Below are 134,149 nucleotides of genomic sequence, written 5' to 3' on the forward strand. Positions count from 1 at the left end.
GAGAAAATAACAGGTGCAAAGGTCCTGAGGCAGGACATGCTTCTTCAGAAGATGGGCCATGTGGCTGGAGAAAAATGACGGAGAGAAAGTATTTTAAGACAAGAGTCAGAACCTTAGGAGCATCCAGATGCCCCAAGGCTTAGGAACCATCAGGAGAGGGACCTAATCTATTCAAAGTTAAATCATCACCCTGGCTACATGTGCATAATGACTGATCTACAGTGGAATCAAGGAGACACTGTTTCTGTCTCACTGTTTCTCTGCAGCAGAACACGCACTATGAAGACCCCCAGGAAGTGACGTACGCCCAGGTAGACGACTCAAGATCAAGACCCAGGCAGGGAATGGGCACCTCTCCTTCCTCCCAGTCAAAGGAATTGCTGGACGCAAGGGGCAGACAAGCAGAGAAGGACAGACGGATTGACAGTCAGGTGGGTCCTATCCCCTCCACCCATCCAGGCTTACCCCACATCCACCATGTTTCATCCCTCTCACCCTCCCCCTGCCCTAGGCTGCTGCATCGGATGCCCCCCAGGATGTGACCTATGCCCAGCTGAACCACTTGGCCCTCAGATGGGAGAAACCTGCACCCCGCTCCTCCCCACCAGAGGAACCCCCAGAGGAGCCCAGTGTGTATGCAACTCTGGCCACCCACTAGCCCGGGAAGGTCTCAGACCCCACACTCCAGGAGACGGACCCCACAAAACATGGGAGCTTCCCACATGGACACTCAGCTAGTGACCCCGGCCATTTGGACACCAGATGTGGACCCCTAGAAGCTCCTGGAACCCTCAGCGAGTCATCGGATTCTACGGTCAAACATAACCAATATCTCTACATTTTGAAATCAAAGCAACAGACTCTTCAATAATCAATGCATGAATTTTGAAGCAAAATGGGATTGAGAGAATGTTTTAAATGAATGATTATGTAAGTATTACGCATCAAACCTATGAAATGGAAAAGTAAGAACCATGAATGAATTCATTAGGAAAGAAAAAGGTGAACACATAGAAACAATCTAAGTGTCCAACAGATGACAAGACAAATGTTACTCGGCCATAAAAAAAAATGAAATATTGTCATTTGCCACAACATGGATGGATCTTGAGAATATCATGCTAAGTCGAATAAGTCAGTCAGAGAAGGCCAAGAAATACATGGTTTCACTCATATGTGGGTGAAATCTGAAACTCTGAACTGTCGTGTATATTAAATATATTGAAACTGTGATTAAAACTTTTCCACCCAGCCAGTGTGGCTCAGTGGTTGAGCGTTGACCCAGGCACCAAGAGGTCACCGGTTCGATTCCCAGTCAGGGCACATGCCTAGGTTGGGGGCCAAATCCCCAGTGGAGAGCATGCAGGAGGCGGCTAATAGATGTTCTCTCTCATTCATGTTTCTATTTATCTCTCTCCCTTCCTCTCTCTCTAAAATCAATAAATTTAAAACAATTTTTTTTAAAAACTTTTCCTGCAATGTGAACTCAGAATTTGAAAAGCTTCTCTGCTAAATGCTTCTGAACACTTATGCATGTATGAAATACACACACACCGACGTACACATGGACACACACAGACATACACATAAACATACACACACAGACACACACACTAACATGCACAAAATCCAAAATAATATACAGATCTATTATTCCATTTTGAAAGAATTTATCCAATGTCACTGGGTACATCATTAATATATAAAAATCAATCGCATTTCAGACTTCCTGTTTTAGACCAAGGGGTAGTAGATGGGTGTCTCCCTAAACCCCATAAAGCACAGTAAAACTTCTGGTTTTGGAAGACAAGGTAGAAAAAAAATCCAATCAGTGCAGCAAAAAGAAAAAAATATATCAAAAAGAATGAGAATAGTTTAAGGGACATTTAAGACATCATAAAGTGTAACAATATCAGCATCATAGGGTTGCCAAAAGGCAAAGAGAGAGAGCGAAGGATTTAGAATGTATTTGAAGAAATAATGACTAAAAATTCCCTAACCTGGTGAAGGAAAAAGACACACAAGTTCAGGAAGCACAGAGAGTCCTAAACAAGAAGAACCCAAAGAGGCCCACACCAAGTCACATCATAATTAAAATGGCAAAAGTTAGTCCTGGCCTGTTTGGCTCAGCGGTTAGAGCGTCAGCCTGCGGTCCAGAGAGACCTGGGTTCGGTTCCCACTAAGGGCATGTACCTCGGTTGCAGTTTGTCCCTGGCCCTGGTTGGTCATGCAGGTGGCAGCCTCTCGATGTGTCCCTTTCATGTCGATGTTTCTCTCGCTCTCTCTGTTCCTCTCTCTTCCTCCCACTCTATCTGAACAAAAATAAATATAAATAAATAAATAAATAAATAATTCATAGTTGAGTTTCTTGGACATGTGAATTTATAACTTCCAGCAAATTTGTGAAATGATCAGCTATCTATTTCTTCAAGCACATTTTTTCTTCACTGGTATTTTTCTCCTTTGGAGTTCAGCAACATAAATGGTCTCACAGGTCCCCAAGTCCATTGGTGTTCATTTTTAAAATCTGTGAGGAGGAGGAGGGGCACTGAGGGGGTAGCAATGACTCAGAGGTTTTGAAAAAGGGAGATGAAGAAAAAGATGGTTTTTACAGAAACAGGAAGTCAGGAAAGGGAAGTGTGTGGGGAGAGAAAATGCACAGTTTCAGTAGTGCCATGCTTTCTTCTGAGCAAAGGTGATCTCAGCACCTCCCCAAGCTCCCCCTGCCCTGGGGTCATCCTCCCGGTGATGGTCCCACTGGCTCCTCCCCCCACCAAGGAGATAGTGGAATAGACTCCATTTCCTCACTCCTGCACTTTACATCTGATCAGCGCCACTCCACTCCCCCCCTCCCCCCGACTGACACCTTCTGAGCAGCGTCCCGGACCCATCACAACACTCAAGATGTCTTATCTGTATCAGCTCACCAGCCTCCTTCCTGGTCCTGCAATGCAGGCCCCACCCCTTTCTCCAGTGTGCTCCTCTCTCCACCTCCTGAGGACTCTTCCTATAACCCGAGCTTCACTGTCCACACCCTCTACCAGTTTCCATCTGCAGAAAATATCCAAGATGCACTGGCAGATGTGCTCAGTGATTAGAGTGTCTGCCCACACACTGAAGGATTGTGGGTTCAATTCCCAGTCAAGGACATAGATGTCTCTCTCTCTCTCTCTCTCTCTCTCTCTCTCTCTCTCTCTCTCTGTCTCTCTGTCTCCTCTCTTCCTCCCTTCCACTCTCTCTAAAAATCAATGGAAAAAATATCCTTGAGTGAAGATTAACAACAACAAAAAAAAAAGATCCAAGTTGCACATTCTAATATTTAAGGCTATGATGATGAGGCTTGAGCTAAACTCACCAGCCCCAGCAAACACGACTCTCCCTCCACAACCAAACTCACCCCAGTTAACCACATTCCCCTCCACAGCAAGCCACACACAGAAACTGAGCTATTTAAAAATTCTCTGGGCCTCTCTCTCTCTCTCTCTCTCTCTCTCTCTCTCTCCCTCTCCCTCTCCCTTTATCTCTCTCTACAAAATAAAAATAAAAATTCTCTGGTCCTGGTCAGTTTGGCTCAGCGGTCAGAGCGTCGGCCCAGCCCACGGACCAATGAGTCTCAGGTTCAATTCGGTCAAGGGCCTTTCCCTCCGTTTCAGTTCATCCCCAGCCCTGGTCAAGGTCGTACGGGAGGCAACCAGTCAATGTGTCCTTCTCACGTTGATGTTTCTCTCTCTCTCTCCCTCCCTTCCACTCTGAATATAAATGGAAAAATATCCTCGGGTGAGGATTCAAAAAAAAAATTCTCTGCCTTTCCAGCCGCTCCCTCACCCCATCTGAATGAACCCAGTCACCTCCTTTCCAACCTGCTGGACCAAGACTTGTCCTGTCCCATCCCACTCAACTAAAAATGTAGTTTGTGTTATAGGTTTGTGCGAGAGTTAAAGGAGAAAACCACATCCATGACTTAAAATATTGACCAACATGCCATCCAGGGGTCAGGTGAATGTTGGCATTTTATTGCGGAGAGCCTTAGTTATCTATAGAGGCTGCCTGCATGACATTTTCACATGGTGGTAGCCTTTTCATATTTATTCCCTTATTTCTGTTCATCCTCAGCTGAGGATATTTGTTCCCATTGAGTTTTTGAGAGAGAGTGGAAGGGAGGGAGGGAAGGAGAGAGAAAGAGAAACATCAATGTGAGAGAGACACATCAATAGGTTGCCTCCAGCATGTGCCCTGACAAAAGCCGGGGATCAAACCTGCAACCGGGGTACATGCCCTTGACCGGGAATCGTACCCACCACCCTTAGGTGCATGGACTGATGTTCATACCACTGAGTGACACAGGCTAGAACAGTGGTAGCCTTTTTAAAACAGAAATCTCTTCACACAGTCAGTCGCTGCTTAAAATTTTTCCCATTGGCTTCAAGATAAAATCCAAAATACTTGCACGGCCCTGGCCAGTTTGGCTCAGCGGTTAGAGCGTTGGCCTGCGGTCCGGAGAGACCCGGGTTCGGTTCCCGCTAAGGGCATGTACCTCGGTTGCAGTTTGTCCCCGGCCCTGGTTGGTCGTGCGGGTGGCAGCCACTCGATGTGTCCCTTCACGTCGATGTTTCTCACTCTCTCTTCCTCTCTCTCCCTCCCACTCTATCTGTACAAAAAATGGAAAAATGTCCTCAGGTGAGGATAAAACAAAAAAAATACTTGCACGGTGCTCCAGACCCTGTGTGAGCAGGCTGAGCCTTCACCTGACTGCTCTCACGTCTGAGAACAGGTCGAGATCTTTCTGGTCAAGGATGCCCCCAGCCCCCACCTCTGCGCTAGTCCCTGCTCATGCCTTGGGCCAGTCCATCCTCAAGAAGGAACCTCTCAGCCAGGACCCAGGTTGCATGATGTCTTCTTGTTATTGAACCTCATTCTCTCATTTCCTTTTTTCTCCCAGCATGTATAATCTCACAAGACTAAGTAACCGTCTGCGGTCTACATATCAGTAATGTCTGTGTTCAATAATCTGAGCACCATGAGTCCAGGGAAAGAATCCGTCAGCTTCAGCCGTGACTCCCCAGAGCCTGGCCAATGACTGGACAGGGTAACTGCTCAGTAGATATTGCCTGACGGATTGCCCAATGAGAGAAGGGAAGAAATTCTCATTTACATAGGCTCAGGAAAGGGAAGTGTCTTACCCAAGGTCACAGACATTCTAGAAAAGGCAGTCAGAATTGTAGCAGAAATTTGGGGGGGGGGGGCTCCTCTCCTGCCTGTTGTTCTGCCCTCATGTCCTGGGTCAGGTGTCATCCTCTGGATTTGAGTTTGGTGTGAGGTGGAGGCAGACATTGGGGGTTGGCTGAGACTCAGGTCAGTCTGAAAGGTCTCAGAACCAGCTGTGTCCTCTGGCACATCCTTCAGGGAGGGGCTACTTCCCTTCCTGTGAGGCCATTGATGAGGAACCCATGACATGTCACACAAAGCCTGGACCCTGTCACATCCCATGCATCCGTCTGTCTCTCAAGATCTGTGAATTTTACTCGTCTTTTGCACACTGAGGACCATGGGAGGAAGCACCATGACCGCGACCCTCACTGCCCTTCTCTGCCTCTGTGAGCTCTGGGGAAATGCAAACTGATGGAGCCCCCTGCCCTCCCAGATGCTGCTGCAGAGAAACCCCAGGACTCAGGACACTTCCTGGGGCCAGGACTTTGGGGGAGGAGAGGTGTGCTCAGCCCCAGGTCTGCCCCCCAGAGCTCAGGGGCCCAGACCAGGCCTGGAGCTTCTACGTGTGGTTTGGGATGGTTCTCACAGGAACTCTCTTCCAGGGCTGTGTCGGGGCCCATGGGACCAGGTACAGGCAGGTGAGTGCTCCCCCAGACCTCCTGCTTCAGCACAATGACCACCCCGTCTTCCCAGGGCAGCTGGGGGAGATACGGGGTTTGGAATCATGGTGACCAACCTGGGAGGGGCCTTGGAGTGACAGCTGGGGAAACACAGAGGGAGAAGGGCTCCCCTGACATTTTGTGTCTGATTCCTTTCCAGAAGTTGTCCCCAAACCCTCCATCTGGGCGGAGCCAGGCCCCATGGTCACCAGAGGAAGTCCTGTGACCCTCTGGTGTCAGGGGTCTCTACACGCTACTGCCTACATTCTATATAAAGAGAGGGGCTCTGAGCCCTTGGATACGAAGATCCTACAGGAGTTCAGCAACAAGACCGGTTTCCTCATTGAACCCGTCAGACAACAGCATGCAGGGCTCTACAGGTGTGCGTATTACATCAGGAACAGACTCTCACAGCGGAGTGACCCCCTGCTCCTGGTGGTGACAGGTAGGGGAAACCTGGGTGCCCTCCCCAGTGTGGCTCCCCTCACACTACAAAAGGAAGAGTGGGCCCTGGCCAGTTTGGCTCAGCGGTTGGAGCGTCGGCCTGCAGTCCGGAGAGACCCGGGTTCGGTTCCCACTAGGGGCGCGTACTTCGGTTGCGGTTTGTCCCCGCCCTGGTTGGTCGTGCGGGTGGCAGCCACTCGATGTGTCCCTTCACGTCGATGTTTCTCTCTCTCTCTCTCCCTTCCTCTCTCTCCCTCCCACTCTATCTGTACAAAAAATGGAAAATATCCTCGGGTGAGGATAAAAAAAACAAAACAAAAACAAAAGGAAGAGTGGGCTCAGGGGGACCTCACCCCACAGTCCACACTGGGAACATGTGGATGATGGTCCCTTTAACACGGATCCCCCTTCTCCCCCAGGAGTGGACAGAGCACCCTCCCTCTCAGCCCAGCCAAGCCCTGTGGTGGCCTCAGGAGGGAGCGTGTCCCTCGTGTGTAGCTCACAGGACACATCGGGCACTTTCCATCTGCTGAAGGAGGGAGGAGCTGACCCGCCCCGACACAAGGAACCGCAATCAAGGTCCAATGCTGGAAGGACCTATGCCCAGGCCACCTTCCCTGTGGGCCCCGTGAACTCCTCCCACGGGGGGACCTACAGATGCTATGGTTCCCCCAGATCCTACCCCAATCTGTGGTCACACCCCAGTGACCCTCTGCGTCTCGAGGTCACAGGTGAGGGGACAGACCCTGTGCAAACCCATCTGTTTTCTGGGCCCAAAATGACTGACCTAAGTAATGCCCAGTGGAGCCCTGGGGTCAGGGGGTCAGTGACACTGGCCTCTGGAGGACAGAACCTCAGGCGGGAGGTTTAGGGAGGGACAGGACAGGACTCTCCCTGCAGCCCCAATGGGCAATGGGGTATGAGTCCCTTGATGCCATGTCCCCTTCTCCCAGGTGTGCACAGGGAGCCCTCCCTCTCGGCCCAGCCGGGCTCCCTGGTGCTGCCTGGAGATAGCCTGACCCTGCAGTGTGGCTCAGAGGCTGGCTTTGACAGATTCGCTCTGACCAAGGACCAGGGGCTCACACACCCCCAGCGCCTTGTCGGGCAGCACAGCCCCAACTTCCCCCTGGGCCATGTGGACCACACCCATGGGGGCCGGTACAGATGCTACAGTGGACACAGACTCTCCTATGCGTGGTCGGCCCCCAGCGCCCCCCTGGACATCCTGGTCACAGGTGAGGAGCCCAGCCCTGCCCCTGTCCTGACTGTCTGCTCAGGGCGCTGGGGACAGGGTCCCCTGGTGATGCTGAGGTCCAGGAGAGGGTCCTGGGGCAGAGGCTGAGAAGGGGCAGAGGTGCAGAGGGAGGGAGTGAGGAAGGCGGAGTGAGGGGCTCAGACATAGAGACACCCACCCGGGGACACTGAGAAGAGCTGAGAAGGATCACAGACAGCGTCCCTGGGGAAGGACATGATCCCTCAGCTCAGGGTCAAGGGTATGTGGGAGGGGGCAGCTCTGTACACATCACACCTTCCCCTCCCCAGGAATGTACAGGAAACCCTCCCTCTCCATCCTGCCGGGCCCCTCAGTGCCCTGGGGAGCGAACGTGACCCTGCAGTGTGGATCTGAGATCTGGTTTGACACCTTCCACCTGCACAGGGAGGGGTCTCTGGATCCCCCCCAGCACCTTCCTGTGCAGAAGATGACTGCACCCTCTCAGGCCAACTTAACCTTTGGTCCTGTGACCTCAGCCCACAACGGCACCTACAGGTGCTATGGTTCACACAGTGCCTCCCCCTACCTGCTGTCACACCCCAGTGACCCCCTGGATCTCCTGGTCTCAGGTGAGGACCCCCAGCCCTGCCCCTTGCGTCCTCATGGTCAGTTCAGGACCCAGATCACAGGCCACCATGGGCTGCAATAGCAGTGAGGGGGTCACAGGAGGGGCAGCCAGAGAGGACCTCACCTCCCAGAGGGATGGGAAAAACCAGAGCAACTCCCACCCCTGCCTCATCGTCACCCCCATCCCGAGGCCCAGACATGTTCCCGGTGGGCAGAGGGAGGCTGGAGAGACTCAGACTGACCAAAAGGAGAAAAGGCCAGAGGCACCCACCCCGACCCCCTTCCGTCTCCAGTCCTGAGTCCACACCCTGAGAGACCAAGACAAGAGTGGGGACTAGCAGAGGCCTTGGGCCCAGAGAGGACAAGACCCCCTGCTGGGGCATGGCTGGTCTCCCAGGGGCCTGGCCGACATACTGGGGACCCACAGGGCTCCAGGACTCTGAGGCTGGCAGGTGACAGGTGGAGTGGTCATGGCAGAGCGAGATTCTGTGCCCCCACCCTGGGGAGGGGCAGCCAGGCTGAAGTGGGGAGGAGGAAGCTTCCACCCCTCATCCCCATTTTCATCCCCAGGAAGTTCTGGTGATTGGCCCCCCAGCATGGAGTCTGACCCACAGGAGGGTAAGTGAGGGTCTGTGCGGAGGTGGTGGTGGGAGGGTTACTGCTGGTCTTGGTTCAGCCACTTCTTGGATGACGGCCTGAGACCAATTGCGTCTTCTCACCGGAACCAATTCCTCCAAAGACCTGCTGGACACTGAGTGTGCGTGACTGTGTGTGTGTGGTGGGGACAAGGGCGGTGTCTGAGCTCTCTTCATAAACCTTCCAAGGAACCCCCAGTGAAGTCAGGAAGCCACTCCCCTGGTTCGAGTCCCAGCTCTGCCCCTTCCCCTCCATGGGATTTTACACAATCTGTTCCTCCCGAGTCCTAGGGTCCTGGGCTGTGGAACGCCACAGCCCCCAAAGTGACCGCCCAGGCACACACACTCCATGTGCACACAGGTCCCACTGCGGTGGGTTGGGTGTCAGTCTGCAGAGTGGGAGGTGGATCTGGGCTGGGCTGGAGAGGGGTGGTGATTGGGTTTGGTGACACGTCTCTGCACAGGGACAGGTGACTAACCTCTGAGCCTCAGTGACATGGGCGCTGGGGCACAATCCCTGGTGCATGACTGTGTGAGGTGCGAGGGATGAATGAGAGACCCCAGCACCTGCCTCGCACACAGTAGGTGCTCTTTAAATAGCATCATTGGCTCATTCATGACGTCATTCATGTCCAAGGTCTCCCGTGGTACCTGTACGTCCTGATCGGGGTCTCGGTGGCCCTCGTCCTGCTGCTCTTTCTCCTCTTCCTCTTCCTCCGACACCGGCGTCAGGGCAAAGGCAGGATGTCAGGTGAGTAGGGAATGGGGTGACCTGGGTCACAGAAGGTCAGAGGGAAACCAAATAGATGGGAAGGTCAACGAAGAAAAACCTCCTCAAGCGTTTCCCAACAGGGGAACGATCTGAAGAGATTAAACGTGTAAGCATTTTCGTATTCTTTTGGCTTTTTCAACCTCATGAAGTTTCAAAACATAGGCAACTTTTGTTTTTTATCATGCAGAACTGCTCTCTCTTCATTCCGTGTGGAGGTGGGAGGCGATTTTGATCTTTGATCTTTTCAGTTGTTGGGTCCTCTGCAGATCTCGGTGTAGTCCCAGGGGAGGGCTTTAGGGTGGGCTGGAAGCTGACCCCACCTTCCCACAGTGGCTGCAGCGTCGGAACCCAAGGACAGAGGCCTGCAGAAGAGGTGAGCCCTGTCCCAAAGACACCGAGTCCCACCTGTCCCACCCCCTCTCAGCCCCCTAACGCTCTGTCTCCTCCCCCAGCTCCAGCCCAGCTACTGAAGTCCAGGAAGAGAACTTGTGTAAGGGGGCGGCGGGGGAGACGGGCCCAGAGAACATGGGTGTGGGTGGGCTGTGGAGACGGAGGGTTGGTTGGAAATGGTTCTGGGCTTGAAGGTGAGACAGCGCAAGGATGATACTGTGTGACCTTGGCCATGTCACTGACCCTCTCTGGGCCTCTGCCAGGTGAGGTCTCAGGGAATCTTGGCAAGAGATGAGAAGGCCTTGTTCTGTCCCCACCAGATGCTGTCGTGGAAGACACACGGCCTCAGGAGGACAGACAGCTGGAGACTCAGGTGAGCTCCATCTGGTCCTGCGCAGGGCATCCACACCTCCTTGTCCACACACTAAATCCAGTGGACACGTCCGCCTCGCACCACTCAGCCCTGGGCAGCCCCTGGCTTCCAGAGGCACACCGCTCTGGGCCGCTCAACACCACCCTCCCCTTGCCCTCCTCCGTGGCCCCTTGGAGCTGAGGGCTCATGTGGACACGGAGGGGCTGAAGGTCAGGGCTGAGCGGTCTGAGCCTGACACAAATGGCTGAAATCCAAGCCATTGTCTCTCTTCTGGCCCAAGGACCACACAGGTGATGGACGACAGGCTGTGTATTCGCCCATCCTAGCAAGCGGACAGCACTCCCTCGAGGGGAGCAGTGGTTCTGACTGTCCCTCCATGGTGATGCTCCACATCCAATTCCTATCTCCCCAACACAACTCACACCTCCAACCTCTCAACCTCACATCCTTCCTTCCCTAGACCCCCAAAGATACGATGACTGACAGCAAGGCTAGAACCAAGACCACCCCTTCACCATCTCCATCAGAGCCCTGACAAGGAAGGCCCCCCAGAACTGTGTCCGTTCCTCCCTGGCCTCAGGCTTCCCCCACCCTAACTACGCGTCTTCATTCTCCCCCACTGCAGGCTGCAGCACCTGAAGACCCACAGGACGTGACCTACGCCCAACTCAACCACTTGAGCCTCAGACGAGAGACAAGTGCACCCTCTTCCTCCCCATCAGAGCCCACAAATGAGCCCAGCACGTACGCTGCTCTGGCCATCCACCAGCCCAAGAACCTAGACCCCACCCTCTAGGGAGGGGGTCTGCAGGGACCCTGGAAGGCACAGGAGCTGCCCCCTTGGACACTCAGCTAGTAGCCCCCACCAGCCTGAGGACATGACATGCCCCCAGCAGCTCCAGGACTTTGGGAAGTTGACTGCTCCCAGGACCTGCATCGTTCCACAGGTGATCTCCAGTCCCCACCAAAGTGACCCGGCAAACTGCAAGGACCCCATGGGATTGCCATCAAGGCCTTGATTGTGCAAGTGGCAACCTCGGGCTAGGGAAGACTACTGCCCAGCCACTGCCTCAGAGCCCAAGTCCCCACACAGGGACCAACCACAGGGCACAAGGTGGCTGCAACACTGAAGGGTTGCTCAATTCCGATTCTCATTTCCTGAGACCCAGCCCCTTTCTACCGGGCCTGATGCAGCTTCTCAGCAAAGAAAGGGAAGCCTGCTCCCCATGTCTTCATACTCCCAAGTACAGGGGGAGGGGTGCCTTTCCACAGGCCACTAACCCATGCCCCACTTTAAATCATGACACAGAACTGGGAATCTGCCCATCAACCATCTGGTAACAAGCTTTGAGATGAGCCTGTAGATCATGTCCACCGCTGCCAATTAAAACTAGCCAGCAACCTGAGGTGGACCAAACCAGATCAGCTCTCAGCTCCCACCCATCTTACTCTGACTTCTTGCCAGGGACCAGGGTAAAAGGGCTGGAGATGGGACCTCCACTTGCTTCCTCTGCCTAGAAAGTTCAGCTTTCAGAACTTCTGTCTCGTCCGGTTTTGTTCAGAATGCCTCTTTTAACTTCACTGAAATTAAAATGATTTGCTTGCCAGTCAAGTTAACACCAGGTTTTAACTCAAGGACCTTCCCCCTAACAGCCTTGGTTTCCCTCTGTGATGTTGGTGTGAGTCTTCTGTCCACTAGTGCAGACCCCACCCTAGGACAAGGACCCCCACCTACAGTCACAAGATTCTGATGCCTTCAGCTTCACATACTGAAAGTAGACAGACAGATCAGCAGGCCCCTGAGCGAGAGTGACATGCGGAATCATGAGGCATTCCCAATTTTTTAATGAATAGTAACTAGACTTTCAGGGGTGATGACTTTGCCGTGTATACTGATGTTGAATTCTATTTTACACGAAACTTCTAAAAACAAAACAAAAAAAAGCCCACAAGGCTCTGACCAAACCAGGCTACCCAGGCCCCCTCTGTGCAGGAGCAACACGACAGGTGTGTGAACTAGCTCCAGGCAACCTGGTGAGGAACCCAGCCTGTGCTGCTTCCTGCTACACCGGCTGCCATGTTCAGAGCGCGGAGGAAAAGAGGCACAGCAATAGAGACCAGTTGCAAAGTGTTGATCTGTTTTATTATCTGACTGGAAAACTAGATACTCAGCCAGTCCAGGGGGGATAAGGGGGCCTAATCTTCCTCCTCATCATCGCCGGCTCCAGCCCCGCCCTGGCCCTTCTTCGCGTTCTTCCTCTTCACGCGGCCCGGGCGGCCACCCCCGTACGGGGAGCGGAGGGAGAAGTCGATGTGCTTCTGGGAGTCCAGACGGACAATGAAGGAGGGGATGTTCACCACCTGCTTGCGGACCCTAGAGGGAGGACAGCAGGTCAAGGGGGGAAGTAGGACCCCAACATGGACAAGACACCCCTCTCCTCTCACCCGTGCCTTGCAGATGACAGGGTCAGCGCTACAACTGCACTCATACAGCTAAACTGGCAGGGCCTCCTAACCCCATGGCCTCCGGCGTCCATTTAATCCCTACAGACACTTTCTGAGACAAGCTTCTCTCATCTCAGAGGGGAGGAAGGCTCAGAAGTAACCAACAAGACCACAAAAGAACGAAGTGAGGTGGCAGCGTATAAATCCAAAATCTGACTTTCAAATCCTCTGAACTGTGCCAAACGCTGAGCTTCATTATCCTGCAGCTAGACTGTCCCAGAAGCAACAGCCCAAGACTAGGTTCTATGAAGTCACTTCCAACAAGAAATGTGACTGAGGCTCTAGCCTGTAAGCTGCAGGGGTAGCAGAGGGCTGAGGCAGCAATTGAGTGCACAAGCATCCTGCCCACGTACTGCACAGCTCCCCTTGAAAAGTGCCAATTTATAGGAAGGGCAACCAATACCCAGATAAAGACCCACTGATCCTGACTGGTCACTTCAGTGCACCAGCTGCCACCCTGGGCCAGCATCTGCACCACATCAGACCCTGGACTGTGGTCAATTTGCCAAGTTAATGCCCACGGTGCAAGAATCCAACTAGAATAGGGTCTGGAATGACCTCACAAGTGGGCCCCGGAGATAGCGGAACCCACCCAAGTCAGTTGAGGCCCAATGACTTCTCAACTGGGGGACACCAGAGCTGTTACCTGTCCAGGTGCCTGCATGCCTGGCAGAGGCCTTCGCAAGGTGTACGGCTCAAGCCGCAGTGACCCTTGCGCTGGACTATGGGGGGTGAGATGGCCCCAAGCCCCCCACAGGCTGTTTGTAGGGGTCAATCTGCACCCTCAAGGTGAGCGCACACCTTTGTCACCTCCAAGGGCTGCACAGGAAACAGGGACAGCAGGCTTAGTGAGAACCTTCAGAAGCAATGGGGGAGGGGATGAAGAGGACAACTTGGGGAGCCTGGCAAAGGTAGTACCTGATGTGACGCTGGCGGATCAGCACCCGAGCATGGTGGATGGACTTGGCCAAACCCAGCTTGAAGACCTGTGTCTGCAGGCGCCTCTCCAAGAAATCCTCAATCTTCAGGCCCAGGATATAATCCAGCTTCATCTTGCCCTCATCCAGCACCCCGATGCGGACCAGGCGCCGCAGTAGGGCATTGCCTGGCGAGGGGAGGAAGGAAGCACAAGCCAGGGTTCAAACTGACCTCACACTTGATGGTTTCAAGTCCTCCACCTCAGCAGCTCCATGTCATGCTGATCATGCTGATGGGTCATTGGTGAACTACCAGCTAATTCTGCATAGGACTCAAGGTACCAGCTATCAAGTAACTCATGTGACCCTCACACAACTGTAAGGCGCATTCCTACGGCTACATCCCTCTCACCAAGGAGGGCGGGTGACTGCACAGATGTGTTCTCATCTGGGAAAGAAGGGCCTGCCTCAGAGTTGTCAGGAAGGAAAAACTAGACAATTCCTTGTAAAGGGGCTTAGCATTCACCTCCAAGACTAGGGCTGCTGTTACCCAACTATGATTCCTGTGACAAAACATGGGGATAAGAGCTAATATTCTGGAGTTAAGAAAGCCCTGCCCATTTCACCAGAGGCTCAGAGCTAATTAGCACCTTGACACTGAAGCAAAGCCCAAAACTTTTATCCTTAGAAAGGATTAGTTTCACTTTTTAGGAAGTAGCTCTTAGAATCTTTCATTATAGCAAAAACAAAACTCAAGCAAAATCCAGAACAACAAACCCACACTTACCAGGCACTTCCTCAAGCCCAGGGAGAGCTGGCTAACTTTGTGGGCAATTCAGTGCCAAAGGGGCCTTTGTCAATATGGCACTGAAGTGCCTTAGTTTCTGATCTGAGAACAGATATAATACCTGTCCTTAAGCTGCTGTGCAGATGGAGTTTACACCCAAATGTTGGCTGCTGGTAAGTTAGTCTTTTTAACAGATGAGACTCTGAATAGGAACACCTCCAGTGGTAGAACTCCCAGGCCCCGCCTCCCCACTCTCCTGTGGCTAAATGGCTTTGTTCACTAAAAGGGAAGATACCGACTTCCCCTTGCAACTTCCATTTCTGCTCTGAAAAACCACATTCCCTGGATACCTACCCATCATTTCTGCCCCCATGACTGTCATCTAAGCACAGATTTAAATGAGTTTCACTGTGACTAGCTCTGAGTTCTGATTTCAAAACCAACTGTGCCCGGCTCCCTACCTCTGGGATAAAGGCCCACCCAATACCAATGTCCACGGGGGAGGGGATTCTGGAACTTTCAAGAGACAGTCAAAGGGAGGGCTCCACCATTTGTTCAAGGTTTCTGTGCCTTATTTAACATAAACGAAGACCTTAGGAAAAGGTACACTTAGCCAATCCTTAAAAATATCAGCTATTTTAATATTACTAACATCTTACAATCTCAGAGACACTATTAAAATTTGAGTGTGATTGTGTCAACCTTCCATTAACTTCCCAGCTCAAAGTAGAAAATTAAGACCCTTAAGCAAGAGTCTAAATGTTCATCCCTGTGACACCACAAGCTCTCCTGTTCAGGTCTTTGCTAAATGTCACCTAAACTGTCCTTGACCACCTCACTAAAGCAGGCAAATGCACACAGCCAAGTCACCTCCCTGCAATCACCATCTGACATCTCAGAAATTTCACTGTCTAGTCCCACCACCTGCAGAACCATTCTGTTACACGATATACAGCTATAGCCAGGCGCCCCAGGTAGGAATGGCATTATTAGTTCTAATCAAAAGCCAATTAAGCCCCAATGATTAAGTAAAACAAGATCACCACATAAGGAACATGCCGGATTTGGATCCAGACCCACTTTTCCTACCCCACGACTCCCATTACACGTCAAGCTAAAAGGCTGGCTTCACTTGTTTCCTGTGGCCTCCCATACACACCTTCAAACAGGCGCCGTTGGTCTTTCTCGTCCAGCGTCAGCAGCTCCCGGGCAGCCTTGCGGATCTTGGCCAGGGTAAATTTGACCCTCCAGACCTCACGTTTGTTCCGGAGCCCATACTCTCCTGCAGAAATAAATAAAAGTGGGGGTGGCGCGAGTTGACAGGTGAACGATCTGTCCCCACGGACCAGTGCAAAAGCTGGATTAACTAATTCGAGACACAGAAAAATCTTAAACAGTTCTGATCTTGGGGAAGAGGACGCACCGAGCACGTGGCCGGCCTCACCCACGCGCTAACCCTCCCTCGACCCCGGAAGCCGAAACCCTGCGTTTGGCCCCTCACCGATCAGTTTCAGCTCTTGGTCGAGGCGGGATTTCTCGAAGGGTCTCCGTGGGGTCACGTATGTCTTCCGACAAACCCAGCTCCGGGCCACCGGCATATTGGCTGCGCTCGCCTGTCTACGCCTGCGCAGGAGAGAAAACTCGAGCGTGAGGAACGCGAGCGGCGCCTGCGCGGTAAGACAACTACGCTAGAATCCCGCGGCGCCCAGAGATCTCGCGAGAGCCGTCCCTAGCGCTACCGTGACCGAAATTACTCCGCAATCGTGTCGCCGTCCTGTCCAACCACTCTCATCTCACCCCCCCTCAACCTCTTCACCTTCTTTATCCAAATTCGGAAGGCCCGCGCAGCCTTACACCCCACGCCCGGACTGGAAAGCACGCTAAACAAACCTCACCTAAGCGCAACCCCGGATAACTGAGAAAGAGGCGCGCACGCGCCCCCGCCGCGCTTTTATAGCCATGCCGCCGCCCGTGACGTCATCGCGCACGGCGCACGCTGCACCAATCAGAAGAGGCGTCGGCGGGCGGAAAAGCTGCAGCGCGGAGAGGCTGCAGCAGAGCGCAGTTTGCTGAGCTGGTGCGAGTGTTTCGCTACGTGACGGGGACTCGGAACACCGACCACCCGAGGGATGGGGCCCTGTCTCCGCCCCTGGGTGGAGACTCAAGTCCAGCCAGCTGTCCTCTGAGTCGGGTACGACGTCGGAGACGTTACCTCCACCCTCTGTAGACCTCAGCCGGCTACCGCTCTGTGAAAAGCCCTCCGGAGGGGGCTTCGCGCACGCACAGCTGCTTCCGGGAGGTGCTCCGTGGATTCCCTGAAGGAGGAGGGCGTCGTGCGTCCTGTCAGAAAAACGTCGCCCCGAAGCTTAGGCAGAAGCCAGCCTGGCCTTTGGAACTCTGGCCACAAATCTGGGGGAAGGAACGCGGAGAGCGAGGAGCCTCGAGTCGCGGTTGAGGGACTTGCCTGAGGAGAAACAGCTCGGTTGTCCATCGTGACAGGATTCCACTCACTTTTGCCTTCTTTGGATTTTGCAGACAAAGAAAAAAAAAAAAGATCTGGGTAGAGATCACGGTGGTCCTGGCCACCTCTGGGGACAGTCGCCCTCCCTCAGCTGTGCCTCATTCGTTTATTGAGCAGCACAAGGAACTGCTCCACACGGCGACGTAGAGCCGGGAGTGAGACAGCCCCGCTGCTCATGGAGCTTAGTCTTAGGGGAACAGAAAAGTAAGTCGAAGGAAGTAAATAACTTCAGAGTGGGGTGCCATGAAGAAAATAAATTACCGAAGGAAATGGTGCTTCAGATAGGATAGTCTGGACACTTTTTTTGTTAATCCTCACTCACCCTTTTCCATTGATGTTTAGAGAGAGTGGAAGGGAGGAAGGGAGAGAAACATTGGTTGGGGTGGGGATCGAACCCGCAACCCAGGTAGGTGCCCTTGACGCTCTAACCACTGACCCACACCAGCCAGGGCCAGGCGGACTCCAAGGAGGTGACAGTTTTTTAAGCTTGAGACCCAGGGATTAAAAAGACTTGGTGCTGCACTGGCCGGTTTGGCTCAGCGGTTGGAGCGTCGGCCTGCGGTCCAGAGAGACCCGGGTTCGGTTCCTGCTAAGGGCACGTACCTTGGTTGCAGTTTGTCCCTGGCCCTGGTTGGGTCATGCTGGTGGAGACCACTCGATGTGTCCCTTTCATGTCGATGTTTCACTCTTTCCTTCCCACTCTATCTGAACAAAAAAATGGAAAAATGTCCTCAGGTGAGGATAAAAAGAAAGAAAAAAGACTTGGTGCCTTTTTTTTTCTCTCATTAAATTTTCTATATTGACTGTTAAGGGGAGAGAGAAACATTGACTTGCTGTTCCACCTATCCATGCACTCAGTGGTTGAGTCCCACCTGTGCCCCCACCAGGAATGGAGCTTGCAACCCTGGCACATCCAAAGGACACTCCAACCAGCTGAGTTACTTGGCCAGAGCAGCCTTGTGCCTCTTTATCAAAAACAGCAGTATATATTCCCCTTCCTTTATATTCTGCTGCACCTCGGTGCCATTTGTCACCTGGAGGGTTTTTTTTTATGTTTTTTATCCTCACCCGAGGACATTTTTGCATTTATCTTCAGATAGAGCAGGAGGGAGGGAGGAAGAGAGAGAAATGTTGATGTGAGAGACACATGGACTGGTTGCCACCCACACGACCCCAACCGGGGAGGGGACAAACTGAAGCTGAGGTACGTGCCTTTAGCAGGAACCAAACCCGGGACTCTGGTCCACAGGCCAACGCTCTAACCGCTGAGCCAAACCAGCCAGGGTGGAATTTAGTTTTTGATCTCCCTTGTCAACATCTTACCCTCAGACAGCCCCTAGGATTCGTTTCTCTAGTCCTTTTCTCCCTGGAGTAATCCTTATGCACACCAAGGGCTTTACTTATAACTGTTAGATAACGTTTAATGAGCACTTTTTAAAAAAAATGTTTTAAATGATTTTTTTTGAGAGAGAGAGAAAGGAAGAGAGAGATTAGAAACAGATGTGAGAGAAAAACAGCAATTGGCTGCCTCCTGTACACCCCCGCTGGGGACTGAGCCTGCAACTCAGGCATGTGCCCTGACTGGGAATTGAATCAGGACCTCTCAATCCATGGGGCCACACTCAATCCACTGACCCACACCGGCAGGGCTATTTAATGAGCACTTTAAATGTGCTAGGCTTTGGGCTAAACACTGGGGTTTTTATTTTATCCTCACCTGAGGACGTTTTTCCATTTTTTGTTCAGATAGAGTGGGAGGGAGGGAGAAACATCGACGTGAAAGGGACACGTCGAGTGGCTGCCACCCGCACAACCAGGGCTGGAGACAAACCAACCAAGGTATGCGCCCGTAGCAGGAACCGAACCCGGGTCTCTCTGGACCACAGGCCAACACTCTAACCGCTGAGCAAAACTGGCCAGGGCGACACTGGGTTTCTTTAATTCCTGTGACCCATGATTTCTGTCATTAAAAATAATAGTAGGTGGTACATTCTGAAATGCTTACTATGTATGAGGCACTGTTCTAAGAATTTTACATGAATTTATTTAATTCTCAATGCATACTTGTGAAGTACTCTCAGAGAAGTTGCCCTCCTTTATTAAGAAGTACTAATAATTAGTATCAATCCTGTTTCACAGAGACAGCACTGAGGCACCAAAAGATACTTATAGAACTTGCCCAAGATTACACAATGGATATAAGTGAAAACGAGCAAAGGCTATTATTTATTCAGAGGGAGCACATCAATTACCATCACTTGCATTTTGGCAGAGACTCCAAGGCAGGTAGAAGAGTTTTATAGTGGGGGAAAAAAGCAAGGGCTTTAGGTGTGCTCTGACTGGAGGCTGTTCAGGGTAGGGGGGAATCTGGAGGTGGGCTAATTACAGGCATTCTTGGATTGGTTAGGAGAGCATATTTGGCTTTCTCTTGTTGGTCTTAAATTGGAACCAGGGACAAAAATTAGGGAAGCTGTAAGTTTCTAATCAAGTCCTGGCCCTTCTGGACTGTTACAGGGATCATTGTTTCATCCATCCTCCCATCCCCATCCCATCTCTGTATCTATGAGTTTGTTTCTGTTTTCATTTGTTTTGTTTTTTGTTTGTTTACAGATTCTCAGACCAAAAGGGTTATAGGAGGGCAGGGACCACATCTTTTCTATTTATCAGGAATGTAGGGTAGGTCCAAAATAGTCGATAGTCAGTAATTATTAAATATATGAATAACTATATGCATCATGTATAGAAGTTCCCACAAACTTCTCCTTTGGTTTATTTGCTAGAACAGCTCACAAAACTCGGAAACATTGTACTCTCTAGATCACTGGTTAATTATACAAGAGTACAACCCAAAAACAGCCAGATGGAAGAGATGCATAGGGCAAGGTATGGGGAGAGGACAGGGAACTTCCATGTCCTTCCAGCATGCCACTCTCCCCAAATCTCCACGTGTTTCCCAACTCAATGATTGATTAAATCGCTGGCCATTGTTGATTGAACTCAATATCCAGCCCTTCTCCCCTGGGTGGAGGGAGAATATTGTAAGTTTCAACCTTCTCATCAAGTGGTTGGTTTCCCTGGCAACCAGATCCCATCCTTAGGTATATTCCAAAAGTCACTTCATTTACATAAACTCAAGTGTGATTGAAAGGAGTTTCTTATGAATATCAAAACACCTTTTTTGATCTTATCACTTTTGGAAATTCCAAGGGTTTTGGAGCTCTGACAGAAACAGGGACAAAGACCAAATATATATTTCTCATTATAAATCACAATATCACATTAGTGATAAGCGGTAAGGCAACTGTATCAAGAAGGGACGTATGGGGGGTGTTACATGTATAGTAGGGTGACATTAAAGGAAAGACTATCTTGAGTGAGGGACAAGACCACATGGCCATCCAGGGAAGAAGCATTCTAAGTTGGGTATCAGATGCAAAGACGATTAAATGGGAGCATGCTGATGAGGCCAGTGTAGCAGCAGCACAGTAAGCACAGAGGAGAGGAATGCATGGGGTCAGAGTTAAAGAGGAACCTACAACTTGGGGCCTTTCCTTTTACCCCGAGATGGAAACTAATGGAGAGTTTTTTTGTGTTTTTTTAAGTGTGGGTGTTTTGTTTTTTTTTAAGAATAGTTGATTTAGAGGGAGAGAAAAACAGTGATGTGAGAGCACATCAGTCGGCTGCCTCCTGCATGCCCCACACCAGGGATAGAGCCTGAAACCCAGACATGTGCCCTTTAACAAGATCGAGCCAGCAACCTCCTGGTGCTCAGGACAGCACCCAACCAACTGAACCACACTGGCCAGGGCTTGGAGAGTTTGAAACAGAGGAGTGACATAGTGTGAACTACCAACTTTTTTATTTTTGTTTTTTCTCTCTTGTTGTTATTGTGACCTACCTTTTAACCTGATTATGCCAGCTATTTTGTAGAAACAGACAATAGAGGGGCATGGGTAGAAGCCAAGGAGGTGAGTTAGGAAGCTGCTGCAGTCACGCAAGTGAGCGGTGTTCTGACTTCGGCAACATGTTGGTAGTGAAGGAAAGTAGTGCCTATAGGATTTAATGACTGATTGGATGTGGGGGCACCAGTCACAATATATTTTTTAAAGACTTTATTTTTTAAAAAAGGAGTTTAGGTTCACAGCAAAACAGAGGAAGGTAAAGATTTCCCATTTACCCCCTTATGCCCCCATATGCATAGCCTCCCCCATTATCAACACCACCAGAGTGGGACATTTGTTACCACTGATGAACCTACACTGACACACTGCAACTACCCAAAATAGTTCACATTACAGTTCACTCTTGGTGTTATACATTCTGTGGCTTTGGACAAATATATGATATGTATCCACTGTTATAGTATCTGCCCTAAAAATCCTGTGACCTGCCTATTCATCCCTCCTTCCCCTCTAACCCCTGGCAACCACTGATCTTTTCACTGTCTCCATAGTTTTGCTTTCCCCAGAATGTCATACTTGGAACCATATAGTATAGAGCCTTTTCAGATTGACTTTTTCCACTTAGTAACACGCATTTAAGTTTCCTCCATGTCTTTTCATGGCTTGAAAACTCAGTTTCTTTTTACTCTTTAATAATAAATATTCCATTGCCTGGATGAACTATACTTGACCCATTCACTAACTGAAGGACATCTTGGTTGCTTGCAGAGTTTGGCAATTATGAATAAAGCTGCTACAAACATGGCTGTACATTTCTGTGGGGTTCTAAATTTTCAGTCCTTTGAGTAAATACTGAGGAGCATAGAGAGTAATTTAGTTTTGTCAGAAACTGCCAAACTGTCTTCCAAAGTGACTGTACCATTTGAATTCCCACCAGCAATGAATGGATGTTCCTGTTGCTCCACATCCATTCCAGTACTTTGTGTTGTCAGTGTTCTCTAGGCCATTCTAATAGGTGTTTGGTGGTTTGTCATTGTTAATTTGCATTTCCATGATGACATATGATGTGGAGCATCTCTTCATATGCTGAGTTGCCAGCTCTAGCTTCTTTCATTAGGTGTCAAGGCTTTGGGCCCATTTTTTTCCATCGTGTTCTTTTTCTTGTTTAATTATAAGAGCTCTTTGAATATTTTGAACAACAGTCCTTTATCAGATGTGTCTTTTGCAATTTTTTCTGTTTTTAATTTTAATGAAGTCCAGATTATCAATTCTTTCATGCATCGTGCCTTTGTTGTAGCATCTGAAATATCTTTGCCAAACTCTAGGTCATCTGTTATCTCCCAGGAGTTCTGTGACCTTGGGCAAGTCATTTCCCTTCGTCCAAACCTTTCCTCATCTGTAAAAGCAGATGCAAATTGCCACACTTCCCAGGACTGTCCTAAGGATTCAAATCACAAACTCCACATTTATTCAACAAGTTTATTGAGATCTCTTGGGACCTAAGCCCTGTAGAAAATAGAGATGAATCAAACCCAATCTTCACTCTCAAGAAGCTCACAGTTTGGAAATAGGTAACTACAAAACCACAGAGCCAATAAGTGCTTTGAAATAGGGAGGGACATAAGAAAGATGTAGTGTTTATAAATGTGGAATCAAAAACTAACCGTAGGGAGAGGTAGGAAGGTGTTCTAGTCTCCCACGAAGAGATGAACTTGGGACCATCTAGAAAGGCTCTTGCCACAGACAAAGCCACACCCCATAAGTCTCTGGAGTTCACTGCAGGCTGGCCCACTGCAGGGAGGTGTAGACCACCTTACCATCAGGCTGCGGAGAACAAAGGAGCAGCGTCTTTCTGACACTAGTTCCGAGGCGGCCAGCAGAAACCAGGTCCTGGAGTGGGATGGGATCCCCAGGAGCCCAGCACTGGGCGATGTAGTGGGCATGGAAACGGAGCGGGTCACCTGGGTGGGGAAGAAAGGCATACAGCAGTTTCCAATGGCACAGGCTGGAAGACATTGGATCACCCACAGGTAGTAGACAGGGAATCATTTTGGCAACCACAGTATTTTATTGATTTCAGAGAGAGGAAGGGAGAGAGAGAAAAGACTTAGTGGACAGTCTCCAATTAATAGCTATAGTTCTATCTTTTCACATTCTTGGGGAAACAAAGGGTTTTCTGCAGATTTATGTTTTTAACTTTTTTTTTTTTATCCTCACCCGAGGACATTTTTCCATTTTTATTCAGATAGAGTGGGAGGCAGAGAGAGGAAGAGACAGAGAGAGAGAAACATCGACGTGAAAGGGACACATTGAGTGGCTGCCTCCCACACGACCCCCACCAGGGCCGGGGACGAATCGCAACTGAGGTACATGCCCTTGACCAGAATCAAACCTGAGACTCATTGGTTTGCAAGCCAATGCTCTAACCACTTAGCAACCCGACCAGGGCAACCTTTTTTTTTTTAATGCTCACCTGAGGATATTTTTCCATTTATCTTCAGATAGAGTTGGAGAGAGAGAGAAACATCGGCATGAGAGAGACACATCAATTGGCTGCCTCACACACAACCCTGACCAGGGCCAGGGACAGAACCAAATCTGAGGTACATGCCCTTGAATCGAACTCGTGACCCTTTGGTCTGGGGGCCAATGCTCCAACCACTGGGCCAAACCAGCCAGGGCTATGTTTTTAACCTTTTAGTTACACAATAAAGGCACTCTTACTACAAATTCAAAAATTAACTGATTCATCAAAAGTCCCTTTACCTACACCTGATGCAAATTCCCTTCCAGCGTTAACCACTGTAGTTGGCTGGAGTACATCCTTTCATGCCTTTTTTACTTTCTTGATAGGATTCTCTTAGTCTACTTAGTACTCCATTTTACTCTAGGTTTTCATATTCTTTCACTAGAGCCACAATTTTTAAGGCTACTTAAATGTGTATATAATTGCATAACAATATAAAATATGATTTACTTTTTACTACATATACTTTGTACAAGCTATTGTTTTTTTTCTACCTTTAGTCATTTAAAATCAAACGTGTGTGTGTGTGTGAGAGAGAGAGAGAGAGAGATTTGAGAGAGAGAGGGAGGGAAAGGGAGAGAGAAAAATTTCAATGTAAGAAAGAAAGATTGATCACTTGCCTCCCTCATGACCCCGACCGGGGACTGAACCTGCAACCTGGGCATTTGTCCTGACCGGGAATTGAACCGTCAACCTTACGGTGCACAGGAAGACGCCCAACCAACTGAGCCACATCGGTCAGGCCCTTTTGGTCATTATTAAAATAAATGTACATGGACCTACATCAATCTGATAGCTAACAGTGATGTTTAACCACTAACCCATTAATCATCATTCTGGTTGTTATCTAACTTTCAAATACTGTAAGGAATACTGCAATGAATATTTCTTATATGTTTGGTATTCATATCTAAGTATTTCTAAGTGAAACTTCTATATGAAAAGAAGTATTAATAAAATGTACTATACTGCCTTCCAAATAAGCTTGGGTTCCCAAGTGTTTCCTGTCCTTCCGTGTGTTTCAGAAGCTGAGAAAATGAGACAAAAAGGAAAAATGCAGAATGTGGTGGGACTGTGAAGAAGGGGCAGCAACCAGATGTCCCAACCGGAACTCACCAGGATAAACCAGGAAGTCGCCACCGAACTTGCCAGCGGCACTGAGGAAGAAGCCTCGCTCCCACAGGTCTCTGTAGATGCTGTAGCGCAGCTCGTGGGCTGGACGGCCAGCGTGGGGCCAGTCCTTGGACTGGACACGCCAGTCCAGGGGCCTAGCCTTGATGGGTCGAGGCCTAGCAGTGGCTAGCTGAACGAGCAGAGCAGACCTAGGCAAGAGGGCCACCCCATCTGAAGGCCCTGGTTGGGAAGAGGAGGAGCCTGGAGGAGGTGAACCCAAGAGTTTGGTGAATCCAAGACGCAAGGTCTTCCCGTCCCCAAAGAAGACCCAAACCCTAGAGTCTCAGCCTAAATTCCCCAAAGATCACTGCTTCTCCTGGTCCTTGGATTCCAACTCCAGCCCTCACCTGCTTCCTCCTGCTCTCCAGAAGCCTGGCTTGCTCTGGTCTCATTTTCTTCGGCTGCTTGGTTCCCATTGGCCCCCTGGCTCTCACTGGTCCCTGAATCCTGTTCCAGCTTCTGCTTCTTGGCAGCCTGGCCCTCGGCAATCTTCTCTAGGAGCTCCTGACGACGGGTCTCACGGGTCTCAGCAGCCAGGGCGCTTTGCTCCTGGAAGTCCTGCTCTTGCTGGCGCTTGAAGGATGCCAGAGCCTGAGAAGTAAACTCAGCTGGAACCTAGGATGCAGGTATGCCCTCCCCTAGGAAGCCAGGAATCCTGAGCCCCTAACCCCTCCCAACTTCAGGCCCCGAACCCAGAGATCTCAGTCTCCCAACTCCCAAATTATCCCAGAATCCAGGGCTGCCAGTCCGCCTCTTCTCCCGCCCCCTTACCAGGCTGTGTTGGCGGGGATCCGGGCGCGGGGCGCTGACCAGGGTCACGGCACCGATCTCGGCCAGGAGCCGCGCCTCCTCGGGCATCAGCAGCAGCGGGAGGCCCAGGCGCGAGTTCTGGCGGGGCCCGCGGGGCAAGGCGCCCACCGTGCGGCCCCCTACACCCAGGCGCTCCCGCAGCGCCTGCACCGCCTCGGCGCCCCACACCAGGGAGCGGCCGTTCGCCACCTCCACCACCAGCATCCTCCTGCGGGAGCCGGAACACCGCGGTCACCGACGGAGCCGCCGGCGCGCTCCCACCGCCCTGGGGGTCTCGGCCTAGCGCCGCCCCTGGGCCTCTGGGGGCGGAGCCTCCCTCGACCCGCGGTTCGCCACCTGCCGCGCCGGACGGCCAGGCCCCGCCCCCGGGCGATCCCGCCAGGCCCCGGGGCCGCGGGAGACGAGGCCCCGCCCCCCGCCGAACCGCCGGAGTCAGGTCTGGGCCAGCACTGTCGCGCCGCCAGCGTGCCATCGCGCCCACGCGCCTCTGAGAGAAGCCTGCGCGCGGGGCCACGCCCCCTCGGGCGGTCTGCGCTGCCCTCTCGCGGAGCGGGCGTGTCCCTTCGGGCGTTCCCGTCAGGTGCCGGGACGTGCCGAGGCCACGCCCAGCTCGGGTTGCTCGGCACTCGGCTCCGGCCACAGCACGGGGGCCCCTCCCCTTTCCCGCGTTCGGGAGTTCTCGGCGGACCGAAAGGGGAGCCCCGCCCGCTCCGAACGGAAGCAGTTCGGTGGTCGGGCGTCCTCGGCTCCCGTCCGCCCGCAGCCTGAGGCCCCGCCCCCTCGTGCCGCACACGCTCCCCCTGTGGGGGAGTCCCCGCCCCTCGACCGAACCCCGCGGCCGGAGGCCCCGCCCCCTGGGCACCCGTCGTTCGTCTCCGCTCGGGCGGGCTCACCCCACTCGTGGGCGCGCGGGCCGCCTCCCCGCTCCCCTTCAGAACGTGTCGCCTTCCTCCGGCAGAAGCAGCGGGTCACCTCGTGACCACCGCCTGGCAGTCCCGGCCGGACCACCCCTGCTAGCGCTCCGCGCGCTGCTCCTCCACACTACCCCACGCGGACCCCTGCGTCGGTTTCGTCACGCCGCCACCTCAGCGAGCGGGAAGTCTGGGGCCGCCCTTCAGGCCGTAGCCCCGCCTTGCCCCTGAAGCAACACACCTTAACCCCGCCCCCCGGAACACACCTCTACCCGCCGATTTGGTTCCGAGACTTCGAACCTGAGGCGGGTTACGGTGACCCCGCCCCCTTGGCTGACGCACCCCGGGGCCCCGCCCCTTTCCAGCTGGACTCCGTCGGCCCGGCCCTTGGGAAGGTCCTGATCACCGCCCCTTTCCTGTAGTCTGTGTCTGTGGCCCCGCCTCCTTCCTAAGCGTGAGACTCCGCCTATCAGCAGACCCAGGTCAGCCCCGCCCACCTCCGTCCGAAGCTGTGGCCCCGCCTACTTCCGAACACAGACCTTCAGTACTCGACCATACCCGAAGCACACCGAAGCTCGTAGCCCCGCCTCCAAGCTGCCTCCCGACTCGGCCTGAAGGAACCCGAAGCGGAGGCCCCGCCTCTTCCCGAGCACTAAGCCCCGCCTCGTTGTGTATTCGGGCTCCGTGGATCGGGGTCCCGGTCCAGCCGGGGACGCGTGCTCCCGGTGCTCGGCGCCAGCTCCTTCACTGCCCAGCCCTAGCCTGACGGGCGCCGCGCACCCAGCCCCAGATCCAGCAGCCCGGCCGGCTCCCGGGAGAGGCGGGGGCGCGCGGGGCGAGGAGGCGTGGCCGGCCCGGGGTGGATTGCGGGCCGGGACTACTCGGCCGCCTCTTGCCCGGCGGGCGGCGCGGAGCCGGGCCCAGGTGGGCCGGGGTGGGGGCGCGGTGGGGCGCTGCGTTTCGGCGGGGACGGGGACGGGGCGGCGCCGGAGCGCGGCTGACCTCGAGTGTCGTAACCGCCTGTGGCTTCGCGGGGCGGACCTGACCGCGCTGGGCGCACGCAGCCGGAGTAGGGCTGAGGAGGGAACCTGTGGCGCCCGCCCTCCGGTCGTAGGCAGGAGAGGGGTCTAGGGCTCCGAAAGAGGCGTAGGCTGGAGGCCTGGGCGTCCCTGAGTCCTCTGGAAGAAGGGCTGGGGGTCTGGGGACCTGCGTGCCGGGAGGGGAAGTCCGGGGGGCCAGAAGAGAAGGCCCGGCTTCCTCGATCCTCGGAGGAGGAGGGGCCGGAGGTCTGGCCTCCTGGGTTCTCAAAGGAGAAGAGGGCTGGAGGCCTGGGTTCTTAAAAGAGGGAGTCTGGGGGTGGAATCCTCTTCTTGAAGGAGGAGGGGCCTGGAAGTCTGGATTCTTATGTTCTCAAAGGAGAGGAGCTGAGGGTAGGTCTCCACAGCCCTCGACAGCTGAGGACCAAGGAGCAGATTCCTGAATCCTCCAAGGGGGAGAGCTCAGGGGTCCCAATTCCTGGGTTCTCACTCTGTACCTCTGTCCCTCCCTCAGACCATGTCGCCCGAAGAATGGACGTATCTAGTGGTTCTTCTTATCTCCATCCCCATCGGCTTCCTCTTTAAGAAAGCTGGTGAGTCAGGTTCCCTCCCCAGTGGAAAATAAGGAGGGGGGAGCAGGGTGTGTGGTGGAGGCTGGAGCATTCCAGGCTTATGCTGTCTCTTCTCTGCAGGACCTGGGCTGAAGAGATGGGGGGCCGCAGCTGTGGGCCTGGGGCTCACCTTGTTCACCTGTGGCCCCCACACTTTGCATTCTCTGATCACCATCCTTGGGACCTGGGCCCTCATTCAGGCCCAGCCCTGGTGAGGATGGGGTGGGGGAGAAGGGAGAGGGGAGAGGAAGCAACCTGTTTTCTCTGAATCTTCCTTGGTTTTTGCGTCGCTCACTCTGTGGACATCTCTTGTTTCTTTCTGTCATTTGTCTGTTTTTTTTCTCTCCTGCCTTTCTGGGTCTTGCCCCTGTGTGTTTGTGTCCTCTACATCCATGTCATGAGTTCAGGAGAGGAAGGCATGACTTCTCTGCTGACAGTCACTTCATAGTCCCTCTCCTTCCATACCTCTCTCCCCCTTCCTCCTTGTAAAGGGTGAATTGAAGGGTATTCACCCTGAAGCTCTCTTAAACCTCTCCTCATTTTCTTTTCTCTGTTACTGCTCATTTGTATGTGGCTCTGCCTCTTCTCCAGCTGTCTCAATCTTGCTCATTCTGCCCCCACCCGCAACCCCCATTGTCTGTCTCTGAAGGTGGGGAGGTAGGGGAGGATTTGTAGCTAGAACCTGGGGAGGTGGAGGCCAGGCCCGGGAGCCAGCACAACCGCCTCCTGCCTCTGCCTCAGCTCCTGCCACGCCCTGGCCCTAGCCTGGACTTTCTCCTACCTCCTGTTCTTCCGAGCCCTCAGCCTGCTGGGCCTGCCCACTCCCACGCCCTTCACCAATGCTGTCCAGCTGCTGCTGACACTGAAGGTCAGACTCCCCTCCATCCTCCCCTGTGCCAGTTAACCCCCAATTTTACCCCCTCTCCCACGCACCCTGAGGTGAGACTTCACCTCTCCACTCTTCCTTGGGGTGAGGAGCCATGTTGCAAAAGAGGAAGACCGCCTTTGGGGAGAAGGCCCTTATCTAAGGACACCTGGGAAGATGGGTGAAAACAGATTCCCAGACCCCATCCCAGACCAAAAAGTCGTGGGTTCCTGTGGTGCACTGGGCTCCAACGACATATCAGGGAGCACAACAGGCACGCGAGCCAGGTCTCTTCAGGATGGGAGATTGGGACAGGCAGGCATTGCCTAGCCAGAAGAGTTTCGGGATGCAAGGGCAGGCGTGTGGAGGGAGCAGCTGACTCCCAGCTGTGCTCTGGTGAGAGAAGGAAGGAGCAGCAGCAGGGACCACGCCTTGCAGGGCCTTGTTGGCTAGCACCAGGAGTTTGGACTTCTTTCTGTGGGGGCCCCAGATCCCTTGGAAGAGGGTTTTGGTCTGTTGCCAGAAGGGGTAATGTGACCAAATTTGGAGGTTTTTAAAAAATGTATTGATTGAATTTTAGAAAGAGAAGAAGGGAGAGAGAGAAAGAGAGAAACATAGATTTGTTGTTCCACTTATTTATGCATTCATTGGTTGATTCTTGTATGTACCCTAACCGGGGATCCAACCACAACCTTCGTGTATAGGGACGACACTCTAACCAACTGACCAACCCGGCCACGACAAATTTATATGTTTAGAAATACTCGCTCTGGGTGCTTGGAGAAGATTACAGCAGGAAGGGCAAGGTGGGGTGAGGTCCAGCTGGCAAACAGTGGTGGCAGCTCGATCAGGATGTCGGAAGGTCGGTCAGTTGAGTCCCAACGGGAAATACTGCATTTAAGATAACTTGAGGAGTTATTTGCAGTGGGGGTGGGCAAGATGTGGAGGAGCCAGGGGGACATCACAGGAATCCTGGACCAGCAGTTCAGGAGGAGCCCCAGGGGATGAGAGGAGGGGCAGGCAGAGGAGCCTGGACCGAGGCCTCTATAGAGGCACCCACCCTGAGACTCACCTGGGGTCACGCCAGCCCACTGGGGTCTTAGAAGGGAATAAAACCCCAGCTCTCAGTCGTGCCTTCCTCCACCTCCACCCCGGGCTCTGGGTAGACGGAACAGGGGGAAGCTGAAAGACAGGAGGCCTGCTGATGCCGGGCGGGCCTTGGGTCTGTGCGGAGAAGAGTAGCGAGCAGACCTGGCAGGGTGGGCTGAGCATATTCAGCCCCACAGTGGGGGCAAAACAAAAGAGTTGGGGCTCGGGCTCGAGAGACCTGAGGGAATAGATCTGGGGAGCAAGGACATCTCCGGCCTGAGCAATTAATTGGATGGTGGTGCCACTGCCATTACCTGAGGGGAGATCTGGGTTAGGGAGTGGGTAGCACCTGGTTCCACTACGCATGTGCCCAGAGTATTGGTAAGAGGCAACTTGATGAATAGAATGGAGGAGAGAAGTCCCAGCCAGGGGTAGAGTTTAGGAGTCATGAGGTGAGGGTAGGGGAGTGTCTAAAGCCCCCGATGGCAGGAGAACACAGAAGGAGGGAACATGAAGAAAGAAGCCAGGCAGGCCCAGGAGTGAGCCCGGGGAACGCCTGCTATCCACTGAGACACTAAGATGCCATTACTACTCCCCAATAGCAGAATTCTGCTCCTAGCTGCACCCCAGCATCCCTCCACTATGGAGAAGGGTAGCTTATGGTGTGTGGGAGCATGAGGTCTGACCTGTCCCCTGCCCACACCCCTTCCCCCCAGCTGGTGAGTCTGGCTAGTGAGGTGCAGGACCTGCACCTGGCCCAGAGGAAGGAAATGGCCTCGGGCTTCAGCAAGGGACCCAGCTTGGGGCTGCTGCCCGACGTCCCCTCTCTGATGGAGACACTCAGCTACAGCTACTGCTACGTGGGAATCATGACCGGTGAGTGCGCCTCTCCCTGGCCTGCCTCTCCCCGCCTCCCTCTCCCTTGTCTCCATTCCAGCATCTGCTGCTCTGAGGGAGGGCGAGGGCGGGCTGGCTGGCTGTGTCTGACCCTCCCACTGGACCAGGGCTCCTCCCGGAGAGAGACGAGAGACGGACTGTTGTCGGCCTGTGGTTCCTTGTAGCTTTGCAGGAACATCAGGGGATAAAGGAGAAAAGTCTGCAGACTTGATGCTCCATCTACCCAGGGAGCAAACATTCACAGCTATGATCGCATTTCAGTTTCTGAAAATATTTGTCGTGAATGCTGACCTCATACAAGGCTTTCTTTTTCATGGTAACTTTATTTAGCTGCAATTGACATCTTTTCTCACTTATAACCACTTCCCATGCGCTGGTGTTTAGTGCATTGGTGGAGTTGTGCAACCATCCCCACCACATAGTTGTAGAACAGTTTCATCACCCCAGAAAGGAACTCTGCACCCTTCAGCCAGCAATCCCCCAAACCTCCAACCAGCCCCAGGCCCTGGAAACCACTGATTAACTTTCTAGCTGTGTAGTTTGGCTTACTGTGAACATTTTAGAATGAAACACACCCTATATGGCCTTTTGTGACATGTGAGGCTCCTGACACCTGTCACTTCTGTTAATCCCCACTGCTCCGTCCATCCATAAGCCAGGCCATCACTTTATCTGAAACAGTCTCCCCACTTTCCATCATCGCCCCTCTGTGGTCCCTGCCCTGCTGAGCAGCCAAGGGGTCTTTGTGGAATAGCTCACGGTAGGAGTTTCCTGGCAGGGAGAGCAAAACCCAGAGGCCTCCTGGCTCCCCTGTCTGTCTGACTCCATTTGTATCAGAGCCTCGGGGCCGCTCGCCCATCCCCCCAGACTCCAGCCCTGCCCTTAGTCCTTGGTCCCTGGTCCCTGCCGAGTCCCAGGGTCCAGTCTCTGACATATATCCCCGCCCCTCCCGCCACAGGCCCCTTCTTCCGCTACCGCACGTACCTGGACTGGCTGGAGCAGCCGTTCCCGGGCGCCGTGCCCAGCCTGCGGCCCCTGCTGCGCCGCGCCTGGCCGGCCCCGCTCTTTGGGCTGCTCTTCCTGCTGTCCTCGCACCTCTTCCCGCTGGAGGCCGTGCGCGAGGACGCCTTCTACGCCCGCCCGCTGCCCGCCCGCCTCTTCTACATGATCCCCGTCTTCTTCGCCTTCCGCATGCGCTTCTACGTGGCCTGGATTGCAGCCGAGTGTGGCTGCATTGCCGCGGGCTTCGGGGCCTACCCCGTGGCTGCCAAAGCTCGGGCCGGGGGCGGCCCCACCCTCCAATGCCCACCCCCCAGCAGGTCAGGCGGCGGGAGGGAGGTGACCCAAGACCTGGCAGGCCCCACCACCTCGGGTTGGCCCTTCCCCTAGCAGGGAGGATAGTGGGGATCAGAGGGCAGGTCCCACCACCTGTTGTTGGCGCAGTGTCGCCCTTGGGCCACCACAGCCCGCCTTCCCCTAAGGAAACTCTTCTGATACCTACGGATTGTCCCTTGTTGCTAGCGCTTATCACCCCATGGGATGGCAATTGCTCTCTGTTGCTAGGAAAAGGAAGGTGGTATCCCAGCAACCATGTGCCGCCCCTCTGTTGCCAAGGAAATGCCACCCCCCCCCAATAATCTGAGTGTTCCTGGTTGCTCTGGATGCCATCGTTGGGTAATGATGTGTTGCCCTTTGTTGCTAGGGAAACGGTTCCCTAGCAACTGAACCACCCCTGTTTGCTAGGGAAGCAGGTTCCCTAGCAACTATGGCCAAAAGGGTTGTTCTTTGTTGCTATGAAAATGGCACCATGTGGCCCCTTTGCTGCTAGGAGCCAGCGTTCCCTGCAGGGGGATGTTGTCACATAGCCTGCAGTTGTCCTCTGTTTCTAAGGAAATGGCATCCCTAACTGCATGGGCCTCTAGCAGAGGGGACACCACCCCTAGCAAACACAGGTTGTCTTCCTATGTTGCTGAGGAAGCTGATCCCCCTGGTAATGGTGGTTTGACATCATTCATAGTAATGCTACCCACCCCTAGCTCTTTCACTGCTAGGTAAGTCACCCTTCTGGTAACTGAGCTCTCTTGTTGCTAAGGAAGTGTTGCTCCTGTGTTACTAGGGAAACAGTGCCCTTAGCAACTGTGAACAGTCTGCCTCTCTGTTCCTAGCAACCACAAGCATCCTCTGCCAGGGATGTAAATTATGAAATATTCCTTGATTGCGTGGGGCCATACCCTAGTGGACACAAACTGCCATTCTGTTGTGGGGGAGGTGGCACCCCCATGCGAATTTATTTCCACTGCTCTACTAACCATGGGTGGACCTCCAGTTGCTAGGAAATGTCAGGTGGGGGCTGAAGGCTTTTCTAACCCTGCTAGCCCCACTCTAAGTGAATGGCTCCCCTCCCATTATCAGAAGCCACCAGGCATTCAGGAGGACCAAGGACGTCCCCACCGCTGATGGGGGTGTTGGCACCAGTAACCCAGGAACTACCATATTGCTGGGAATGATGCTTCTTGAACAATCCTAAGAACCAGTAGCCAGAGGCCCTTTCAGGAACCTTTTCTAAACATCCCAGATCTTGTTGCTAAGGAATGCCCTTTCCCTGGCAACAGAGACCATCCAGGCTAAAAATATCTGCCTAGCAACCACGGACCATCTCGGGGTTAAGGATGCTACTTCCCTAGCAACCACAGTGTCCGGCAACTCAGAGGAGGCAGCACTTGGAGGCTTCTCTGAATACACTGAGCTTGGTCGCTGAGGAATGGCCTTTCCCTAGCATCAGAGACGAATGAAGGGTCAGGTCGCTAAGGACTAATAGCTTAGCAACCATAGCCCTTCCAAGTTTTTCTCGGCCCCGTTGCCAAGAGAACCCCATTGTTGGTGAACTGTGTGCCCCACCACTACCTTTCTCCCCCAAAGTCTCCTTCTGGGCTGTCTTCCCCTGTTGCCCTAGCCAGGGTGACAGCCAGGGCGCTGTCGATTGCCCACGATCCCCTCCATAGCATCGGGGCTGGGACAGTAGCAGGCATCGGGAGGGGGCCTGGCTGAGTTGCATGTCTCCCCCACCCTCATCCTCCAACCCCCAGTCCGGAGGAGGCCGCTGCCCTGGAGTACGACTATGAGACCGTCCGCAACATCGACTGCTACCGCACAGACTTCTGCGTGCGGGTGCGGGAGGGCATGCGGTACTGGAACATGACGGTGCAGTGGTGGCTGGCGCAGTACGTCTACAAGAGCGCGCCCACCCACTCCTACGTCCTCAGGTGAGCCTGCCAGTCCTGGACAGAACGGAACTACATCTCCCAGCAGCACTTGGGGCAGCCTGAAGCTATCTGGCTGGGGCTCCACCCCTGAGAGTCATGGGAGTTGTTGTTTCTTAAATCTTTTGCGCTTCTGCTGATCGCATTACTCTGGGGTGAATCTTTCCCTGTCTTTGGGCCTCCGCTTCTACTGTCAAGTCCAGCAGACAGAAGCAGTACCCTGAGTTCTCTGGACTCAATACCCAAATTTTCCAGAATCTCAGCCCCAGCAATTACTAAGAAACCTTGAGCAGTGAGTTCTGTTTCCTCTGATACATGGGGGTAATGCTGTTACCTATTTCATAGGTTGATGTGAGCATTGAGTGATATAAAGTATGAAAGGTACTTCATGTGAGGCCTGGCAGGTGAGTGTTAGCTATATATTAGTTTCTATTATTCTTCACTCATCTGATATTTCTTGAGTGGAGACTTTGTACCATACATCATCTTTCAAACCTTCGGAAGTAGGAACTGTTACCCCCATTTAAAGATAAGGAGAGTCAGGCTCTGATAGGTTAGGTAACCTCCTCAATGTCATTCAGCCTTCCTGGAGCCACCAGATGAAATCAGGATACCCAACAAAACTTTCTCAAAGTGAAGCCATTAGTGATGGTGTAACAAAACAAAAACACGCAGATTCCGCTGCTTACTGCAACAAAAGCCAAACTCATGAGTCAGCTACTGGTGCAAGAGGAAAGAGGTTTATTCAGGTGCCACATAACCCGGGAGAATGGTGGACCCCCGTCTCAAAGACCATCTCCCGTTCCCGCAGTTGTCATAGGGATAGGGAAGGGAGTGCTTTTTTTTTTTTTCCTACCCAATTATTTTGCTGGCTTTTGGTGTGCTGGGGTCCTGTCCATTCATCTTTCTAGCTTTTGGCCTGCTTGGTATAAGAACCTCCCCCTACTCCTTCTTGGCCGCTGGAGGAGACTTTCCCACACTCCAGCTGACTGTCTAGGGTAACAGTGGGAGTTCTGGAGATAGACTTACCTTAGGTGCATGATCCAATTTTCGATCTAAAGACCACTCTGGCCCTGTGTGGGGGATGGAGTAGAGGTGGGGGTAGGCAGCAGGAGGGAAGCCAGGAAAGGAGTTCGGAGGCCTTGGAGGCTGGCCAGGTGGGAGACTGGTGTGCTGGCATAGAGAACAGGTTGAAAGTGGGTGGACTTGAGAGTTGGACTCGGGCTTGGCATGGACTGGATGTGGGGCATGCAAAAGAGAGGAAATGAAACACAATACCCGAGTGATGGGCACAAGTGACTGAGGGCACAGCAGGGCCACCTCTCGAAAAGGGAGTTTCAGGAGTGAGCCTTGGACTAACTGTGAGGTGGCTGTTCGGTTTCCAGCTGGGGTTACTGGATAGGCAGTGCTGTGGTTGTGGGCACGTGAGTGTCCTCAGGTACAAGAGACATCACATCTGGGGGCTGAGCATCAGGCCGAAGCCTGCAGCCCTCCAGTGTCTAACCCGGGGGCTCTCGGCCAGGGCCGTGGTGCTGCCCTCGGTGCATTTGGCCATTTGTGTGGGGATGTTTGTTGTGGCAGAGAGGTGCTCCTGCTGTCTAGTGGGCAGAGGCCAGGATGCTGCTCAGCATTGTAGGGTGTGCACAGGACGGTCCCGCGACAACCACCCAGCCCCAAATGTGAATTGTGCTGAGACTGAGAAAGCCTGGTGTGGACCAGGGACGGGGGGGGGGGGGGTGTGGAGAGCAAAGACAGCCATGAGACCGGAGGTCAGGGAAGTGTCCATTCCGGGAGGGAGCCAAGGCAACCAAACGTTTCAAGGAGGAGGGAGGGATCGTTTGTGTTGAGTGCGCGGGATGCGTGCAGGAGCTCGGTCAATGACGGCAGGTGGGGCATGATGGAAGGCAGCAGTCTGACCACAGCATGACGAGGGTGGGGGTGAAAGCCAGCTGGCTGGGTTCAAAGGAGCACAGCCGAGTTTTTGGAGCAGAAAAGGAAGCATATCTTATGGAGGACAAGTTTGATATCCTGTCCTGTCCCCTACCCACCCCCATGGGAAAACCATCTTTAAATCCTGCCAACCCAGAGAATTCTCTCTCCATCATCAGTAGGAAAGAAAGAACACAATTCAGTTAGATTTCCTTTGTTTTTCCTTATTTTTTCTTTCATTTTTATGTTTTTAAAGATTTTGTCTTTTTTTTATTGATTTGAGAACAAGAAAGAAACATCAATTTTTTAACCGAGTTATTTTTTTTAGAGAGAGAAGAAAGGAGGAAGAGAGAGGGAGAAACATCTATTTGCTGTTCCACCTAATGGTGCATTCATTAGTTGACTCTTGTATGTGCCCTGACTGGGGATCAAACCTGCAACCTTGACGTATTGGGACGACACGCTAACCAGCTGAGCTACCCAGCCAGGGCTCAAGCAGAGTTCTGTTACTAAATACCTATGAAAGCAGATTGCCCTGCACGTCACAAGCTACCCACTAACGAGGTTCCCAAGACGGAAAGAAATCTCACCCTTCTTACACGCCCCCCATTACAGTCCTTCACACAGTGTGCCCTCAGGAAAAACCCTAACTTGTCCTCAAGGAAGTGCCTCCTCTCACATGTATCCCAAACCCACCGGCATTTGGGGGAGCCCCTGTATTAACGTCTTTATTGGAAGCATAAACTCCTATCTCTCTGATAGGCATTACGGGGCGGGGGCCCAGGATGAACCCCACAGTGGCAGGATGACTGCACGCAAGCTCCAACGGTGCTTAGCTTTCCATCTAGAAAGACAGCAAAGCTTTCCAGACCCTTATTTTGCCTTTTCTTTCTTCAGTACGTTTTTATTGGTTTTAGAGAGAGGAGGGGAGAGGGCGAGAGGAACATTGATGTGAGAAACATCAGTCGGCTGCCCCCTGCCCACCCCCCAGAGGGGATCGAGCCCACACCTGGGGATGTGCCCTGACGGAATCGAACCAGTGACCTTTTGGTGCATGGGACAGTGCTCAACCAACTGAGCCACATCAGCCAGTGCTATTTTGCCTTTTCAAAGATTTACATGTACATCCCCCAAAAAAAACAAGGAAAATATTCTCAAACACTAAGTTTTTCAAGAACATGGCTTGAGAAAAGACAGGAAGAGGTTTCTCCTTATGGCAGCAGGAAAAAAAATCGACCTTTCATGGACCCTACTCCCCCGAGGCTGGGGTGGTCAGCACTGTTCTGTCATGAGGGGATTTATGACAGGACAGGGAGTATCGGACAGAAATGTTGATGCCGTGGGCAGAGGACATGGATGGGAGGTTGGGTGCCTGGGTGCTGAGGGGGGTCAACTGGGCTCCTGAAAAGAGTGGAGACCTGGGTCTGAGGGAGGAGGGGCTGGGGCCTGGGCTCCTGGGTCCTGACGCCCTCCCCCCTGCAGGAGCGCCTGGACCATGCTGCTGAGTGCCTACTGGCACGGCCTCCACCCTGGCTACTACCTAAGCTTCCTGACCATCCCGCTGTGCCTGGCCGCGGAGGGCCGGCTGGAGTCGGCGCTGCGGTGGCGGCTGGGCCCGGGCGGCCAGCAGGCCTGGGACTGGGTGCACTGGTTCCTGAAGATGCGGGCCTATGACTACATGTGCATGGGCTTTGTGCTGCTCTCCATGGGCGACACCCTCCGCTACTGGGCCTCCGTCTACTTCTGCATCCACGCCCTGGCCCTGCTGGCCCTGGGCCTGGGGCTGGTTCTGGGCGGGGGCGGCGCCAGCCGGCGGAAGGCAGCAGCCCAGGCTGCCGGCGTTGCCCCAGAAAAGCTCCGGGAGGAGTGAGCTGCCAGCTCTCCCTCTGCCCGGCCGGCCGGCCGCCAAGCTCCTGCCTGGGAATTCCGTGAGCCAGGCTGCGTCTCCTTTCTGAGTCCCCCGTGTGGCTCTGGCTCGGGGCCTGGGGCCTGGAGGGTCCCGCGTCCCTCAGCACCCCGCCTCACAGCCCGGCTCCCCCTGGCTCCCGAGCTCCTTTCCTCCTGCAACATGCAAAGCGCTGTCCAGACAAGACTCCTTTGTTCCCTGTGGGGCTACCGGGTTTCCAGAGCTGGACCCCCAAGCAGCAGGGGCCTGAGGCGCAGTCCCCCCTCCATTCCGCAGTGGAAGGAGGCGCTCCGGGTGTGGAAACCTCTCCCTGTGGCTTTCCCGTTTTTACATCATCACGCCAGTGTCTCAGGCCTAGGAGGGAACCTAACCTTCCACTTCACAAAGGGGAAACCGAGGCACCGGTGAGCAGGCCTGGAGACCACCGTTCCTGTGGATCCCATCTGAGCCACCTCAGGGTCCCAGTGCTCCTGTCATCCTGCGGCATAGGATGGCATCAGTGTGCGGCTCTCCCAATAAAGTGTGCACAGACCGTGTGTGTGCAGTGTCTGGGTGGGCGACCCATGTGGGGGGGTGGGCCACCCAACCCCTGTGCTGTGCCCTGCCCCCGTCCCCAGGGTCCTGACGAGCACCTGTGGACTTCAGTTCCCAGCAGACCTTTGGGAGCAGTAGCCCTGACAGGTTATAGGAAGTGCACACTATTCCCTCCCAGACACCTGTGCCCAGGTACGGCCTGCCCCAGCCCCGCCCTCCCCCTGGGTTTTTGCCCTCTGGACACGGAAACAACTGCTCCTGGGGCCATGGAAGACAGCCCTGCGTGGGAACCCGAGGTCTGGGGCTCCGCCGGAGGGTGGCCAGCACCATGGGGAGCCAGAGCAGGTGGGGGCCAGGTCAAACCCCTTGGGCTGGCAGAAGACCCCATGGAAGTGGAAAATGGGGGTGGGGGGCAGGAGGGGGAGGGGTTTCAATTCCTATGCTTCTAGACGAGAAGGGAACCTGAGGTTGGGAATCCGGGGTCCCGGGGAGGAGTCTGGGGTAGGGGCTAGAACTCTTGGTATCTGAAAAGTGAGAGGGACCACGTCCCATACTCCTGAATAAAAGGGAAAAGGAAGTTGAAGACTGGACTCCCGGGGCCTGGAGTAGGAGGGGCCTGGCTGGTGCAAACTGGAACGGAGGGAGGAGGGGCCAGGTGCTTGATTCCTGGGTCTGAGGACGCAGGGCTGGGGGCCTGGACCCCTGGGTCTGAGGGAGGAGGGCTGGGGGCCTGGACTCCTGGGTCTGAGGGAGGAGGGGCTGGGGGCCTGGACCCCTGGGTCTGAGGGAGGAGGGGCTGGGGGCCTGGACCCCTGGGTCTGAGGGAGGAGGGGCTGGGGGCCTGGACTCCTGGGTCTGAGGGAGGAGGGGCTGGGGGCCTGGACCCCTGGGTCTGAGGGAGGAGGGCTGGGAGCCTGGACCCCTGGGTCTGAGGGAGGAGGGGCTGGGGCCTGGACCCCTGGGTCTGAGGGAGGAGGGCTGGGGGCCTGGACTCCTGGGTCTGAGGGAGGAGGGGCTGGGGGCCTGGACTCCTGGGTCCGAGGGAGGAGGGGCTGGGGGCCTGGACCCCTGGGTCTGAGGGAGGAGGGGCTGGGGCCTGGACCCCTGGGTCCGAGGGAGGAGGGGCTGGGGCCTGGACCCCTGGGTCTGAGGGAGGAGGGGCTGGGGGCCTGGACTCCTGTTCTCCCAGCCCCCTGCCCTCCTGCCCAGGCCCATCGCTGTCCTCGGTGCTGAATCAACTCCCCAGCGCCGCTTCCCTCCGGTACCGAGGCCCTGGGGTGCTGCCCTGGGGGACGCTGGAGGAAGATGAGGACGGAGAGAGGAACATCCAGACCCTCGCAGAAGCTGCTGAGAAGGACCTGCAGGAACCTCCCCCTTCCCGGGAACTGCCCTGGCCCATGCAGGCCCGACGGGCACACAGGTGAGGCCCACCTCCCACTTGGGCCTCTGTCTCCACCTCCCCCTGCCTCTCGGAGCTGTCTCTCTGGGTCTCCTCTTCCCCGCGTGTACCGCTTCTCTGACTCCAAGGATCCCTGTCCTTCCGTGGCCGGGTCTCACTTCTTCCTCTCACCGGTGCCCTCTCTCCCGCCCAGCCTCTGCCTCCCGCTGTTTCTGCGTGAGATCTGGTGCTGAATGTCCTCTCTGCTTAGTGTCCTGCTCTCCCAGGCCTGCCGCTCTCTACTCCTTTCCCTCCTCCCTCCCCCTGCAGACTGTGCGTGAGACAATTTCCCCACACGACCCAACACAGCTCAACTCCCCCTGACACCACCTACCTGGGGACTCAGTCCCACAAAACTGCCCCCGCTTCAGACACCAGTCGCCAGTCGAGGCCGTCACCTGAGCTTCTTACAGGCTGGCCATAGACCGGCGGTTCCCATGACCCGCTCCTGGGGTTTGATTTGCTGGAGCGGCTCACAGATCTCAGACCTGTGACTCACTGCGTCAGTGGTTGTTGTAAAGGGTATAACTCGGGAACAGCCAGGCAGAGAGATGCAGAGGGCAAGGCGTGGGGAGGGCGGTGGGGCCGAGGTCACCACTCTGCCCAGTCCCCACGCGTTCACCAGCCCGGAGCCCTGTGAGCCCGTCCTTTGGGGTTTTACGAAGGCTTCGCGTGTAGGCACCACTGAGTAAAAAGCATTGGCCACTGGTGACCGAGTCAACTCCAGGTCTTCCCTCCCAGGACAGGGGTGTGGGAGCCAACATTCCAGCCGTCTCATCCCAGGGTTGGCTCCCCTGGCCACCGGACCCCACCCTTAGGTGCCTTCCAAAAGCCACCTAAGTAACACAAGACACCTTAAACGTTCTCAACACTGAGCAGATTCCCAGGATTCTGGAGCTCTGCCCCAGGGACAAGTACAAAGACCAGACATCTATCTATCATTATAAAGCACAATCTCACACCTCCTTCCTTTTTCCTCTGTTCCTTTTTTAAATTGATTTTTAGAGAAAGAGGAAGTGGGGGGGAACGAGAGAGAGAGAGAGAGAGAGAGAGAGAGAGAGAGAGACATTGATCACCTGCCTCCTGCGTGCCCCCTACCAGGGATGGAGCCTGCAACCCAGGCGTGTGCTCTGACTGGGAATCAAACTGGCTTCCTTTCTGTGCATGGGATGACACCCAACCAACTGAGCAACACTGGCTGGGCGTTCTGTTTCTGTTATTTTGTGGGGTTTTTTTGGGGGGGGGGGTGTATGTCTACTTTATGCTGATATTTGCCTATAGAAAAGTGCAGAAAACATGATGGGCAGACTCAAAGAGTTTTCTATAGTGAGAGCCCGGGTGAACCCCACCTAGGGGGAGAGACAACAGTGTAGCTCCCCAAAGCACCCCACGTGCCTCTCCCCTGTCGCCCCCCCCCCCCCACCTCAGGAGAACTTCCCAGACGTACACATGATCACGTCCGGCTCCTCTTCAGAGCTGACCCGCCTGGGTCTGCATCCCTGAAGGGCAGGGTTCTCCTGCCCTTCCTCTGGGGCTTCTGTCAATAGATCCCCGCAGTGGAGGCCTTCTGCCTGGCTGCCCTCGCTCAGTTAACATCACGTGTTTTTTTTTGTTTTGTTTTTGTTTTTTGGTACGTGCCCCTAGTGGGAACCGAACCCGGGGCTCTCTGGTCCGCAGGCCGCTCAACCGCTGAGCCAGACCGGCCAGGGCCACGTGTTTCTTTTTATTGCTTGTAGCGGGTCCGTGTTGGGAGCCCACCACAATGTACTGTTGGGGCATTGCTACGTGTTGGTGGTTTCCATTTGGGAACCTTTTATATTTATGACTCTGTGTTCTCCCAGGCAGAGCCACGCCAGGGACCAAATGGCTCGGGGTTCGAGGTCCAGAGTAGCCTACTGGGCCCTGCTGTTTCGGAGGTCCAAGGAGAAGATTCGAGAAGGCTTGCACACCTTGAAGCCCTGGGAATGGACACTGAAGAGGATTGGGGGTGCAGTGGGGCTGGGGTTGGGATCTTGGGGTGGACCAGATTCCAGGGTCTGAAGGAGGGACTGGGGGCCTGGACTCCTGGGTCTGAGGGAGGAGGGGCTGGGGGCCTGGACTCCTGGGTCTGAGGGGGGAGGGGCTGGGGGCCTGGACTCCTGGGTCTGAGGGAGGAGGGGCTGGGGGCCTGGACTCCTGGGTCTGAGGGGAAAGGGGCCGGGATCAGGATTCAAAAAGGACCCGGGACCTGTCTGCCGCCCCCTGCAGGCCAGTTTGGCGTGGGCACCGAGTCCTACTTCTTGCTACTGCGTTTCCTGCTGTTTCTTAACGTGCTGGCCTCGGTGCTGAAGGTCTGCATGACGCTGCTGCCCACCTGGCTGGACGGGGGTCCCACGGATCCCCCTGGCTCCGGCCCTTCCTCGCCTTGCGGCTCCTACAACCCCCACCCCCAGGGCCTGATTACCTTCTCCTCCCAGCTCTTCAACCTGCTCTCGGGAGAGGTGAGTGCCCGGGGCCCCTCTGGGAGACCCTCTCTGAGGGCCCTGACCCCAGGCCCTGATCGCCACCCCCCAGCCCTACGGTGACCCCGCTGCGCTCTTACCTCCGCAGGGATTTTTAGAATGGTCTCCTCTCTTCTATGGGTTCTACCCGCCGCGCCCGCGCCTGGCTGTCACCTACCTGTGCTCCACCTTCGTCATTGGCCTCCTATCCCTGCTGCTTATCCTGCGCCGGTCAGTGACACCCCGCACGCCCAGACCCCAGACCCGGGGGGGTGCAGTGTGGTCGAAGCCCCCTCGGCAGGATTCCGGAGTCTCACTCTGTGATCCCTTTCTTTCTGCGTCAAAATCCATGTTTAAAATGCTTCCTAAGGGCGCAGGGCCAGGGGACAGAGATGGGAGGTGTCCTCTTCCGGTGGCTAGTGGGGCAGGTATGCTATTAACAAGGAAGCGAGTTCATCACAGTTCCTCTGGAAGGGAGAAGTGCTAACCGAACCGCTTGTCCATTCGTGCATGCAACAAACGTCTGTTAGCAGCTGCTGTGCCAGGCACTGGTCTAGGCAGGAAAGACGGCAGAACAAACTGACCGGCAAAACACAGGAGTACGTAGGAAACAGGTGGGATGGGATGACAGCGGAGGGACCAGTTCCTTTTATTTGTGTTTTGTTGTTGTTGTTGTTGTTGTTTTGGTACGTGTCCCTAGTGGGAACTGAACCCGGGACTCTCTGGTCCGCAGGCCAGCGCTCCAACCGCTGAGCCAAACCGGCCAGGGCTTATTTGTATTTTTAATTTTTTGGTTGATCCTCAGGCGAGGATATTTTTCCATTGATTTTTAGCGAGAGTAGAAGGGAGGGAGGGAGGGAAAGAAAGAGAGAGAGAGAGAGAGAGAGAGAGAGAGAGAGAGAAATATCGATGTGAGAGAGACACATCGATAGTTGCCCTCCCGAATGACGCCAATAAAGACCAGGGGTTGAACCTGCAACCCAGGTATGTGCCCTTGACTGGGAATTGAATCTGAGACCCTTCAGTCCGAGTGCTGACACTGCTCAGCCAGAGCAGATCAGCTTGTTTTAAAAACTATTAATTGATTTTGAGGGAGAGAGAGAGACGTTGGTTTTTTTGTTCCCCTTATTTCTGCATTCATTGGTTGCTTCTTGTATGTGCCCTGACCACCAGGGATTGAACCTGAAATCTTGGTGTATTGGAACTACACTCTAACCAACTGAGCTACTCAGCTAGGGCAGTTCTTTTTTTTTTTTTTTTTTTTTTCTGATTAAGAAAAAAAGTAAAGTGCCCTGGCCTGTTTGGCTCAGCAGTTAGAGCGTCAGACCGAAAATTGAAGTGTCTCGGGTTCAATTCCCAGCCCCGATCAGGTCTTTCGGGAGGCATCGATGTGTCTCTCTCACATCGACGTTTCTCTCTCTCCTTCTCCACATTCCCTTCCACTCTATCTAAAAATCAATGGAAAAATATCCTCAGGTGAGGATTAACAACAACAACAAAGTAAAGGTCTGGGTACCACAGCCTAGCCAGAGTGACACATAAAATGAACCCCATTGAGCCCTGGCCGGTTTGGCTCAGCGGTTAGAGCGACAGGCGTCGGACCGGAGAGTCCCAGATTCGGTTCCTGCTAAGGGCATGTACTTCAGTTGCGCTTGTCCGCGGCCCCAGTCCGGGTCATGTTGGTGGCAACCAGTCGGTGTGTCTCTCTCACATCGATGTTTCTCTCTCTCCCTCCCACTCTATCTGAAGATGAATGCAGAAATGTCCTCGGGTGAGGATAAAGAAAAAAAATTAACCCCAATGATACACCATTTCTCCAACACCTGGTAGGTTTCAGTTAAGTGAGAGAGGAAGAGAAGAAAGGAAGGAGAAAGGAAGGAAGGAAGGGAGGGAGAAAAAAAGAAATGAACTGATTTTGAAAATGTTTAGACAAATTACAAAAATTACTAAAATCCAATGTAGTGTTTCTAATGCTTACTTTGAATTAGCATGTAATTCTTTCAATGTAATGCTTACATTGGCTTTATATAAGTTTTGATGTAATCACTAAAAATAGGGGAGGAAAAGAAGTCAAGACCAGGTAGGAAATATTTTCATCGTTGCGGGCTACATGGGCTCTGTCTGAACTGAAGTCTGCAGTTGCGGGGCGAAGGCAGCCGTAGACCGTCTGCAAGCGAGTGGGTGTGTGTGTGTGTTCCGATAAAACTTTATTGAGAAAAACAGGCTTTGGTCCTGGGAACTGGACCTGGGAACAGGATTGGGGAGCTGAGAGTGCAAAGGCCCTCTGGTGGCCAGAGGTTTGGAGTGATGTGGGAAATGAAAGGCCAGAGGGAGGAGCAGAGATGGGGGGCGGGACAGGATTTGAACTTGGAGAAGTAGGGTCCAGATTGGGTGGGCCCTGGCTGGCTATGCTATGAAGGAACCTAGACTGGACAAACAAGAAGGGAGGGAATCCCAGCTCATCTGCATTCAAAAGAAGGCCCCGCTGGCCCGGGAACAGAGAGCAGGTTCTGAGAGCACAGGTGGAAGACCAGGTGGAAGTCCTGTGCAGTGGTGCATCCAGGGGTGATGGAGGCCTACACCAGGGCAGGGCAGGTGGAGAGGCGTCTCTGCCCAGTTTTCTGTTTCTTTCCTTTCCTTTGGTCTGCTGTCCACCTCCCCAGGTCTTTGCTGCCCTCTCTTTAGTCTCTCTTTTTTTTTCTCTTATTCTCACCCGAGGACATTTTTCCATTTTTTTGTTCAGATAGAGCGGGAGGGAGAGAGAGGAAGAGAGAGAGAGAGAGAAACATCGACGTGAAGGGACACATCGAGTGGCTGCCACCCGCACGACCAACCGGGGCCGGGGACAAACTGCAACCGAGGTACATGCCCTTAGTGGGAACCGAACCCGGGTCTCTCTGGACCGCAGGCCGACGCTCCAACCGCTGAGCCAAACCGGCCAGGGCTCTTTAGTCTCTTTAACACCTCCCCCCTACCCCCACTTCTCTGAGTCTTTTTCCTCCACCTGCTTCTCTGGGTGTCTCCCCTCCGAGGCTCCGACTCCCTCTTTCTAGATCTTTTCCTCTTTCTTATTTAATTTTTTCCTCTGAATCTCTGACGCTTTGGGGTCTCAGCCCCCATCTACATCTCTGTCTCCCCAGGGTCTCTGTCTCTCTCGCTCTGCATCCCTATCTCCTAGGTCTCTACCTCTGTTGGGTGTCTGATCTCCTCGGGGCCTATGTCGGAATCTCTCGGTCGGTGGCTCCCAGGACTCTGACTCTCTCTCCCCAGGCTTAGCGTGTATTTCCCCTCTTTGCCCCTCCTCGCTCCGATTGTCCTGCCACACCCTGTCTCCCGGGTCTCCCATCTCTTAGCTCGGTGCCCGGCCTGAAGCAGACGTTGTTGGCCGAGTCCGGAGTTCTGACCAGCTACAGCCACCGGGTGTTTTCCGCCTGGGACTTTGGCCTGTGCGGGGATGTCCACGTGCAGCTGCGCCGGCGCCTCATCCGCTTTGAGTTGCAGGTGCGTTTAGGGGGCGGGGCCTACAACCGCGCGTTGGGACCCGGGAGGACCGAGCTGAAAGGGCGGGGCCTAGGCCCCCCCGTAAGGGACTTCAGGGGAGACGCTGGGCGGAGCTTTCTCCTTAGGAGGTAGGCCTTGGGGAGGGTTTGGGAGGAGGCCCAAGGTCAGGCCTGAGGTCAAAGGATGCGGGGGTGGGGTGGGGGGCTAGTATTAGGAAAAAGGCGGGGCCTAAAGCTGCTTGATTCAAAATTGAGGAGGGTGTGGCCAGAAAGGGCTTGACCAGAGGAGAGTACTGGGTGTGGCCTAGGAGGGGCGGGGCCTGGAAGGACTGGGCCTGGAGACCTAGTTACCTGGAGGGCCCTAGAGAGGCTGCGACAAGACTATACAAGTCCTTAGAAAGGTGTTGCTACAGCCCTGGCCGGTTTGGCTCAGCGTCGGCCAGCGGATCAGTGAGTCCTGGGTTCGATTCCGGTCAGGGGCACCTACCTCGGTTGCAGTTGGTCCCCGGCCCGGGTTGGGGTCGTGCGGGAGGCAGCCACTGAATGTGTCCCTTTCATGTCGATGTTTCTCTCTCTTCCTCTCTCACTCCATCTGAACAAAAATGGAAAAATGTCCTCGGGTGAGGATAAAAACAACGGAAACAAAAGAAGGGTGTTGCTCCACCACGTGTAGTTGGGGAAACGGCACCCAAGCGGACTTGTTCCCTGGGCTCAGGTGGAGCTGGAGGAGGCAGATGTGCGGCGCAGGGCTGCCGTGCGGACCCTGGGCCAGCACGCCAGGGTGTGGTCGGTGCGGGTGCTGCTCAACCTGCTGGTGGTGGCGCTCCTCGGGGCCGCCTTCTATGGCATCTACTGGGCTACAGTGTCCACCATGCAGCTGAAGGTGCGGAGGGGTCTGGGGAGGGGGGCCGCGGGGCTGGAAATTACATTCCTGGGATCTTAGAGAGGAGGGGTGGCGGGGTTGGAGGCTGGGGGCCCACCTCCAGCATGGCTCCTCCAGGAACCCAGAGCCTCTTGTCTTGGCCCCCCTTCCCTCCCAGAAGTCGCCTCTTGTCAAGAAGATGCTGCTGCTAGAGCTCGGGGTGGATTATCTCTCACCCATCTTCATCTCCGGGGTCAATTTGGTGCTGCCGCCCGTGTTCAAGCTCATTGCGCAGCTAGAGGGCTACACCAGGAGCCACCAGATCGTTTTAATCCTGCTCAGGTTTTCCAGCCTTCGGGGGTGGGGTGGGCTGGGGCGATAATGGGGCCGGTGTGTCGAGGTACCAGCAGAGGAGACACGGAAACCCTGCTTCAACCCCGCCTCTCTGTCACTGAGCCTCCGTTTCTTCATCTGTGAAGTGGGGAGACTCGCGAGCACGCTCTGCACAGGCGGGGCCTGGCACTCGGTCCGGGCTTGACCCCCTTTCTCTCCTTTGCCAGGACCGTGTTTCTCCGCCTGGCCTCCCTGCTGGTCCTGCTCCTGTCTCTCTGGAAACAGATCACTTGCGTGGGCAACGCAGAGGATGAGGCGTGCAAACGCTGTGGCTACAGTTACAAAGAACTTCCGGTGAGGACAGGGGTCCTCAATCCAGACTCCTGGTTTGGGAGAGAGGAGCTAGGGTGCTGGAACACCCTCACCCGAGGACAGGGCGGGAGGAGCGCTCTGAAAAACTGAAGACCTCCAGAGAAAGCATCTCATACGCTCGTGATTTAGAGACTCGGATGCTTGGGCCTCTGGGTGCCTGGGTTCTGAGGTCATCCTCACCCCTTTCTTCCTTCCTCAGTGCTGGGAGACGCGGCTGGGGCAGGAGATGTACAAACTCCTGCTTTTTGACCTGTTGACTGGCTTGGCGATCACGCTGTTCATCCAGTTCCCGCGGAAGTGAGAGCCCCGCCCCTCGCGGTAGCCCCGCCCCTTTAAACCACGCCTCGCCCCTTCGCCACGCCCTTTCTAGTCCCGCCTACGCTCCCTTTCTCGGCCCTAAATCCGCAGACCCCGCCCCTCCGTGTGTTAGGTGGTTACATCCCACTGGCCCCGCCCCTCAAACAGGATCACTTCTGATTGGCGGGTAAAAAGGCGGGGGCGGGGAAACCGCTGGTTGGCACGCCTCTGACTCTTCCCGGCCCCGCCCCTCAGGATGCTCTGTGGTCTCTGTCCCGGGGCGCTGGGTCGTTTGGGGACCCAGGAATTCCAGGTGCCCGACGAGGTGCTGGGGCTCATCTACGCGCAGACAGTGGTCTGGGTGGGGAGTTTTTTCTGCCCTCTTCTGCCCCTGCTCAACACAGCCAAGTTCCTGCTGCTTTTCTATTTGAAAAAGGTGAGGGGTGGGGAGCGCGGGTCTGGAGTTGCAGGTTATTGGGGGAGGGACTGAGGGATGTGACTAGGTCCTAAGGGAGGAGGATGCTAAGGTCCCAGGCTACTGGGTCCTGAGAGAGGAGGACCTGGAAGACTGACTCCTGGATGTGGGAGGAGGGGTTCGAGGGCATCCCAACTTTTAGGTCTGAGGTTCTTCCCCGCCTCCTGGGGACTCCTGGATCCTGAATGAGGAGGGGCCAGGGGCAGGACTCCTGGATGGGGAAACAGACTCTAGCTCAGACGCCTGTGTCTCAGAGTCCCTTCTTCCCTTGCCAGTTGGTCCTCTTCTCCACCTGCTCCCCGGCCTCCCGCACCTTTCGGGCCTCCACGGCGAATTTCTTTTTCCCCATGGTCCTTCTCCTGGGTCTGGCCGTCTCCGCCGTTCCTGTGCTTTATAGTATCTTCCTGTAAGTGTGAGAGGTGCCTGCCTCTCCGTCCCTCCCTCCACCCTCATCCAGGACCCCGACTCTCGGCCATCCTTGAGCTCTTCCTGTCTCTGACTTCAGGATCCCGCCTTCTAAGCTGTGTGGTCCATTCCGGGGGAAGTTGTCCATCTGGGCCCAGATCCCTGAGTTTATTTCCAGACTCCCTCAGATCACTCAGAACTTTCTCTTCTTCCTGGGGACTCAAGCTTTTGCTGTGCCCCTCCTGCTGGTCTCCAGGTAAGGGGACCCAGACTCTTGGGTTTCAGTTTGAACGTGTGTGATCTGGGGGCTCCGATGCCTGCGTCCAAGAGAGGAGGGGGCTGAGGGCCTAAACTCCTGGATCTGAAGACAGGAGAGGGCTAGCTGCCCAAACTCTTGAATCTGAGGGAGGATTCAAGATCCCTCTGAGTGAGGGAACTAAACTCGCGAATGAGGGAGGAGGGGCTGGGGGCCTAAACTCCTGGGTCTGAAGAAAGGAGGGGACTGCTGGCCTGGACTCCCAGGTGTGAAGGAGGGGCGGGGGGTCCAGACCTCTGTTTCTAAGGATCCATACATTGAAGCTATTCTAAGAGCTTCTGGGGAGTGGCTTTTATTCCTGTGCTCTTAGCATCCTGATGGCGTATACCCTGGCCCTGGCTAACTCATATGGACGCCTCATTTCTGAGCTCAAACGGCAAATAGAGACGGTGAGCCAGGCCGGGTCCCGGGAAGGGGTCCTGGGGAATATGGAAAAGAACACAGGGGAGATAAGGTCTGACTCACCCCCGCCTCTCTTTACCCTTTACTCCAGGAGGCGCAGAATAAAGTCTTCCTGGCCCAGCGTGCCGTGGCGCTGAGCGCGGCCAACGGGGCTCCTTGACCTCCCCAGCCTGGCTCAAACCCTTCGTAAGCCTTGGCCACGTCACCTGTAAAATGGGAGAACTGGAGGAGACGGTACTTCCTCCCAGCCCGGGGATTCTGAGATTTTCAGGGACCTGGACGCCCTGACTGTCCAGTGAACCTCATTCTTGTATCAATAAACAGCGGAGTCAGCTTAGCGCTCTTGGAAACTTGCGTGCTGAAGTCGTGGGTGGGAGGGCGAGGCTTTTGCGGGACACGAGCCAATCAAACGTATTGGCCTGGAGAGAATCTGAGAGGCGCCAATCAGAGGCCGCGTCCGGTTAGCGTCGGAAGTGGAGGCGCTGTGATTGGCTCAGAGCGTTGATGCAAGGCGGTCGCTAGGCGACACAACGCGTGATTCGAGGCGTTGGGGGAGGGGCGTGTCAATTAACCCAAGACCAATCCGCGGCCGGGGCAGGAACAACAGGGAGGGGCATCCCTTTGCAAATCGGAAGTGCCAGGAGGCGGGTCTGCCAGTCTGTGATCATTACGGCGCCATGAACATCTTGCCCAAGAAGAGCTGGCACGTCCGGAACAAGGATAATGTCGCCCGCGTGCGGCGGGACGAGGCCCAGGCCCGGGAGGAGGAGAAAGAGCGTGAGCGCAGGGTGCTTCTCGCTCAGCAAGAGGTAGGCTCCGAAAGCGGCCGGGCGGGACTCTTGGGCCCAGCGCGCAGGCGCCCCGGTAGATGGCGGAAGTGGAGATGGCGCGCAGGCGCAATGCGTCCCGCACGGAATTGGGCACCCGGTGCGGGCGGAACCGAGAGGTGGTCCCCGAGGAACCTTCCTCGCTCCCGTTTCTCCCGCTCAAGTGCTTCGCGAGGGCAGAGCGGTGCTTGGCACCAGAATAGGAGCTTACGAGTAAAGGAACCCCTGGGCAGTTAGAGGACACTCGGACCACTTTTGAGTTCGTCTGCAGTGTATTTATTGAGCGAGCGCCCACTGGATGCTCGCCCCGCGCCCAGCGCCCGACTCGCGGCATCCCTCCAGCCCCGCGGCCGGCCAGCCCCGAGGTGCAGGGACGCCGCCGCGGAGTGACGGGCGCGAGCCCGTGCTGCCCCGTGGGGGGCCCTTTGCCGTGCCGTGTCCACACACTAACACCAGCCGCACGTTTTACAGCTCCTTCACCTGTTTGGTTTACACCTGGCCGTCAGTCCTTTAGCTAATCTGGTCCTCAGCACTGGCTGGGAGGTAGATTGGGCTTTTAACAGTCCTATTTCAAGGAGATATTTAGACTGGGAGCCCTGGCCTGGTGCTCAGTTGGTTACAGCGTTGCCCACCCTTCCCACCCCCGATAGGCCACCAAGGTTGTGGGTTCTGGTCCCCGGTCAGGGAACATACAAGCAACTAATGAATGCATTAAGTGCAACAATAAATTGATGTTTGTCTGTCTCCCTTCTTTTCTCTAAAGTAAATTAAAAAAATTAAAAATCGACTGTAGTGACGTGAAACCCTGCCTGGAGCTCACATCACCTGCCCTAATATACGTTTGGCTGCCTTCATAGTTATCTACTGATCACGGAGATTGGGAAACCCTCTATACACCTCATTTACCCACCCTCCCCCAGGTTGGGATCGGTGTCTCTTCTGGGCTCCCAGTGCCCCTCCTTCCCTTTTGGTGGCCCCTAGCACCAGGCTCATAGTCCCTCGGGCCACATCTAGGTTCGGATGTTCTGCCTATCACTTTTTTCCCCCCAGGCCCGCACAGAATTCCTACGGAAGAAAGCCAGGCATCGGAACTCACTACCTGAGCTTGAAGCAGCAGATGCAGGAGCCCCGAGTTCTGGCCCTGTGGACCTGTTTCGGGAGCTGCTGGAGGAGGGGAAAGGGGTGACCAGAAACAACAAAGAGTATGAAGAAGAAAAGCGACAGGAGAAAGTAAGCTGGCCTTGCCCACTTCACCAGTCATGGATGGAGCTGGGAGGAGGGGCACTCTGTCCTCAGGTGCATCTAGCAGGAGCACAGGGAACAGGTGGAGATTAAGTGAGCTAATAGAACAGAACCAACCAGCTCTCAGGAAGTGCTGGTTATACCATCCAGGCCCTCCTGGGCTTAGAATTGGAAGCTGGACACCCCCCAGCCCCCCCCCCCCAAAGCTGCAGGTACAGACCCTTCAAGTCTGCAGCTTGATGTCAAGACTCTAGGGAAGGAATTTGGGAAGGGTGAAGGAACTTAATAAAATGTAAATCAGATCCTGGCATTCACCTCTCCTCACAAATGAACTTGCCCTCCCCCTGCTTCAATTCTGTGCCTTGCTTCCTTTTTTCAGATATTTATGCCCGGAAAGATGCCTGTCTTTGAATCCTAAAGTAGTTCCACCCCTCCCCTCCCTGTGCTTTCTGTTAGAACTGCCATTGCACCCCAGTGCAGGACCTCCACCTGTGTTGGTCTCCTGTCTCACCAGCGCCTGGCAGAGTTGGCTCATGACAACGTTCATTGGCTGAATGACTGGTTCTGCCTTCCCAGCCATGGGTGTGTCTGTTGTCACACCCACTCCCCGAGGGGAGACACACTTGACAATCTTCTGTGTTTTCTGTCCCCCTCAGGAGAGGCAGGAGAAAGCTCTGGGCATCCTGACGTACCTGGGCCAGAGTGCAGCAGAAGCCCAGACTCAGCCCCCTTGGTACCAGCTGCCCCCGGAACGAGGGGCATCCCTGCCTGGCCCAGGACCAGATGTGAAGGTCAAGAACCGCCTGGACCCTCTACTGGAGATGCAAAAGCATTTGGGGAAGAAGAGAAGGCACAGCGATGACCACAGTGGACACAGCAGAAAGGAAAAGGAGGGGCCAGAGAAACAGCGGCCCAAAGAGTAAGGAGGCGGCCTGTGTGGGCACTGGTTCTCATCGACCCCGGGAACCTGACACCCCTTCAGGGCTCAGCAAGGTCAAGCCCATTTTCACAGCAACACTATTTAGCTTTTCATGCAGGTTCAGAGTGTACAAGGTTTCCAAAGGCTGTGTGAACGGGAAGATTCCATTGCTCATGGCCAGTGGGACATTCTCATTTCTAGGATTTTACACTTCTGGTGTGCGCAATGCTAACATAAACCCACACACAGGGAAGCTCTTAGGGGTCCTGGAGTCTTGAGAGATCAGAGTTTGGGAACCACAGGGTTACAGCAAAAGCAAGTGTGCATCGCTAGGTTGGCAAACCCCCCCAAACACAGAAGGGGGGTCCGGGCCAGCATGTGCTTGGTGTCACACAGCTGATTAACAGCAGGCTCTTGATCGGAAGGAGCACCTGGTCGTTAAGACTGGGGAGGAGGCCAGAGCCCACAGAAGGGGAGGTGCAGATCCTGGCCCCTGGCATGAGGCCAGCTTCCTGGTCCCAAGGGCTCTGTGTGCCAAGGACAGGAGCTCATTGGATGCAGGCAGGGGGGAACCCGGTGGCAGCTCCCTCTCAGGGGAGGCTGGGGCCTCCCAGAGCTACGAGCTTTCTAACCGACTCTTTGTCCCTTAGATCCCCTTCCCTGGACCAGCTTCGGGCTGAACGCCTTCGGCGAGAAGCAGCTGAGAGGGTGAGGGCGGAGGCCCTGCTGGCCCGGGTCCGAGGCGGGGCACCCCAGGAGGAGCAGCCAGAAGAGGCAGATGATCGGCGGAGGCGGTACAACTCCCAATTCAACCCCCAGCTGGCCCGGCGCCCCCGCTGGCAGGACCCCCCTCTTGCTCACTGACTCCTGAGGGGTACAGGAGAGGCTGCTGCTGCCAGCCGTCATATAAAACTATTTATTCATAAATATTTTCCAAAATGAAAATAGGTTTACCAAAAAATGTCCCTCACTGGAGAGGGGAGGAGGGGGCAGCCCTTGCCCCCAGGCCCCCAGAGTAGGGCTGAGAGGAAGAGAAAACCTCCCGGCCCCCTCTTTGCTTCCTGGGGGAGGGGGCTGCCCCATGGCCTGGGGCCTCCCCCATCTTCCAGGACAGGGCCCTCACCTGGGCAGGGGATCAGCATGCTGGGGGAAGGGAGGGTGGAGGGAGGGGCCGGTGTCACTGGAGGTCCCGGTCCTCCAGGTAGCGGTACTCAAAGGTGAAGCCTTCCTTCTTCCGCTGGCCCCACTTCTCGTAGTCAAAGTAGATGTAGGTGCCCTGGCCGGGGGAGAAGGCGATCAGTGAGGGGGCGAGGAGGTGCTTGGGGAGCTGGGCCGGACCGACAGACAAAGGGGACTGTTCTCAGGGCCATGGATGTGCCGGTGCCAGGCACCAGGCCCTGCACGCGTGCGCCGTCTCATCCGCCCTGGCCACACTCTTCTCAGGTAGGCAAAGTTATCACGCCCGCTTTAGAGGAAATAGAGGGAGGCGCAGAGGTCACGGGCCAGAGCTGGGCTGAGGCCCGGGGCATGTTTGCGAAGTTCTCTCGGCTTCTCAGGATGGCTGTGGCTTTTGAGCACTGCTCAGGTGCCGAGTACATGATGTGTGTCCTAGCACTGCGTCTTCACAAACCCCTCGAGGCCATGACCCCGTCCAGAGATGGAACAGGCTGTCTATGGGACGGACGTTTTACTGGTGACAGTGGTGGTATGGGCCTTTCTGAGGAGTGATGCCTGGAAATATACTAACTTGGCTGATAACTTTGGACCCAACCAGGAGGGGACAGGAAGTCTGTAGTGTCAGAGAAGGCACAGTGGGAATGGGGCTGGGTTCTGAACGGCTGAAATGCTTCAAAGAACCTGTAAGAACCGAGGGGAGGGGACTGAGTTCTCTGAGGACAAGGACCTTGTTCAGTACTTGCATCAGGCAGTATTTGGGGGAAAAGCAATGTGGAACAACGGGAAGTGCCCTGGAACAGAACGCAGTATGCCACGGACGCTGCTAGCAGGCACCGTGAGGTACGCACACGTGATTAACTCCTTTAATCCTCACAACTGCACAAGGCGGGTCCCGTCACCCGTTTTTACAGATAACGGAAATGGTGACAGCTTTAAGTGCCTTGCCAGATCACCCAGCTAGACGGGGGTTCAAACCCAGGTAATCTCCTGAGCATTTTATAAGTTCCCATCAATCAACTAGAGCTGGAGAAGGTCACTTAAAGCTCAGCTTCCCCATTCACATTTGCTGAGTGCGGGCGACAGGCAGGAAGGAGGCCTCAAGCCCCTGTGCAGTAGGGTCGTGGATGGGAGACACCACACACCCACCGTGCCAGCGGAGAGGCGCATGGGCTGTGTGGCTGGGGGAGCCTCCCCCGAGGAAGGGGCATTTAGTCTAGGACCTACGGGATGACTAGGAGTTGGCTTAGTGAAGGACAGGACAGCCCAGACTGAGCTGGCTGGAGGTGGTGGTGAAGGGGTCACGGGGAGGGGCCTCACCTGCTCGAACTCGTCGGTGATGGTCTTGGGCTCCTCGTGCCTCTGGAACCACATCATGTACTTGGTGTGGAATCGCCACGACTGCTTCTTCAGGGCCTTGGCTGCCAGGTACTGTGCCTTAGTGCCCTGGGGGAGGAAGGGCGCAGTGGGGGGATCAGGAGGCACCTCCAAGTGGGAGGCATGAGGGGGATGGGCCCCGCCACAGACTAAGGATGGGATGGACTCCAGCTGGAGCCAGGCAGGGCCCAGGACATACCAGCACTGGTCAGAAGGAAAAGGCGACAGGAGGTGGGAAGTGCTTCCAGAGAAGCTTTGAGAAGGAAGAGAAACTAGTGCATGAGGAGAGCTCAGAGGGCAGCCTGGGCACTTTCCCAGGCCAGGACCAGGGCACAGGCTGTTCATGACACCCTGGGGTCACAGAGGCAGGGACATCTGAACGGGATAGGCACTGGAAGAGGGGCAACCTAAGCCCTTAGCCTCAGTCTTTCTAACACCTCTGTGCTGAAGTGGGGACAGAGATAGGTTTGGTTTAGGGGAGCCCAGGACTAGGGGATGGGGAGGGGTGCGGTCCTGGTGGCCGCAGTGGGGCACCCACCTCACCCCTCTAGCCCGAGGGGGGACGGCGGCGGTGGCGGCGAAGCCGGGGGGCCCGAGGCTGCCCCGGGGGCCCTGCTGTACCTCCAGATAGTAGAAGATGAAGAAGAGCGTCTCAGTGGACAGGCGCTGGTAGAACTCCACGGTGTCCGAGTGCGGGGGTGGCATCTGGTGGTGGTAGGGGGGCGTCGGGCAGGGGTTCCGGGGGAGGTACTGTCTGTGGGGGACCAGACCTGTTAGTGCCAGTGCCTGCTGCCCCTGCTGTCTGGAGGGTGGCTGAAGGCCACCCCCTGGCCTGACCTCAGTTTCCCTGCCACCCCACTACTCTTAAATCAGTGGGAGTGTCTGAGCCACCTCACCCCAGCCCTGAACTCCTCAGTCCCCACCTACTGTGGAGAGGCCCAAGTCATGCCCAGCAAGCTTTATCTAGTCTCAGAACTGGGGAACAGATCCCCACCGCAGCCTCCTCCCTAGGCTCAGGTCCCCCTCCCCACAGCCCCTCACCTGATCCGCTCAGAGTCTGAAGGGTGGGGCATGTGGTGCCAGGCAGCCTCTTCCATAGCCTGCTGGTAGAGCTGCTCCTTGGTGAGGGGCACAGGCCCCAGTGGACATACCCCCAAGGACAGTGGTATGTTCACCTCCGACAGCTGTAGGGGTGGCTGGGCTGAGGCCGGAGTTGCTGCTGTGCTGCTCAGGATGATGTCTGTAGGGACAGCAGAGCCAGGCCCTTGGGTGAGGCTGGTGGGGCACCCTTCCTCACTGGGCCACCCCACCCCCACCATGCCTGGACCCTCACCTCGCTCAGTCAGGTGCAACGTGGACACGGGGTCCTCGATGGCGGAGCCAAGAGCTGCCCGCTCTGCCATGGACTTCAGGGAGCTCAGGGGCTCAGGGGCCTGGGGAGGGAACAGGTGTCTCAGGCCTCGAGGGCAGAGTCCCGGTGCCCGGTACCCTCGCCTGCTTTGGGGGAGGGCAGCAAAGCCAAGGCCGTTAGTGTAAGACAGTGTTCACTGCAACCCCCAGCCAGGGGAGCTGGACACGGAAGAACACGCCAGCAGGCTGTGCCTAGAACATGCCCTGCCGTGCTGCACCTGCATGGAGGTCGCAGGGACACTGGCAGGACGGTGCACGCAGGACTAACCACCTGCCCCGCACACGCGCGCCACCACTCCTGTCAACTGGAGCACCTCCTTTTCCTGTCTCAACTCCGTGCCCCACAGCCCGCCTCTCCTCGCCTGCCCAGGCCTTCACAGCGCCTCCCTCCCTCCTGTTCTCCCCGGCCCACCGGGACCCCTCCACCACTTGGTGTACTTCTCCACTCAAAACCTTCCCAAGGCTCCCACCACTCACCCCAGCAATCCTTCCCTGTTGGGAACCTCCCAGTTGCTGACCCTGCTCCAGAAACATGAACACACGTGAGCATCCTGTCCTTGGTGCCTCGGTGTGACTGCTCACTCTGGACCCGAAGCTCCAAGAGCTTCATGAGGGCTACTCAGCCTTCCAAGCACTGTCACAAGTGATGGTGGCCGTGCTCCAGGTGGAGGGAGACACAGAGGGCAGCACGGGCTTGGACTCCAACAGTCAGGCACTCACGCTGCCCCCATTGAACCAGGTCTAACACGCAGGGCCCAGGAAGTCAGCCCCAAGTCCTTCTGATGCCATTTCAGACTCTGGCGATCAGGACCCCTGCCCTCTCTGGTTATATTCCAACAGCCAGCCTGTACGCCCTCCTGCAATGTGGACACCCCTTTCCCTCCCCTCTGCTGAGCCCCACCCAGCCTTCTAACAACCACTGCAACATCAGCCCACCTAGAACTCCCAAACAGAGATACCCACTTCTTCCTCTGTCAGCATTTCCTGCCACTGTGACCCCACCTGCCCTATCCGGGTCCCAGCTTGGACGCTGTCTCCATAAGTTAGTTGAGATGCACCAAATGGGCCCAAAGCACCCTCGGCAGCTTGGATACCCCACCCAGCAGGCTCTGCTCTCTGCACGGAAGGTGGGAACTGGGTGCGTTTACTAAGACACATGCCCAGAGCAGGTGTCAACAAGCCTTTTCTCAACTTAGATGATTTCTTTTTTCTCTTTCGTACATGCCCTTAGCGGAAACTGAACTGGTCCGCAGGCCAACACTCCAACCGCTGAGCCAAACCAGCCAGGGCTTAGATCATTTCTTTAAGGGAATAGGAGGGCAGTGAGCTGGACAGTGGTTTGTGTGAAAAAAATACAAAGTGTCTTAGGAGAAATGAGGACAGAGAGCAGACAGCAGGTGAGCAAGGACCACCAGGAGCCAGCAGAAAGCCAGTGGGAGCAGAGAGGTGGGGGACAGTAGAGAGACCCAGAGACAAGGTGAGGGTGTGGGCAGTAGGGAAAGGAAGAAAGAAAGCCAGTGACCGTGTGGGAGGTGGAGGTAGAGGCGTGTGTGGGTTTGAGTGTAGCGAAGGCCTGGGGCGAAGCTGGCAGGGGCAGGACAGGCTCTGCACTCACCTTGATCTCCGGGGCGGTGCTAAACTGCGGGGGTCCATTGAGCAGGGTGCCAGCTGCCTTGGCATCACTGAAGCTGGGCGTTGGGGAGCTGGGAGGGTTCACAGGAAGTGGCACCAGGAGGCTGGGTCCCCCAGCGTTGTTCCCTGAGCCTGGAGCCACACCCCCAGCACCTGCTGGGGCAGCTGCACTGGGTTCCTTCCTGGAGAGGTGACAAAAGGGGACTCACAGGAGTGTCCCCAGGGTGAGATGGACAGGGTGATGGGGGGAGGCCAGCAGCTGGGACCCACAGGGGACAGGCTGACGGACACAGATGGAGGGAAGGACTCTTCAGGAAAAGAAAAGCTGAGGTGGGGAAAAAAACTCGGGACGCTCCCAGGAGGCCCTGTGGCTGAAATCCACCAGGAAACGGGTCCCCTTCTGGAATGGTCTGAGGAGGAGGGTGTGGGAGCAGAGCGGGTGCTCCAACCACAGGATGGGACGCCTTGGGCAGACACCCCACCTTGGGAGCCCACCTTCCCTAGATCCCAACCAGGAGGGTAAGCTCTCTCGTGGGGCATGGTTCTGGGTACTGGGGACCCAATGGAGGGTGTTTGGGGAAGGGGAGAAAGATTTTGGGGTCTTTCACTTTGAAAAACAGACACAGAGCTCTTCATGGAGTCAGGGAACAAAAATTAGGGGGTATGTGGGGCTCTGAAAACACCTCAATCAGATGAGGAATGCTTTAAAGCACTGCAAAGGGCCAAGTTGGGGACTGGTGCAGTGTCCCCGATGAGAAGAAGTGGGACACAGTTCATGGGGGGGTCACAATGGGCAAGGGCAGGGCCTGTGTCCACACAATTGGCAATAATGGGGTGCCTGTCCCCAACCCTGCCAGAGGCTGGACACTCACGAGGTGCTGGGGGGTGGGTTGTGGGGACCAGATGGGGGGCCCAGAGCCTGACTGCTGGCATTGCTGCCCCCACTGCTGCTGAGAGCCACCTCTGCCGGGCTGTCTGCCACGACTGAGCTGTAACCTGGGGAAAAAAAGAGGGGATGGAAGGAACCACCAGCAGCTACCCCAGGACCCCCCGTCCCAGAGCCCCAGCTTACTGGTGGCGCCGTTCTGCTTGCCGGCACCTCCACTTCCACTGCTGTTACTGCTGCTGCCGCCTCCACCTCCCCCGCCAGGCTGGGCACTGGGGGGCCGGGGCTGGGCAGCGCTGGGCCCACTGGGGGCTGACGGGGCCACAGCCTGGGCGTAGGGGGCAGGGGTGCCAGAGTTGTGGCTGGGAGCTGGGCTGGCCTTGGGGCCCAGGGCACTTGGGGGTGCTGCTGGGGCGGGGGCCCCGTTGTTGCCAGTAGTGCTCAGGGTAGAGGCGGCAGGCGGGGGGCCGGGTGGGTAGCTGGGTGGCACAGCTGGGGACTGAGGGTGCTGGCTGCTGTGGACAGGCTTGGAGCCATTTTTGGCTGGAGACTGCAGGTGGGAGAGAAGAGGGTCAGGACCTGGCGGGCCAGCACGTCTGCTGAGCCTCCCGCACACCCTTCCCGGAGACCCAGGTGACCTCACCCTCATGGCTCCAATCGCCACCTTCACGCTTAAAACACAGGCATTCCTAGCCCAGCCCAGTGCAGCCTGCACATGTTCCCACAACGTCCCCCCAGCCAGAGCTCTGACACACAGCAGGAGAAACCCTCTGTCCACGACGGGCACAGTGGAAACACCTAAATGGCCTCAGTCTGAGATCAGATGGAACCAGCCCAGAGACCAAAAAGAGAAGGAAAGATAGCTGAACACCAGACAGTAATTCTGAACGTCACGTAGAGAGTCAAGCAACTTGTGGAGTGTTAATGAGCAACACCTCAGAAAAGCCGGCCCACGGCACTCCTGAGGCCAAACTGCTGCCAAAAATGTGTTCTTGGCCACCTTAATCTGCTGTCCCAATGCCCATAGGCACCTCGTGCTCACCAGGGCCCGACACCAGCCTTACCACTGCCTGCCTCAGTGGCCCTGGGACCAGCCCTCCCATCAGCCCAAAGAGGGGCTTCAGGCCTGCTCTGCTCCTGCCTAAAGACACCACCTCGAGCAGCATTTCCCAAGGTGTGCTCCTGTCCTGGGAGGTGCTAATGATTCATGGGGTCCACAAGGAAAGAAAAAATTCTAAGAAGTGCTTCCCCTCTAAGAAACTCACAAGAGCCATATAGTGCAGCCAAGACCGGGAACCTCCCAAAGAAAATAAACCTGTCTGACTTTTGACCGAGCACAGACACGGCTGGCAGCGCCCTTTCAGAGCAGCACACAGGGTCCAGGCCCTCAGCCTGACCGTCTTAGTCCCTGCGCGCAGAGCCAGCCCCACACACCTGGCAAGGCTCACCTCGTGAGATTTCTGCCTTTCACTGATGACTTGCCTGTTACCTGCCACTACCTTGCCCAGGAATATCCACCTTTCCCCACTGGGAAAGCTCAAGTCTTCCTCTAACACCCAGGGCAGATACATCCCTCCGGAGAAGCTTCTGATCACCTAGGCCAGGAGGACGCTTTGGGCCACCTGTCTGCATGCTCTTTTGCCTCCCTCAGGCCGGCCTGTCCCCAAAGCCCTGTACTGTAGCTATACTCGGGCCTCACTCCGCCTTTGGCACCAAAGAATGAGTGATACGCTCATCGGACCCACCTGGCTGACTTCACTATCTGTCGAGCGTCCCCTCTTCTTGTCATCTTCAGAGTTTTCCTGGGGTTGGAGAAGCACAGTCAGAGAAACCCCTGTGACCTCTAAGGCCCAGAAAGACGTCAATCTCTGAAACCTCCAAGGACCTGGACCCAGTTGACCTACCTTCCAACCTCAGAGCATTCAAGTACCTGTGACCTTAATCTCACTGAGGAATCTCGCTGGGAACTGAAACCCTGCTCCCCAGGATCCTTGTCTTCTGGGAGCCAGCACCACCCACCAGCCTCCTCAGGGAATGCAACCCCAACCTCTGCCCATCCTCAGACCTTCACACCCAGGACCCACATATGACCCTGTCCACCCCGTGAGTTCTCTGCGGCCCTTAGGGCCCAGGCCCTGGATGCCAAGGACCTCACTTCCTGGATTACCCTCCCACAGGCTGTTTCTGAGACCCAGCCTTCCCTTTCCTCAAGGGCTGGCATCTAGGCCTCACCGTGGTGCAGTTGGCCGGGCTGGGGGGTATGGGCGAGCTGGAGGTGGTGGAGGTGGGCGTGCTGCTTGACTGGTTGAAGATCTCGTCCTCCATGTGACTGTGGCTGGGGGGGGAGGTGGCGACCAGCGCCTGTGCTGTGGGGGCAGGGGAGGGGCGTGCTGAGCTGGCTGGGACGCCCTCCTGCCGGCCCCCACCGCCCTCGCACGAAGGTCACTCCTGGGCCTCACGAATGTCCTCGAGGTCCAGGTCATCGTAGAGGAACTCGTTCTCCTCGAAGTCAGGGTCCTGGGAGGAGTCGACGTAGTACTCGACGTCGTCCTTGATCTTGCGGATGGCGTCCACCAGGATGGAGTCGTTGTCCAGCATGCGTAGGATGGTCTCCAGCATGCGCACGTGGTATCGGTGCTTCTCAATGTGCCGCTTCAGGCCCTCAATCCGGTCCTGCTTCTGCTGGCGAGCCCAGGGCCAGGCTCAGGGGCTGCAGGACGCCGCCCGACCCTCCTGCCCCACAGAACCCGTCCTCAGTCCCCGACCCCCATGGACACCAGAGGCTCCACTTGGGCCCCTCCTGGTGCGGGCAGCGTGGAGTCTGCCCACCTTGACCCCTCAGGGATCCCACAGCTGCCCCCAGACATCCCAGTTAACCTCAAAAGGACTCCTCTGGGCCTCACAACAACCTGGCCCCTGTGTGCCTCAAGACTGCCCAGTGCTTCCACATCTGCTGAGCCCGCCAGTTCTGACCACCTACAGAAACACCACTCCCCACTCCGCATCTGACAGTAATAATGGTGGCCCCACTCAAGGGAGCCTGTAGTTTACAATTGTCAGAGCCCTTGTCATCCACTGCCATGCCTCCCGTGCTGGATGAGTCCCCCTAAGGAGCCCAGATGCTGAAGCCTGGCTCCCAGGTACCGCAGGTACCTATTCCTCCCCAAACCCCAATTCCCTTTAGGAGTTGACACCTTAGTTCCAGTTCTAACCCTGTCTCTGCATGGACCTATTATGCGACCATACATCACAACGAGAATACATTCTGAGAAACGTGTTGTCAGGCGGTTTTGCTGTTGTGCGAACACCCCAGAGGCACTTACACAGACCTGGACGGTATGGCCTACGACACACCAGGCTGTCTGGTACCCCTAGTGCCCTGGACTACCAACCTGGACAGCATGTTACTGTATTGAGAACTGTAGCAACTGTAACACCGTGTTAAGTATTCGTGCACCTAAACATATCCAAATAGAAAAGGAATGGCAAAAATACAAAAATACGTCCGGCCGATGTGGCTCAGTGGTTGAGCGTCGAGCTATGCACCAAGAGGTCACCAGTTCGAATTCCGGTCAGGACATATGCCCAGGCTGTGGGCCCGATCCCCCGTGGGGGTCATGTAGGAGGCGGCCAATCGATGTTCCCTCACATTGATGTTTCTATCCCTCTCTCCCTCTCACTTCCCCTCTCTAAAAAAAAAAAAATAAAGGAAAAAAATTTTTAAACACAAAAATACGGTGCAAAGGGTCGAGTGTGTGTGTGAACACATTGGAAGAGCAGGGGGGAGGGCTATGGACAGAGATGAGCAGACATCAGGAGGAAAGGAGGAAGAGAGAGAGGGAAAGGAAAGGAGAGAGGAAGGGAGAGCAAAAACCAAGAGACCCAGAGAGATAAAACTGGAGATGAGAAATAATAAAAGGGAGGGGGTTGGGGAGAAAGGAGGGGGAGAGGAGCTGGAGGGGAGCAGGACTGCTAGGAAAGAGAAACCAGGAGCAAAGGGAAGTGAGTGTGTGCACATGACTGAGTGCATGCGCAGATGTGGGGCAGGTTCCCTGCATCCCCCTCCCCAGCTCCCTCCTCTTCACTCCCTCACTCCTTGGCCCAGCAGCCAGCAGAGGAGGGCACAGGGCAGGGGACAACATGCTGAGCCTCTTCCTCCATTTAAACCACCTGGCTCAGGCAGTACATTCAATATCCAAGCCACATCCAGCATTTCCTTTCAACTCACAAACTCTTTGCTTTTTACCCATTATGATCTCACAGGACCACTATCCTATATACGACCGAAACATTATTCGTTATTCAGCACACGACTCTATCTCCTCCCCAAACCTGATTCCCAAACCCCTCAGGCTGAGAGACCCATTCCTAGCACACCTTCCTCTCCCCAGGTCATTCCCCCTGGGTGCCAGCTCCTGAGAACCCAGCTCTGTTCCCTGTATTTCTCGTGTCAACAAGCATGCGGTTTGCAGCCCTATAAGCTCACAACCTACAGTCCCTGGTTTTTGGAATCTGAGCCCTGAGTATATCTGGCTTTGTTCCAGACCTCACTTCTCCTCAGGCCAAATGAACTGTTTCTTCACGCCCTGCCTTGTCTGTACCCACGGTCCTCTCCTTAGGGCCTGGAGCCCTCTAGGTGCTACGAGGCCACAGCTTCAGCTGCTAGACTCCCCCACTGTGGGTGTCTCGTCTCATACTCTTCGACACAGGCAGAACTCTGCATCTCTCCCCCGAAACTGCTCCTTCTCCTCGATGGTCCCACTGTTCACCAAGAAGGGACCCGAGATTGCCTCACCTCCTCCCAGTGCCAGCCCCAGTCAGCTAAGCCCTCTGACCTCACCTCTGGACCCCCTGATCCCACCCGCCAGCCCACCCCCACCCTGTGGGTGCCGGCCCCACTCACATCTTTGTCGCCCTTCTTCTTGCGTGTCTGCACAGACAGTGACTCCACCTCGCTCTCAAACTGGTCCACCTGCATGTTTAGGGTGTCAATCGTGTTCTGGGGGAGAAGGAAGGAAAGGCAGGGGTCAGCCAGCGCCCCCTTGGATGCCTGGGTGTCAGGGCCCCGAGATCACCTCCTCTTCTCTGCCCAACTCACCGTGAGCCACTGGCCAACCTCCTCCTTCTCCTTCTGGGCAGGGTCCACCTTCTGTGCCAGGCCCAGGCCCTCCTTGCTATAGGCTTTGGTTTTGGTCTCTCGCTCCACAACTTTGAACCGCTCCATTTGCTGTGGAGAGTGAAGTTGGCAGGGGGCTCCCAGCCCGTCGCCTGTCCCCTTCCCTTGGTGCAGAGACCTTATCTTCTAGGACCTCTGGGGGCTCTCCCACCTCTCAGATGCTGGGCACTGGGTTCCTACCGTCTCAATGAGCTTGCGGTTGTCTACGAGCTGCCTCTTGTCTTTGATCTCGTTGGACGCTACCCATGTCTTGATCTGGTCCCTCAATCGCTGAGGGGAAAAAGCCAGACAGTCAGACTGCCCCAGCACTGAGGCCCCCAGCCCTCCTCTCCCTGGGACCCAGCAGTCACTCTCCCCATCCTGCCACCCTCAGGACACAGGCATCCAGGCCCCCAGCCCCCTCACTTGAAGCTTCTTAATCTCCTTCTTTAGGTCAGCCTCATACTTTTCTTTCTGGTTCGTGTTGGCTGCATTGTGGAGCTGAGGGTGGAGAGAAGGCACGTTAGTGTGGGACTGGCTGCCCTAGTGCCATGCCAGTCTGTGTGTGCCAGGGACTCTAGGGACACCCCCCAATCCATCTCAGAGCTGTTTCCCTGAGGTCCTCAGCATCCCCTTTCCCTTGTCTACACCCAGACACCCTGACCCTCTTTCTGGGCGCTCCTCCCTGAAGAACCAGATTCTTAGGGCTCAGACCCTGGTACCTTCTGCCAAATATCTTCAAACTGCTCGACGCCCTCGGACACCTTCTTGAGGCAGCGATCAATCTCACCTGGCCAAGAAGAAGGAAGGAAGGAAGGCAGTGAGCATCCAAAGAGGGGTTCCGAGGGCACGTGGCTGCAGGCAGTGGGTTGTCACCGAGTACCTTGGAGTTTGCGCTTGTCCGCCATCTTCCCTGCCCTACAGACGCACTCTCTTCATACTCTCTTGGAGACGGACGCTGCTGGGAAAGATCGGGAAGGAACGCACGTTTGTTCTCTGGACGATGCAAACCCAGAGACATGAAAGAGGCTGGGGAGAGCGGGTGCAGGGACAGTAAAGGGAAAATGCATCTACTGTCTGATGACATAACATGGCTCAGTCCTCTGTGCTGCCTCAACTGCCCAGCACAGGGTCTAGATGACAATACTCTGGAACTCTGTGCAAACCAGGAAATAGATATACTTTTTGTATACATCTGTCCCAGGAAATGGAAAATTCCTAGAGCATGGGGTACCCTGTCCCCAGATGACACTCAAATAAGGATTTTTCAGAGGAGAAAAAAGCCACGCAGCACACAGCTGACGGCAAGGAATGAAGGTGTGAGATGTGGCGCCCTCACTTCCTACTGAGGGGTCAAGGACACAGGTGACTAGATCCTAACACCTGAGGCTAACCTCAGCCAAGTCAGGAGACAAAGAACAGAAGCACCCCATGGAGAAGGGCCTGATACTGGGTTTGTGTGAGCTGTAAGGGAGAGAGGGGAGGTGGGGGGCAGAAACGCCTATATGTATGAAGAACTAAATCCACTCACACCAACACTTGGGTCCCAAGTAGAAAGGAGCCTTAGAATGTGAAAAAGTTTACCCCAGAGCGAATCCTGAAACCAAAGGAGAGAGCACGCTAAACCCAAGGGGGCAGTACCACAAGGGTTGGAGGTCTGGGGGCAGACTCATGACCTAAGAGAGGCCAGGCCAGGAGGAGAAAACTGTTCCGAAGATGAGAGGGTGAAAGGGGACCTTCACTGAGAGGAGCTATCTGCGCACACGGAGTTACATATCAGAGCGTCGGTAATGTAGACACGGAAACACAAACCATCAGGGCAAGCACCCAGTACTCAGAGAGGGGCATCTCACCCTAAATAAGCTACATGCGACCCAGAGGGGATGGAGGTCCAAAGGAAGTCACCAGGAGCTTTTGCCTGGGGCAGGAAGCTACACTTTAGGGCTCAACATCAAGGCCAGGGGAGATTGGGAGGGTTATGCCAAGAGGACCCCTGTGCTGCTAGGCCTCTACTGAAAGGCAAAGCTCCCCCAGGGCAGGGTGACCCCAGAGCAACCCCAACTGCCAAGAACTGAGAGCCTCAACTCCGAGGGAGGCCCCCATCCACAGGGAAAGAGCATCTCAAGAACAATCTGGTACAACAGAACTCCCTGCAGCGACAGGCACATTCTGTGGCTGCGCTGTGACACTGAACTCGCATGTGGCCGGGGCAATGGAAGAACGCAACTTTTCATTACCATTTTACCAGTTACAATCTAAACCCCACGTGGCTAGTAGCTACCAGTGGGACAGTGTACGAGAGAGCAGACTTTCCACTGGACAGAGCCCTGTAAAGACAGGGTAGGCCCTTCAACTTTAGGGGGGCTGCACTGGTCCCTCCAAAGGGACCTCTCTGCTTGGTGGTAAGTGTGGCACCTTAGACTTGAGAGAGGGTTAATTTCTCTGCAACAGGCCAAGCAAGAGAACTGGTGACACTCAGCCCAGGGCCAGCTGACACCACACCCAAGTGGAACCCAAGCCCAGCCCAAAGAAAATCCCAGCTCCAGGAAGGCAAAGCAGTTGCAGAGGGGACTCAACCCAAGAAGCACACACGAGGGCCCAGACCCCAACACTAAGGCTGCAGGAATGAGTCTTAAGATCAGCTAACATTCCAACCTGGAAAAACCTCTTACTGCCTGGGAGTGGGATGAGGAGAAAGGAATGTCACACAAGAGATGTGCGTCCTGCCTCCCCCGCAAGAGCCCCAAGGGACAGCATACCCCTAAGCAAGGCACTGCATGTGCTTCTTCGCGAGGGGTGCCCTCTCCAAGTCCCCACACTGAGGGGTGGGATGCCTGGCTCAGAAAGGGAGTTAATCCTCCCAGAGAGGGGAACAGACTACAGCAGCAAAAAGTCCTGAAGGAGTCGGAAGCAAGGCGCCAGGTAACGAGAGCTTAGCCCGGGGAGGTGCTGTTTCAGACAGAACCTTGAAGTGGCACAACTGAGACCTGGACAGGACACTGTGTGACCTGGGAGGCAGCTCCTCCAGAAGGCAGACACCACAGGCCCAGGATACCTGAGCCCTAGGAAATGGGCAACACCCCTCCCTCCAAAGAAAAGACCACATCAAGAGGGTGCCCGTACCTTAGGTCCCCCAGCAAAGGACCAGAGAGAAAGAAAGCTGGAGCTTGAATCTTCAAGTGGAGATGCCACCACAGGAGAGCCCACCACCCTGGGGGATCCACCAAGACCCTCCACGGCAGCAGGCCCACTCCTAGGGCCTCAAACAGCGCTGAGGACCCTGGGAAGCCTGGCCCAGGAGACTTAACCAGGAGTCCTTCGTCGAAGACGAAGGCACATACCCACAATTAAGGAGCCTACACTGAGGGTGGGTGGCTGAGCAGTGTGCCAGACCCCAGGGGCCAACACTCATGAAATGAAGGGCCCCCCAAACTTTATCTCGGGGAGGGGGCTGACATTGTCACACACAGGCCTGCTGAGTAGGGCAGCAGGAGCAGAAGGCTGGGTCCTGGGGACTACCACCAAGCAGTCCCTAATCCTGAGGGGGCTCCGGCCTACTGGGAAGTGATGCTGGGAGGGGACCCTTAACCCGGTAGGGCTGCTGCCACTGCCACACAGGACCTGAACCTCTGTCCGGTAGGGTTAGGGTCGTGGGGATCCCACCTTAGAACGGGTACAACGGCAGTATCCTAAGGAAAAGTGGTAACGGACCGTGGGGTTTCTCCAAGTCTCGGGCACCTCCACTCCCACAGCAAGGAGCCCATGCCTCAGGAGAGCGGGCGGAAGCCTCAGTCCGGTGCTGTGACATCACCAGAGGAGCAGAAGCCGGGGCACCGACACCTGAGAGGGTCCTTGGCCCCACGGCAGGGACAGACACAGGGGGGCCAGTACCAAGGAAGGCAGGGACCTGGCCCCTGCGGGGAGGCCACTCCAAAAGGCCTTACCCCAGAGAAAACGCCACAGCCGGGGCTCCGGGGCTCCGGGGAGCCTTATTCCCCTGGGGTCCCCGTGGTGTGGGGAGGGTGGGTGTGAGCCCTGGCTTTCTGCCGGCTGACACCCAGAGGGCTCTTGGGTGCTGAGGAACTTCCCGGTCCACAGCGAGGGGCTTTACACAAGCACCAGGGGGGTTCTGTCTCCCCAAGGACTGCACCCCAGCGGAAGGCCGATGTGAATGGAGCTGGGAGCCTCCGACCTGGCGGCGAGGGCAGTGGAGGCAGGTGTCCGAAAACCGCGGCCTACAGCCAGGGGCGTTCACAACCCTTGGCAGAAGTGACAGCCCGGAACCGAGGCAGGTACTGGGCGCAGCAGAGGGGGCGCCGGCCCGGCCCACAACCAGAGAGCGTTCACAGCACGGAGCCAGTGGGAGCTTGGGACAGGGTGGGGGTGTCACCGAGGCAGGACCTGGCAGCTCCCTGAGCCCACACGGGGATAAACAGCCGCCCCACAGCCGCCCCGAGGCGGGAGTGACAGCAGGAGGAACCCACACCGGGGCTGCCCGTCCGGGTCCAGGCGCAAAGCCACAGGCGGACACCCAGACCCGGGAAAGGGCTGAGGCCGGAGGGTGACACGGGGCCGGACCCGACTCCCGGGCTTTTCCCCAGGACGGAGGCACTAAATACAAACTGGCGGGGACTTCGGCGGGGGCGCTGACTGATGGGTCCTCGGGGCGGGGGGCTCAAGCCCACCCCGTCTCACGAGAGGCGGCGGCCCCCGCGCTGGGGAGCCCTGGCCGCGGCCCCTGTCCTGGGGGCTCGCAGCCCCGCACCCACGTGAAGGCGGCATCCCGCCCAGAAGGGGCTTCGGCCCTGGGGGCCGGCACCGGAGCCCCGGCGCCCGCGGCCACACGCCGACGCGGAGGGGCGGCACCGCACGCCGGGGCTCACACCCCACACCCCGCGGGGCCGACGCGGACGCCACGCGCGGCCGGGGTCGCGGGAGGACTCCGGGCGCCGCGGAGGAAGCAGCGGCGGGAGGAGGGGCGCACACGGCCGGGACGGCGGACGCCGGGGCCGCGCTGCCCGAAGCCCGCGCCGCGCTGGGATCCGGGGCGCCGAGGGGGGGCGGGGGCGGCCATGTCGCGACAGGAGGCGGTGTGGCAGGGGCGGGGGCGGCGGGGAGGGCGGTCGACGGCGCCGGAGGGAGGAGGGGAAGGGGTCTGGCCCAGTCGAGCCTGACGCTCTCACCACAGGAGCTGGCGCCGCCGCTGAGGAGCGTATCGCGATAGGCGGGGGAGGCGAGCGCCCGCCGCCTTTTTCTCGCGCCCCGGGCCCGGGCGCTATCGCGATAGCGGCGCGGAGCGGAAGTGGGGTGGGGGGAAGTGGGCCCGGGGTTGTTCTGACGACGGGGTCGGGGCTCAAGGGAGGCCGCGGCGTCTGCCGATGGCTCCGCGGAAGCTGACGGGCCCGGTCCAAGATGGCGGCGGTGGAGGAGGCCTCCCCTCCTCTCTTCTCGTCTCTGGCGCCGACCCGCCCCCAAGCCCCGAATATAGGCCTACCATTGCCCCTGCTGCACGTCGCTCTGGTCCCTCGGGCGCGTCTTATTGGTCCTTGGCAGGGATGCGTACGGCCCTCTTTCGCCGATTGGGCAATCGCGCCAAGGCGCGGCGTTCGATTGGCCTCCCGCGCAGCCTGCTAGGATTGGTTCAGGTTTTGTTCCCCGTTCCTCCCGCCTCAAGACACAACACGCCAGCGCGAGGGCCGGTGCGTCAATCAAGAGGCCTGTGTCGTGCTGATTGGATACGCCCGCCCCCCTCTCCTAAACCAATTGGCGGGGGGGAGGAGCTAGGCTGATCAGGGGAGGGAAGTCGTCCGTCAAGTTTAGAGCCATTTTTAATTGGTTGGGAGGGAATATTCTATCCTGAAGCCATTGGTTGGTCCTGGAAGTGGGCAGGGAAAGTGGAGGAAGGCATGCAGAGTGGAAGTTAAAGACCGCGTACCTAATGGGAGACAGACAGGTGCCTTCAAAGCTGAAGTCATCTGCCAATCAAAACATCCCCTGGGCCAAGGGGGAGGAGCTGAGCAAGAGGGTCCACCCCTTTTCCTTCGTTGGCCCTTACTGTTATCATTCACGCCAATTTGTCCAATAATATAGCAAGTGGGCAGTACCCGCTCTTAAAGCGTGTGAAACAGGGCGTAGCAGGCTGGCCTGGGAACTGGGAGCATCCTTCTCTATCCCTAGCGTCGGGCCAGGCAGGCTGGTTCCTGTCGTTCAGCAGCATTGTCTTTCTCCAAGTGCTTGTGTTTGGCAGATCTCCGAGACTTAGTCCTTTATGGAGGAAGTACGAGACAAGTCATTGGCCCCAAGTCATTGGCACCACGCATAGCTGAATTAGTTGGGAAGCGCCACCGAGGCAGGAATTTTTGTCCTGCGTCTGAGGGTTACGTGGCTGTGGGACAGGAATTCTCTGCACCCTCGTTTCCTTCCTCAGTGTCGTGAGGAAGCTGCAGAAGGTACAGATGAGATTACATTTACTCTCCTACGGCTGCCACCTGATGCCCATTTGGTCCTGAAGATCTCAGCTCCGTGATCTCTCAGGAGGAAAGCTTCCCTGCCATCCCATGCTGAGTGCTCATGTGAGCCCTGTTCATTGGAATCGACGTCTGCAGGTCTGCCATCATTTTCGTAATTATTCAACTCCCTCCTACGGATTTTGCACCCCTAAGAAGCACTGAGTAACCCTTTGCAGAATGAGTGAATGAATGAATGCGAGGAATGACTGGGGTTAAGACTTGCTAAGCACTAGTGTTTTCATGAACCGGAGAGGCTCACGCCCATCAAGACAGGAAGCCAGATTTGCCTATCTTCTCTAAGTGGAGGAAAGCCAGATATATGCAGTGACAATTGATCAGAATCGCGCGTGACAAGGGAGGAAAGAATGCTTGTAAAAATGCTGTTAGGTCCACACAGCCCCAGAGATCTGTACTTTTATAAACTTCCTGGGTGCTCCTTAGAGTTTGAATTTTGATGTAGAGCTTTGTTATTTAAAGCATGGTCCCTCACCCTGGCGGGGTAGCTCAGTTGGTTAGAGCATCCTCATGACACCCAGGGCTCCAGGTTTGATCCCTGGTCAGGGCACATACAAGAACCAATCAACGAATGCACAAATACGTGGAACAATAAATCGATGTTTTGTTTTTTGTTTCTTTCTCCCTTCCTCCCTCTAAAAATCAATCAATAAATAAAAATTTTAAAAACAAAAGCAAAGTGTCGTCCCTGGATGAGGCAGGAATTCCCGGGAATCATTTCAGGGGATGGTTAAAATCCAGATTCTGATCCAAGAGGTCCCAGATTCTGCTTTTCTAATAAGTTCCCAGGTGACCGGAGGGTCCACAATTTGCACTTTGAGTAGCAAAGTGCCAGAGCATTGGTTCTCAAATTTGGCTGCAGATAGAATCACCTGGCTTTCAAAAAAATCCACACACTCAAGCCTCACTGTAGACCAGTGAAATTAAAAACAAACAAACAAACAAACAAAAAAACCCACTAGGGACTGGAACCAGATAGCAATAATTTTTAAAACTTCTTAGATGAGCCCTGGCCAGTTTGGCTCAGCGGTTGGAGCATTGGCCCGCAGACCAAAGAGTCACAAGTTCAATTCTGGTCAAGGGCACGTATCTCGGTTGCAGTTTGGTCCCCGGCCCTAGTTGAGGTCGAGCGGGAGGCAACCAATCAATGTCTCTTTCACATCAATGTTTCTCTCTCTCTCTTCCTGCCTCCCTTCCTCCTTCCCTCCCACTCTATCTGAAGATAAATGGAAAAAGTATCCTCGGGTGAGGATTAAAAAAAACGTCTGAGATGATCCCAACATGCATTTAATCTAATTTTCTAGAGCAGTGGTTGTAGAGTGTGGTCCCTGGATCAGCAGCATAAACATCACCTGGGACCTTGTTAGAAATGCGGTCTTGAGCCCACCAGAGACCAACTGATTCAGAAACTCTGGGCCCAGCTGCCCACTCTGACAAACTTCCATGTAGTTCCGAAGCATAGTAAGCTTCAAGGGTCTCTGCTGTCAGTGGACACAGGACAGCAGGGCTCAGGAGTCAGTTCTTTCCTGAGATACCCACCCACCCACACATACCATTAGAATCACTCTGGCCAGGGCAGATGGAATGCTGAAGGGCCATGCACAGAGGGACAGAGGGCCCTTCCCCAGCAGACCCCTAAACAGACCAGCAATGGCTGTCACTTGTACACAGGACTTATTTAAAGGTTCACGGATAAGCTTGGGGAGAGTCATGTGACCTAGAGTAATTTAGCTGTTAAACTCTCTGACATGTGGGAGGGAACAGATTCAGAGAGCACTGAGGTCCAGAGAGGTCCTGGGCTTCAGGAGGGATTGGGGTCCAGGGAGACACACCGAGCCCTGAGCTGGGACGAGGGCAGCCCAGAGAAGAACAGACAGGGAGATCACAGACTGGACCCAGACGCTGGAGGGACCCAGCAAGAAGGCTGTGCTGGAGAGAGTGGGAGGTGGGCAGAGACAAGACGCCATCTTCCACGGGTGGATTCCTGCCTGTGAATTCCCCTCGTGGGTAATGTGAGGGGTCAGGACTAGCCACCCCACATGTGCCTCAATGGTATCAACCCAGACCCTGCAGCTCAAGAGAAATTTCTGCCCCCGCCTCTTAGCTATCTAGAGGAACTGGAATTAGGGGATGTGCCCATAATAAGAGATAACATTAAGTTTAGTGATTTTCTTTTGCTAATCTCTCTCATGTCTATTAGAACAGCCAAAAGAACGCTATGGGGAGAGGAGTTTCTTCCTCCCCGACATTAACTAGGAGGGACACTGACCTCGCAGGGAAGGGACCTAGGTCTCCTCTTGACTGTGAAGTCTGGCTCATGGCAATGTGAACAGGGCCGGGGGTGGCACTCTCCCTGAATTAGCCCTTGCGGGGTAACCGAGGTCTAAGGTCCCTGCCTGGACCGCCCAAGTCATTCCTCAGCCAGCCTGCCTTTCCCCCACCTGTCTCCAGTCCACGAGACCCCTCAGCCTGCCCCCTTCAACCCAAGTGAAGGATGCCTTGGCCAGCCCACTTCCCAAGACAGACTGGGGATTCCTCTCTTGCACCTGGTGAATTGAGCTTGGCACAGCAAACAATGGATGGAAATAACAACAGTGCCCAGTCACCAGGCCGAGGGCCAGCCCAGTGCTGAGTGTTTGGAAAGGGGAGGCCAGCTGCCCACGATGCCACCGCGACCACCCAGGCCTACGCTGAAAGCTGGAGCTTTCAACAGACAAGTGGCTGGGGTGTGAAATCCCAAGGGATGTGGGGATGGAGCCGGTGCTCCTCTTCCTGGGACCCTGGGATGGGGAGTGACGGCCCAGGGTCCATCAGATTGGGAGCCTAAGCTCTGTTCCACATACCCAGCAGCTCAGACTCCTCCAGTCACCCAGATGCTTGACAATCACTCCCCAGGGACAGATCCTGACAATGTGCTTTTAATCATACGTTTTCCAAAAGTATCTCCTTTCTCAGTTAAAATAAAAACACGAGGTGTGGTGAAGACCAGCTCTGCCCCGAATGGGGCGGTGATCTTGGTGCGGGGGGCCCTCCATGCCTCCCTGGACAGTCCCAGCACCGGCTAATGGCGGTATGGCTCTCCCTGCAGGAGCCTCCCAGCCCTGACCCCTTCAGACGCAATGGTCTCCGTGTCCTTGCAGTGGTGGGCACCCAGGGTGCACCCCTCAGGTGGACATGATGCCATTCTTCTCGCCCTTGACCTTGAGGAACTCAGCCATGCTGGAAAAGTACTTCTGGTTGGCCTCGGCCACCTTCTTCTCGGCAGCTTGTGGGTTCACAATCTCCAGGCCCTAGGCAGGTGAAGGAGACAAATGATGGATGGGGTGGGGAGATGGCCTCGCCCCTCAATGACACCCCACACACCAGTGTGAACAGGTGCAGCAACCAAGGCCGGGGGAAGGGAGGGGCTCTCCAGGTACCTGGAGCGGGGTGAATGCCACGCTGGAGGCGGTTCCGGAGGAGCGGTCACGAATGGTGGACTTTCCGCCGTACACTACGCTCTGCTTCTGCAGGGTCCGCTGTGGAGGGGAGAGGAGGGACCAGCCGTGACCTGGGCTCTCACCTGTGCCTGCCTCCCCCTCCCTCCTGGGCCCAGCTGTACCTGCAGCGTCTTGGAGATCCTGGCTTTGGTGGCCTCGTTCACCTGCGTCTGCCGCACACGCCCACTGCCTGACTTGCCCAGGTGGCCCAAGCTGAAGCCCAGGTCCTCCTGGTAGGCATCCTCCTCGATCTGGGGGAGGGGGAGGTGTCCAGGAGTTAGTCAGCTCTCAACAGGCCAGAATCCCAGGTGTCCGCCCAGATTCAAAGAGCTCCTGTGGGTGCCTGTTTAGCATTGACTGGGCCCCAGGGGCAGAAAGTCCTGCTGAGGCCCAGAGTGATGGGTGACACTGAGGGTCTGAATCCTGTTACTGCTTCCAAGATGACGTGTGTGTGTGTGTGTGTGTGTGTGTTTCTCGTGGGACCAGGAGGATGCTCGGAGACTGTGTGTGTGTGTGTGTGTGTGTGTGTGTGTGTGTTTCTCGTGGGACCAGGAGGACGCTCGGAGACTGTGTGTGTGTGTGTGTGTGTGTGTGTGTGTGTTTCTCGTGGGACCAGGAGGATGCTCGGAGACTGGCAGGGTGAGGCCTGGAGCAGGGAGGAGCGAGCCAGAGTGGACTGCAGTGCCCAGACCAGGAGCCTGGGTGGATGGGGAGCCTTGGGGCGAGAGGGCCAGCGCTGAGGGTTGTGTAGATGCCTTTAGGGCTGGGTGGATGGAGAGGGGAGAGGCTGGGGCCGGCGGACCAGGGACGAGGCTGGGGTGGTGCCCCAGATCTGAGGGGGGCCAAGTGGGGAAGGGCCCCAGGGTCCCACCTCTCCAAAGCTCATGCGGTTGGCCTGCTTCCGGATCTCCGTCAGCCCCAGACGCTCCTTCATCTTTCGGTACCTGAGGACAAGGCACACAGGAATCAGCTGGGACAGTGCAAGCCCCCCCCACCTGCCTGGCCATCCCCCAGCACCGCACCTGCGGCCTCCTCGCTTCTTGCGCTGCCCATCAAGGGGCGCCGGCAGTGGCTTCACCTGCTTCACGGGGGGCGGCTCCTGCCACTTGTCGAACTTCCGCTCAATCTCGTCCTTGAGTTCATAGCCCACCTGAGGGAGCACGGGGAGGGGCTGTAGCTGCTCTGTGGGCACTGACTGCAGCCTCACCTGTCCCTCTGTCTGCCTGAGCAAGGCACCTGTCTTGGGGCCCACCATGTATCTGGGCTGAGTATCTCAACCACTGTTGGCTCTCCGGGGTTAAGTTCCACCCATGACCCAGACTCAGTGACCCCAAGGTTGTTCTCTGAACGCTGTGCCCACAGACAACTGTCTCCTTGACAGACACAAATAGCCCCTGAGAACGGCTGCCTGCCCCACCCTGCACCCTCTGAAGGTCAGCAAGTAGGGACACCCGGAAGTGGGTCAGCCTCCACGCCATTTCTCAGTCACCCTGCAAATCCCACAGGGCCCCCCTTCTCAGCACATCACTGAAGCAAAGCTCCCTAAGGTGCACAGCCATGTTCTTCCCCAGCGGCCAGCCTCCTCTCCAAGCTGGCTGAGCTCCGGCCTCAGGGCCTTTGCACTGACTGACCCCCAAAATTCACTTCCTAACTTCACTCAGGTCTCCGTGAAACCCTCCCCTACCTGGCCACCCAATGCCCTTCACTTCTCTCCCTGATCTGGCACCACTGGGCACACCCCAGATTTACCTGCTGTCTCCTCCTCCCTTCCCCCCACAACTAGAATGTCAATACCCCCAAGGCAGGGCTTTTTGTCTGTGCTGCTCACCCTGCACCCCAGCCTCCTGTGGGGAGGTGGGGAGGGGGAGAGAGAGCTTGAAGCCCTGGACACCGCCAGGCTGGGTGCTGGGATGACAAGGTACAAGACAGAAAACGTCTCCTCTCTTGGAACAGTCTGCCAGAAGACAGGGACTAACGGGATAACTACCGCATGATAACACGTGCTGGTGGGGGACAGAGCCCAGCCCAGCAGGCAACAAATGCTCCCCGTCCCCAAAGGGTCCACGTCTGAATCTCCGGTCCCTGTGAACATGTCACCTGATGTGAAAAAAGGGACTTTGCAGATGGGGTCGGGTTGAGGTCTTGAGATAGGCGGGTGTGGGCCCAACGTGGTCCTGAGGAGGCAGAGAGGTGCCACGAGCCCAGGCAGGCGGCCTGCAGAAGTGGGAGCGGGCCCAGGAGCCGAACTCCCGGGGCCCCTGGAGGAATGAGCTCTGCTGACACCTTGACGTTAACCCAGTAAAACCCGCTTTGGACTCCGAGCCCAGGACTGTAAGAGATTAAGCCTGTGCTGCACTGAGCTGCTACATTTGTGGTCATCTGTTAAAGCAGCAGCGACAGGGAACAGGTGCACTGGGGGCAGGAGATGGTGACCTCGGAGGGGCCACAGACCCACGTGCACAGATGCACGCTTGCCTCTCACCTTCCCTTCCGTGCTCTCGTGGAAACTGTCCACGCGGGCTGCCAGGGTGCACTTGGCGGCCACCAGGCGGGCTGCTTTCCGCCGGAGATCCTGGAAGAATGGGAAACGGAAGCAGAGTCGAGGGGAGGATTCAGTGAGACCACCGTGTGCCCAAAACGCTAGCCGCCACGGTCTAATCTCTGCCAGCTAGCATTTCACCCTTGAGCCATGTGTTACTGTGATTACACGTTATGGTAACAAAGTATCATCGTCGTTTTCTTTCTAACTACACTTTTTCTTTTTAAATTTATACTTTACTCAAATTTCCTTAAAAAAATTTTTTTTTTTAATTTCAAAGAGAGGAAGGGTGAGAGAGAGAAACATGGATTGATTGCCTCCTGCATGCGCCCTGACTGGGAATCGAACCCGCCACCTTTTGGTGCACAGGACAACACTCCAGCCAACTGAGCCACACCGGCCAGGGCTTGACCTACTTTTAAAAAACTTAATTTGGTTTGCATAGACAATTTAACTGTACAGCTACGGATGGAAGATCATCAAATGTCAAAGAGTAAGTTTGTTATGATTGTAATAGAAAATATGCAGGGTTATCACTGAGAACCGTGTTATGTGCCGTGAAAGAACAGGTGGCCTGGCCCGGGCCAGTGGCTTAGTTGGTTGGGGCACCATCCTGTACACCGAAAGTTTGTGGGTTCAATCCCCAGTCGGGGTGTATATGGGAAGCAACGGAACAATGCTTCTCTCTCATGTCGCTGTCTCTCTCTCTTTTTCTAAAATCAATAAATATATCCTCAGATGAAGATGTAAATAATAAGAAAAAGAAAAAAAAGGAAAGAAAAGGTGACCTGTATGTTGGGAAACACCAACATGGTACAAGTAAAACCCGTCGCCACGGGTCTGAATTAGGAATAGTTACAAAAATAGAGTTAGCAGCAGCCATGTGTAGTGAAGAATTAGCCTGCCCCTAAGGGTTCTGGCCCTGGCAGACAGTAACCTTGTGATTTAGGGGGGTCTCTGTGTTACAGGTTAACATTCCACCTGGAGCCGGGCATCAGCCACCCCGCATAACCAAGTCCCAGTCAAGACTGTGAACTCTGAGGCCTGGCTAGGCGGTGAGCTGTCACACCTGGTTGCTGGGAGTGGAACATGTCCGGACCATGAGCAAGATGCCCTAAAGCACCACGGTGGGCACTCCTGGCTGTTACTCTGTGCTCTCCTGTGATAACTGTGACCCCGAGTAGGTCAGCTCTAGCAAGTTCTGCAAGTCCTCCTCATGGGTCACTGAACATGAGAGTGGTTTTGGGAACCCCCTGGACTCGAAAGCTAAGGCTTATGTCACCTATCAGGTGCAAGGCCTGCCCTGGATTGGTCCTCAGCATGACCGGGAAGCAGGCCCTATTCTCCCTATTTTACAGACCGCAAGACTGAGGCAGAGCTCAGGCCTCTTGCCCGAGGTCACCTAACTGGCAGGTGGCGCTACCGGAATCCCAACCCCAATACATCTATACCAGCGTCTGTTCTCACACCCCCACAACCCTGTCCCCCACATTCCTGACCACTGTTGACAGCTGACTGCAACGTGCTCAGGCTGATGGGGCCCTTCCCTCAGGCACAGCAGAGGGCTCACCGGGGGCAGGGACTGCACGATGTCGCTGTGGTAGATGTAGCCGGTGTGGGGCAGCACGGAAGTGGACGAGAAGCCGGACAGTGTCTTGCGCTGGGCCCCCAGCAGCATGATGTTGCAGGCGGGCATCTTGGAGAGGTTGGTCAGGCCGCCGGCCACCCCTGCAGCAAGCAAAGGGAGGGAGGAGCTGAGGAGCAGCCGGGGCATTTGTCTGCAAGCTCACCTGTGTGCTGTACCTTTACCGAGTCTCTGGTTAGATCCCATGGTGGCCCCGCCAGGGAGGGCCTATCTCATTTCAGAGGGGCGGTGTGGAGGAAGCTCAGAGAGGTGAAGCAATTTGTCTGAGGGTGCACAGCGAGCAAGTGGCCCAACAAGAACCTGACCTGAGCCTGCAAAGCCGCATGGCCCGCCCTGGGGAGCACCGACCACAGGGCCTGGTATGCAGAACTGGGGGGTTCCCATGAGCTGGTGTGCAGGCGCAGGGAGGGGAAGAGGGCTGTAGGTAGGTCAATACTTATACTGCTGATGGGGCCTGCTGTGAGCCAGGCTGGTGCCAGGTGTTTTAAGGACTAGGGAAACTGTCATCCACCCAATGAATCCTTAAAATGAGCCTCCAACACAGCGTGTCAACCCACTGGGGAGCAGAACAGCCCCCAGGGATGCTCATCACAATCTCCAGACCCCGAGGCCATGGTGCCTTTCGTGGCCAAAGGGACTCTGCGGATACAATTAAGTTAAGGACCTCGGGATCGGTGATTATCCTGGAGGACTCGGCTCAGGGAACCACGAAGGGCCCTTAAAAGCGAAGAGAAAAGCAGTGCCAGAGTCAGAGATGTGACAGCAGACAGCACGGAGGAAGGGGCCACGAGCCATGGGACGTGGGTGCCTCTAGAAGCTGGAAAGGCCAGGAAATGGATCCGCCCCAGACCCTCCATAAAGGAATGTCAAGAATCATGAGGTGACAAGTGGTTGTTTAAGGAGCATGGTCTGTGGTCATTTGTTGCAGAAGCCACAGGAGACCAGCGCATCCCCAGTCACCACTGGGGAAAGGGAGGCACGTGAGGTCGCCTGTGCAGGGATGTGAGGCCAGTGAGGGGGTCGCATCGAGTGTACCCTGCCCTGAAACCACTGCTCCCTTCTACCTCCCACTCTGCACACACCTGCCCCCGAGGCAGCTGCGAGGGGCCCAACTGTGGCCCCCAAACTTCACCCCCATTGGCGTCCTCACCCCATCCCTGCACTCAGAATGGGACCTTATCCTGAAATGGGGCCGTTAAAGAGGGATTATCGTGGCATCACAGGATGGCCCTAACTCAATCCGACTGGTGCCTTACAAGGAGAGTAGGACAGGGGCACACAGGGACGGCCGCGTGAGGCCACAGCAGGGAGATGCCATCTACACCCTCAGGAGGAGCCGGCCCTGCCCACACCTGGACTCGGGCTTCCATCTCGGCTGCTGAGGCCTGCCCCGGGGCTCACCCATGATCTTGGCGGCCGTGGACGCGCCGATGATGATGGAGAGGTTGGGCGCGATGAAGGACATGCGGGACTCCACGTACTCGTAGATGCGGTGCTTGGAGGCGTTCAGCTCCAAAGCCATGTCGCAGGCCTCCTCCAGCCGCTCCAGCTCCTCCTCGGACAGCTGCTGCCTGCAGGGGAGGGGCGATGTGGCTGGGATGGCCAGCCCCTCCGGGGCTTCTGCCCGACCCGTGGGAGCCCGTCCCTCCAGCTGTGTGCAGCCTCAGGGCAATCAGCCCTCGGCAAGCTAGGGGTCTGCTTGTTCCCCAACCAGAGAGCTCAGTCCCTGCATGGGAGTCACCACCTCCTCCAGGAAGCTACCAGACCCAGTTCGGGTAGGCACCCCTCCTCTGTGACTGCCACATGCCCTTTGGCCTTTGACCTATGCCTACACCTCCTTCCTTCCAAAGAAGCCCTGAGAAGACGGGGCCCCCTCCACATTGCTAAGTTCTGTAACCCTGTCTGGGAATCTGCCAATATTTGTTCCGTCAACAGGATGGCCCAGGGAGGTCTCCCACAGGACTCTCCTGGGGAAGGGGGTTTAGAGATGGCTCCTTCTCTTAGGCACAACACAGAAGCCAATGAAGGAGCCAAATCAAAGTCCCTGCCTTCTCTCCTGATGACGGGCTCACCCTCGGCCTCATCCCTCAAGACTATGGGCCCCTGGTGGGGGAGGCTGGCTCCTCAATAAGAGGGGACCCCCCGAGCCCAGCTTGGTGCCTGGCTGGCAGGTGCGCCTTGTTAAACATGTATGGAATCGAAATGAACTGTCCTCTGAGACTGACACCTGTGCCACTGGGACCCCGAGATCATGATCTGCCATCGCTGGGCCACACCACGTTCTCTCCACTGGGTACACACCCCTGGGTGGTGGAGGCGGTCACACTGACGACCATGATGGTGGCATTGGTCAGGATCTGCTGCAGGTTCTCATTGTTCTTGCATTTGTCCAGGCTGTTGCCCAGCTCCTGGGGGTAAAGAGGCAATGGAGGGACAGCATGAAGACTCGGGAAGGCTCCAGACCCTTTCACTCCTGCTCCCGCTAGGGTCTCTTCTGGGCATGCTGGGAAAGTTGGGGTCTGTATGCAGGGTACTTCTCCTGCCCCTACCAGCTCCAAGAATGTCAGTGCTCCAAGTGTCAGCACTGTCTGCCCTGTGCTGACTGATTCGGAAACAGACCTGAGCAACTGGCTGCCCAGGGAGGACCTTCTGCCTGGTCCACACAGAGCACCCTCTGAGCCATCGCCTCTCTGCTTGGACGTCCCTGGCTGCCGCCTTCACCTTGTTGACACACGTGGAGCCTCCTCACTGGTGTCCCTGCCTTCACTTGCACCTGCCCTTGCCGGCTCTGAGAGGTCAGAGGTGATCCGACCTCAACTTTGCCTCCCCACTTCCAATTTCTCATTCCCTAACCCCATCAGGGCTCATTACGCTCTCGGGGTCTGGACACTTAACATTTCTTCCCCTAAATCCCTGCACGGCCGCCCCGTTGTCAGATCTCATCACCTGCTCCATCCACCCAGTGGGAGTGGGGCACCCCTCATCTCCCTCCCCTGCTCCCTGGGCCTCACTCCGGTCCTCTCAGGAGACCCCTCTCAGGAGACCAGGGGAGGGGAGGGTGGAGTGCAGGAGCCATGAGAATGTCCTTTCCAGGCTCCGCCCCTCACGCTCTGGGCATCTGGCAGCAGCGGGGCCACCTGTCACCCCTCTCCAGAAGCTCCAGACCCCAGAGGGCGAGGGGAGCAGCCGGGGCCTCCACATCACTCACTGGGGCTTGTTCCCCCCTCCCCTGCTAGGGTCGGGGGCGGGGCACTGCCTGCCCTCTGCGCCAATGGCTGTCAAGAAGCCCGTCCTCTGCAGCCCGAGCCCCACCCCCACTGACCTTGACCGTGCGGATGTAATCCAGCGCATTGGGGACCAGAGACTCCAGTTCGGGGAACCGCTTCGAGTACTTATCCCGGATGAACTTATGGATGATGTCTGAGGTGGGCAGGGACGGGAGGCGTCTGATGAGGGGACAAGCAGACTCTGCTGGCTGTCCCCCACATTCATTTCCCCTCCTATCCTTTACTAACTGCACCCCTGAGGTTTAGCTGGGCGCAAGGACACCCCAAGTAAAGGCTACACTGTCTCTCCCTCACTGCTGGACAAGCCAAAATGAGTTAGTTCTGGTCTATAAGCAACAGGTGCAACTTCCAGGTCACCCGTTAAAGGAGAGAGCTGTACCCTCTTCTCTCCTCCATTTTGCTGGTGGGGATGTGGAGATGATGGCTGGAAGTGGGCAGTCACCTTGTACCATGAAACCAATGGCTGATCAACAAGATGAAAGGAGCCTAGGGCCAGACACCACTGCGGCAGGGCACCAGCCCAAACTGCTCCCCCACCCTTCACACAGAGGAAAGTACACTTCCGTCCTGTTTAAGCCACTGTCACGGCAGCACAGCCTGGACTCCAGCTAATAGGAGCGGCCCGGGGGAGGCCAGCCAGGATCCCGCCTGTCCCTCCCTCAAGGACACCAGGCAGGGCTGGCTGTCTGTGTGCCCTCTCATACTCACTCAGCTCATTCTCAATCTCCACGGTCAGGTTGTTGGCGTCCACGATGACCCGGTATTCGGGGGCCGCCTCCACTGGTCCCATCACTGTGAGTGTGAGAAACATCCCGGTGGGGGCCCCGTGTCCATGGCTCTGACACATGTCCCCCAGCCATGGGCCCAGCATGTACATTCACGCTTCAACCTCCAATCCAGGGATCAGTGTTCCCTGCCCTGTGGCAGGGTCAGCTGGCCCTCCTGTGGCTCCAGTGTCCCCAGCTCCCCCCCCTCTACCCCCCCCCGCAGGCACTGCCCACCAACAGCTGTCTGGGACCTGGCCTGTCTGACCTTGGCTGACTCCCCTGGGTGCCCAGTGCCCACACCGCTGGCCCCCAGGTGCCTGAGGAAGACTTTGTAGATAGGAAACAGTGAGTCTTCCCAAAACTCCGCTCTGACTGCACCACCTGGCGCCTGACAACCTCCGTGGCTTCCCTTGGCCACCGGATCCCAGAGAGCCACCCCAACGAGAGGAATCGGGTGGAACAGGAACACCCTCTGAGAGCTGGTCTGGACAGTCAAGAGATAACCCTCAGAGCTGGGAGCAAGAAGGAAGTTTTGGGCGAAACTTTAGCGATCACACGTTTACGGTTACTTCCTATTTACCAAATGACACCAGTCTTCTACTCACAGTAGCACAACTTTACTTCTGAGGTAAATTTAATGAAAAAAAAAGACGTTGATTTAAAGAAAACGTGGAATGGGGGTGGAGGGGCTGAGTGAGAAAGGTGAAGAGATTACGTACAAACGGGCACTTACGGGACAGTCACGGGGCTGTCAAGGACGGCACGAGAAATACAGTCAATGACATGATAGCATGGTGCGTGGTGCCAGGTGGGTACTGGACTCATCAGGGCCGTCACCGCGTAAGTCACGTAAATGTCTAGCCTGCATACTGTGCACCTCACACTAACATAACACTGCATGGCAAGTGTAATCGAAAAATGAAAAATAAAATTGGGTGCTAAAAAATCCCCAACAAAGAAAGATGTGAAGTAAACAAGACAAGCGGCAAAACCCCAGGAAGTGGTCACGTGACCCACTTAAAAACCTCGACAGAAGTCCTAGGCGACTGGCGGGCGCTCAGCGCGGAGCAAGAAGTTAAGGAGAGAAGGGGACTGGGTTGGGATGGAGCAGAAGAAGAGGGCTCTGGAAAAGCCGACAGGGAGTCGGACCCAGCTTTCAAAGCCACAAGCAGCAAAAGAGGACCAGGGGCCTGGCAGGAGGCCAGGAGGGTGGGTGAGGTTGGGGGGGGGGGGCACAGGGAGAAGGTACCTTCCGAAGCTTTGGCCTGCTTGCTGATATACTCCTCAATCTTCATCATGATCTCAGCAAACTGGGGAGGAGAGGGGAGTGAGAACCCAGCACGCGTGGAGAGGAGCCAGGCCCACCTCACGCCTCCAGGGCTTCCACTTGCAGCCCGCTCACCATCTTGCTGTCCCACAGCTTGGCGATGCTCTTGACCGAATCCCCAGAGAGATCCAGCTGTGTCTCCTCCTGCACATCCTCGATTGCCGGCTCCTCTTCTTCCTCCCCATAGCTTCCCCCTTCCTCCTCTTCTGCCGCCTCCTCGAGGTCGGCCAGGAGCTCGTCTGCCAGAGACATCCCGAGGCCTATTTGGGGGGGAGAGCAGGGTTCCCCTTCATTATCGGGAGCCCCCTGCACCAAAGGCCCTGGTCCCTCCTCATCAACCCCATTAGCACGCAGGCTCCACAACAACAGGCATTTTATTTGCATTGTTCTCCAGATCCTAATGTGCCTGGCATATAGGTGCTCAATAAATACCTATTGAATTAATCCATGAACAAACCTCCCAAAACCCAGATAATCTCCAGCCACAACTCACACCACCCACCCTTTCACTGCCACTTTACCGACAACACACAGCACACCTCGCACACCACCTCGCTGAGGCTTAAAAGATACACCTCCTGCCTGGCTGGTGCGGCTCAGCGGTTGATCATCAACCCATACACCGAGAGCTCGCCAGTTCAATTCCCGATCCGGGCACATGCCCAGGTAGTGGGCCAATTCCCCAGTGGGGGGCATGCAGGAGGCGGCCAATCAATGTTCTCTCTCCCTCTTCCTTCCCCTCTCTCTAAAATCAATCAATAAAAAAATGTTTTTAAAAAAAGATACATCCTCCCCATGATGACATGCAACCTCTCATTTTTTTTTTCTGTAACAGAGCCCTCCCCTCCATTTTTGGACCCCAAATGAGTGACAGGTTTCCTAAAATACTGATCTGCTCGGCCATCAGGGCAACCAGACAGGCCTCAGATGTCTAGAGTCCCCAGGCTGATCACCTCTGGCCACAGGCAGACTCCTCAACCACACCAGGTGCTGTATTAATATTAGTATTTTCTTCAAGTCCCATGAAGAGGAAAGGGTTGGTAAACACAACTTACTCTACAAGGTATGATCTTCACCACTGTGTTTTGTTGTTGTTGTTGTTTTTTAATCCTCACTCAAGGATATTTTCCCCATGTATCTTTAGATAGAGTGGGAGGGAAAATGGGAGGGAGAGACAGAGAGAAACATCAACGTGAGAAAGATATATTGACTGATTGCCTCCCACATGACCCTGACCAGGGCCAGGGACTGACCCACAACTGAGGTACATGCCCTTGACCAGAATCGAACCCGTGACTCTTTGGTTCTCAGGCTAACACTCTAACTGCTGAGCAAAACCAGCCAGGGAGCATTTTGTTTTTGTTTTTGTTTTTTAAAATATTAACCATAGCTACTTATTTAATAATCCTCACCTGAGGATATTTTCCCATTGACTTTTAGATAGAGTGGAAAAGAAAAAAGGAGAGAGAAAGAAACATGGATGTGAGAGACACTTCGATTGGTTGCCTCCCAAACGACCCCCACTGGGGCTGGGATCAAACCTGCAACTGAGCCCCCGCCTGTTTGGCTCAGCAGTTAGAGCATCGGCCTGTGGACCAGGACCAGAGAGTCCCAGGCTCGGTTCCCGCTAAGGGCACGTACCTCGGTTGCAGTGTGTCCCTGGCCCCGCTTGGGGTTGTGCGGGTGGCAACCACTGGATGTGTCTCTCTCAAATCGATGTTTCTCTCTCTCTCTTCCTTCCTCTCTCCCTCCCGCTCTATCTGAAGATAAATGTAAAATTGCCCTCGGGTGAGGATAAAAAAAATTTTTTAATTTAAAAAAACAAAACAAAAGCCCTGGCCAGTTTGGCTCAGCAGTTAGAGCGTCAGCCTGCGGTCCGGAGAGACCCGGGTTCGGTTCCCGCTAAGGGCACATACTTCGGTTGCAGTTTGTCCCCGGCCCTGGTTGGTCGTGCGGGTGGCAGCCACTCGATGTGTCCCTTCACGTCGATGTTTCTCACTCTCTCTCCCTTCCTCTCTCTCCCTCCCACTCTATCTGTACAAAAAATGGAAAAAATATCCTCGGGTGAGGATTAAAAAAAAAACCCTGCAACTGAGGTACTGGTGCCCTTGACTGGGAATTGAACCTTCGACCCTTTGATCTTCAGGCCAACGCTCTAACCATTGAGCCAAACCGGGCAGGGCCTGGGTGCGTTTTTGGTTTTTTTAAAATAAGCAATCTTTCCCTCTTCCCATTCCTTTGCTCACCCCATAAATCCATTCCCCTTCCTCATTCCCTCCCCTTCTGCACCACTCTCCTCTAACATATGAAAACAAAGACTGCAAACTCCAATGCTCAGAGGCTACATGGGTGACTAGCAAGGGGGGCAGCCTGGGAGTTGGGCAACGGGGAGGAGCAGAGCCTGGAGAACCAGAGAATTCATGCCGATGTACAGGTACAGCTGATGCCCCGCTTCGGGCACGCCCTGCCAGTGGGAACATGGGCTCCATGCTGCTGGGTTTTCTACTTCCTTCAAGAGAACTTCAGAATTTTTATGTGGAATCTCCCAGTTAGAAAAGTTTATTGTTTAGCCCTGGCTGGTTTGGCTCAGCGGTTAGAGCGCCCGCCTGCGGTCCGGAGAGACCCGGGTTCGGTTCCCGCTAAGGGCATGTACCTCGGTTGCAGTTTGTCCCCGGCCCTGGTTGGTCGTGCGGGTGGCAGCCACTCGATGTGTCCCTTTCACATTGATGTTTCTCACTCTCTCTCTTCCTCTCTCTCCCTCCCACTCTGTACAAAAAATGGAAAAATGTCCTCGGGTGAGGATAAAAAAAAAAAAAAGAAAGAAAAGTTTATTGTTTAAATGTATATTTATATATATATAATAAAAAAAAACACACACAAAACAAACACCATCATGGCAAAGGCCACACCGAACAGGAGAAAACGGGACAGATGTGGCCCTGGAGCTGCAGGTTTGGGACCCCTGGCTATCCAGCTGTCTCTAGAACAGTCTCCCCTCGCGTGCTCCCCTCTCTCCTTCCTTGAGAACGGGGCCGTTTTATTCATCGCTCACTAGCACCTGGCACAGAGTAGGTACAACGCCTCTTGACTCGGGCCAACCTCTGCCACCCACGAGTCCTCCTCACATTTCCTTGGCTTACCCACTTCTTCCCCTCGCTTTTTCTTTTTCATTTTGGTGAATTCTCACCTGAGAATATTTTTTCCATTGGTTTTTTTTTTTTTTTGAGAGAGTGGAAGGGAAGGAGGGAGAGAGAACCATCGATTCGACACCGACACGACACCGACGGGGGCCAGGATGGAACCTGCCACCCAGGTACGTGCCCTTGGTCGGGAATCGAAGCCCCGGCCCTTCGGGGCGCAGGCCGACGCGCTCACCGCTGGGCCACGCCGGCCAGGGCTCCCCTCACTTCTAACGGGCTCAGCTCCTCCTCAGCCTCCCTTCCAGCTCCCTGACCCACGCACCGCACTCTGGGCGACACAGCCCGCACGCCCTGCAGGCACCCGAGGGCGCTTCACACACGGGGTTAAGTCATTCATTTCATCACCCGTCTGCCCCAGCAAAGCGTTCTAAGGAGGCGGGGGACATTCTGGCTCCTGCCGTAGCCCCGAGTCCTACAGCCGCGGGAGCACAATCTAGGAAACACCGCCTTCGTCCTCGCTCACGTCCGCGCCCCGCGCCGAGGAACCCGGCCTCCCGCCCGCCCCTCGGCCCGTCACACTCACCACCGCCTTCCTCGCACCACCGTTTCTAGGAGAGCAGCGTCCGACACCCGTCGGCGCTTACTGATGACGCCTCGCCCGCGCGCCGCTGCGGCCGACGCAAAGCTACGCTCTGGTTGGTCCCCGCCCCTTCCCCTCAGCCTTCCGGACCGCGTTTGAAACAACAACTTTATTAGCACCAGCTGCTGGGCGGAGAAGGGGTGAGCAGGCGCGGGGCGAGGTGGCTCCCGAGGCTCACAGGCCGCGGAGGACTGAGCCTCGCAAGCGGAGAAGCGCCCCGTGGTCAGAGGACACGGTGTCGAGGCAAGAATACAGACGGGGGCCGCTCAGACGACTAGTAGCGGCGTGAGACGAGAAAGCGAGGCCTTGCCGCCGGACTCGGGGTGGGGGTGGGGCCAGGGGGAAAGCTGGGAACAGAGAACTACAACTCCCAGGAGGCTTAGCGGCCGAGTCCCGGGAGCGTGGCCGCGCGGCCTTATGGGGCGGGTAGTTTTGCGAAGGACAACCTAGAGGTTTGCAAGGTTGGAGGTTCTGAGTCCTGCGGCGCCCGAGCCGGGGAGAAATGGAGCTGGAGCAGAGAGAGGGGTAAGTGGCGTTAGGGAATATGGCTAATCTTAAGAGACACTGCGGCTGCAGAATGTGCGGCCATCCGCGCTTTACTTTGAGGGCTGATGGGGATTGTAGTTTGTGCAGCGGTTTGGGGTTAGAACTCTTAGCGACTGGATCTGTACTCGAGCATCCTCGGGGTCCAGAGGTTGGCGGCCTGGACTCCTGGGGTCTCAGTGAGGGATTGGCGCCTTGAACTTCCCTGGATCCTCGGGAGGAAGAGTCTGGGGTCTGAACTCCCACATTCTGGGAGGAGGCTTAACTCTTGTGGGTCCTGGGACGGAGGGTCTGGGGGCCTGGACTCCCGGGTCGAAGGAGGAGGAGCCGGAGGTTCAGGGTCCCTGCGTCCCTCTGACTCTACAGGACCATGGCAGCCGTGGGCTTTGAAGAGTTCTCAGCGCCTCCGGGCTCGGAGCTGGCGCTGCCTCCGCTGTTCGGTGGTCACATCCTGGAGAGCGAGCTTGAGACCGAAGTGGAGTTCGTGTCTGGGGGTCTGGGCAGCTCGGGCCTCCGGGAGCGAGAGGAAGAGGAAGAGGCAGCCCGGGGCCGACGGCGACGCCAGCGAGAGCTCAATCGCAGGAAGTACCAGGCGTTAGGTCGGCGCTGCCGGGAGATCGAGCAGGTAGGTGAGTGCGGATTCCGTTTTAGGTCCCTTGGCTCAAGTTACCAGCCCCTTCCAGTCTCTGCCTGTGCATGTGCTCAGCCTTCCTTGCCCAGCAGGATGAATCTTTCATTCGTCCTTCATTTATTCCGCACCTGTCAGGTATCTGGCCCTGTGCAAGGTACCTGGAGGGCTGTCTCTGGGAGCTTCCCGGACAGCCCAGATCAGTTCCTTGATGCCTCGCAGGTGCCTCTCCTGCTCCCCACCGATCACAGGTCAAGCTCAAGCTCTTCAGGTCTGCCATACCTCTGGCATCAGTCACCCCTCACTGCTGTCCATTGTACCATTGAATCTCCTTCCCTTCATCCCCATGGCTGCTGCCCCAGACTCAGGTTCTCTCCACTGAATCACGTGCCCCCCTGGTGAGAATGAGAATGGAGCAGTGGGCAGGGCGAGAAACACACGAATGTCGGAGCATGAAGTTTGGCTTTTTTTTTCCTCAGTGAGGGGGAGCTAATGAAAAGTTTCAAGCAGGGGAGGGACAGCAGTCAGGTCTGGACGTCAGAAAGACTCTGGGTTGTGTTCCTTTGCGTGGGCTGGTAACCAAGCACTGCAAATGTAACAGGGATAGATTGCCTCTGAAGCTGTTAGGGAGAATCTGCTAGATTGTGGCCGGTCTTTGGTGTCCTGGGCTTGTAGCCCTCTGCTTTCATCTTCCCGCAGCATTCTCCCTGTATGCGCATGTCTGTGTCCCACTCCCCGCTTTTTATGTGGACACCAGTTATTGGACTAGGGTCCCCCGTAATGACCTCACTTAATTCTGGGGAAGAGTACGCGCAAAGCCCCCAGGACAGGAAGGTTGGGGCAGCAGCATGGAAGCCAGAGAGGGGAGGGGATAAGGGAGAGGAGCAGGAACCGTGTGAATAGGTGACAGCAGACGCAGGAGGTACAGCCCCTTATGTCTACAAGGTGACCTTTGGGCCATCTGCCTGGTCCACAGCAGGGACCGGCTGACCTGTGCTCTCCCACCTCCTGTAGGTGAACGAACGGGTCCTGAACAGGCTCCATCAGGTACAGAGGATAACGCGGAGACTCCAGCAGGAGCGGAGGTAAGCCCTTGCACGCCTGCTCTGGCCCACATGCCTCTGCACTCAGACCTTATTTCCAGGGTCATTTCTCCACCTTCCCAGTCTGGCCGCCAGGGGGAGGGGAGGCCAGCAGGGACCAGGGGTGGGATTGTCTTACAGGAAAGAGCTGGCAAGGCCTGGGGGGAGCGGGTGTGCACCCTCTGAGTGGGGAGTGCAGCCAGCGAAGGAGCCCCAGCCTTCAGAGTCACAGAGTCGGTTTCAAGCACTATTGCTGTGCAACTCTGAGCAAGTGACAACCCCTCTCAGAGCCGATCTCTTCACAACTAAGGTTGACACAGAAGTCACAGCAAAGCCATGAGTCTGCTGAGGGGTAAAGGGAGCTCACAGTATGAGCTCGGCTCAGTCTCTCCCTGGGCCCACTCCGGATCTGATGCTCCCTGCTGCTCTCTCTGTCCCCACTCAGGAGGTCCTGTTTCACAGGGACAGAGTTGCACTTTGGAAAGATGGTGAGAGTTCTGGAGAGGGACTGTGGTGATGGTTGCACGATACCATGACTCACCTCATGCCACTGCACTATACATTTAAAAGTGGTTAAATTGGGAAGTTTTATATCTTACCGAAATTTAAAAACCAAATTTTTTTCTTTTTTTTTCTTTTTTTTTTTTTTTTTTTATCCTCACCCGAGGATACTTTTCCATTTTTTTTGTACAGATAGAGTGGGAGGGAGAGAGAGGAAGGGAGAGAGAGAGAGAAACATCGACGTGAAGGGACACACCGAGTGGCTGCCACCCGCACGACCAACCAGGGCCGGGGACAAACTGCAACCGAAGTACGTGCCCTTAGCGGGAACCGAACCCGGGTCCCTCTGGACCGCAGGCCGACGCTCTAACCGCTGAGCCAAACCGGCCAGGGCCCAAATTTTTTTCAAAAGCAAAAAAGGTAAAATGTAAGACTGGCCAAGTCACTCCTCTGCTCAAAACGCTGCAGGGGTCCCCCCTGACTCAGAGTAGGACTTGACATCCTTCCAACAGCCAACCAGGCCCTAATCAGTTGGCCCAGCACACCAGCCTCCCTGCCCCACCGAGAACACGCTAGATATAGACACGCCTCGGGGCCTCTGCACTTGCTGCTCCTGCCAATCCCTCACCTTCCCATGAGACCTCCCACCGTCTTTTCCAGTTCCAGTCAGGTGTCATCCATCCTCCTTCCTACTTTTTCTTTTTTTATCCTCACCAGAGGACATTTTTGCATTTATCTTCAGATAGAGCAGGAGAGAAGGGGGGAAGAGAGAGAGGGAGAAACATCGATGTGAGAGAGACATCGAGTGGTTGCCACCCACACGACCCCAATCGGGGCGGGGACAAACTGCAGCTGAGGTACGTGCCTTTAGTGGAAACCGAACCCAGGACTCTCTGGCCTGCAGGCCGACGCTCTAACCGCTGAGCCAGACTGGCCAGGGCTTTCCTACTTTTTCTTTTCCTTTTTATTCAGTTTATTGGGGTGGCACTGGTTAATGAAATTACACACGTCTCAGATGCACAGTTGTGTGTTCACCACCCCAATTCTCCGTATATCACCATTTAGCCCCCATGCCCTCCTCCATGTCCCTGGGCCCCCCTCCCCTGGCCACTTTCCTACTTTTTTTTTCTTTTATGATGTTACAGAGAGAAAGGGAGAGGGAGAGAGAGTTAGAAACATTGATTGGCCACCTCCTGCATGCCTCCCACTGGGGATCAGGCCCACAACCTGGGCATGTGCCCTGCCCAGGAATCGAACCAGCGACCTCTTGGTGCATGGGTCCTCGCTCAGCCACTGAGCCACATTGGCCAGGCACTTTCTTTTTCTTTTTTTTGGTATGTGCGCCTAGTGGGAACTCAACCCAGAACTCTCCCCAGAACTCTCTTGGTCTGCAGGCCGACGCGCCAACCGCTGAGCCAAGCCCGCCAGGGCTCGGCCGGGCACTTTCCAACCTATTATGATGTGCTGGCTCACAGGTAGCATTTAGCTAATTAAAGCTAAAACAAACAAACAAAAGCTTTTAGCAGCAGGAATGGAGAAAGAGAAGGCAGAGTTAAGAGCCGAGGTCACCGGGAGTATTCTGCACAAACCTCTCTGGCCTTTTAGTTACTAATGAAAATAACTTAAACTTGAATGTTTGCTGAGCGAATACCCCGAGTGCTGTAGAGATCACGTCTGGTGTGGTGTCATTCACAGCGGTCCCCAGTTGGGGTTGTCATCTTCTGCTGACAACAGGAAACTAAGGCACAGAGGTCACCTTCTCTTGCCCAAAGTCCCACTGGCTGCTCAGGTGCTTGGCACCCAGGCCTTTCAGACCCAGAGCCCCAAACCTCTGGGTCGAGGACACCTCGGTTCAGAGGGAGTCAGAGCCAGGTTGTCGGGCACCCTTCCCCGGCCGCCAGAAGATGAAGGTGTCCGCTGGCGGCTTCTGTCCTGCGCAGGTTCCTCATGAGAGTGCTCGACGCTTATGGCGATGACTACCGTGCCGGCCAGTTCACCATCGTGCTGGAGGTGAGCATGGGGTCCCCAGGGGCTGGGTGAGCCAGCAGCCCAGGACAGTCTTCACCCGCCTGCCGTCTCCCCACCAGGATGAGGGCAGCCAGGGCACAGATGCCCCCACCCCAGGCAATGCTGAGAACGAGCCTCCGGAGAAAGAGGGGCTGTCCCCGCCCAGGAGAACGCCAGCACCCCCAGAACCCAGCAGCCCGGCCCCCGGTGAGGGGCCCAGCGGGCGGAAAAGGAGGCGAGCGCCCCGGGAAGGACGCCGAGCAGGAGTCCCATTGACTCCAGAACTGGCCCAGGTGCAGGTGGGAGGCCTGGAGCCCGAGGGCCAGGCAAGGAGGGACCAGGACTGCGGGCTTCCAGCAGGGGCGCGGCTGGGAGAGATGGAGAGAGGGCGTGAGGCAGGGTTGGAGGGTTGGAGGGTTGGGGCAGGAGTGAGAGTTGGAAAAGCCGGGAAGGCTTGGGTAGAAAGGAGGAAGACAGGGAGGAGGCTGTGGGGAGGAGATGGGATGGGAGATGGTGGGCTGGAGAATCTGCATACCACGTGGACTCAGGAACACTGGACCTGCCGGGGTGCACGCAGGAGGCTGTCTGGCCTGGGAGCGCAGGGACGGTGGGCCGAAGGGCCTTCTCCGGCCCCCAGGCCTGCTCACACAGTGCTCTTTTCTTCCCCAGATAAAGGTTGAGGAAGACTTTGGCTTTGAAGCAGATGAGGCCCTGGACTCAAGTTGGGTTTCCCGGGGGCCAGATAAACTGCTGCCCTACCCCACCTTAGCCAGCCCCCCCTTTGACTGACCCTGCCAATAAACTGACCCCCCCGCTCTCCTGGGCCACTGTCTGCTGTTCCCACTTCTCATCACACACACTCTTGACTCTGGAGTCAGTTTTCACATTTTTATTGGGGGCCACAGGGAAGGGGACTTCTTCCTGTCAGTGGGGGTGTTCACAGTTTCTTCAGCCACTCTAAGCTTCGGCCCTGGGGGTCCTGGGGGTGGCTGGGCACGTCGGGCATGTTCCCATCATCTCGGACGGGCACTGTGGGACAGGGGGGTGGGCCACTAAGACCAGCAGATCTCTAGGGGCCCTAGAGAAGGGCTGGTCTGTCAGCTTACATTCAAAGAGGGAATTGGGACCCCAGGGGAAAGAAAAGACAGGAGAGTAAGGGTCAAAGAATTAGAGCTGCAGAGACAGTCAAGGAGATACGCAGACATAGGGACTCGGGACCAGAGACTGACACAGCCCCACTCACCTGGGTAGTTGTAGGGTGTGACCTGGTTGATCATGGCAGCATACTTGGTGTAGGGGCTGAAGATGGGCAGAATTACAGCTGTGGAGACACACAGGGTGAGGCCCTGGGAAGATGGTTTTGGGAGTGGGAGAGGCAGGAGCTGAACCTTGGCAAAATGGGGGCTCAGTGCATGGGAGGAGGGGAGGAGGTATAGCACCTCCAGGAGGCCCCTGAGCTTTGTAGGGCCCCTTGGTACCCCAGGATCCCCATTTATCAGAAAGGTTTATAATTTGGGGGGATGGGGTGGGGCTGGAAGCCAAGTACTTACAGATAGGTGGGACCTAGAGGGCATAGGGGAGGGAAGTGAGGGTGGTCATGGAATGAGTGCACCTGGAGTGCAGAGGTGGTCGTGGAGCATAAGGGTTGGGGGAATGTCCTGAGAATGTTCCAGGGCTATCATGAGCAAATGGAAAGGGGTTACAAGGAACAATCCATAAAGGGTGGGAGCCAGGAGTCCTGAGGGGTGGGGCAGGGCATATAAAGAAGGTTCTAGGCCAGCACTGCCTGGCAGAAATGAAAAAGCCACACATGATTTTACAGCTTCTAATAGACACATTACAGTTAAAACATACAAGTTAATTTTAAAATGTACTATTTAACCTCATATGTCCAAAGTATTGTTTCCACACCCCATGAAAAATAATGAAGACGTTTGCTATTCCTTTTGCCACGTCAAGTCTTTGAATCCAGTGTGTAATTTACTTAGCATCTCAAGCGCTCAGTGACTAACGTAGCCTATGGGACAACTGTCTTCTCCAAACCTTACCCAATGGCCCGCAGATGCAGTATTGACAAGACCTAGGGACTTGTTAGAAATGCAGTGTCCCAGGCCCCACCTCACCCTACTGAATCTGCACCTACATTTTAACCAGCTCCCTCGAAAGGGACCCAGTGCACCTTCAAGTATGAGTCACCCTGTCCCAGAGCAGAGGGTCTCAGGCTGCACATTAGAGTCACTGGGGGATTATGATGGTGCAAGTGGGGAGGATCCAGGCACTTAGAACAGTTGTTATTAATATTACTATTATTATTTACTGCTTAAGTTTTGTTGTTGCTAATGCTCACCCCAGGGTATTTTTTTCCATTGATTTTTAGAAGGTGTGAAAGGGAGGGGCAGAGGAGAGAAAGGGAGAGAGTGAGACATCACTGGTTGCCTCCCACATGCACCCAACCAGGGCTGGGGATGCAACCTGCAACCAAGTACGTGCCCTTGACGGGAATCGAACCCGTGACACTTTGGTGCGCGGGGCGACGTTCTAACCACTGAGCCAGGGGGGCCAGCCGGAGTGGGGAACCTCTCCAGAGGGACTGTGGACCTCGGGTGTTGAAGGAGGGTCAGAGTGTCAGGGACGGGGCAGGCCAGGGGCCGTCGTGGGGGCTGACACACTGGTGGGGACACAGGACGGAGAGGGCGGCCAGGGGGCCTTCCGGGGAAGGACCGGACGCCAGTGGGGGCGACGGGACCTTTGGGGCGGGTGGGGAAGGGAAGGCTGCCCGGCCTGCCGGCTGGGGTGATGCACGTTCGCGCTCACGCACCGAGGCTCCCGATGGTGAAGGAGGCGACCAACACCGGCTCCTTGGCCCAGGCGTTCCTGAGGAAGGTGGCGAGTCCTGGAGGGGTGCGCGGGGAGGGTCACTGCTGCCGGCAATGCCCGCGGTGACCTCTAACCCTCCCGCGCCACCCTCGCCCCGGAGGAGCCCTCTGGTGACCTCTGCATCCCACTCCGGCCCCGACCCTACCGCCTTCGTGGGGGCACCGCCGCGACCCCGCCCCGCACCGCCGGGCTCGCCCCACGTCCCGCGCGCCTGCGATACCCGAACTTACTCCCGGCCATCTTGGTCTCGGAGGCCGCGGCGCGGAGCACCCTGGGTATTGTAGTCCTCGCGCCCGAGGCGCCGCTGTCGGAGTCTGCGCGTGCGCACTGGCTCAGAGCCGCGCTCCAAGACGGCGGCGAGAACGCAGAGCACTCTGGGAGTTGTGGTCCCTGGACCCGAGTCGCTGTGGATGCCGCGCGTGCGCACCGCCGCAGAACAGAAGTCCGGGGCAGCCGCAGAACAGGAGGCGGCGCTCGTGATTGAAGTGCCAGCCTGTCTTGGCACGCCTGCCGCCGCCCCCTTTTCTCTGCCGGAGGAGTGACTTCTCCCCAGCCCTCCTGCTGTGACTCACGGAAGGCGGAATGCAGTAGTCCTCATTTCCTAGTTGACTGCCGAAAGCCCATTTTACAGATGGGGGGACGGAAGCTGGGAGAGGACGAATAGAGGTCTCGGCTCAAAATCAGCTCGTCCTGAAGCCCGAACTCTCATCGAAAGGTTAGGGGCCTTCTGTGGACTCTCACAGTGCCCTATGGGACCTCCATTATGAAGCACATCACTTACTTTTTAAACTGACCTGGTCCGCATCCGTCTTTCCATCAGTAATGGGGTCTGACTCCTCTCTGTGCCCCAAAATCGCGCAGCGGGGTCTGGCACATAACAGGTGCTAACTGTTTTTTGTTTGCTTGCTTTGGGTGCTGATTGTTTTTAAAGTTTAATTAATGAACACAGAGGGTTATGACTGCCCCGATCCCAAATTTTCCAGCAGCACCATGGGGCTGGGACACCATCCCCCAGGGGCCCCCACCCCACTCCCCTCCCCTCCCTACACCAGGGCTCTGACTCTGACTTTCTGATGTTGCCTCACTTCCTGGGTGGTGAGAGGGCCTGGTTGAGCCCTGGCTTCTGCTTCGACTCCTGCCAGACCTGTCCACCATGGCCCTGATGCTGATCCTCCAGCTGCTGACCCTCTGTGAGCTACCCCATACCCTCTCTCTTGGTCCCTGGCTGGGTTTGGGTACAGAGAGACAGGATCTGGGGACTCAGACACCTAGAGAGGGGGGTAGAAGCAAGGGACTGGACCACTAGGTCTCCCTGAGGGCAGATGCAGGGTGATCAGGCAGCGTCAGCTAAGGGTTTGGAACTCAAACCAGCATAACGGGACAGGACTGGGGCCCAGACCCCTGGGTCCTAAAGCAGGAGGACACAGGAGCCCCCGAATCCTTGGGTTCCTGGAAGAAGAGGAAGTTGGGGGCAGAGTCATCTGGCTTTTGAGGCAGGAGAGGGCTAGAGACCTGAACTCCAGGGGACAGGGAGTATAAAGTCCCAGATTCTGATGTGAGTGGGGAGATAGAAGCCAGGACACTTGGGTCCATGAGAAGGGGTGGGGAGCTGAGGCCCAGACTCCTGAACCCCAGGAAGGAGAAACTGTGGGCTCAGATGACTGTCTTCTGCGAAAGGTGGAGTCCAAGGGTCTGAACTCTTGGGTACAGAGGCAAGAGGGTCCTGGGTGCAGACTTCTGGCTTCTTAAGGAGGTGGGGATTGGAAGTCTGGATGTATGGCTACTGGGAAAGGAGGAAGTGTGGCCAAGATTCCTGTTTTCTAGAGGAAAGAGGGTCTGGGGACTTAGATTCCTGGTCACCAATGGTCATGGGTCTGGGAGCAGCATAGGCTTTAGCAAGTCCCCTCAACCTTCCACAGGGCCCCTGTGTCACACAGATGTCACTTCAGATGGTGAGTACATCCCCCATCCATTCCCCTGTATGTCCTGGGGACAGGGAGTAACATCCCATTTCCAATTATTCCGATTTTACTCTGGGTGCCCACCCTCACCCCAGATTTCCTTATTTCCCTCCCTCCTCCTCCTTTCTTTCTTTCCTTCTCACTTCCTTTAGTGACCAGTAAAGGTGATTAGCGAAGACCATAAATTTTGGAGCTAAAGAGACCTAAGCTAGAACCCCACTTTCATGGCCTTGTTCATTTATGAACTGGAACAAACCACTGCGTGCTAAGACTCAGTTTCCTTCTCTGTGAAATGGGCTATTGTGAGGATTTAATAAAATTACATGTGCCAAACCCTTGGCTCAGAATTTGGCATAGCACAGGGCTCAAGAGATAGGATTTCTGGCAACACTAATTATTCCCTTATTTATTTATTTATTTATTCATTTATTATCCTCACCCGAGGACATTTTTGCATTTATCTTCAGATAGAGCGGGAGGGAGAGAGGGAGGAAGAGAGAGAGAGAGAAACATTGATGTGAGAGAGACACATCGACTGGTTGCCACCCACACGACACCAGCCAGGGCCGGGGCCGAACTGCAACCAAAGTACGTGCCTTTAGCGAGAACCAAACCCAGAACTCTCTGGTCCGTGGGCCGACGCTCTAACCTCTGAGTGAAACTGGCCAGGGCTAATTATTCCCTCATTTTCCCATTTTTTGTTTAGATAGAGTGGGAGGGAGAGAGAGAGAAACATCGATGTGAAAGGGACACATCGAGTGGTTGCCACCCGCACAACCCAACCAGGGCCGGGGACAAACTGCAACCGAGGTACATGCCCTTAGTGGGAACCGAACCCGGGTCTCTCTGGACCGTAGGCCGATGCTCTAACCGCTGAGCCAAACCAGCCAGGGCATTATTCCCTTATTTAGAAAGTAGAGTCCCCCCACAGTGAAATAGCCCTGGGTCTCTTTCCAGATTTTCTGATAGTGATACCTCTTCTTTTTCTCAAACCTTCCCTCCCATCCCCACCCCCCGCCCACTACACTCCAACTTCAAATAAGAACTACCTGGAAAACCATTAATACGTAAGCTATCAATTTATTTTAAATTACTATGTTTAAATGATAAAGCTAATATATCTTCATGGTTTTAAAAATTCAGTCATTACTGAAGGACATATAACAGCCTCTCTCTTCTCCTTCCTCATCTTCCTTAAATAATCTCTGAACCCTGACAAAAATTTTCCAAGCATTCAAACACATATATGTAGTTATATACTTCTTGGTTTTCTTGCCAAGGCAAAGTTGATATTTCGTGACTCACACCATTCTGCATCTTACATTTACCACTTTACAATCTTTCTTGGAGCTATTTCCAAATCATTTAGCTAGCTCTACCTTTTTTCCCCTTTATTATTATTACTGTTTTTAATCCTCACCCGAGGACATTTTTCCATTTATCGTAGATGGAGTGGGAGGGAGACACACAGAGAGAGAGAAACATCAACGTTATAGAGACACATTGGTTGCCTCCTCCACAACCTGACCAGGGCTGAGGATGAACCTTGACCAGAATCTAATCTGTGACTCATTGGTCTGCGGGCTGACACTCTAAGCACTGAGCCAAACCAGTCAGGGCTACCTTTTTTTTTTACCTTTAAACTGCTGTCTAGCCCTGGCCGGTTTGGCTCAGCGGTTAGAGCGTCGGCCTGCGGTCCGGAGAGACCCGGGTTCGGTTCCCTCTAAGGGCACGTACCTTGGTTGCAGTTTGTCCCCGGCCCTGGTTGGGTCATGTGGGTGGCAACCACTCGATGTGTCGCTTTCACGTCGATGTTTCTCTCTCTTTCTCTCTCCCTCCCACTCTATCTGAACAAAATATCGAAAAATGTCCTCGGGTGAGGATAAAAAAATAAATAAATAAACTGCTGTCTAGGTCCTAGTATTTGCCATTGTATGGCTGGATTCTAATTTATTTGGCCTCTTGTATATTTAGGTTGTTTCCAACCCACCCCCTCACCACCAGTGCTATAGGGAATGCTTCTGAATGAGCTTTTTGTGTACATGTATATTCATTCCCCTAGGTGCAGCTGTGGAATTATTGGTACGCCCTTTGTGTATCTTGTTTGCTTGTTTGTTTGTTTTTTGGTACGTGCCCCTAGTGGGAACCGAACCTGGGACTCTCTGGTCTGCAGGCCAAGGCTACAATCACTGAGCCAAACTGGCCAGGGCCCTTTGTGTATCTTGACAGAAACTGACAAAATGCCTTCTCAGAAGGTACACTCAGATGCACCTAAGTGCCTGTGCACTACATCTTCACTGAAACAGAATGTTAACCATTGTTTTAATTTTGACAACCTGATAGTAAAAAAATGCCTTATTGTTTTTTAAATGTTTTAATTGATTTCCAGATAGAGAGAGAGAAGGGAGAGAGGCAGGGGAGGAGGGGAAGAGAGGCATTGATTTGTTGTTCCACTTATGCATTCATTGGTTGATTCTTTTTTTTTTTCTAAATTTTTTTTTTCTTTATTGGTTTTGGAGAGATGGAAACATCGATGAGAGAGAACATCAATTAGTTGCCTCCTGCATACCCCCCTCCCTCCTTCAGGGATCAGGCCCACAGCCTGGGCATGTGCCCTGACTGGGAATTGAACTGGCGACCTCTTGGTGCATGGGTTAATGCTCAACCATTGAGCCATGCCCGCCAGGCCATTGGTTGATTCTTGTATGTTTCCTGACCAGGGATTGAACCCACAACCTTGGTGTATGGGGATGATGCTCTAACCAACTGTGCTACTGGGCCAGGGCCTGTTTTAATTTTTTTTAATGATCATGACTAAGGTTGAACAGTGCTTCCCCCCACCACCAAGTGTGTTTTGGTCAATTGCACTTCCTGTTCTATGAATTACCTAGTCATATGTCTTACCCAGCTTTCATCTGGGTTGGCCCTTGGATTTCTTTCTACACTCAATTTTTTCTTTTTTAATTTTTAATTTTTTTATCTTTATTGTTGAATGTATTACAGATGTTCCTCATTTTTCCCCCATTCACCCCTTCCTTCCCACTCCCACCCCCCGCCTTTTCCTACACTGTTGTCTGTGTCCATTGGTTATGCATATAAGTTCTTTGGTTTATTTCTTCCCAACCCCCAACCCCCTTCTCTTTGAAGTTTGTCAGTCTAGCAACCAATTTGTCCTTCTTCTTTTTTTTTTTTTTAAATCCTCACCCAAGGATATTTTTCTATTCAGATAGAGTGGGAGGGAGAGAGAGAGAGAGAAACATTGACGTGAAAGGGACACATCGAGTGGCTGCCACCCACACGACCAACCAGGGCCAGGGACAAACTGCAACCGAGGTACGTGCCCATAGCGGGAACCGAACCCGAGTCTCTCTGGACCGCAGGCCAACTCTCTAACCGCTGAGCCAAACTGGCCAGGGCCAATTTGTTGTTCTTAATCCCTTCACCTTTTTCACCCATTCCCCCAACCCCCCCCTCCCATCTGGCAACCAACAAAATGTTCTCTGTATCTATGAGTCCATTTCTATTCTGCTTCCTTATTTTGCTTGTAGATTCCATTGCCAATAGATATGTATTCATTGCCATTTTGTTTGTTCATATATTTTATCTTTTTCTTCAAAAAGACCCTTCAACATTTCATATAATAACAGTTTGGTGGTGATGAACTCCTTTAACTTTTTCTTGTCTGGGAAACTCTATATGGCCATCAAGTCTAAATGACAGCTTTGCAGGATAGAGTAATCTTGGTTGTAGGTTCTTGCTTTTCATCACTCTGAATATTTCTTGCCACTGCCTTCTGGCCTGCAAAGTTTCTTTTGAGAAATCAGCTGACAGTCTTATGGGAACTCCCTTGTAGGTAATGAAATGCTTTTCTCTTGCTGCTTTTAAGAATCTCTCTTTGCCCTGGCCAGTTTGGCTCAGCGGTTAGAGCGTCGGCCTGTGGTCCGGAGAGACCCAGGTTCGGTTCCCGCTAAGGGCACGTACTTCGGTTGCAGTTTGTCTCCGGACCTGGTTGGTCGTGCGGGTGGCAGCCACTCGATGTGTCCCTTCACGTCGATGTTTCTCACTCTCTCTCCCTTCCTCTCTCTCCCTCCCACTCTATCTGTACAAAAAAAAAAAAAATGGAAAAATATCCTTGGGTGAGGATAAAAAAAATTTAAAAAAAAAGAATCTCTCTTTGTCTTGAACCTTTTGCATTTTGATGATGATGTGTCTTGGTGTGTGCCTCTTGGGGTTCATCTTGTTTGGGACTCTCTGTGCTTCCTGGACTTGTATGTCTGTTTCCTTCACTAAGTTAGGAAAGTTTTCTGCCATTATTGTTTCAAATAGGTTTTTGACTTCTTGTTCTCCCTATCCTTCTGGCACCCCCAAAATGCGAATGTTGGCATGCTTGAAGTTGTCCCAGAGGCTCCTTACACTATCCTCATTTTTTTGGATTCCTTTTTCTTTTTGCTGTTCTGATTGGGTGTTTTTTGCTTCCTTATATTCCAAATTGATGGTTTGCTTCTTGGCTTTACCTACTCTGCTATTGAATCCCTGTAAATTATTCTTTATTTCAGTTAGTGCCTCCTTCATTTCTGACTGTGCATCCTTCATTTCTGACTGGTCCTTTTTTATGCTCTTGAGGCCCTCACTAAGTTCACTGAGGTTCTCGCTAAGTTCATTGAGCATCCTTATAAGCAGTATTTTGAACTCAGCATCTGTTAGGTTGCTTATCTCCATTTTGCTTAGTTCTTTTCCTGGAGTTTTGTTCTGTTCTTTCGTTTGGGACCTGTTTCTTTGTCTCCTCATTTTGGCTGCCTCCCTGTGTTTGTTTCTGTGTATTACTTAACGGGAGGTATGGGGCTCGCTGAGACCAGATAGTGGTTGTTTGAAAGAATTTAGGAAAAACCTGAAGCAGGATCCAAGACAGGCCAATCCTATTGTTAAGCAACTGGCAAGAGCTTGGGTGGGCCTGAAAGTTGTGTGGGGCGGGGCCTCAGGGAGTCAGCAGGGTGGGGCAAACAGTGTGAGCCAGGAGTCCCAGATATGGCGGCTGTCTGCCGCCCCCGTGAAGGGCTCACCAAAGGAACAAAGGCCTCTGACAGCACGTCTGTCCCGGAGAAAGCCCCCCTCCAGCCCTCACTGCAGTGCTGAACGGCTCAGTTCTTCCCTGTATGTCTCTGGCGCCCCTCGAGCTGCCTGGGGCTCCAGCCACCTCAGCCTCCCTGAGCCTCAGTTCCTGCTGGTTTTTCCAGCCAGAAACTATGGGGACTTCTCTTCCTGGCACCAGAATCCTGAGCTGGATGCCTGGTGTGGGATGGGGACCCCTCAGTCCTCGGGGAGGACCTTCCCAGCCGAGGTGTCCTCCTGATTTTTATCCGCCACACGTGTGTGTGTGTGTGTGTGTGTGTGTGTGACCAGCGCGTGTGGACCAGCCTGTCCGCCTCCGCCCTCCTACCAGTCTCGATGTGGCTGCTGCTTTAATTCCATAGTTGTAGGACTTCCATTCAGCTTGATTTCAGGCGGTTTTGAATGATGATTGTTCTGTAGTTTAGTTGTACCTTTGATGTTGTGGGGGGACGTGATACCGCATTTACCTACGCTGCCGTCTTGACCGGAAGTCAAAACTCTTTCTACACTCTTAATCTATGTGATTTATGAGTACATTGTTTCGGCCGATGTTGTCACTTACTCGTATTTTCTCAGATATAGCTTGAAAATGTTGAAGAGGTCAAATTTACTGACCTCGTCCCTTCTGAATTTTTCAATTTATATTTTAAGACAGACTTCTCTACCCCAAGACAAATATATTTTCCTCTGATATTTTTATTGTTAAAAATGCACGCAGGGCCCTGGCCAGTTTGGCTCAGCGGTTGAGCGTCAGCCTGTGGACCAGAGAGTCTTGGGTTCGGTTCCCGTTAGGGGCATGTACCAAAAAAGATTTTTAAAAATGCACGCAAGTCTAGCCCTGGCCAGTTTGGCTCAGTGGTTAGAGTGTCAGCCTGCAGTCCAGAGAGACCCGGGTTCAGTTCCCGCTAAGGGCACGTGCCTCAGTTGCAGTTGTCCCCGGCCCTGGTTGGTCATGAGGGTGGCAGCCACTTGATGTGTCCCTTTCACATCGATGTTTCTCTCTCTCTCTCTCTCTTCCTCTCTCTCCCTCCCACTCTATCTGAACAAAAAATGGAAGAATGTCCTCGGGTGAGGATAAATAAAATAAAATAAAATAAATAAAAATGCATGCAGGTCTTTAATTAATTGGGAATTTGTTTTGGGAAAGGGCATGAGGTAGAGATCCAATATGCCCCCTCCCCCTAAGTAGATAGCAAGTTTGGCAACTATGTACATGATTTGGATATGTTACCAATATTCTGGAGAGCAATTTTAAAACCACAGATTTCTGGGACCCAACCACTCGACATGATGTTTAAAAACTGCAGAGGAGAGTTTGGGAATGGATGCCTTGCTCCTGTGATTTGCAGTTAGTTTTCTGGTTTTTTATTAATATTTATTTTTTAATCCTCACCTGAGAATATTTTTCTATTTGTCATCAGGTAGAGTGGGAGGAAGGGCGAGAGAGAGAAAGAGAGGGAGGAACATCGAAGGGAGAGAAGACACATCAACTGGTTGCCTTTCACATGACCCAACCGGGGCTGGGGACCAACCGCAACCGAAGTACGTGCCCTTGCCTGGAATCGAACCTGCGACTCATTGGTCTAGGGGCCGACGCTCTACCCACTGAGCCAAACTGGCCAGGGCTGCAGCTAGTTTTGCCCATCCCACTGGGGATCCGTGCCTTCCTATGTCGCAGGGAGGGAACTGAGGCTCAGAAAGGGCCAGTGATTGTTCCAGGTGACTCTGTGCTCACCCCAGCTTCCTCTTCCTGTCCTTAGGCACCCAGGAAGCCCAAGGACCCAGGCTGCCCATGTATTTAGTACCCCCAGCCTTTCACCCCACAATCAGGCAACCCAAGCCCTTAGGACATATGTTCAAGCAACTCATGGGTTCAGTCCCCACAGCCCCACACCCTGAGATGAGGTCATTCAAGCGCAGACTATCCACTGATCCATTTCCCCCTGATGCATATCGCAAGTTCTGGCCATTGAAGCCACCCATTTTTCCAGCCCCCCCAACCCCAAACCCCACATTCAGGCCACCCATGGATTCATTCCCCCCAGCCCCATACCCTGGGTTCTGGTCATTCGAATCCAGACCACCCTTTGATTCAGTCCCCCCAAACTCATACCCCGAGTTCTGGCCATTTGAGCCACCCATTTTTCCAGGACCCTCACCCCCAAACCCCACATTCAGGCCACCCATGGATTCATTCCCCCCAGCCCCATACCCTGAGATCAGGCCATTCAAGCCCAGACCACCCATTGATTCAGCCCCCCCAAACTCATACCCCGAGTTCTGGCCATTTGAGCCACCCATTTTTCCAGGACCCTCACCCCCAAACCCCTCATTCAGGCCACCCATGGATTCATTCCCCTCAACCTCATACCCCAAGTTCAGGTCACCTATTGATTCAGACTCCCCAAAATCATACCTCAAGCCATCACTGGGGGCTCAGCCTGCTGCAGTTGTGACCCCTGGGGTCAATGTGACTTTGACGTGCTGGGCGCCCCTGCCTGCCAGGAGGTTTGCACTCTTCAAGTCTGGAGAGCTCTCCTCCGAATACAAGGACAGGTACACGCAGCAGGCGGAGTTCTCCCTGCAGGAGGTGACTGAGGCCCAGGGCGGAAGTTATCACTGCAAGTACCAGAGGCTCAGGTTGCCGCGGGTTGTCTGGTCCCCCCCCAGCGATGCCTTGGAACTGCTGGTGACAGGTGAGGTCCCGGGGCCACGGGAGAAGGAGGGACACAGGAGTGGGATGAGGAAGAAGGGAGGAGGGACAGAGACAGAGAGACATACAGAGACAGGCTGTACAATAACACAAAGAAGAAGCGCCAAAGGGAAAAAAAAGAAACGGATGATTCTCAACCCTAGGCATTTGTGCCCACTGCCCTGACCCCCTCCCCCACCCCCAGAGATGCTGCCAAGCAGCCCACAATGCTCAGGGCAGCCCCCCACCCCACACAAGGTCCGAGGTTGGAAATCTCTGGGAGAGACTACAAACGCAGGGACAGAAAATCAGGGGACCCTGCCTCTGAGCACCAGGGAGGGTGCAACAGGAGGCGGGGAGATAAAAACAGACAGAGCTGGAGGCGCAGCACAGGGGACCGGGGGCTCCCAGGGAGACAGAGAACAGAGGCCCAGGGCACCCACCCCGGTCTCCGTCCTCCCACCTCACAGACCAGCTGCCCAGGCCGACGCTGGTGGTGCTGCCCGGCCCGGTGGTGGCGCCCGGCAGCAACGTGAGCCTGCGCTGCGCGGGCCCCATGGGCAACATGAGCTTCGTGCTGTACCGCGCGGGCCAGGAGACGCCGCTACAATACCACGAGTCCCAGCAGCCCTGGGCCGACTTCCAGCTGTCCGGCGCACGCCCTGGGAGCACCTACACCTGCTACTACCACACGCCCACAGTCCCCTACGTGCTGTCGCAGAGCAGCGAGCCGCTGGTCATCAGCTCCGATGGTAAGGGGGCCCCAACGCCAGCCTGCTCCTTCTCCCTCAGACCAGGAGTCCAGACCCCCAGCCCCTCCTCCCTCAAACCCAGGAGTCCAGGCCCCCAGCCCCTCCTCCCTCAAACCCAGGAGTCCAGACCCCCAGCCCCTCCTCCCTCAGACCAGGAGTCCAGCCCCTCTCCCCTCAGACAGGAGTCCGGGCACCAGCCCTCATCCCTCAGACCCAGAGGTCCGGGCCCCCAGCCCCTCCTCCCTCAGACACCAGGAGTCCGGGCCCCCAGCCCCTCCTCCCTCAGACCCAGGAGTCCGGGCCCCCAGCCCCTCCTCCCTCAGACCCAGGAGTCCGGGCACCCAGCCCCTCCTCCCTCAGACCCAGGAGTCCGGGCACCCAGCCCTCCTCCCTCAGACCCAGAGGTCCGGGCCCCCAGCGCCCTCCTCCCTCAGACCCAGGAGTCCAGGCCCCCAGCCCTCCTCCCTCAGACCCAGGAGTCCGGGCCCCCAGCCCCTCCTCCCTCAGACCCAGGAGTCCGGGCCCCCAGCCCCTCCTCCCTCAGACCCAGGAGTCCAGGTCTCCCGCCTTTGTGCCCCTCTCATCAACCCCCCTCAACTTGGAGGGAGCTGGGTCCCCAGTTCACTCTGGAGGCTAGCGGCGGGGTGCAGAGACCTCTGGTGGAAATGACGACCGCCGGTTCTGCTGGCTGCTCTGGCTCTGCAGGCTCAGGCCCCTTGGACTACACCAAAGGCAACCTCATCCGCCTGGGGCTGGGTGGCCTGGTCCTCATTTTCCTGGCCGTGCTGGGCATTTTGGAGTGGCGAACTGGCACCGGGACTCTGCTGGCGCCTGCCCTCGAGCCCCAGAGGACTGGAAGTGCCCACCTGCAGGATGCGAAGAGACCCCAGGGATCCAGAGCAGCAGCAGGATGCCCTGGGTAGGCCTGGCCCTTCCGGGGGCCCCACAGCCCTCGCTCCCGGCTGAGCTCAGCTAACTGAGTAATAATAACCTTTGTCCCATGTGCTGTATCTTCCTCTGGGGCATTTCTCGGGACCTCTCAGATCTGGGGGAAGCACCATCAGTGGATAAGGATCGAATCCCAGGACTACTGCTCAGGCACTGTGGATATGAGGACAGTGACCTTCTCTAAGCCTTGCTTGCCTTGGCTGTAAAATGGGCACATTATTAGTACTCACCTCTTAGGCCTGGCAGGTGTGGCTCAGTGGTTGAAAGTCGTCCCATACACTAAGAAATCGCCAGTTAGATTCTCCACCAGGGCACATGCAGGGTTCTGGGCTCAACCCCCAGTAGGGGGCATGCAGGAGGCAGCCGATTGATGCTTCTCTCTCACATGGATGTTTCTCTCTCTCTCCCTTTCTCTGTTAAAAAAAAAAAAATCAATAAAAACATATTTGAAAAAATATTCACCTCTTAGGATTTTTAAACAGTGATTGACCGGTAGTAATTGCTCAATAAATGTTAGCTACTATATAACAGATTTCTATCAAAGTCTCAGGATCTGCCCTGGCTGGTTTGGTTCAGCCGTTAGAGCGTCAGCCTGCAGACCAGAGAGTCCCGGTTTCGGTTCCCGCTAAGGGCACATACCTGGGTTGCAGTTTGTCCCCGGCCCCGGTTGGGGTTGTGCGGGTGGCAACTACTCGATGTGTCTCTCTCACATCAATGTTTGTCTCTCTTCCTCCTTTTCTCCCTCCCGCTCTATCTCAAGATAAGTGCAAAAATGTCCTCTGGTGAGGATTTAGAAAAAAGTCTCAGGATCTGAAGCAAGTTCTAGTTTTGTTTTGTTTTGTTTTCCAATGCTCCACCTCATCTTTTATTTATTTATATTTTCTTTTGGCTTTTTTTTAAATTTTATTTCATTTCTTTTGATCCTCACCAGAGGACATTTTTGCATTTATCTTCAGATAGAGCGGGAGGGAGAAAAGGAGGAAGAGAGAGAAACATTGATGTGAGAGAGACACATCGAGTAGTTGCCACCCACACAACCCCAACCGGGGCCGGGGACAAACTGCAACCCAGGTATGGGCTCTTAGCGGGAACCGAACCTGGGACTCTGGTCCGCGGGCCGACGCTCTAACCGCTGAGCCAAACCGGCCAGGGCCAGCTCATCTTTTAAGCAACTCATTAATGTCATTTCTTTCATGGCATCACATCCTGGTCCCCAAGCAACCCCTTAAACTCCTCCTCACACCTTCCCCAAAGGTAAGCCAAGACAGACCTGGTAGACCTTCCCTAATTGCGGCTTGATTGGCACGCAGCTGCTTCGCTCGAACCATCATTACCATTAAGCGGGGTCCGTTGGCATGGCAACAGCAAATGGCGCGTGCGCCTTGATCTGGACACAATTCCGGTTGATGGGCTTCCCAGCTGCGTGCTTGGCTGCAGCCAATGGTTGTGCTCAAACTAACGCAGCCTGGTTGCCCTCATCTTGCCTCTCTTCTTCCAAGGCCGGGCTACCTGCTCGGTTTCCTCTGAATCCATTCATTTCCGTTCCGTTTGCATCTGGCCAACATGGAGGCCTTTCTCTTTTTTTTTTTTTTTTTTTTTTTAAATTAGCCTGCTGTGTGGTCAGGCTAATTTGGTGAGGGTGTGATTTTATTTTTATTTATTTATTTATTTTTAATCCTCATCCGAGGACATTTTTCCATTTTTTGTACAGACAGAGTGGGAGGGAGAGAGAGGAAGAGAGAGAGGGAAACATGGATGTGAAAGGGACACATCGAGTGGCTGCCACCCGCACGACCAACCAGGGCCGGGGACAAACTGCAACCGAAGTACGTGCCCTTAGCGGGAACGAACCCGGGTCTCTCCGGACCGCAGGCCGACGCTCTAACCGCTGAGCCAAACCGGCCAGGGCGAGGCCTTTCTCACTTACATACACACACTTCCCGTCTCTGAGCACTTCTTACCCTGCAAACCTCCCGCGTTCCTTTCTTGACATGCCTGATTTGGGTGGGACACTCATCTTTTCTTGTTACTAATCTTTCCGACGTTCTGGTTCTTGCTTTCCTATTTTATGGAGGATAACTTCCTTGTTGGTTGGTTGGTTGGTTTTGGACAGCCCTAGCTGTCCAAGGTGGGTAGCCTTGGACAATCTGCAGACCGTCCTGGGCTCTCAATGGGAAGCGGGAAATAAAACACCTCCCATGTTCAGTTGTAGAGAGCGTGAAATGAGATGACCTGTCCCCAACACCTGGAAAGAGATGGCTAACTCTGAAATCAGGAGCTTGAACTTTTTGACTCCCCCCACCCCCGTTTTTTGGGAGAGGACACAGAGGAAGAAGCAAGGTTTAGTCGTGACCCTGTACACACGTCCGCTTATATCTACAAACCAAAATCCACGTTCCACTAAGCAATACTTACTTCTAAGAGGATGCGCATGGACATATATCCATTTTATTTAAAATACTGCTTTCTGTGTGGCTCGGTGGTTAGAGCTTCGCCCGAGCACTGAACCTGGGTTGCAGGTTCATTCCTTGCTCTCTCTCTCAAAAAAACAAAAACAAAAACAATGCTGCCTTCTCTGATGCCATGACCCCCATGCATCACACCGGCATGTGTCCGCGCCAGACTGGCGGAAGGATGAGCGACCTTTGCTGGTGTTTGCTTTTGTTTCAGAAACTGACCTAGACCAGGACGTGTACCCTGATTGGGAAACTTATAATACGAGCAAACAGTATAAGATGATGCTATTTCAACACCCAGTTCTCCTGGTGCGTGAAACCAGGGTGTTCACGTGGGAGCTTAAGCAGAACTGAATTCTGAAGTCAAACTAGCCGCCTGTGAGCCCTGACCTGATGAAGAGATGAGGGGAGAGACCTGAAGTGGAACTTTCTGGGTTTGTTCTTAGTGCAGAGAGACTTTGGAGGAGCATAATCAGGGCAAGCCCCCTTGGCACATGTGGGTGTGGGAGCTCAAGGGAGAGGAGGGAACCCTGGTTACAAAGAGGGAACCAGCCCTGGCCAGTGTTGCTCAGTGGTTAGAGCAACCACCTGAGCACGAAGGGTGGAGGGTTCTATTTCCCATCAAGGGCATGTACGTGGGTTGCAGGTTCGATCCCCCACCAGGTCAGGGTCCATGAGGGAGGCAAACAATTGATGTGTCTCTCTTACATCGATGTTTCTGTGTCCTCCTCCCTCCCTGCCTTCCACTGTCTCAAAAAAATCAATGAACAAAAAATCCTTGGGTGAGAATTAACTGAAAGAAAGAAGAGAAGAGAAGAGAAGAGAAGAGAAGAGAAGAGAAGAGAAGAGAAGAGAAGAGAAGAGAAGAGATAAGAAGAGAGAGAGAAAGGAAGAAGAAAGAGGAAGGACGGAAGGAAGGAAGGAAGGAAGGGAGGGAGGGAGGAAGGGAGGAAGGGAGGAAGGGAGGAAGGAGGAAGGGAGGAAGGGAAGAAGGAAGGGGGAGGGAAGGGAGGAGGGAAGGAAGGAAGGAAGGAAGGAAGGAGGGAGGAAGGGAGGAAGGGGGGAAGGAAGGAAGGAAGGGAGGGAAGGAAGGAAGGAAGGGAGGAAGGAAGGAAGGGAGGAAGGGAAGAAGGAAGGGGGGAGGGAAGGAAGGAGGGAAGGAAGGAAGGAGGGAAGGAAGGAAGGAAGGGAGGGAGGGAGGGAGGGAGGGAACCGGACCTGGAAAGAAAGGGCTGCATGTGTTCACTCCCTCATTCATTCACTTACTCATCCGACCACTCATCATGTTGCATTCTCACATCCATTTACCCATTCCTCCCTTCATTAATCAGTTAATCAATGCATTAATCCACTCCCCTATCTACTTACTTATTCAATAACCATCCATCTCCCCATGCATGTATCTATCCAATATACCCCCCAAATAACACTAACAAAAGACCAAGTGTTCAGTGAACGCTTACTGAGTGGAGAGCAGTCATCATACAATTTCACTTGCTTTCACTGATCATGGCTCCACACCAGTCATGTTTGCCAGACGATTCACATGTCATGTTCCATCATCACCAACGGCCCTCTGAGACCCGCAATGGAGTTTAACCTGGGACTTCCAGTCCGAGTCTGTGTGGTCAGACCACTGCGCCGCCCCCGCCCCGCTCCCCAGCCTCTTCCAGTTAGTTGAGTCAAGACCTGCGGGTTTCGCTGGCCATCGCCTCCTCTCTCACGTTCACTTTTAAATGAGGAAGAGGTGGGGAAATGTTTCACATGTAACTATTGCAAAGCAATTTACTGTTCAAGGCGGCGGTTTCTTTGGTTGCCCATAAAGGATCTGAGTTCCCAAAACGTCCTAATGAGACTGGTTTACCTGGCAAGGTCTCTGCTTTCCATTCCTGCTTGCCTGGCTAAGTCTGCTCACCCTTCGGGTCTCAGATTAGATGCGAGTTCCTCTGCAAACCCTCACCTGACCCACCTGTGCTTCCTTGGGGCCTGATCACACCCTACCTGAACACTTAGTATGCTGCATTCTTTATCATTATCATTATTATTATTATTATTATTATTATTATTATTATTTTAATCCTCACCGGAGGATATTTTTTTTCATTTATCTTTAGATGGAGTGGAAGAGAGGGAGAGGGGTAGAGAGAGAGAGAAACATCGATGTGAGAGAGAGGCATCAACTGGTTGCCTCTCGCACGACCCAACCAGGGCCAGGAACAACCGAGGTCCGTGCCCTTTGCGGGAACCGAACCCGGGTCTCTCTGGACCGCAGGCCGACGCTCCAACCGCTGAGCCAAACCAGTCAGGGCTCACATCGATTTTCCCATCTCTCTAAAAAAAATTCAATAAAACATCGTTTAAAAATAAATAAATACATGCAAAGTATTTTGTTTCCAATCACAGGGAAGTGGCTGTTATTCACCATGCCGTGTGTCGCTCAATGTAGACTTCCTGGCAGGTGTGTTTATCGGGTTGAGGAAATTCCTTTCTAGTCATACTTTGCTGAGGATTTGTATGATGCATGGATGTTGGTTTCTGCCAAATATTGTTCCTGTTTCTATTGAGATGTTCATGATGTCTGTTAATTTGTGAATTACATTGCTTGGTGTTTTACCATGTTACGTCACCTCCTTTGTATATTGTTACATTATATTTTTATTTTTTTTATCCTCACCCGAGGATATTTTTCCATTTTTTTGTACAGATAGAGAGGGAGGGAGAGAGAGCGCAAAACATCGACGTGAAGGGACACATCGAGTGGCTGCCACCCACATGACCAACCAGGGCCGGGGACAAACTGCAACCGAAGTACGTGCCCTTAGCGGGAACCGAACCCGGGTCTCTCCGGACCACAGGCCGACGCTCTAACCGCTGAGCCAAACCGGCCAGGGCCCTTTGTATATTGTTAAATTCAATGTACTTGACTGATGAAAAGAATGTTGGGAAAGCATGTAAGTGGAGTGTTTGAGCTAATCAGGGAGTTCTCTGATGGCTTGGCTGAAGAACTGATGTGAGATTTGAAAACTGAGTGGACGGCCCTGGCCGGTTTGGCTCAGCGGTTGGAGCGTCGGCCTGCGGTACAGAGAGACCTGGGTTCGGTTCCTGCTAAGGGCACGTACCTCGGTTGCAGTTTGTCCCCGGCCCTGGTTGGTCGTGCGGGTGGCAGCCACTCGATGTGTCCCTTCACGTCGATGTTTCTCCCTGTCTCTCTTCCTCTCTCTCCCTCCCGCTCTATCTGAACAAAAAATGGAAAAATGTCCTCGAGTGAGGATAAAAAAAAAAAAAAGAAAACTGAGTGGACGTTGACTAGGTAAAGAAGGGCTGGAAGAGTGTTCTAGGCAGAGGGAACGGCATTGACAAAAGCCCAGAGGACGGCAAGGTGACTGTGTTGAGGGACCAAGAGCCGTGCGCTACTGCCACCCAGTGGTCACACCTTTTCGCTAGATGAGCGCTGAAATTCTGAGCTCGCTGGAAAGATGGTCAGTGTGGCTGAAACAGAGTGGAGATGAGAGAAGTGCAGGAAGGTAGGGCTGAAGTGACGGTCTGACGTAATAACGCCTGGGTTGAGCATCTGTCATTCAGAGGGAAACTTGACAAGCATGGTCCTGGGGCTCATGGACATTAGCGTCTTAAGGATTTTCTGCAAAGGCCTTGGATAAATTCTCCGTGTAGGTCCGCATTCCCCTTCACTTGCATCAAGAACTTATTTACTTTGCTCCTCCCTCAAGGTTGGGGCAGAGGGGATACGGCAATAAAACATTGTGAACACTGTTCTCGAATAAGTCCCGTGGAAGTCTGGGTGCCCTTTTCTTTGAAACACGATGTGGGAGTCATTTCTGTTGTTTGCCAAGGATCTCCCAACGCCCCCCCGCTCGGAGCATTATTGTATAAACGAGCTAACTGGCCTCTGGGTGTTGGCCCTCCCTGTACACTTCACAGCAGGCTGAGATCCACTAGCCCCAAAGCCCAACAGGCACCAAACTCAAATGCTTATATATACAATTATTTTAAACGAAGCCCAAATAAGCAAATTAAAAAAAAATCCTCACCCAAGGATAAGTTTTTATTAGAGAGAGAGAAGCATCAATTTGAGAGAGAAACATCAACTGGTTGCCTCATGTACACTGACCATGGATCGAACCTGCAACCTAGATATGTACTCTGAGCAGGAATCGAACCTGCAACCTTTTGGTGCACCAGACGACGCTCCAACAAACTGAGCCACCCGACAGGGTTCCATATGTGAAGATTTTCAAGTGAGGTCGAGCTTGCCTGCTTGTCACACCCCGTGGAGTTGCACCCTGGCTGCCAGCCCTAGCTAAACCCTGTGCCTGTGAAAGACAGCACACGACAGCGACATTGCCTAGGCACACGAGTCCCCTCTCCGACACCCTTCTCCCCTTGTTTTCTTGTCCTCCTCGCCTTCTGGGTAGTGTTCCTCCCCCTACCCCACCTTTGCCTTGGAAAGATTTCAAGCAGCCAGGAACTTCCCCACAGCAAACCTGTCAACACCAATAAAACTCGTGGTATGCTACTGCCACCTGTTGGGCGCGTGGGTTTCCCCGCTCGGCGCGGAAATCCTGAAGGAACTGCAGCCACATAGTAGGGCCGCCCTCCAGGCCTCTGCCACGTGTCTCTACTCCAGTCTCCCTGTCCCTCCTGGCTCCAGGCACGCAGCTCCCGGCCAGAAGCCCAGCCACATGACCACCTGTTTGTGCGTCTGTCTAGCTCAACGTGGGCTTTCGCGACAAAACCCTGCACATTGGGTGGTTGGAACCAGAAGCTTCCTCCTCACAGTTGTGGAGGCCGGGATGCCTGAGATCCTGGTTCCGGTGCGGACCCTGGCTTGCAGACTGCTGCATTCTGTCGTATCGTCACGTGGCTAGGGTGATGGAGGGAGGGAGAGCCAGAGAGATCTTTGTCCTCTGTTCTGATAGTCAGCAATCCCATCACGGGATTCCTCCTAACCCACGTGCCTGACCTCATTCAAGCCTAACCACTGCCAAAGGCCCCAGCTCCCTATACCAACACGTTGGGGGTTACGGGGCTTCCACATATGAAATGAGGGTTGGGGACAGACCTTCAGCCCATAACTGCACCCTCCCGGACATCTTGTATCCATTGCTTATTTTGAACAACTATGGAAAGTTCATACCATTGTAAGGGAGCAGCTCGGGGTGGCTTCCCGGAAACCTGTCACGTATCCATAAAGTCAGAGGCTTGGACTTGCCACCACCCTGGGCCTTGGCAGGTGTTCCATGATGCTCCTGAGACATGGGAAGGTGGGAGGCTCACGAGGGACTGCTGTGGGGTTACCACCCACACCCCTTCTCACCCCTGGAGAGCTGGCATGAGACAGCTTCTCACTGCTTCTTGGGTTCTGAAGAGCGAGGCTTTCTGCCCTGTTCCCCTGGGATTGCAGCAGAAGGATATTAAAATGCTGAGCTACAGACTAACTGGGCCCTTGTGGCATCAGAGACCCGGTTCCTTACACAGATTTTGTGATAGCGTGATAGACACATCTTTTGTTCTAACGAGGCCACTCTTGGGGGCCCCTGGGTAGCTTGAGGATGGGGGGTCGTTAGAAAGACCAAGTCTTCAATAGAAACTTGGAGCTTTCAGCACCTGCCCCAAGCTCAGGGGAGGGGAGAGGAGAGAGGGCATGGAGACTGGGTTCATCACCAAGGCCAATACCTGGCCATTCAAAAACCCTACAGGGATGAGGAACATCTGAGTCAGAAAACCAGTGTAAGGAACCTGGTTAGATCAAGTGTTGACTTGAAAGCATTTCCAAGCATATCGGTCTTGTTTGCTGGTGCAACATGGACAACTACATGAATATTCATGGCTCTTACTAAATTGTTTTGTGTTGAAATAAGTCTACACATGGAAGTGTTAGGTGGACAAAATGGTCCTATAAGAGTCTCAAGACTTGTCCGGCCCGTGTGGCTCAGCGCCGGTTTGATTCCCAGTCAGGGCACATGCCCAGGTTGTGGGCCTGATTCCCAGTGGGGGGCGTGCAGGAGGCGGCCGGGCGATGTTCTCTCATCGACGTTTCTATCTCTCTCTCCCTCACACTTCCTCTCTAAAATCAATAAAGGAAAAAATAAATTTAGAAAAAAAAAATCTCAAGACTTTAAAAATCATTACCACATCCTTTGACAATAACCTTCAAAATAATACCTTTAATTATAATGGGTTTTCCTTTAGATAAGTTTTGGCTTTGTTGCCTTTTCTGTATTTCTAAACAGTAAGGCAAGTGAGCCCTGTCCAGAGAACATAGCTTCAGGAGCATGTGGCTCTTATTCTATTGAATAATAATAAAGAATAATAAAAAAAACCTATGACTCCCTTGCACTCTTACTTTAGCAGACAGATTGAGACTTTGCCTTATTTAAATTAGCATATCAATCAAATGCACTTTATAGAAGTTTATTTTGAGGATTTGGATTCTGTTTTTTTGTTGTTGTTTTGTTTTATCCTCACCTGAGGACATTTTTGCACTTATCTTCCAATAGAGCAGGAAGGAGAGTAGGAGGAAGAGAGAGAGAGAGAAACATCAATGTGAGAGAGACACATCGAGTAGTCGCCACCCACATGACCCCAACCAGGGCCGGGGACAAACTACAACCAAGTTTCGTGCCCTTAGCGGGAACCGAACCTAGGTCTCTCTGGCCCGCAGGCCGACGCTCTAATCTCTGAGCCAAACCGGCCAGGGCTTAAAAAAATGATAGGACATTTCCGAGATCATTGGGGAAATTTGAACACTGACTAGATAATAGATGGTATCAAGGAAGTGCAGTTTTCCTGGTGTGATACTGCTGTTACACGTTTTTAAAAAGATTCGTGTCTGGTAAACATAGCTGTGTACTTAGAGACTCTGGGACGGAATAGATGAGCTCACTAGAGCAAACAGTCAATACAACTGAACTATTACCTCCATAACTACTACTATACACAGGTGTCAGCACGGTCCTCATAGACTTCCCTCCCCCAAAACGCATCCCTCGGCTGGTGTAAGTCCATTTCTGAACCTGATGCTGAAGAACGGGGCCTGGGGTCCGTTTCTCAGGCACTTTTAGGGTCTTAGTCTGGGTACCCCAGAAGCAGTCCCCAAGACAAGGACTCAAGTTCAGGTTGTTGTTTGGATGACATTTCACTGGGAACACAGAAGTTCTGAGACCAGATTCTGCTGTGGAAAAACGGAGCGTCAACGCGGGTGGAGGCGGATACTGCTCGTCCTGCCGGGGGTTTCTCCTGTAGAGCTCGGTAGTGCTCGTCCTTAGCACTCCGGTGCTTCATACTGTGGTACTTGGTGCTGATTAAGCTTCAGAGGCTGGTCCGGAACACACCCTTCCCAGTTATCCCCCAAAGGTCACAGGGGCCGAGTGTTCATGTCCACTCCTGGCAGATGTTGCTAGGGAGCTGCTTGCCGGTCACGAGGTCCCCAGCAGTCCACAGATGGACAAAGCAGGCCTTTCAGCCTCCCCTCCGGTAGATGCACCAGAGAATGGTCCTTTAAAATACTGTATTACAGCCCTGGCCGATTTGGCTCAGCGGTTAGAGCTTCGGCCTGCAGACCAATGAGTTGCGGGTTCAGTTCCGGCCAAGGGCACGTACCTCGGTTGCGGTTCTTCCCCGGCCCTGGTCAGGGTCATGTGGGAGGCAACCAGTCGATGTGTCTTGATCATGTCGATGTCTCTCTCTCTCTCCCACTCTATCTGAAGATAAATAGAAAAATATCCTCAGGTGAGGATTAAAAAATAATAGAATATAAAAATAAAAACATTTAAAATACTATATTACAACCTCCTAGATTTTCCATTTGGAGGTCAGTTCTCCTCTATCATCTGGATCCACCGTCTCAGTTGCATTTACATTGTTTTTTTTTAAATCCTCACCCTAGGATATATTTTCATTTATCTTCAGATAGAGTAGGAGGGAGGGAGGGAGGGGAAGGGGGGAGAGAGAGAGAGAGGGTGAGAGAGAGAGAAACGTCGATGTGAGACAGAAACATTGATTGGTTTCCTCCAGCATGAGCCTGAACCGGGGCCGGGGACCCAACTGAAACCAAAGTACGTGCCCTTGACCAGAATCAAACCCGAGACTCTTTGGTCCTCGGGCCGACGCTCTAACCACTGTACAAGCCAGCCGGGGCATCTCTACATTCTTATAGAACCTCAGCCAGATGTGGAACATGGCTCCACCAACTTCTCCTGGATTCTTTCCACCAAAGATCTAACCAACAGGTTGATCTTGTTGAATACTTCATAGAAGATATTGGAGAACAGTTTACATTGTGGCCCCACAGCAGACAACGGAAAGCTTCATCACAGACGTTTTCTTCTTAAAAAAAAAAAAATGTTATTTACTGATTTTTTTGAGGGGGGGGATCAATTTGTTATTCCACTTATTTATGCATTCATTGGTTGATTCTTTTTTAAAATTGTTTTTATTGATTTCAGAGAAAGGAAGGGAGAGGGAGAGACAGAAACACAGAATGACTGCCTCCTGCACGCCCCCTACTGGGCATAGAGCCTGTAACCCAGGCTTGTGCCTTGACCAGGAATCAAACCAGTGACCTACTTATGCACGGGATGGCGCCCCATCAGCAAGCCACACCAGCAGGGCATTGGCTGATTCTTGTATGTGCCCTGACCGGGGATCGAACCAGCAACCTTGGCAGATCCGGATGACACTCTAACCAACTGAACTACCTGGCCAGGGCAACATCTGTTCTCTTCAAATTGCTTTTCTGCCATGCTGCCCACAAGGATTCTTTTTTCTTAGCCTTTCTTTACAGTCTCTTGACTCATTCCTGCAGATCCTTCCACCCTCCCCCAAGCTCCTACCACGTCTCATCTCTTTGTTATCAGCTCTGGCCCAGTGCCAGCCCTCCATCCCAGGAGGGCATAACCCAAAACTTGCACACGTCACTTCCATGCACATCCTGTTGACCAGAGAGACCAACTCTGAGAGAGAGACATGTCGTTATTCCGGTTGCCATTGGTCCAGCTGAATTCTGCCACTGTGAAGAAGGGGACAATGTTTATGAAACTCAATGAGCAATTCTTCACATACTGTACATATTTATGAACGAGACTTAGCTTCAGGCGCTTCGAACTCTGTGCTGTCTAAGGATCTGAAAGTCAAGCCTGTGGGAAGTGGTTGAGAGTGTGATGCAATAAATAGTCAGCATTTCCTGATTGTTACTGGGAGACAGAAACCGTGTGCATATAGGAGCAAAGGAATGAACAGAGCAAAGCTGTCTTCGCAGATCTGGGAGTAAAGGAAACATTTTGACTTACCTACCACAAACAGCAAAATTCAAGGAAGTTCCTTGAAAGACGCTTAAGGGGGCCCACCATGATCCTCCCATTCCTGGCCCTGTTCTGCGTGGGTAAGTATGGGGGAGGGAAGAGGAGGGTCACTGAGGGTGGTGGAGGCAGTTGGAGTTGGGGTGACTTGGGGGTAGGTAATGGGGTCGGATGGAAAAGGAGGAATAGAAGCTTTCATTTTCTGAATAGGTAGTACGTATAAGGAATGCGTGGGGTGCATTACACACATTGTCCTCTGTCTATCTGATTCTCAAATTCACTCAGCCCTGAACCTCCTAGGGACATGTTTCCAGATGTATGTCACATGTCTGTATACTTTTCTAATTGATATTCTTCATCAGATTGTTTTGGGTTTTTATATTATTGTTTTCAATTTTTACTGATTGATTGGAGAGAAAGAGGAAGCGTAGGGGTGGAGGAGAGAGGGAAAGGGAGAGAGAAACATCAGTTTGCTGTTCCAATTATTTATACATCCATTGGTTGTATGTGCCCTGGCTGGGAATCGAACCTGCAACCTTGGCATATCGGGATGATACTCTAACCTACTGAGCAACTGGTCATGGCATATATTATTATATTTATACTCAAAGCTATTTTTAAAAGATTTGTAGCTCTGGATGGTTTGGCTCAGCGGTTAGAGCGTCAGCCCGCGGACCAGAGAGTCCCAGGTTCAGTTCCCGCTAAGGACACGTACCTCGGTTGCAGTTTGTCCCCGGCCCCAGTTGGGGTCGTGTGGGTGGCAACCACTCGATGTGTCTCTCTCACATTGATGTTTCTCTCTCTCTTCCTCCCTCTCTCCCTCCTGCTCTATCTGAAGATAAATGTAAAAGAAATGTCCTCAGGTGAGGATAAAAGAATAATAATAATGATAATAAAATAATAAAAAGGTTCGTAGGACACTTCTATTAATGGAAAATCAGTATCCCTCATCAAAAATAGCATAGAGTCACCAGTATATAGTCAGTGGGGGAACAATGCGATTCAGTTCTAATAGGTACTGCTGCCCACCGGTAGGCACTGGGTCACATTTCCTCCCCCACCCCAGTCTTTTTCCTAAGAGATATAAGTGGATACAAGAAATAGGTTGGAGCCCTGGCCCAGTAGTTCCCTTGATTAGAGCGACCTCCTGATATGTCAAGGTTGTGGGTTCAATCCCCAGTCAGGGAACATACACGAATCAACCAGTGAATGCATAATAAATAAGTGGAACAACACATTGATGTCTCTCTCTCTCTCTGTAAAATAAATAAATATGATAAAATAAGAAATGTTTTGGAAACTACAACCCAACTGTCGTATTCTTCTGTGATCAAGACAGAGACAGGCCCCAGCCAAGTTTGCTCAGTGGGTTGGAGCATACACCAGAAAGGTTGTGGGTTCGATTCCTGGTCAGTGTGCATATAGGAGACAACTGATCTGTTTCTTTAAAAAAAAAATGTTTTGCCCTGGCTGGTTTGGTTCAGCGGTTAGAGCATTGGCCTGCGGTACAGAGAGACCCGTGTTCGGTTCCCGCTAAGGGCACGTACCTCGGTTGCAGTTTGTCCCCGGCCCTGGTTGGTCGTGCGGGTGGCAACCACTCGATGTGTCCCTTCACGTCGATGTTTCTCTCTCTCTCTCTTCCTCTCTCTCCCTCCCGCTCTGTCTGAACAAAAAATGCAGAAATGTCCTTGGGTGAGGATTAAAAAAAAAAAAAAAAAATGTTTTTATTGAATTTTTTTTTTTTTTTTAGAGGGAGAGGAAGGGAGAGGGAGAGAAATACCAATGAGAGAGAAACATCAACAGTGAACCGGTGACCATTAGGTGCACAGGACAACGCCCAACCAACAGAGCCACACTGGCCAGGCTGGTATTGGCAACCTTTTAACATAGAGGGCCTGATAGTGAGACAGACTCTGTGGGTGACCTGACCTCTGTCACAGCCATTCACCACCCGTGAGAATGGCCACTATCAAGAAGACGAGATAACAGGTGTTGGACAAGATGTGGAAAACAGGGAAATGTTGGAGGGGATCTAAATGGGCGCAGCCACTATGGAAGTTTCTCTGAAAATTAAAAATAAAGTTACCACATAACCCAGTAATTTCACTTCTGGGTACGTATGTGAAGGAAATGAAAACACCATCTCAAAGAGATAGCTGCACCCTACGTTCATTACAGAATTATTTACAACAATGAAAACAACCTAAGTGCTCGGCCATGAATGCGTGGCTCAAGGTGGTGGTCAATCTACATACCTACCTACCTGCCTGCCTGCATGTAGGCAAACAGGTAATGCAAACTGTTCAGCCATGGGAAAGAAGGAAATCTTGCCATTTGTAACAACGTGGATGGGCTTTGAATGCGTCTGCTAAGTGAGAGAAGTCAGAGAAAACAAATCCTGCATGTTCTCATTCATGCGTGGAATCTAAAAATGTTGAACTCATGGAAACAGAGAGAGGAATGGTGGTCCCAGGCACTGGGGGAGTAGGGAGAAATGGGAGATGCGGGTCAAAGGGCATAGACTTCCAGCTACGAGATGAGCGAGCTCCGGGGACCTAACATGCCGCATGGTGACGACAGTTAACAGTACCACGTTGTGCGTTTGCAAGTTCTTAAGCCAAGTATCCAGATAGTGCCCAAGGTCCCCTGTGGAGAATCATGGTTATAGGCGAATCAAACTACACCACCTATAACCACGTCTAGAAGCACATTTCTTGGGGTCAGTTTGATCTACAGGTGTAAGAAAGGCTGCCAGATGGGGAAGGTGGGGACACATGCTTCACCCTTCCAAGTCATATCAACTTTGGATTTTTTGAGATTGATTCTGGAGCACAAAGGAGAAAGCTCCAGGCCAATTGCAGGGTCAGAGACCCATTTAGGCCATTCTCTGAGAGCAGGGAGAAATACCTGAGGGCAAAGGACAAGGCTTTCAGGGCTATATGCCCTTGTCATAGGACTGGGGTCTCCCACTCTCCGTGGATGTGGCTGGGTATGGAGGTGTGCTGAGAGGGGGTTTTGGGAGATCAATGCTTGTTCTATATTGCCAAAAATCTCTGTAAACAACTCTCCCTGTTCATAAGGCCTGATGAAATCTAGGCACTAAAGAATGTATTCTCTGCCTTCAAGGGCCTTAAGTCCTAGTGACTCTATCTGGCCTAGGAACTCTGCCAAGAGTATGAGTAATAGGTGGCATTAAAATTGAGGTGTTTTTTCCCAGAAAAATGGCTTTGTCACCACTGATGTCTCATAGTCTAGAAGCCATGGCACCAGGGAGAGGGATGGGTCCTACACCCTCTACAATGTTGACTCCTCAGGAGACACCTGGGTGACCACTGAGGGCAACAGAGATGTTCAGGAATGGTCTAGTGTCCCTTGTCTTCTCCTCAACCATGAGTCTAAAGACACCATTACAGGACATAGCAGAAGAATAAGATGGGTAAAGGATGGATGATGGGGCCCTAGGGAAGGGGAATGGGGGAGGCGGAGAGGATAAAGGGGGGATAAATAGTGATGAAAGGAGACTTGACTCGGGTGGTGAACATACAATATACAGATGATGTAGAATTGTGCATCTAACCAATGTCACCCCAATTAATTCAGTGACAAAAAGGGTGGGTGATGGGGAGCAACGGGTAAGTTCTGGAGGAAAATGCTAGGCCACCCAATGTCCTGGGGCACAGTGAAAGGGGAGAAACCAGGAATGCAGAAGTGGGACGACTGAGAGAGGTGAGGACACGGTGTTGTAGGCGCCCCGACGAGGTCCACGTCCGGATTCCTGGAAGCCGTGAATATGTCTCTTTATGTGGCAAAGGACAATTAAGGTGGCAGATGGACCCAAGGTTGCTCATCAGTTGTCCTTCAAATAGAGAGATGAGCCCAGCTGGTGTGGCTCAACTGGTTGCATCATCCAGTACACCAGTAGGTCATGGGTTTTTTTTTGTTGTTTTTTTTTTTCCTCACCCGAGGATATTTTTTCCATTTTTTGTACAGATAGAGTGGGAGGGAGAGAGAGGAAGGGAGAGAGAGAAACATCGACGCGAAGGGACACATCGAGTGGCTGCCACCCGCACGACCAACCAGGGCCAGGGACAAACTGCAACCAAAGTACGTGCCCTTAGTGGGAACCAAACCCGGGTCTCTCAGGACCGCAGGCCGATGCTCTAACCGCTGAGCCAAACTGGCCAGGGCAGGTCACGGGTTTGATTCCTGGTCAGGGCACATGCTCGGGTTGCTGGCTGGGTCCCCAGCTGGGGGCCTGCAGAAGGCAGCCAATCAATGTTTCTCTCATCCTCTCTCATCGATCTCTCTCTCTCCCTTCCTCTCTCTGAGATGAATAACTTATCTTTAAAAAAGAAAAAAAAAATAGAGCGATGATCCTAAGTTATCTGGTTGGTCCCACTGTAATCACAGTGGTCCTTAATGGTAGAGGGGGCAGAAGAGGAAGTTGGACTCGACCAACCGTTGCTGGGTGTAAAGATGGAGGATGAGGCCACAAGCCAAGGAGTGTGAGGGCTCTAGAAGCTGGAAAAGGCAGGGGATGGATTCTCCCCTAGGGGCCCCACAAGGCATGCAATCCCACCCACATCTTGATTTTAGCCAGTGAGACCCCTGATGTGGGGTTCCCCTCACCTCCCAAGTTGCATGACAATGCATCTATATTGTAACTAGCCAGGAGCTGTGGTCATTTGTTAGCGCAGTCCTAGAAAACTAACAGAAGCTGCAAACAGACGATGCCGATTGGGTTCTCTTGAGGGGGCTGGGACTGCTGGGGAATATGTTGAGAGAGGTCCGTTCTCAGCAAAAGCCCTGGGTGGTCCCTCAGGGACAGGGCAGGGTGACGACTTGGGCTCCAGGCAGGAGCTCGTGTCTGATGGACGCTTCTTTTGCAGGGCTGTGTGCTGGCCAAGGATACATAAGAGATGGTGAGTGTTTCTAAAGCAAAAGCTTCTGCCCTGGCTGGTGCGGCTCAGTCGGTTGGGTATTCTACCCTTTACCTGGAGGTTGCCAGTTTGATTTCCAGTCGGGGCACATGCCTGGTATTCCAACTCCACCTGTGCTGGGGGGCATGCAGAGGCAGCTGATCAATGTTTTGCTCTTGCATCGAAGTGTCTCTCTTTCTCTTCCTCTTTCCTCCTTTCTCTAAAATTCCATTTTAAAATTAAATTGAAATAAAGTGAAACCTTCCTTCTCCCTCACTACAAATCGCCCTTATCCTGTTCTCTTTCTGGAAAGAGCAGGTGAGTGAATCAAATCCAGCCCTGGACTCTGCTTCCTTTCAGAGCCCCTCCCCAGGCCCTCCATCCACGCCTGGCCCAGCTCGGTGGTTCCCACCCACGGTAATGTGACGCTGCGATGCTCCACTCCCACCAGGGGGGTCAACTTCGTTCTCAGAAGGGGAAGAATTACCGTGGCGTCCTCTCTATCTCCTGAGTCCCCAAAGGGCCTGGCGGAATTTCACCTCACTGATCTACAGAACAGTCACTCTGGAGAGTACACCTGTGACTATTACAGAAGAAAGAGACCCAATGTAAGGTCACCGCCGAGTGATGTCCTTCTACTCCTGGTGACAGGTGAGGACAGGGATGAGGGAGGATCCAGAGAAGGAGAGTTGAGCAGGGGTCTCATCTCCACTGTAAACGGGAGGAGATGAGGAAAGACAGGGACAGAGTCAAGGACGCTGACTTCATCCAGGGCGTGTAGGAGGGAAATCTCCTTCCTGGAGTCAGAGCAGAAAGAGGGTGAGATCAGGTGTCTGTCACTTCCCACAGTTCCTGAGAACCCTGCCAAGACAAGGCGGAGGGGGGACCCGTGTCTTCTCCCCATGACTTCTGAGCCTTCCTTCTTTTACAGGATATTTACCTAAACCTTCCCTCCAAGCCCACCAAAGGGGTAATGTGACCGCAGGACAAAACGTGATTCTGCAGTGCCAGCAGCCTCGCCATGGGATTGAGTCTAACGTGTTTGCTCTACTGAAGAAAGGAACTTCAACACCCATAAAGATCCAGAGTCTAGAAGGACAGAAGACAGACTTCTACCTCCACAATGTGACAGTCTGTGATACTGGGGACTACAGCTGTGTGTACTACCAAACAAGGGCTCCTTTCTGGGCCTCAGAGCCTAGTGATCCGCTGGCGATCTGGGTGACAGGTAAGGTTTGTACCTTCCGGAGGATGCTAGCTAGATTACCTGCCAGCTGACATTCTGCCACCTGGAGTGCATCAGAGGGAGGTTCTGTCCATATAAAACTCTAGAACTTGGGGGGCGGGAATCACCTGGGAAAAAGGAAGTTAGGGCCAGGATCCTGTGGAGAGTAGACGGGGTCTTCTGCTTACAGAGGTGAGTGGTGGAGAATCACAAGAAAGGTGGCTGAGGGGACTGGTTAATAATACCCAAACCCACCAGGAAAACAAGATATAGCCACAAAGTCACTGTCTGGTAAGACACCCCATTCATTTAGACTAAAGTGTGAATGACACCTCCTGGAGTTATACAGTAGGAGATAGAACCATCGAGAGAGAACATCGACTGGCCGCCTCCTGCATGCCCCCCAATGGGGACTTGGCCCACAACCTGGGCATGTGCCCTGACCAGGAATCCAACCAGTGACCTCTTGGTGCAGAGGTCAACACTCAATCACTGAGCCACACTGGCCAGGCACTACCTGTTTTTATGATAGTGACATGATTAGTCAAGACACTTGACTGCAAGCAACAAAACTCTACTTGGAAGTAGCCTAGAAAAAGTGGGGGGGGGGGAACATTGGCATGTTCATTGAGCTGGATAATTCTTTGAGGGAAATGCATGCTGGGCTTCAAAGCATGTTTAGCAGCACCCCTCCCCCTATTCACTACAGGTATCCCTTGCCACTTGTGACAACCACAGATGTCTCTAGACATTGCCAGATGTCCCCTGGGAGGCCACATCACACCTGTTAAAAACCACAGGGTAGTGAACTGGTGAACTGTGGGAAATGCATAGGTGCCACTGGGCTTCAGCAACCAGAAGCAGAGACTGCTTCCCACAAATAAAGTCCTCTTTTCCTCTCCACACCATTCCCATGATCTCGCTCCCTTCTGTAGAAACCTCCGCCTAACATGGGTGTCATTTTCACGCGTGTGTTCACATGTTTACAATGCCTGTAAGTAATATAGACTTGAAAAAGTACACATCAATGGTATACTATTGTGACAGCTGCCCTGCAACATAAATTCTGTTTTCTAGATGAGACGGAGTCTTCCAAGAGAAAAAGAAAAACACTAGGTAAGAGAAGAGAGCCTCCTGGGATGCCCTCCCAACATGGGATGAGGCTCCCAGGGAGCTGTGGATGGCTGGGAGCGTCCTCATGGGTATTTCTCTGTGTTCTGCTGATGCCAGAAGACTGAGGTTCAATGCAACGTCCTCTGAAGTGGGTGGGGTTGGAGTCCCAGCTCTACCTACTCAGTAGTTGGGTGTTTCTGGAAATCTTTCAATCCCCTGACCCTTGGCTTGTACCTCTGTAAATGGGATCATTCTCTCTCCCCGCCGGCACAGTTGCATGAGAGAGAGATATGTCTCCAGCATGTCACAGGAACACAATCAGTGGTGGACACAGGCATCAGTATCCCATTGGGCCTCTCCCCGTCTCTCCCCTCACAGGCACCACTGCGATCATCCTCACTGTCACCTGCACCGTCATCAGCCTCCTTGCAGCCTTCCTCATCGGCAGGAACACCCTCAGTAGTGAGTTCAGGAGGACAGTGGCTGAATCTCCTGGGGGAAATGGGAGAAACATGATGACAAAGCTAATACCACAGGGTTAATCCATACCTTTTTCTTTTCTCATCCCAGGGGCAGCTCTTAGCAAGATGACCAAAAGGTAGGCCACCCCGAGACGTCCATCAGCCAACACGTCACTCATTCCCCTCGTTTCCTGGACTATTTCATCATTTTTGTTACATTAGCCTTTCATGTGTCCCAAACCAGCTTCCACGACCTCCCCAAGTCTGTCTCCAGGTTCTCTCTTCTTATAACCATCATCCACTTCTATCAATGTCCTCTCCTTGGATTCTTTCCTCATGGACCATGCTGTCCCCAACCACTTCCTTCTCCTTGGCTCCCAAGACCTTCCTAAGCATACGATGGCTCGGAGACCTTCGGGTGGGGTGTCTGAGCTGGGAGTCAGTGGAGAGACTTGAGTGAACTTGCTTTGCAACTCGCCTCCACCCACACGAGGATCTTGATTATCCCTCCAACTTCCTTGATCTCTAATGTTTCACAGTTTCTCTCTCTTAGTTCTCATTCTTCTAAGAAAGCTGAAGACGTGGTGACAGGTAATCAATCGGGAAAGAAAGTGGTGGTGGTGGGGTCCATGTGGTCTGTGTGTAAATGTGTGTATAAGTATGTGATACAGCCCTGTGTGTGGTGTGGGCACACATGGGTGCTGTGTGCAGGTGAGTCTGCACAGGTAGATGTGCAGGCAGGTACTTATGCATGTGAACATGTACATGCATATACGCATTCAGCACAATGTGTGTGCCTGTGGGTATGCATGTGTGCGCACATATGTGTTTATGCGAGTGCATGTGGATATTGTATGCACACATGTATTCATGTGCATCATATGTGAGTATACATATGTAGCTGTGTGTGTGTATGTAGACCTGACCCCTGTAGTCTGGGGGTGAACCAATGGCAGAATCTTCTCCCTCCCAGATGCATCTCCAGCTACGAAGAGCTACTCTCCTGCCTTGGTGAGTTTCCCATCAGCCCCTAGCTCAGTCCAGGATCTCCATCACTCCCTCTTTAGTTCTGTCAATGCTCTAGGCCTCTGCTTTTATCGGCCCCAACCCTTCCTCTACATTTCAGAAGAACCTGGTTGAACACATCTGTGCTTCTCTGGCCATAGGACCTTCATCCATCCCATGACACTTCTCATTCCCTAACTGGGCTGAACTTCCTTATAAGATTAACAAATGGTTTAATGAGCTCACAGCCACAGAAAGGTCAGTAGGATGCCAGGTGTGACAGAAACACTCAGTACCTTGAAGCTATTATCTTGGGACCCCAGGCAAGTGACATTCTCACCCTGAGCCTCAGTTTCCTCATCTGGACCATGAGGATAATCATCCCACCTCTTGGTGAAAACATGGCAAGATCTCTCTGTAAAGCACCTACACACTGTACACCCACACAGATCCTGCATCAGGGATCGGTAGCAATATTAACAGTACCCTTACTTTATCCCTTTATACTTCAAGTTCTAAAAAATTATGTCAAGCCTTGGCTGGTGTGCTCAGTGGTTAGAGCATTGGCCCACACACTGAAGGGAGGCAGGTTTGATTCCTGGTCAAGGGTACATACCTGGGTTGTAGGTTCCATCCCAGGCTCTGGTCAGGGCACATGTGGGAGGCAACCAATCAACGTGTCTCTCTCACATCAATGTCTCTCTCTCTCCCCCTCCTTCCCTTCACTCTTTTTAAAAAAATTTTTCTTTATTGATTTTAGAGAGAGAGAAAGGGAAAGGGAGAGAGAGATAGAAACATCGATGAGAGAGAACATCGATAGGCTGCCTCCTGCATGCCCCCCGACAGGGATCCGGCCCATAACCTGGGCATGTGTCCTGACTGGGAATCGAACCAGAGAGCTCTTGGTGCATGGGTTGATGCTCAACCACTGAGCCACACCGGCCAGACCCCTTTACTCTCTCTTAAAAAAATCAATGGAATAAATATCCTCAGGTGAGGATTAACAACAACAAATTGTGTCAAAATGTGCATAACAAAATTCACCGTCGTAACATGTACAATTCAGTGACATTTGGTATGTTCACAATGTTGTACCACAATCACCATTATCTAACGTTCTAGACATTTTTATCACCCCGCACCCTTTTAGCAGTCAACCCCATTCCCTCCTCCCCTCCCCCGGACCCTGGTAGTAACTAATCTGCTTTCTGTCCCGATGGAATTACCTACCCTGGGTGTTCCCTACTGACACATATTTGAGTAACTTGATATAAATTATCAACTGCTGCATAACAAGTTATCCCTAAATGCAGTGGCTGAAAGCAACACTGGTCCAGTGAGTGAGGATCTGCAGTGGCTGAGCGGGGTCTCCCACTCGGGGTCGCACAGAACTATGATGAAGGTGTTGGTTAGGGCTGATCAGGGCTCCACTCGGAGAGAATATGCTTCCACATTCACCCAGTGGTTGTTGCTAGGATTCACTTCTTTTTTTGTTTGTTTGTTTTTTATCCTCACCGGAGGACATTTTTCCATTTTTTGTTCAGGTAGAGTGGGAGGGAGAGAGAGGAACAGAGAGAGAGAGAGAAACATCGATGTGAAAGGAACACATCGAGTGGCTGCCACCCACATGACCCAACCAGGGCTGGGGACAAACTGCAACCGAGGTACGTGCCCTTAGCGGGAACCAAACCCGGGTCTCTCAGGAGCACAGGCCGACACTCTAACCGCTGAGCCAAACCGGCCAGGGCTAGGATTCACTTCTTGATGGCTGTTGGCTGGTGACCACGCTGGCCTTAGGGGCCTCTCCAGAGGACTGCCCTGGCTGCCGGCTTCGTCATTGTGATCGAGCGGGAAGATAGTAGGGATGTGGGCATGTTAGAAGGCACAGTCCTTCATTACCTTGTCTTGGACACAACATCCCATCTTTCTTAGTGCATTGTTTTTGCCGTGTTCCTTCCATAGATTTAAGACACTAGGTCCAGATAACCCTCAAGAGGAGAGGGCACCTGCCCTGGCCAGGTGGCCCAGTTGACTGGAGTGTCATCCTGTACACCAAAGGGTTGCAGGTTTGATGCCTGGTCAGGGCACATATGGGAGGCAACTGATCGATGTTTCCCTCACATCAATGTCTCTCTCTCCCTCCCCCTCTCTCTAAACATCAACAGAAACATATCCTTGGTGAGGATAAAAGTAAAATAAAAGAGGGGAGGGACCTCAGAAAAGCTTGAGTAGGAGTCTCTGGGTAGGTGTCCTAGGGAAAGCTGCCAACCACACTGTTATGACTGCTCGATCCTCACCGTGGAATACACCTCCCTGGGAGACTTGATCCTCTATTTCCCCTTGCTTACCTTCAGGATAAAGGATCTCAGGTGTCAAGAGCTGGAGAACCTTATGAAGTGATGTACGCTGAGCTGGACACCAAAGCCCTGAGCGAGGGTATTTCCAGCCGGGTGAAGCAGCCTCTGGAAGCCTGTGTGTACTCAGCCCTTAAGACATAGCCAGGAGAAGACCTGGATCCAGGAAGAACCTCCAGGGAGATGGTCGATGGGGCACAGGCCCCTTGCGCGACTCCGCAAATGAGGATACTTCCCCTTAAATCTCCAATTTTGATCCCTTCTTCTAAAACATTAAAATTTTTTTGAAGTGAGAGTTATCGTTTACATAGAGTAATATGACAAAAGATGACTCGGGATGGGAGGTTGTGGTCATGTCATGAAGACCAACCGTGTGATTAGAAGGTTGGGGACATGAGCCAGGTGCCATCAGCCTGACCTCTGGGGAAGAGAAGGAGGTGAGAGACAGACTCAGTCATGTGGGCAACAATTCAACCAACCACACCTGTGTGATGACACCCCAGTAAAGATGCTGGACCCAAGGCTAGGGAAGCTTCCTGATTGGTGACACAACCTCATGTGCTTGGAGGGTGGATAGATACATCCTGAGGATATAGGAAGCTTCACTTTTGGGACCCTCCCAGACCTCACCCTCTGTGTCTCTTCATTTAGCTGGCACTGATTTGTATCCTTTTCTTTTTCTTTGGGATAATCCTCACCCACGGATATATTTCCACTCACATTTTAGATACAGTGAAAGGGAGAGAGAGAGAAACTCTGATGTGAGAGACACACACATCCTTTGGCCGCCTCCTGACCAAACCCCAACCAGGACTGGGGATCGGACCTGCAACCTGGGAATCAAACCCAAGACCCTTGGGTCTGCAGGCCAACACTCTAACTGCTGAGCCAAACTGGCCAAGGCCTGATTTGTATTCTTTACAATAAACTTGTAATCCTAAGTATAGCACTTCCTTGAATTCTCTAAGTGGCTCTAGGAAATTACTGAATCTGAGAAGGGATGGTGGGAACCTGCAAAATTCTCAGCTGTTGGTCAGAAATGCAGGTGGCCTGGGAACACCTGAGCTTGCAGCTGGTGTCCAAAGTGACAGAGTCTTGTGGGGACTGAGACCATAACCTGTGAGGTCTGTGCTAACTCCGGGTATCGAGTTGTGGGAATCACACTGCAGCTCAGAGTGGATCCTTCTCCAGTCTGGCTTTCAGATTAGACCCAGCCCTGGTCAACATGGTGATCCTGATAGGCTGTGCCTATTTTCTTGACCCTTGGGACTACTGCTTATGCCACTAAGTTTTTAGTAATATTGCGACAGCAGTAGATAATACACTCACTCCACCCCTCTGTGCACCCTTCCACAGAACAACGCCTGAGACCAAGAAAACACATCACCCCTAGGGAGTGAGACGGAGGCGCTTCAAATGACTTCGTGAAATAGAAAATGAATGGGCTTTTGAGAAAGAGCTGGGTTCCTGCACCTGTCTCTCCCACTTCTGTGTCTTTGAGCAAGGGAATCTGCCTTGTGGTGCCTCAGTTTACCTATCTCCAGGTAAGGAGGTCCAAAGGAGTTTTACCAAACACAATTTGGCAGAAAGCACACTAAATCACCTGGATACTGAAGTTGGCAAATTGTTCAAAATGTAGGTAAATTGACACTGACACTTTCAAGTGGCAGAGGCACAAATATTTTCTGACCTAGAGACTAAAAGCAGTGAAAAGGCTCAGTACGCTGATAGTGAAGAAAAGCTTGTGCCCAGCTAGCGTGGCTCGGTGGGGTTAAGTGTCAACCATGCACCAAGAGGTCATCAGTTCAATTCCCGGTCAGGGCACATGCCCAGGTTGTGGACCCGATCTCCAATGGGGAGTATGCAGGAGGCGGCCAATCGATGTTCTCTCTCATTGCTACTTCTACCTCTCTCCCTCTCCTTTCCTCTTTCTCCAAAATCAATAAAGAAAAATTATTTTTTAAAAAAAAAAGAAAGAAAGAAAAGCTTATGATTTCAGACCTTCTGATAATTTCATTTCAGCGGGACCCACTGGCTAAATGAAAGCCTGTGAGTTATACACACATTTTCTAGGAGTCAAAGACGATTTTAAGTGCAGAGTGTGGTCTCATAAAACCAGTGTGTACCCATGCACAACTGGTCTTTTAGGACTGTGCTGCGAGGACTGGTGTGAGCAGGCACTGGTCTGAGCCATGATGATGATGTAACCCTGCGCCCTAAGATGTCAGCATCTGGTCATAAAGTGAATCACACTGGTGAACAGTGTTGCTTTGTAACCCTGGGTCCGAGAGGAGCTGTGGGGCGGTTTGCATCGGCTTGTCAGCATTGGTTAGTCAGCATTGGTTATTGGCAATCGTGAAAGTGATGCTTTGCACTTGGGTCCTGGGAGACATCCCAGGGGATTCTGCCATTGGGGCTGGGAATGTAGCATGGATATGCCAACGTGCCCGTCACAGAATAAAAAACCCCAGCCTAGGAATCACTCTGGGAGTCTGGTTCTGAGGATTTTTGTCAACAAGGTGATGATGGCTTCTGTTCCGAGAAAGCCCATCCATGCAGCCCATGAAATGGAGAGAAATTTGGGGCTCACGGCTGCTCTCTGGGGATCCTTTTGCCTGGGATGTCAATCCTCATTTTATTTACTTTTTATTGAATGTATTGGGGTGACACTGGTTAATAAAATTATATGGATGTCAGATATATAATTCTGTATCATCTGTATGTTGTGTTGTATGTTTACAGCTCCCCGGGTCTCCTTCCATCACCAACCATCCCTCCCTCCAACCCTGTTTTTTAAATTGATTTTTAGAAGGAGAGACAGAGAAACATTGATGAGAGAGCAAAACATTGATTGGCTGCTTCCTGCACACCCCCTCCTGGCAAAGTAGCCCAAAACCCAGGCAAGTGCCCTGACCAGGAATTCATCCAGCAACCTTTCAGCACACAGGATGACGCCAACCGAGTCACAGTGGCCGGGTCTATTTCCCCTTTTCACGTATCCTTTTCCTGCATCACACAGTAGACTCATCCGCACTGCCATGGAGTTCTGAGAGTTTTCTGTAGTGACCGAGCCCTGCCTACCACCACAGTTAGTGAGGACTACCTGGCCCAAGGCCTTAGTTCTGCCTGTGTACAGTGTCCAGCAACAAGAACATCTGCCCAGGACTTCCACTATTTTCCAGCAAAGTGCCCTTATCTCCTCTGGAGAATTCTACAGGCTCGAGTCTTAGGCATCTGTGGGATCACCTGTTTGATGCCTGAAATTTGACAGAGACAGAGACAGAGAAAGGTCTCATGTGAGTCACATTCTTGAAGATGGGTATGAAAGGAACATGTTGCCATCACGGGCACCAACATGTGTCCAGAAACTGGCTGTGGAGGAGGGAACTGAGAGGTCAGAGAAAAGTGGTAAGTGCCCTTACTCTGCAGTCAGGGGGGTGCTGTAACCACTCCAGCTTTTCTTCCTTCTGCAAATGGAAAAACTGAAGAAGGACCCCCGGACAGGCTGGTATGACACTATGATTCATAAACTCCTTCCCTTCCTCTGTCTCAATAAGTCTGGCAGGACAGTGCACGGAGGAAGGGGAGCATAAAAAATAATATAACTGGTGAGAGGTTTGAATCGAGGGTAGAAAGAGAGATAACATCAACTCTGGTTTACTGAGTGCATGTAATGTATCAAAAATCTCACCGAGACACATATATATGACCTCTAAACTGGTGTTTTCCAAACTGCAATGAGTCTTGTTGCAATTTCATGATTTCTGCTAAATGTCTCAACTACCCGTAATTCACTGGGTTAATGGTTTTCTTATTGACTCAGATCTTTTGCTTAAATAAGTGTTTAAAATAGAAACTTTTTATTTTTGGTTAAAACTCACCTGAGGATATTTTTCCATTAATTTTCAGATAGAGTGGAAGTGAGGGGGAGAGAGAGAAAAACATTTATGTGAGAGAGAAGTATCGATTGGTTGCCTCCCACACAGCCATGATGGAGGCCTGGGATCGAACCTGCAACCCAGGTATGTGCCCTTGACTGAGAATCAAACCCAAACCCTTTGGTTGGCAACCTGATACTCTAACTACTGAGGGACTCGGGTGAGGGCAGTCAACTTGGGCTTTTATAACAAAATACTGCACACTGGATAGTTTGAACACAAGAAGCTTGCTTCTGCCTGGCCAGTGTGGTTCAGTGGTTGAGCATCAACCCCTGCACCAAGAGGTCACCAGTTCAATTCCTGGTAGGGCACATGCCCAGGTTGCGGACCCAATCCCCAGTGTGGGGCATGCAGGAGGTGGCCAATCAATGTTCTTTCTCATCAATGTCTCTCTCTCTCTCTCTCTCAAATCAATAAAGAAAAAAAGGCAGCTTCCTTCTCACAGTTCTGGAGGCTGGAGTGTCTGAGATCATGGTTCTGCTGAGAACCCTGCCTTGTAGACAGCTGCATTCTGTTGTATCTCCACCTGGCTAGGGTGATGGAGGGAGAGAGAGCGAGCGAGAGACCTTTGTCCTCTATTCTTATCAAACCACTAATCCCATCACGGGATTCCTCATAACCCACCTGCCTGACCTCATTTAAACCTAATTACTCCCAAAGGCCCCAACCCCCTATACCATCATGTTGGGGGTTAGGGGCTTCCACATGAAATGAGGGTTGGGGACAGAACTTCGGCCCATACCTGCACCCTCCTGGACATCTTGTATCCATTGCTTATTTTGAATAACTATGGAAAGTTCATGCCATTGTAAGGGAGCGGCTCGAGATGGCTTCCCGGAAACCTGTCACGTATCCATAAAGTCAGAGGCTTGGACTTGCCACCACCCTCGGCCTTGGCAGGTGTCCCATG

The 134,149-nt window shown here is 53.9% G+C and overlaps 13 protein-coding genes across 21 annotated transcripts in view; 8 read left to right on the forward strand and 5 right to left on the reverse strand.

Moving 5' to 3' along the window:
* The window catches only part of LOC118638822 (leukocyte immunoglobulin-like receptor subfamily B member 3), a gene marked incomplete at its 5' end in the record, with an annotated part of 6,419 nt that extends 5,120 nt beyond the window's left edge, over positions 1–1,299 (forward strand). Inside the window, 2 exons of the mRNA XM_036274950.1 lie at positions 270–431; positions 512–1,299. Coding sequence (XP_036130843.1) covers positions 270–431; positions 512–658 — 309 coding nt within the window. The remainder of the gene's footprint in view (positions 1–269; positions 432–511) is intronic.
* A 4,213-nt stretch (positions 1,300–5,512) lies between these two features.
* On the forward strand, positions 5,513–11,925 carry LOC118639345 (leukocyte immunoglobulin-like receptor subfamily A member 3). The gene is made up of 10 exons (XM_036275716.1): positions 5,513–5,846; positions 6,028–6,312; positions 6,731–7,042; positions 7,265–7,546; positions 7,854–8,153; positions 9,424–9,537; positions 9,889–9,931; positions 10,011–10,048; positions 10,269–10,321; positions 10,947–11,925. The coding sequence occupies exons 1-10, from the start codon at positions 5,642–5,644 to the stop codon at positions 11,115–11,117; spliced, it is 1,803 nt and encodes a 600-aa protein (XP_036131609.1). The 5' UTR covers positions 5,513–5,641; the 3' UTR covers positions 11,118–11,925.
* Positions 11,926–12,442: 517 nt separating this feature from the next.
* On the reverse strand, positions 12,443–16,502 carry RPS9 (ribosomal protein S9). 2 transcript variants are annotated; one of them, XM_036275712.1, is made up of 5 exons: positions 16,426–16,502; positions 16,032–16,153; positions 15,690–15,812; positions 13,745–13,931; positions 12,443–12,695 (listed from the first exon to the last, which is right to left on the reverse strand). In XM_036275712.1, the coding sequence occupies exons 2-5, from the start codon at positions 16,126–16,128 to the stop codon at positions 12,518–12,520; spliced, it is 585 nt and encodes a 194-aa protein (XP_036131605.1). In that variant the 5' UTR covers positions 16,129–16,153; positions 16,426–16,502; the 3' UTR covers positions 12,443–12,517. The 2 variants fall into 2 exon arrangements, with proteins under 2 accessions (XP_036131605.1, XP_036131606.1); XM_036275713.1 differs by lacking the exon at positions 16,426–16,502 and adding an exon at positions 16,347–16,421.
* Positions 16,503–22,415: 5,913 nt separating this feature from the next.
* On the reverse strand, positions 22,416–25,747 carry TSEN34 (tRNA splicing endonuclease subunit 34). The gene is made up of 4 exons (XM_036274294.1): positions 25,425–25,747; positions 25,001–25,244; positions 24,597–24,854; positions 22,416–22,914 (listed from the first exon to the last, which is right to left on the reverse strand). The coding sequence occupies exons 1-4, from the start codon at positions 25,665–25,667 to the stop codon at positions 22,727–22,729; spliced, it is 933 nt and encodes a 310-aa protein (XP_036130187.1). The 5' UTR covers positions 25,668–25,747; the 3' UTR covers positions 22,416–22,726.
* On the forward strand, positions 25,174–38,672 carry MBOAT7 (membrane bound O-acyltransferase domain containing 7). 4 transcript variants are annotated; one of them, XM_036274290.1, is made up of 8 exons: positions 25,174–25,279; positions 27,926–28,004; positions 28,104–28,233; positions 28,764–28,890; positions 30,693–30,852; positions 31,832–32,192; positions 33,960–34,136; positions 37,545–38,672. In XM_036274290.1, the coding sequence occupies exons 1-8, from the start codon at positions 25,274–25,276 to the stop codon at positions 37,930–37,932; spliced, it is 1,428 nt and encodes a 475-aa protein (XP_036130183.1). In that variant the 5' UTR covers positions 25,174–25,273; the 3' UTR covers positions 37,933–38,672. The 4 variants fall into 4 exon arrangements, with proteins under 4 accessions (XP_036130183.1, XP_036130185.1, XP_036130184.1 ...); XM_036274292.1 differs by lacking the exon at positions 25,174–25,279 and adding an exon at positions 27,240–27,298; XM_036274291.1 differs by lacking the exon at positions 25,174–25,279 and adding an exon at positions 27,412–27,804.
* Positions 38,673–38,768: 96 nt separating this feature from the next.
* TMC4 (transmembrane channel like 4) lies at positions 38,769–49,719 on the forward strand. Its single transcript, XM_036275284.1, has 15 exons — positions 38,769–38,847; positions 39,712–39,922; positions 41,782–41,927; positions 42,188–42,420; positions 42,530–42,651; positions 45,774–45,921; positions 46,636–46,803; positions 46,961–47,124; positions 47,343–47,469; positions 47,687–47,784; positions 48,040–48,220; positions 48,535–48,665; positions 48,765–48,920; positions 49,291–49,369; positions 49,474–49,719. Exons 1-15 carry the CDS (start codon positions 38,769–38,771, stop codon positions 49,540–49,542), a joined length of 2,112 nt encoding a protein of 703 aa, XP_036131177.1. The 3' UTR covers positions 49,543–49,719.
* A 288-nt stretch (positions 49,720–50,007) lies between these two features.
* Positions 50,008–53,315, forward strand: LENG1 (leukocyte receptor cluster member 1). The gene is made up of 4 exons (XM_036274474.1): positions 50,008–50,191; positions 51,260–51,439; positions 52,108–52,370; positions 53,021–53,315. Exons 1-4 carry the CDS (start codon positions 50,060–50,062, stop codon positions 53,232–53,234), a joined length of 789 nt encoding a protein of 262 aa, XP_036130367.1. The 5' UTR covers positions 50,008–50,059; the 3' UTR covers positions 53,235–53,315.
* On the reverse strand, positions 53,273–69,417 carry CNOT3 (CCR4-NOT transcription complex subunit 3). 3 transcript variants are annotated; one of them, XM_036274473.1, is made up of 18 exons: positions 69,187–69,417; positions 64,887–64,961; positions 64,726–64,793; positions 64,430–64,504; positions 64,205–64,294; positions 63,947–64,075; positions 63,752–63,847; positions 61,308–61,527; positions 61,081–61,214; positions 60,594–60,650; positions 59,035–59,398; positions 58,835–58,958; positions 57,946–58,144; positions 56,254–56,353; positions 55,962–56,160; positions 55,542–55,674; positions 54,864–54,989; positions 53,273–53,646 (listed from the first exon to the last, which is right to left on the reverse strand). In XM_036274473.1, exons 2-18 carry the CDS (start codon positions 64,909–64,911, stop codon positions 53,548–53,550), a joined length of 2,238 nt encoding a protein of 745 aa, XP_036130366.1. In that variant the 5' UTR covers positions 64,912–64,961; positions 69,187–69,417; the 3' UTR covers positions 53,273–53,547. The 3 variants fall into 3 exon arrangements, with proteins under 3 accessions (XP_036130366.1, XP_036130364.1, XP_036130365.1); XM_036274471.1 differs by having other exon boundaries at positions 53,284–53,646; positions 61,308–61,530; positions 69,187–69,403; XM_036274472.1 differs by having other exon boundaries at positions 53,284–53,646; positions 61,308–61,530; positions 64,887–64,964; positions 69,187–69,403.
* Positions 69,418–73,433: 4,016 nt separating this feature from the next.
* On the reverse strand, positions 73,434–87,339 carry PRPF31 (pre-mRNA processing factor 31). 2 transcript variants are annotated; one of them, XM_036274965.1, is made up of 15 exons: positions 87,295–87,331; positions 84,627–84,709; positions 83,647–83,831; positions 83,494–83,554; positions 82,186–82,269; positions 81,513–81,610; positions 80,492–80,598; positions 79,592–79,761; positions 78,116–78,273; positions 76,489–76,578; positions 75,029–75,156; positions 74,878–74,950; positions 74,129–74,257; positions 73,947–74,045; positions 73,434–73,817 (listed from the first exon to the last, which is right to left on the reverse strand). In XM_036274965.1, exons 3-15 carry the CDS (start codon positions 83,821–83,823, stop codon positions 73,692–73,694), a joined length of 1,500 nt encoding a protein of 499 aa, XP_036130858.1. In that variant the 5' UTR covers positions 83,824–83,831; positions 84,627–84,709; positions 87,295–87,331; the 3' UTR covers positions 73,434–73,691. The 2 variants fall into 2 exon arrangements, with proteins under 2 accessions (XP_036130858.1, XP_036130859.1); XM_036274966.1 differs by lacking the exon at positions 84,627–84,709 and having other exon boundaries at positions 87,295–87,339.
* A 357-nt stretch (positions 87,340–87,696) lies between these two features.
* Positions 87,697–92,940, forward strand: TFPT (TCF3 fusion partner). 2 transcript variants are annotated; one of them, XM_036274968.1, is made up of 6 exons: positions 87,697–87,876; positions 88,261–88,519; positions 89,537–89,607; positions 92,046–92,115; positions 92,193–92,405; positions 92,782–92,940. In XM_036274968.1, the coding sequence occupies exons 1-6, from the start codon at positions 87,854–87,856 to the stop codon at positions 92,899–92,901; spliced, it is 756 nt and encodes a 251-aa protein (XP_036130861.1). In that variant the 5' UTR covers positions 87,697–87,853; the 3' UTR covers positions 92,902–92,940. The 2 variants fall into 2 exon arrangements, with proteins under 2 accessions (XP_036130861.1, XP_036130860.1); XM_036274967.1 differs by having other exon boundaries at positions 92,193–92,411; positions 92,782–92,922.
* Positions 92,941–92,986: 46 nt separating this feature from the next.
* On the reverse strand, positions 92,987–95,273 carry NDUFA3 (NADH:ubiquinone oxidoreductase subunit A3). Its single transcript, XM_036275572.1, has 4 exons — positions 95,220–95,273; positions 94,931–95,005; positions 93,356–93,433; positions 92,987–93,141 (listed from the first exon to the last, which is right to left on the reverse strand). Exons 1-4 carry the CDS (start codon positions 95,227–95,229, stop codon positions 93,050–93,052), a joined length of 255 nt encoding a protein of 84 aa, XP_036131465.1. The 5' UTR covers positions 95,230–95,273; the 3' UTR covers positions 92,987–93,049.
* An 869-nt stretch (positions 95,274–96,142) lies between these two features.
* OSCAR (osteoclast associated Ig-like receptor) lies at positions 96,143–106,853 on the forward strand. Its single transcript, XM_036274982.1, has 5 exons — positions 96,143–96,179; positions 96,909–96,941; positions 104,459–104,755; positions 105,222–105,503; positions 106,209–106,853. Exons 1-5 carry the CDS (start codon positions 96,143–96,145, stop codon positions 106,424–106,426), a joined length of 867 nt encoding a protein of 288 aa, XP_036130875.1. The 3' UTR covers positions 106,427–106,853.
* An 11,009-nt stretch (positions 106,854–117,862) lies between these two features.
* On the forward strand, positions 117,863–129,590 carry TARM1 (T cell-interacting, activating receptor on myeloid cells 1). The gene is made up of 10 exons (XM_036273819.1): positions 117,863–118,307; positions 123,114–123,146; positions 123,504–123,794; positions 124,075–124,371; positions 125,446–125,484; positions 125,860–125,943; positions 126,052–126,079; positions 126,496–126,533; positions 126,916–126,953; positions 129,302–129,590. Exons 1-10 carry the CDS (start codon positions 118,274–118,276, stop codon positions 129,443–129,445), a joined length of 1,026 nt encoding a protein of 341 aa, XP_036129712.1. The 5' UTR covers positions 117,863–118,273; the 3' UTR covers positions 129,446–129,590.
* The last annotated feature ends 4,559 nt before the right edge of the window (positions 129,591–134,149 follow it).

Source organism: Molossus molossus, unplaced genomic scaffold (assembly GCF_014108415.1).
Source record: "Molossus molossus isolate mMolMol1 unplaced genomic scaffold, mMolMol1.p scaffold_m16_p_21, whole genome shotgun sequence".
In the NCBI taxonomy this organism is placed as follows: domain Eukaryota; kingdom Metazoa; phylum Chordata; class Mammalia; order Chiroptera; family Molossidae; genus Molossus; species Molossus molossus.

Coding starts and splice junctions, on each gene's coding strand:
- CNOT3 (XM_036274471.1), bottom strand. CDS start 64,911: ATGGCGGACAAGCGCAAACTCCAAG. Junction 63,848..63,946: donor AGGTTGGCCAGTGGCTCACG/GTGAGTTGGGCA, acceptor CTTCTCCCCCAG/AACACGATTGACACCCTAAA. Junction 55,675..55,961: donor TCAGACTCTGAGCGGATCAG/GTGAGGGGCTGT, acceptor GGTCCCCCACAG/ACAGTACCTCCCCCGGAACC.
- MBOAT7 (XM_036274290.1), top strand. Junction 28,005..28,103: donor CTTCCTCTTTAAGAAAGCTG/GTGAGTCAGGTT, acceptor TCTTCTCTGCAG/GACCTGGGCTGAAGAGATGG. Junction 30,853..31,831: donor CTACGTGGGAATCATGACCG/GTGAGTGCGCCT, acceptor CTCCCGCCACAG/GCCCCTTCTTCCGCTACCGC.
- TFPT (XM_036274967.1), top strand. CDS start 87,854: ATGGAGCTGGAGCAGAGAGAGGG. Junction 88,520..89,536: donor GCTGCCGGGAGATCGAGCAG/GTAGGTGAGTGC, acceptor CACCTCCTGTAG/GTGAACGAACGGGTCCTGAA. Junction 92,412..92,781: donor CAGAACTGGCCCAGGTGCAG/GTGGGAGGCCTG, acceptor TTTCTTCCCCAG/ATAAAGGTTGAGGAAGACTT.
- TSEN34 (XM_036274294.1), bottom strand. CDS start 25,667: ATGCTGGTGGTGGAGGTGGCGAACGGCCGCTCCCTGGTGTGGGGCGCC. Junction 25,245..25,424: donor ATCCCCGCCAACACAGCCTG/GTAAGGGGGCGG, acceptor TTTACTTCTCAG/GCTCTGGCATCCTTCAAGCG. Junction 22,915..24,596: donor CGACTTCCTGGTTTATCCTG/GTGAGTTCCGGT, acceptor TTCCCCACCCAG/GTGACCCGCTCCGTTTCCAT.
- OSCAR (XM_036274982.1), top strand. CDS start 96,143: ATGGCCCTGATGCTGATCCTCCAGCTGCTGACCCTCT. Junction 96,180..96,908: donor CCTCCAGCTGCTGACCCTCT/GTGAGCTACCCC, acceptor AACCTTCCACAG/GGCCCCTGTGTCACACAGAT. Junction 104,756..105,221: donor CTTGGAACTGCTGGTGACAG/GTGAGGTCCCGG, acceptor CCCACCTCACAG/ACCAGCTGCCCAGGCCGACG.
- NDUFA3 (XM_036275572.1), bottom strand. Junction 93,434..94,930: donor CTTCACCATCGGGAGCCTCG/GTGCGTGAGCGC, acceptor GTGTCTCCACAG/CTGTAATTCTGCCCATCTTC. Junction 93,142..93,355: donor CACACCCTACAACTACCCAG/GTGAGTGGGGCT, acceptor CCTGTCCCACAG/TGCCCGTCCGAGATGATGGG.
- LENG1 (XM_036274474.1), top strand. CDS start 50,060: ATGAACATCTTGCCCAAGAAGAGCTGGCACGTCCGGAACAAGGATAAT. Junction 50,192..51,259: donor TGCTTCTCGCTCAGCAAGAG/GTAGGCTCCGAA, acceptor TTTTCCCCCCAG/GCCCGCACAGAATTCCTACG. Junction 52,371..53,020: donor GAGAAACAGCGGCCCAAAGA/GTAAGGAGGCGG, acceptor TTTGTCCCTTAG/ATCCCCTTCCCTGGACCAGC.
- LOC118639345 (XM_036275716.1), top strand. CDS start 5,642: ATGCTGCTGCAGAGAAACCCCAGGACTCAGGACACTTCCTGGGGCCAG. Junction 5,847..6,027: donor ATGGGACCAGGTACAGGCAG/GTGAGTGCTCCC, acceptor ATTCCTTTCCAG/AAGTTGTCCCCAAACCCTCC. Junction 10,322..10,946: donor ACAGACAGCTGGAGACTCAG/GTGAGCTCCATC, acceptor CCCCCACTGCAG/GCTGCAGCACCTGAAGACCC.
- PRPF31 (XM_036274966.1), bottom strand. CDS start 83,823: ATGTCTCTGGCAGACGAGCTCCTGGCCGACCTCGAGGAGGCGGCAGAA. Junction 78,274..79,591: donor CACGGCCGCCAAGATCATGG/GTGAGCCCCGGG, acceptor TGCTTGCTGCAG/GGGTGGCCGGCGGCCTGACC. Junction 74,046..74,128: donor GGATCTCCAAGACGCTGCAG/GTACAGCTGGGC, acceptor TCCCCTCCACAG/CGGACCCTGCAGAAGCAGAG.
- RPS9 (XM_036275712.1), bottom strand. CDS start 16,128: ATGCCGGTGGCCCGGAGCTGGGTTTGTCGGAAGACATACGTGACCCCA. Junction 15,813..16,031: donor CCAAGAGCTGAAACTGATCG/GTGAGGGGCCAA, acceptor TTATTTCTGCAG/GAGAGTATGGGCTCCGGAAC. Junction 13,932..15,689: donor CCAACGGCGCCTGTTTGAAG/GTGTGTATGGGA, acceptor TCCCCTCGCCAG/GCAATGCCCTACTGCGGCGC.
- TMC4 (XM_036275284.1), top strand. CDS start 38,769: ATGGAAGACAGCCCTGCGTGGGAACCCGAGGTCTGGGGCTCCGCCGGA. Junction 38,848..39,711: donor ACCATGGGGAGCCAGAGCAG/GTGGGGGCCAGG, acceptor CCTCCTGCCCAG/GCCCATCGCTGTCCTCGGTG. Junction 49,370..49,473: donor TCAAACGGCAAATAGAGACG/GTGAGCCAGGCC, acceptor CCTTTACTCCAG/GAGGCGCAGAATAAAGTCTT.
- TARM1 (XM_036273819.1), top strand. CDS start 118,274: ATGATCCTCCCATTCCTGGCCCTGTTCTGCGTGG. Junction 125,944..126,051: donor CGGCAGGAACACCCTCAGTA/GTGAGTTCAGGA, acceptor TTCTCATCCCAG/GGGCAGCTCTTAGCAAGATG. Junction 126,080..126,495: donor CTTAGCAAGATGACCAAAAG/GTAGGCCACCCC, acceptor TCTCTCTCTTAG/TTCTCATTCTTCTAAGAAAG.